Source organism: Poecilia reticulata, chromosome 11 (genome assembly GCF_904066995.2).
Source record: "Poecilia reticulata chromosome 11, P_reticulata-male-v2, whole genome shotgun sequence".
NCBI lineage: Eukaryota > Metazoa > Chordata > Actinopteri > Cyprinodontiformes > Poeciliidae > Poecilia > Poecilia reticulata.
Window position 1 is genome coordinate 7,295,295 of NC_088840.1, and position 117,608 is coordinate 7,412,902.

The 117,608-nt window shown below is 41.8% G+C and overlaps 3 protein-coding genes and 3 long non-coding RNA genes across 13 annotated transcripts; 4 read left to right on the forward strand and 2 right to left on the reverse strand.

The window, feature by feature from the left end:
* The first annotated feature begins 10,981 nt into the window (after positions 1-10,981).
* On the forward strand, positions 10,982-48,890 carry fam49al (family with sequence similarity 49 member A, like). 5 transcript variants are annotated; one of them, XM_008421476.3, is made up of 12 exons: positions 10,982-11,330; positions 26,220-26,313; positions 32,063-32,142; positions 37,315-37,436; positions 39,161-39,266; positions 41,944-42,080; positions 42,186-42,263; positions 42,396-42,512; positions 43,650-43,729; positions 44,673-44,799; positions 45,819-45,889; positions 47,080-48,890. In XM_008421476.3, exons 3-12 carry the CDS (start codon positions 32,070-32,072, stop codon positions 47,141-47,143), a joined length of 975 nt encoding a protein of 324 aa, XP_008419698.1. In that variant the 5' UTR covers positions 10,982-11,330; positions 26,220-26,313; positions 32,063-32,069; the 3' UTR covers positions 47,144-48,890. The 5 variants fall into 5 exon arrangements, with proteins under 5 accessions (XP_008419698.1, XP_008419701.1, XP_008419699.1 ...); XM_008421479.3 differs by lacking the exon at positions 32,063-32,142 and adding an exon at positions 30,161-30,240 and having other exon boundaries at positions 10,983-11,330; XM_008421477.3 differs by lacking the exons at positions 10,982-11,330; positions 26,220-26,313 and adding an exon at positions 26,338-27,568.
* Positions 48,891-66,703: 17,813 nt separating this feature from the next.
* trit1 (tRNA isopentenyltransferase 1) lies at positions 66,704-105,261 on the reverse strand. Of its 4 annotated transcripts, none has more exons than XM_008421483.3 (11): positions 105,002-105,261; positions 89,956-90,096; positions 88,387-88,485; positions 87,995-88,149; positions 84,794-84,930; positions 83,590-83,701; positions 79,614-79,726; positions 79,438-79,515; positions 69,263-69,372; positions 68,157-68,271; positions 66,704-68,011 (listed from the first exon to the last, which is right to left on the reverse strand). In XM_008421483.3, the coding sequence occupies exons 1-11, from the start codon at positions 105,158-105,160 to the stop codon at positions 67,821-67,823; spliced, it is 1,410 nt and encodes a 469-aa protein (XP_008419705.2). In that variant the 5' UTR covers positions 105,161-105,261; the 3' UTR covers positions 66,704-67,820. The 4 variants fall into 4 exon arrangements, with proteins under 4 accessions (XP_008419705.2, XP_008419704.2, XP_081468382.1 ...); XM_008421482.3 differs by having other exon boundaries at positions 87,995-88,152; XM_017307589.2 differs by lacking the exon at positions 66,704-68,011 and having other exon boundaries at positions 68,228-68,271; positions 68,965-69,372; positions 87,995-88,152.
* LOC103472099 (uncharacterized) lies at positions 84,820-90,302 on the forward strand. Its single transcript, XR_014089635.1, has 3 exons — positions 84,820-84,955; positions 89,436-89,506; positions 89,590-90,302. It is a non-coding gene; the product is annotated as an uncharacterized LOC103472099 (long non-coding RNA).
* Positions 96,693-101,822, forward strand: LOC103472097 (uncharacterized). Its single transcript, XR_014089637.1, has 2 exons — positions 96,693-100,745; positions 101,697-101,822. It is a non-coding gene; the product is annotated as an uncharacterized LOC103472097 (long non-coding RNA).
* Positions 105,262-107,416: 2,155 nt separating the features above from the next.
* myclb (MYCL proto-oncogene, bHLH transcription factor b) lies at positions 107,417-113,517 on the reverse strand. The gene is made up of 3 exons (XM_008421484.3): positions 113,244-113,517; positions 111,833-112,491; positions 107,417-108,909 (listed from the first exon to the last, which is right to left on the reverse strand). Exons 2-3 carry the CDS (start codon positions 112,431-112,433, stop codon positions 108,128-108,130), a joined length of 1,383 nt encoding a protein of 460 aa, XP_008419706.2. The 5' UTR covers positions 112,434-112,491; positions 113,244-113,517; the 3' UTR covers positions 107,417-108,127.
* LOC103472100 (uncharacterized) lies at positions 113,492-116,483 on the forward strand. Its single transcript, XR_014089636.1, has 2 exons — positions 113,492-113,628; positions 114,744-116,483. It is a non-coding gene; the product is annotated as an uncharacterized LOC103472100 (long non-coding RNA).
* Positions 116,484-117,608: the final 1,125 nt, after the last annotated feature.

Sequence of the window (117,608 nt, forward strand, 5' to 3'; positions counted from 1 at the left end):
TGAATAACTTGGCTGTAGGCACACCAAGAGACAGCGGCAGCTACAACATGACCTGATTGCTCTAAAGTCTGCACTCTGACCGTCAGAAACATGTCTGTAGTAGAAAACAAGCTCGTTTTCTCATGTTTGTCTGTGTGTATGCCATGTTGAGGGCCCACAATACCCCCCTCCAGGCGTCCCACGTCCTTTCCAGTTACATTAACCCAGAGTCTGGCATGGCTTCGTCTTTGTCTGGCCCGTCCCTGCAGGGCTCATGTACACCATTCCAGAGACGCTGTTTTCATATGGAGCGTGGGGCAAAAGGCCGCTGCCATTGGTCCATTATAATTCACATTATCATGCATTGTTATTCCCTATTAGAGTTAATCAGCTCAGCCTCAGGGGAAGCAAGTCCAGACAACTAAGGGATGGTGACTAACTCCGGTCTAGACGTGAGAAGAGGTGAGGTGGATGTACAGTAAAACACAGAGAGGGGTAAAGACATTCAGACAGAAGAAGAAGCAGCTTTTCTTATGGACTATATGGGGAATATGCACGCTCATGCTGTAAAGCCGTTTAATCCGTAATCTGGTTTCAACTGATAGTGTTTGAATGAGGGGGGGATGATCCGGGCGCCAGGGGGAAGACACGCTGGCATCCTGCCATCCCCTGTGTGTCTCTTGCTTTCCAGGTCTGTCACTATCCATGTGGATACCCAGCAAGCGGCGGGGGAAGGGAACAAGATATTTGCCAGTTTCTGGGACACCCTACCCCCCTTACCTCCCTGCCGACTTCCATACTGGCACTCACACGGATGCATACACAAATAAAGCTTTGCCGTCTTGTTTCTACCCAGCAACTGCTTACTCGCTCTGATCTTAACATACATTAAACATGCTAACTAGCACATATTCACTGCTAACATCAGTGGTTTTTGTCATCTTTCAATCTCTGTTGCGCCATTTTGGCTTTCTCCCATTAAGGTGGATTTCTCCATAGAATTTGAACTGGGCCAATAGGCGAACAGAAAGAGAAGTTGTGAACAATGACGTTGATTTTCTGCACAGTTTTAGAGTCGTAGTCTGCCTGTAGTTTTAGCAATGGCAGCAGAGGAAGTGAACAAGCCCTTTCAATCTGTGTGGGCAGGCTGTTTCTGGTAAGTTTCAAAGCGTTGGACTGACGCCCAAACGTTAGCAATTGGGTAAAATTTTAAACTTCAACAGAGTCCACCCAAGCGATCATTTCTCAAAAGCCGAGGGTCCAGACCTTCTGCGCGAATCAAAATGTAGAGCAAGTGGCTGGTTTTTACCAGACTACGTCTCCAGGGATGAGGCTTTAACCAGTTATGCCCCAGTCAGACCAGCTAGATTTTTCTCCATTTGCAGATCCGAAGCAGTTCTTCCCTGTTTTTCAGAACCACTTCAGGGTTTGTACAACCCGGACATAGCCAAGTATTACGCACAAGTTGAGATGTTGTTGATTGGCCTGTCAGCATCTCAACCACCATTTTCAATCCACAATGGGAGTTGGTGAGGTAGCAGACTGAATATTGATAATTGTACCGTCAAACCTTGAAGTCCAAACCTCTTTATCAATTATGTGGGAAGAGCGCATACAGCGTCAACTGGACACGGCAACTAGCAATGAACAAATGCTGAGAGATTTCTAAGAAACTGGTCGCAGAAGGGCACACGATTATGACGCCATGCTAACCATCAAGTGTGACCAAGAATCATCCTGATACATGATTCTTCTGATAAATACATTTTCACAATTGTCACCAAGTTTGCATTCTAGGCTCCCTGAGAATCTCTTTCAGATTGAAGACGAAGACAGATTAAATATAACATTTTCTTTAATGAGCCATATTTTTTTTATACATACTGTTGCTACCCATGCATGTGAGGACACTTTGATGACCCGTTATCCCATCCATCCACTATAGTAGTTTGGTGTTTTAGCTCAAATGGGACACAGACCAACACTTTTCCTGGTACGTGCCCAATGAGGTGGATGAGAGGAAGTGGAAGTAGATGCTGTGTCCCGAACACACACACACACGCACACACACACACACACACACACACACACGCACACACACACACTGTCTGTTAGTTATAAATAACTTAGATGGAGCGACGCAGAACACCCTGAAGCTATGGGTCATCCGGCGCATCTAGAAGAGGCCATTAAAGTACGCTGAAATGCTCCGTATGTGAAAGCAAGCGGGCTGAGATTCTGTGAGGCATGTGACCCGACTCAGTGTTCCGCTGAGCGTTTTTAGTAATGAGGACGATGTTGCGCTCATAAAGTGGATTACAGGCTTTTAAAGTCCTATAGAAACATTCTAAGCGCTAAATTCGACAGACAGACGGCTTCTATTTTCAATCAGATGAGGAGGGAGGCACTGCTTAATGGCAAATATGGAGGCTCACAAGGCCTGGCGTTGTTTCATTGACCTTCCACTGGGTTGTTTTTGTGAAGCCCCTTCAACTTTTTCACATTTAATCACATTATAGCCACAAAGTTGGCTGTATTTTATTGGAATTTTAGTTGTAAGATGTAAGTGATGTTTTAGCCTGAGCAGCTCAAACAAAGAATGACTGGACAGCTTCTATTAACAGCAACTCTGATTTAGCTCTGGACTTTGTCTGGACCAAATTTGTCGAGTACAAAGTACTTGGAAATAAAAATGACTAAAATCAAGCAATATTTTTATTTATTTATTTATTTTACTGTATTTTTTTTAGGGTGGGGGTTAAGAAAGGGATCTTATCCATTGCAGATCCAAAACATATGAAGGATTTTGCACATTTGCTGTACTAAAAGTTTTGAAAATATTTTGGACTTGATTGAGCTAATCTATTTTCAGCTATAAGAACAGTTTTAATAAATTCAATTAAGTTTAATAAGTTAAAATAAAGCTAATTTGGTTGCGGCAAAGTCAGCTTTTCTAATAAAAGTCTCTGGATAGCTGTTACTCCACTAGTTGTAAAAGCTTGGTTATTAAAAACATAAATACTTTGTGTTGTACTTTAGATTTTCCATTGTAATAATAATAAAAAAAAAAGTTGATAATTTTACCCCGATTAGAAATAATAGTTCTCTGTCTGCATCTGGTGGAAGGGCCAAATTTGTATCATTCTTGAATGAGAGTTGGGGGTCTGACATCATCAATCCAAGGGTCACAAAGGGAAACCTCAGGCACAGCCTCATAAGTGGTCAGTGAGAAGTTTATTTTTAAGCTTTTCAGGGGTTGGACAGACAGAATGTGACAGGATATTTACAGTAAACTGCTGCTTCTTGCACTTCTTCTTCTCTGTTCTTGTATCTCTGCACAGAGATCCTGTCGGAGGTGCTACCGTCACTGTGAAGTGCTGACCTCATTCCTGCACGGCCTTTAACTTCCTCCTCGTCCAGTAAACTTCAACTCTTCTTGTGGGTTACATCACAGCCTCTTTATGTAACCGACTCCGCCGGGAGCGACATCAAACCTCGTTCCTGTCTCTTGGCTTTCTAATTACTTCAAGGCGAATGTCAGCTAATAGATTTAGGGATGAGATAGGAGGAGGTGGCTCAGTTTTAATGTGGAGCTTATCGCCGAATCTCTTCTGAATGGAGACGATCTCGGGATTTGACGACGGGCTCGTTGGCTTCAGGGTGGGTTTGAGTGAAGAAATCAGAGTAAACAAACCGTCGCCTACAGGCTGGCAGAGATTAGCAAGCAGGGATGTTTGAGGCTGATAATATCCTGAACCAAACGTACACACAAACCCTCTGCTTTTAAACCACTCCTCCTCTTCCTCCATACATGCTGACAAACTTACCAGCTGGGTGGTATGTTTGTTTTCACACCCTGCCCACCCCCCTCCACCAATTTTTGAGTCCTTCTTGGGGATTTGTGACTAAACGGATTTGCATTCCCACATTCCCCCCCCCCCAAAAAAAAGGTATGCCATTCCTCCATAAGCAGTGGAAGCTGAGGGTCCACCGAGAGCATCACCAGAACTCAGTGGGGAGGCTGAGGCAAGGAGGGGGGGCTCCCCGACGTGCCGTACAAACACACGTCACATGAGGGGCCCCTAGTGCCTCGCACTCAGCTACATCTGAGGTTCGGCTCCTCCATTCAGACGCTTCAGAACCAATTAGCACCTGTCCCATACTCCCAGGCGGGACAGCCCTCCCTCTACAGGGAAGGTGTGATGCTGAGAAATGCTACAGCTGAACCAACACAGGCAGTGTGCACAGACTCTCATGAATGTAGAAGAGGAAAACTGCATTTTGTTTTATTTTTTTATTACTTATGAAATATGTTTGAAACATGTAGATGGAGATGGTTTGTACTTGGAATCTTGGTTCCAGTTTGAAGTGACAATCCAAACCTTATCACATCTGGCTCACAAGTGTCTTTTTTAAATGCTCTTAATATTGTAATGTGATGTTTTGCAAGCAGTTTAAACTAATAAACTTAAAAAGAAATTACAAAATGCATAGTGATAGTCAATAAATTAGAATATATAACTAAATCTCTGTCGTCAGCACAAATTTCTTCTTTTGTCCTAAGACAAGTTAGCTAAAAAAAACAAAAAAAAACACCTTATGCAACAATATAAAAACAGGATACAAGACCCTCTGCAATAAACTATGGAAGTATCTCCACACCATGATACTCCCATCACCGTGCCTCACCAGTAATGTGACGTTCTAATTTTCTCCACAGTCACCATAGCCCTGTGTACTTCTCTGATTAACGCTCTCTGTGTCAGAGAGGTGGACTTTTATGTGTGGATTTTAGGTGGGGATGACCGAGCGACTGGTTTGAAATTCAGTTCTCTTTCTCATCTAATCCCACTGCTCCCTGACCTGGCTGCTGTATTCTTTTTGGTCTTTGTGATGCTGTTTGTTCCCTAATGTTCCCAGACAAACCTCCCAAGACCTTCAGTGAACACGTTGATTCATACTGAGATTAGATTTTCTCACAACTCTGGTCACACCACACTGTAAAACCCTCCGCACCGAATCCCACACTCTCACTTCATGAGTCTCACCAACTGAACGTTAGGCTTTGTGTATGCAGATGAGCATGTGGGCAGCTGCTGAGCTCAGTATGAACACCGACGGCATTTGAATTAATTTGGTATTTGTGAGAGGTATTCGGTCTCTTAAGATCTCAACGTTACATTATGTCAAATGTATCCACCTGCTTCTCATCATCTCAGGTCCCTACATAGTCTTTGGTAATGGGGGGGCATCCGCTGACAGAAAAGAGGTTGCTCATCTCTCCTCTCTGCCCTTTTCCCCCACTCTTCCTCCCATTTCACCCTGCTGTTCCTATCGATGTGGTCTCCCCGACCCTGCAACACCCCTGCCGAGCTCGCGCCGTTAGTACAGTCTGTCTGTACTCTCTCCTTATAAGGGCAAAACACATTGACAGAGGCAGAGAGAGGGGGCCAAGCCTCCTCAGTCAGGCAGGTAGGGGGACAGTGGCTCAAGCAGGAAGAAAACAAGACGTGATGAAGAAGAAGAAGGAGAAGAAATGATATAGCTGATGGACTGCAGTGTGAGAAGGAAATATGTGTTTGGCTGGATTAACTTCTGAGAACAAAGAGGATGTTTTATAGGAAAAGGCCAACACCTCATCATCTTTATCGAAAACATCTTAAAGAAACCTTTTAGAAGCAAAGACCCCAACGCTGTTATGTTTTAATGCACAATATACATACAACACATTTTAAAAAGCACGTACTACTTACAAATACCTCAGAAAATAAAATAAAATCCATAGTGTGATAGTAAAAGTATATTTGCAAATTGCAACATTATTGCTTCATATGGCAGTACTGCAAACACACAGTTGATGGTTACAATGAATGGATCTAAATACATCGCCAGCCTGAAAAAGTTGCTACATACACAGTATTACAGAAAACTTGGAATTGGGTTGATCTTCACTTTCCAACAGAACAAAGTTCTCTGAACATAAAGGTGGAGCTACAATAGAACGGTTTTTACAATGTGTTTACAGTCAGTCAAAGTCTTGACCTGAAAATATGTGACAAAAGCTTGAAAATTGATACTTACAGATGTTCTCTGTCTATCTGAAAAGTGTTGAGGATGGTCCATCTAGTCCAGTCCCAATAAAAAACGTTTACACTTCCGATTGTTAAATAACACTTTTGCAAGGCACTGTACCTGTAGCATCCTCACTGAAGACATCTAACCTGTAGGTAACTGAGGGCAAGAAAACTTAGGATATTTTCTAACTACAGCATGTTAGCGATGGCTACATCATACTTCTTTATGCATGTTAGAAATTGCTTGTTTCAGCTTCTGCCCATTGAGAACAAGTTTCAGTACTTGGGTCTTTCAGGTTTACTTGTTTCCTGAAAAAGGCACAGAATGTGGTTTTACTTTGACAGTACCTGCAGTCAAAGCAAAAGAGCAAACCACTGTGTACCGGCCACTGGCTTCCTTTCATAAAGGCACTGCCAAAGACCATTTAAAAAAGTCTTTATAAAGAGTATGTATGTCCAAAATGTACACTAGACACGTTACCTTCCTCAATGACCAGCAACTAGATGTGGATAATAGGAATTACCTGTCTTTATCTTTACCACAGTTGCGGAGAAGCTTTTTATGAAAAATATATCTGGTTTACTATGAGAGCTACAAGGCATAACAGATGTTAGCTCAGTTTCCTTGCAGCGGAAATGCTCCCAGTTACAATCCCAGCCCCGTGCCTTAATGTCTGTAGTCGTGCATGACTTTGTTGTTCATCTGTGGTTCCAGACATAGAAATATTAAGTTGATGGGCTAATCCAAATCAACACTATATGTGGGTCTATCACCTGATCAGAGAGTACCCCATGTCTCTCCCATTCTCCACCTGAGGCAGGCACCGGCTCATTACAGGTATAGTTTGTGAATGATTGGATGTTTCACAATGTCCTTTTCCTCTCCATAGTACCGACTGTAAAAGCTATTTCTGCACAGATGGAGGATGCCAATTAGTCCTGAGAAAACTGCTTCACCTCTACTTAAAGTTTTGAGGAGGAAAGCACTGTAAATTCTTGGTTTTACAGTGCTTCAGCATTCTTGGCCGGGGCAAGCATTCATCTTGTACTAAATAGATCGCTAAAACAAAGTGCTAACCAAAACTTTGGTCAGCTTTTTTGTGCTCTCAGTCTTTTGCCCTAGTAGTAACAACTGCACCTGACATCTCTTCATAATTCATAAAGCATGACTGGGCTCATTAAGGAGACACACAAACGCCACCGACGAGTCTCTGCTTTTCACAAAATGGACACCAGCCCAAGGAGATGGACCTAAACAAATCATAGACACTGTATAAATAACACAAGGTTCTCTACCTTACACCGGTTGTCAATTCTGTGCAGGTATTAATATTTCAGATACACTTTTCTATATTTCTATGTGGCTCTCAAAAATTATCTTGACCTCTCTTTTGCACCTGACTATGGACAAGGCAGCGTAAACCACAACAGATGTGAATTTAACGACACACTGACAACGGCTATTAATAGACCACAGTTTGAAAATCTTCCTCCCATTAGATGGGTTTGGCAGTCATTATCTCAGGTTTTCTTCCCAAAGAACTGTGTACAGTAGTTGTCTTTGTAGGCAAACTTTCTCCAGAAGCTTATGCAAATTGACTTTCTCATCTGAGTGGTAACCTTGGATACGAGCAATTTATCCGTTTTGGGTTGGTTTGGAGCAGAGCTGTTATCTTGCAGAACAATGTGCCCACATTAGGTCATAATAATATTTCTCAGGAGGGGGTCTGCACAACCACATGCACAAACATGTTTGTTTCAATAGCATCATGGAGATGCCTCAGCTCCACAGAGCATGCACACCTCTTAAACTATTCCAGCACTACTTCAGTAAGTACTTCATCTGGTCCCTCTAGTTTTATTCTAACGTTCCCTATGACCAGATAGAACAAGATACCAAGATACTTGGTGAGGCAGAGAATGATCCTTGACCTGAAAAGGCAGCAAATGTGAAAGCAGCTAAGACTCGGGGACCGGAATGAAGCAAAACCACAGAAAACGGGTGAACCTTGTTCAGATTAGAAAGATTGGGCTAACCTCACCAGTGAGCGCCTTGGTGATCTAGCCTCGGCTTGGCTGGGCTCAGTCTGAAATACTTGTCTTGTGGGTTATTGAGATTGGGTCCAATGGCTTAGACTTGGGTGTAATTTAAATCTATATCCATAAAAACACTTCTAAACTCTGAAAGAGTACTTCTGATTACTGCTTTTTGGACAAAGCCTTTCCAAGAGGCTCTCTCTGGATTTTATGTTTCATGACATGAAAACAAACCCAGTGGGAAGTCACCTTCAAGAGTATTCTCAGCTGGTGACATCTGAGCAATGTATCTGTCAACCACATTCAGAATGATTAAACACAAGGTACTTGGTCAAGCCCCAAAACCCCCACCACACACACACGCACACACACACTAGCACATCAAAGACGTTTATTAGCACACAACAGACGAAACTGCCCCCAACCTCTTTTCTTCTCGAGAACATCTGCTTGGTGTTGTGGTTGTGTTGGGGGTGGTGCTGATGGGGAGAAACTGTGAAACTGTGAATGTTCTGTTTAAACACCTTATGAACTCTATTTCCCATTAAATTAGCAAAGCATCCCAATTAAACTGTCTTATTCTTACATTTTGGAAAGAGCCGTCTGCTGTTTAGACAATTGCTAACTCGTCTTTTCCTATAGTTTTACCAGAGCGATGTCAACTGGCCACAATACATCAAATTACTTGTGAAAATATCAAAGAACAGCTCGTGATTTCCTCCCATCTTTTGTGTACAAAGTGTTGATGTGAGTGCCGGTGTAAAATAAGGATGAAGTAAGACAGAAACTTTTCTAAGGCTTGCGTGAGATTACCAGCTGCATATGTGCTCTTGGTTGAGCAATGTTGGACACTGTTTGGTGATGTGAAAGTATCAGTCAGAAAGTCCACTTCTCAGACACAACCACAAAAACAGGAAGAGCTGAGAGTGAAGTTGGACATCTGACTGTCTCTCTGTTCTACATTTAGCTCTTATGCCTATGTCAGGCTTCAGTAGGTCTGACTTAATTAATAAGCAGCGTCTTTTGTACAGCGAGTCTCCCACATTTTGTCAAGAGAGCTATTAAAAAACAGCCATAAGAAATTTGTCACAAGCCATGTTGGGGATAAACACATAGAAGAAGAAGCTCACTTTAGATGAGGCCACATCTATCACATAAAATCCCAATAAAAGACATTGACCTTTTTTGATTCTTAACGATAACAAAAGGTGAAAATGCTTTATAAGACAGTGTCTTAGTTTGGTAAGGGTGCTAATGGTTCACAAGAACACAGTCATAAACGCTGAGCTCTGATAAAGTTCTAGCTTTGTCTGTAATCTTAAAGGAAAAGTGGATGGCTCTTTAAAGTCATCCGGCATGTGACAGCAAGATGGTGTCCTCTTTTACCCATCAGCCTATTCAAATATTAACAATGACCACAGTGGGAAGACTTCATCAACTGGACTGCCCCAAGAGTCACTCCCATGACCTGACCATAAAAGGGCACCACGTCTTTGTAACCCCAGCTGTGGCACCGTAATAAACTGTGGTGAAGCATTGCACAGTAACATTTGGTCTTCAGCTCCTCTACCATGTCCCCGTCCCCCGGCTGGGCTGCCACAAGCGTTGGTCTGGGCAGAAGACCTCTAGACAATAGACTCTCTGTCCCCCCAAACACATACAAACACAGATAAAGTGACAATTCAGGCATGGGTCATTTAATGTTGCCCTTTTGTCCAGGCTTTGACCACAAGGTGTCCCTAACGGACACTTTCTTGTTCATAAAGGTATGCAAACCCTTTGAAATGTTATAACCACAAAGTTCAGTCTATTTTTGTTGGGTTTTTATGCTATAGACCATCACAAATTTATGCATATTTTGAAGTGGAAGAAAAGTGATAAATGATTGTGCACTTTGTTGACCCTACCTCAGGCACTGGTGAGGTGCAAGTCTTTTGGGGTATGTCTTTATTTGCTTTGCACATCTAGAGACCGAAATATTTGCCTTTCTTCTTTGCGAAACTTGAAGCTCAGAGTGAACATCAATCAGAAAGGATTCCACACAACATGAAGCACCCACCTCCATGTGGAGTGTGGGATGCTTTTTGTCCACTAATGTTCTCTGACAAAACCTCTGAGGCCTTTGATGAAAAGTTTTATTTATACTGACATTAAACTTATATATACACATTAGCTGGCTGCTAGAGGCCATTGATCACTCTTGATTTCATTTAGGGGTATCACAGTAAAGCGGTGTGACTGCTGGTGCATTCGACACTTTCCAAAACTGACAAACAAGGGAAACATTCAAATGTTATGGATCCTTGAGCAATGCATGGCAAGATGAGGACAAATGCACTCATAACCAAGCAAAGGCGCATCAGGAGCAAAGTATTGTAAAGTACCGTTTCTCTTTCCACACGTTTCTCTTTCGAGTTCAGTCTAACAAGTAAATACTCACGCCTACACCTCTGATAACCACAGAACATAAAAAGCCATAACATTTCCTTCCCCTTAACAGCACAGTAGCAAATGATGCTCAACAATCACCCACACACTTTGCAAAAAAAAAAATACGCCGATGCGCATCACTGCCCCGCCATGATTCACTTTCATACTGTGCAGACAGAAAAAAGTCACTCTGCCGCTGAAACAATGTCAAACACAATGCGACCCTGAATGCATATGCACACAGATATAAGTAAGTCAGAGTCCCACTGCCAGCAGGCTAGTGGGACATGTTAGTCAAAAGGGGAGGGGGTGAGGACACGCTAGATGTGTGTGTGTGTGTGTGTGTGTGTGTGTGTGTGTGTGTGTGTGTGTGTGTGATGGGGGTCTTTGTGAGCAAGCGAGGTAGGAGGAGAGGGGTAGAGGGAGGGGGACACAGTGTTCTATTTCTCATAGAGCAGCAGCTGCCGTCTTTAGTGCGGAGACAGAGAGCGGGAGAGGGAGGGCTGCGTGGCGTGAGGCAGTGCGTGCTCGCGATGTTTAGGTGAATCTACAGCCTTCTGCCTCACAACCGTAAAGCAGCCTCACTGAGTGCATGCACAGCGGCAACGGACACCTCTTCCTCCTCCTGCTTTCCGTTTCCCCTCTCTCTCTCTCTCTTTCTGTTTCTCCTTGTTTCACCCGGCCGCCGGCGTCTTTACGTCTGTTCGTTTCCGTTCTCCTCTTTTGTTTTTCTCTCCTTCATCCGTCTCGGCCCGGAAAGAAGGAAGGAGCATCGGAGTTGAGAGGCATATCGTCCTGCATGCCCAGCCGGTAAGCTGTGACATCTTTACTCCTCAGCGCTGGTAGAAAGAGCGGAGCTGGATAGTCCCACCCTGCAGCATCAGTATCAGGGAGAGGATGCTGAGCGATGCGGGTCATGATGGGGGGGAGGTGGAGGCGGCAGGTGAACGCTGGGTACAGCTTCCGCTTGGATGGTGGGTAGATGGAAGTATAGGTATCAAATGTAAACCTCACAGGGCTGGTCAATCTTTTTTCTTTTTTACTGCATTTCCCATGTGGGCCAGGGTACTCAAACTCACACATCTGCCCACTTTGCAAACGTCTATACATCAAACCAATAAGGCAAACATGAAGTTTCTGTGGATTTTTCCCCCCTCCAGTAATGTAGGAAATACCAAGAACCACTGTAGCACATGTCACATAAAAATGAGACACATTGGTCAGGCATGTCAGCCGCCCACCCCTCACCTTTTCAGCCTCATCACGTCTCGTGCTTCATACGGAGAGTTAGCTGGGTCGGCAAACAAGCTAGCTAAAAGCAACATAGCCCCAACGCCAAACGCCGAACAGCGTCCAGAAGGGAAAACGGGAGGGGGAGAGAGGGAGGTGAGCTGGAGACCGGGGGAGAAAAAACTGAATGGAGGAGACAAATGAATGAGAGCGATGGCTTTTCCAGGAGAGTTTTATTCTGGCAATTGTGGGAAAGACAAAAAATTATAATTTAATAGGTAAAGAGACGGTGAAAAAAAGCTCGCGAGTCGCCTTGTGACTCTGCAGGTCTTTGTGTGTGAAGGAGCCGAGAGAAGCTACGGATGAAGAGCAAACTAAGAGGAAGAAGAGGTGCTGAAGAATCTTTATGTAGCTGTGACATGCCTTGTATAGTGATAAATTGAATAGTAATATATATACAATTAGTAGTAGCTATAACCTATCATGATAGTAATAATAATAATATTAAATGAATGAAAGTGTGTTGAAAATAAGCATAAAAATGTAGAAAAGTAATGAAAGTATTTTATAGACGGATAGGGGGAAAAGGAAGTAGTCAGCTTGTAATTGAAAGTTCAGATCTGTGTCTGCTCCTCTGGTAATCTACACGCCGATTTTATATATATATATATATATATATATATATATATATATATATATATATATATATATATATATATATATATATATTATCATTGATATTCACTGATGTGTGTCTACACCACTACAGCTATCTTTAAATAGAGCGCACCAGTCTTTGAATCATGTGTGACTGCCTATAGGTTTTCTTTTAATTCCCCCTCAGCTGCTGCTATGGTATTTACTCCGCTGTTGCTAGGACACTCCCTTTGAACATCTTAACCGAGCCTTTCCATTGGCCCGCTGCGGTGATGCAAGATTCCCTCACCCCAAATCTGTCCTGAGCGCCCATAGAAACATGCCCGTCTGCGTTTCCTCCTCGCTCCTTTCTTCGCTGTCACTCTTTTGTCTCACACCCTCCCCTCTTCTCCTCCCTTAGCTCTCCTTTTTTTTGTCTCTCTCCTCCAGTCCATTCCCCCCTACTCTTCTCACCTCTCCGTTATTGCCCCCCAATATACAATTAATTGTCGCTTTCTGCAATCCTCGGCTCGCATCGGTCTTGATGAACTCTGCGCTCTGTGTCACTTTTCTTCCCCTCATAAAGTCTAATTGCCCGCTGCTAAATCGCATCAGCAGCATGTGGGAATGCACATTCATTCTCTCCTGCTGTCTTCGCGGAGGATTGCTGGTTTTGTGCGGCCCACAATGCCCCACTTCCTGCATCCATATGGGGTGAGTGAGGCATCTGATTAGCCCTTCTTACCATGAGTCAGGAGGAGCAGGTTTGACAGGGCAGAAGACGGAGATGGGGGTTGGTGCGTCACAGAGGAGGAAGCTCCGGTTTCAATCACTAACTTGTATGGATTTCGTTAGAATCATTGAGTGAGAGACCAGCTCCAGAGTCATTGATAAATGTGAAGTGGAAGGAGAATGAAAGACATTTTCTTGTTTTTCGAAAGGAAACCACAGAAAAGTGGCTCAAGCTCAGGCAGATTGGAAGGAGGTTGTCTGTCCCTTTCACTTTCCAAGTTTTCCAGCTCACCATGTCTCTGGTTGTATGGTTAGGGTTGTTGTGCTGTCTGTTGTCAACTTCCTCATTCAACATACAACTGGAGCTACTAGACGGATGTTTTACAACAATAACATTCCCACAGGATGATGCTTCCACCACCACGCTCCAGTATGTACGTCTTAATTGGCATATAGGCCAGGTGTCGTGTTTTCTAGCTCTCCCAAATGTTTGCTGTGTTGCTTTTTATTAGCTTGAGGGAAACCAGTGAGTTGTGGCTGTGGATGGATTTTCAGTAAACAGGTTTTCTTCAAGTATTCACCTGTATTAAGCTCCAACCATTACCAATTAGATTACATCTGAGGTAAAATGGTTGCGCATAGTTTTTTAAAAAAATTAGTTCTCATCTAAAAGGAGTATGCCACAAGTTTCAGATTTACCGTTTCTTTTATGATTGTCACAAAATGTAAATGTACGCAGTATGAATACTTTTGAAAGGCCCTCCTTTGTGCACGTCATGCTGTAGGGAACAGGTCTGTCTGAGGTTAGGTCTTCAGATGTGTTGTCTAGATCAGGTAAAATGATGCAAAATCATTTCGACTGTTTACCAAGCGAGGCACGGTGGAGGCTGTCGATGAAAACATGCGCCGCCAAATCCAGCTGTGACTACTCATGCCTGAAATCTATTGAGTCCTCCACTTTTACCAATCATTTAAATAGAAGTAGAAGTCTGAAACATCAAACATGTCTCCCCACACAGCTGCTAATAGATTGTTTTATTTCCAACTTTCAAAACTGGTTGTTAAATTCCCTCCGACATAATAAAACTGTGGGATAAACTGTTGTTTTCTCATCAGTGCATAAAGGAAAGTGCGGAAGAGGAGATTTTTCCCCTTTTCTTTTGATGCACGCTCCATGTTTTGTGCTACTCCTTCAGTGAAATACGGCACCCTGTCCATATGTCAGTTGGAAACATCTGTCATTCGGGGCTTTTCCGCACGAGCTAGATCAGTTACAGAGCCTGAAATAATACCAGAACCCGAAATGTGATCCATCGGCACCTGGTAATCGTGTGCGCGTGAGTGTGTGTTTTTAATCCAGTGTTGTCAGGATTTAGGGATTACGTCCTCAGAGCTGTGATGATCCCGTTAAAGGGGCCACAGGCTGGAGCGCAGCGAGAACCACAAATAGAAAGCCGGAGACTTTATTTGCTGCAGAACAGGACAGCAAAATGTTTAATACTTGCAGCTAAAGTAACGGGGTTGGAAAGAAACATCGACTCACGTGCAAACTTTTATAGACAACACTCTCGTCCTTACAAATATGTTCATATGAACAAATATGCTCATTCGGTTTCAGGATGAAGGTTAATAGTGAAGTGATCGATTCAGATGGAAACGACTCCAGAGTCAATCTGACAGAAGCAGGTTAATTCATGTGGCTCAGAGGCTGAATGAGGAAGAAAACAAACACACTAATCTCAGTTTAATAATAATTGATGCTTGGTAAGAAATATGTAAATGACAAATTTTCTCTCCAGAGGAAGCCAGCAGCAAGGCATTATTATGACTGAGCTGATAATCGTTGGAATGAATTTAGAGGGATTTACTCGTTTAAGAGAACTTGAAATATCAATCTCACTGTCCTGTCATCTGTTCAATATAAACAGCATTTAATACATGCGTGTAAATTAAACGATAAAGCCTTTTAAAGATCCTTGCAATGAATAAACTCATGTAGTTTGTTCTGTTCTACACGAGACAAAACAGAAAAAAAAAACACTGAGCCGCTTTCTAACACAGAATTTAATCGGTTTGTTCTCATTTTTATTTTAAAGATAATAGTACGTGACGGAAGGAGATATTATCTCTCTGTGTGATGGTGTCAAAGTAGATTACATAATGCGTTAAAACACAACATCGCTTTACAATATAATCGTAAATCTTAACAGCTGTTTGTCATTTCAACAGCTTGAGGCAGGAGGCTTTGTAGGAGTCTGTTGTTTCTGCTTTAAATGCTGCAGCACTGTTGGGAACAGTTCATAAAGTTCATGGAAAGGCTGTGAGGAGCCTCTGACGACGTCCAGACCCCTGTTCCTGTAGGCAATGTAAAGCACATCCTGGAAGAGATGCTGCAGCGACACTTTTGGCTCCCGTCACTCATCTCTGCACGGCCCTGTTTCGTTTACGTTCATGCGGCTGATGCTTTCTTGCAGCTCCAGCTGTTGGCCTGAATTAAAATTGTATTTCTGAAATAACTTAAGATTAAATTCAGACCCATATTCATTGAAACCACAGGAGCTTTGTTCAGTTTTCGTCAACTACAACAACCAGCTTTAACATTAAAGCTATGTTTGCAAGTTGAAAAACCAGAGAGATGCTTCAGTTGCTATGACGGCTCTTACAGGTCCATAATATTATTTTTCTGAATGTGTACACCAAAGGAACAGTGCAGCCTACTGTGTGCACTGCTGCTTTTACGAGGTACCAATGCCAGAAGTGCCAATAAATACTTTCTCGAAACTTTGTGTGGAAGCCATTTTGGTTCCAGTAGTTGACTTTTTAAAGCCAGACTTAAAACTGCAGGAGGCCATCTTGTTATATTTCCAATGTGTAACTAGATAAAGTTTGACTTCCCAATACAAACAGAACAAGCAATTTTACTCTATTTCAAAGGTCAAGTGGCCTTGGGGGCCTCCTGCTGGCCTAGAGGTCTGAAACAGTGGTTTAATTTACTTACATTATGTACTGATCTATGTGAAGCTTATGAAGCATGCGTCATGAACTTAACATCAATTGTCTGATAATACATTTTCATATTGAATATTCTTAACAGGAAATTTAACTAATTTGCATTTGAGTTTACAATACAGAAACATTAATGCCAACAATGAAAAATGTTAAATCCATCTTGTAGAAGTAGTGTTTTTATTGTTGAAGGGAAGGATAAAGATTAATACCAATAAAATTAAGAACTCCACTTCATGTGCTTTAATACTTTACAACCAGAATGATTTAATGGACCAAAAAAATTGGTGGAAAACATACTTTCAGTGGTTTGAAGAGAAAAAGTTATAAAGGAATCAAGGAATTTAAGAGAGATCTTTGAGGCAACCTACTTGATTCTGAGAGAACTGAAAGTTTCAAGATCTAATAAATCTTCAATGATTGTGTTCACCTCTAAATGAAACAGAGTAAAGTGGGTCCATTCCAAGCCTGTAACCAAACTTAACTTAAACAAGAACTTTCTCTTTAGTATTGAACGAAGGCAGAAGTGGGCAAATTTCTGAGAGTAATCAGTTTACCTCAGATCTGCCCTCGTGGGACTTCCGACAGCGTTGTGGCCTGCAACTTGTCGATGAGATCAATCGCTGTCCACTAACATAAACAGATAGTCCAAATGAATGTTCACCCTCTGGACATATTTGAGATCGATGCCACCAGGTCTAGGGAAGCTGGAGCCGATGGGACCAAGTGGGAGGCTGAAGTGAGGAGGGTGGGAGGAGAGAGTACCGTTTATTGTTCTGCTGCTAGATTTCAGGGAGTGAGAGGGAAAATCATCTCTCAATGTCTACAGCGGGGGAAACAAGTATTTGAATTTACATGGCAGCCTCATTTTGATGTAAAGAGACAGAATATCAAATAAATATCCAGAAGGAATTTGTTATATAAACGTTGTAAACTGATTTGCATGTCTACAAGCAAAAGACGTACTTGTTCCTCTACACTGGAGTAGAAAATCTGACTCACAAGACTGGATAAGCAGTCATTTGGCACATAAATCTATCAGCTACCAAACACACCTGTCCATAGATGCATTCTCTTTCAAAATCTAACCACTAAGATGTGTACGACCTAAGAGCGGCCAAAGAACCGCAGGGCCAGGATTGTACTTCTGTCAAAGGCTGGAGGGGTCTACAATCTGTTACATGCTAAATGTGTTTATTTGGAACTGACAGATGAAAAGACAATCAATGGCCCTCAGTCTGAAGATCCATGCAGGATGTAGTCTTTGTGAGGATGATCAACAGAAGTATGAGGAATCAGATTTGAAAGCAGTACTGACTACTGTCACCAAGAACCTTTTAGCGCAGCATGCTCTGCTGAATTGAAATCTTGGACCTTCCTTACATTCTTGAGAAAAAATTCTGTGATCAGATGAGACTGAGGTCATTGACATCAGCTTGACCCATTTGATTTTTAAGAAGAGAAAGGCTGATGAATATGTCTGGAAGAACTCTTTCTACACAGCCAAGCATAGAGGTGGAACTATCATGCTTTGGGGCTAATGCACGGTAGCAGGTACTGCAAACTCTGGAGGAGAACAGGAACTTTCTTTCCTCCGTCAGAACACTGAGGATCACCCAAAACATGTCACCAAGACAACAAAAAGGTTAAAGAAGAAGACCTCTGTGCTTCTGAAAATCTGTGAAGGGATCTGACACTTTGGGTTGCAGAAATGCAGCAAAGAACCCTGAAGGATTTCTGTAAGAACCAGTGGGCCAGAATCCCTCCTGAGCTAAAAACAAACCTGGTGACCTACTACTGAAAATGCTTCTGCTCTGTGCTCACCAGTAAATATTTCTCACACATGTTCTAAATGCTGTTTTTCTGATTGTCAAAGACTATTTCATGTAAGTTAAAAATGGGTTTTTAACTTATCAGAAAATGAGAGACTCAAGCCTCATCTCCATTGTCAAGTCTCACTCTAGACCAGGAGTGGGCAACTCCAGGCCTCAAGGGCTGGTCTCCTGCAACTTTTAGATGTATCTCTTCTTCAGCACACCTGAGTCAAATAATGAGGTCGTTAGCAGGACTCTGAAGAACTTGACTGCATTTAGGAGGTGATTCAGCTGTTGGATTCAAGTGTGTTGGACCAGGGAGACATCTAAGAGTTGCAGGACACCGGCCCTCGAGGACCAGGATTGCCCACCCCTGCTCTAGACGGTTAACGTCCAATTCGGTTCTAGCCAAGTTGGATTTTCCTGCACTGGCAGTGCATTCCTCACTGTGAGGACATGGCTATCGATGCTCTGATGATGTAATTTTGTGTGCGTACCCCTGGGTGCACAGTTTCTCTGAAATTTGTTGGTATATCTTTCTTCATTGTGGGTTGCCCCGTCCAGTTGAGCCTGTGTGCATTTTTCCACCACAATTGATGAAAAGGTTTGAACCTCAAGGTTTGACCATGGAGGTACCTATTTGCAGCTTGCCATCTCAAAACCACTACAGTCTTGTCAATTGAAAATGGTAGTTGAGATCTTGCTGTTGACATAAATCCACACACCAGTCAACGAATGCAATCTGTTGCCATTCAAGCCTCTTGCACCCAATACCTGGCTGGGTCAGGCTAGTACCACTCCTGATGTGAATCCAGAAAGTCCCTTAAATTTATTGCCTACAGGTTGTTGATGTAAAATCTGTAAAATCTGAGATCAGATTATATTTCTTCTTTTTTGCTTGACTAAGGCAAAAATCTGCAGTCAGTTTCTATTTTTAGTGCAGCAAATTGGGTTTATAGTTCAGTAAGCAACAGCTGAAATATTTCAAGATTGCATCATAGCAGAAATACTCGTCATTCCTCAACCGACGCAGGTTTGCAGAATCCCATTTTAGAACCACACAGGCTGTCTGATTTCCAGATTTTTTGTCGTTATACAGTAGACTACGGCAGTCCAAAACCGAAACCCTGCATCCATGTTCTATATTTGTTTGGTCAAATGGACATTTACCTGGAGTCAATAAATTTGATGTCATAGGTGAACTGTTTTAGTCTTTTCATCATTGCAAGTCGTGCAAAAGTTTTCAGTCACCTTATGGAAGCTCATTAGTGGCAGAACAGAGAGAATGACAGGCGTAGCGTAGTACTGTGGTATCAGTTCTCCTTACAACTTTTTTTTAAATCAGTACCTCTGTAAGTGTCTATGTGTGTGTGTGTGTGGGGGGGGGGTGTGAAAGTGGCTTTGGAACCCATTTCCTTAATGGTTCAACTCTATGAAGTTAAAACAACAGGGAGTGTTTGTGTGGTTGTGTGTTTGCTCCTGTGTTCATGCCAGATCCTAGCATGCCATAGACACACCAGGACGCTGGCGGCCCCGGTTTTATTTCATGTTTGATCAGGCTTGTGAGACAATTCGAACACAGTTTTTTTTTTAATGTTTGTTTCTTTTCCCCCCTCCAAATCAATAGGTTCTCATCTAGTTAGCTCCCGTTGCTATTTGTCATCAAAACAACAACAAAAATAGAAGCTACACACACAACAGGGATAGAAAATATCCCATTAGACAGGAATAAACCTGAAAAACGGCCAAGATCTCACGCTTTCACACCGGGGATTGACCGCATCCATTTTTAGTCCACTCTCTTCCTGCTCCATCAATCCCACCCCCCACCGCCCTGCCGCCCCGTCAGCTCTGCCTTGCGCTGAAGCCAATTTCCGGCGTTTGAAGGTGCTGCTGCTGCTATTCTTCTCCTCCCAGTGGAGCTGGGAAGAGCGTAGCGCTGCATCGTCTGCCATGTGAGACGCGCTGCAGCACTCTGTGATGGAGCATCGCCTCCGTCAAGGACGGGCCCAGTCGCTCCAGCGGGCTTCAGCGCACTGAGCTCAATATAGACTGCCGGTTGCACAGGGGGTCAGGGGTCAATTCGTTCCTCCTCTGTGGTCATGAGCCGCTGGCTGTGGATTTAAACACAATAGGACCCAGTTCTGCACTTTATTGGGTCCGCTCTTCTCTTTCCCTGCGATATTTTTAGATTTTAGTTTATTCATAATGCCAGTTTGGCTTTTTTGTCCTTGTTGGAGCAGCCACTGTTTTTCACACCATAGAACGACGCCTGTTCACCCGGTACAATTTTACTTCCTCGTTCCATTCTTCCTTCCTGATGACTTTTGCGTCGAACATAATTAGATCCATCACCAAAAGATAATCACCGGCATTGCACTGTGGATTTTTAGTGAAGTTATTACAATGTTTTACATTTTTTATTTTGAAGCTATTCACTGACATCTAACTTTCTTAGTCAGACATCTGACTTTAGTGGGAGTTCTTGTTGTATCTTTGACTAAAAAAAACAAAGGAATAAAACTTAACCAAGTTGGTTTTGCTGTTTTAAAACTGTAACTTTATAAAACTTTGATACAAAACAAAAATGTTCAGCGCTGTTCCTGCACTTTAAGATCCAGAGAAAATGACTGATATTTCCCCCTGCACACATTGTGTACATTTACCTGCACACAATCAGTCAGCTGGCTGAAAGGAAGTTGACACACATTTCCGATGCTTATGGAGAAAAGTAATTGGCAACTAAGGACTGGTCAGGTCGTGAAAAATAAAGACAATCCTGGAAGCTAAAGGAGTGTTACCCATCTCTTCTCCATAAAACATCAGTCAGACATCCGACCTTTAGTGACTATTCAATAAAGAGGGGAATGGCCAGAAAAATAATATTCAGAACAATATTCATTTAGGATCAACTACTTTACATATATTTTGCCAAAGTCTGTATGTGAAATACAAATAAATCATAACATATAACATTTTTGTAACAGTACTAATCAATATTTGTATATTATGTGGATTTTTTCATGAATATTAAACACATTTTACGTAAACATTTGTATAAATATAGCAAAACCATCAAACTGTCTTGATCATTTAAAAAAAAAAACTCATTCCAGCTTAATGCACATATACGCAAACCATGATTAATGTAAAATTACACTTAGCCTAAATCTGAGTTAAATCAGACACAATTTGTCTCTTCAAATAAACTCAAACGTCCTTTTGTTTCCCCCCATTTAACGTGACCCGGCCTGTAAAAGCAGTCACGCATGCGGCCGTCCCCCGACCCGCAGCAAAACAACGTGTGAGCATCCCACCAAGGACAAAGAGCAGCTCGCCTGCCTTTGTTTACAGATAGCGGGGCTTCTGGGAAACGGTGTTTAACGACTGCATTCAGCATCATCAGAGCCCTGAAAGAACCAGGTGTGTGTTCTCGCTTCGACAGGCGCTAATGAGCAGCAACATCCCACTTCTCAAATAAACATAGGAGATACTATTAAGTCTGAAATGCTTCTGCTATTCTACGGTTGTAAAACCCCAGAAGCCTTATCGCCATATTCATATTAATATTCATGGCTACATTAAGTATAAAACATACTCTCTTGGTGGGGAAAAAATAAGATTAGAAAGTAAGACACTTCATTTTCTCAAAAATTGTCTGTGACTGTAAGGAAAAAGATCAGCAAAAAATACAAATATGTGGGTTAGTAATTTAAAGATAGGATCTGCGCCTGCAGGGTTACCATATATTTAACTTTTTTGCAGTTTATTTGAAAAATGACTCCAGATCAACATGTTTTTGCATTAAAACATGCCACAACATCCCTCTCCGCTTCTCCAGGCATCCTCTCCGCTTTTCTTTGTCAGCTTCACAGACCAGGCTCACAATGCTCATTTGCAATCGCCCTTTAAGGAGGCGCACCATGCGTGCATGGCTCTGGACCGGGCACCCGTGTGTGTGTGTGTGTGTGTGTGTGTGTGTGTGTGTGTGTGTGTGTGTGTGTGTGTGTGTGTGTGTGTGTGTGTGTGTGTGTGTGTGTGTGTGTGTGTGTGTGTGTGTGTGTCACAGAGGAAGGGAGAATAAAGGGGAAGGGGTTGTGCAGGAACATCATAGGCTTCGCTTTTAGTTTCCATCTCTGATATTCTCTTTTCCTTAATGAGAGACAGTTACATTTATTGGTGCCTTTCAAAATAAAGTGTATAAATAAATAAAATCATGTTGGTGATGGTTATAGCAGGAGGTTTGAAATACCTAAATGTAGTTACTGCTTTGGATTTTCAGAATAAATTTTAGGCTCGCTTCAAAATAAAAGCTTACAGGTCCGATTAATGCAAAAGCAAGTTCCAGATTACCAACAGAACGAAATAAAAGTTGTTCTAATAAATCTCTAATTTTTTAAAATGAGAGGCTCACTCTTTTATTTGTTGACGTACTTTGAGTAGCTTTTAAATGTCTCAGTATTTTAATAATAATTATGGATATCCTTGCAGATTTAACGCCTCATGTTTCATAAATGAGTTAATAATAAAACAATGTTCCACATTGCTAAAGAAAGTACGACAAAGGTCCTTTTTAATTTGCCTTTTCTCAGGGTTAGCAATTTGGAGTACCAGGTTTAGGTTTTTATGAGTACTCTTCAAAATAAAAGCCTCCATATTTAATAGAGCAGATTATGGAACAGGTCAGATCCACAAGTCTTCAATATTGTTTTTTTTGCAAGAGTGAGCTTCAAATTCCTAATGTACCCAAAACCAACTGGGTTACAAGTTGGGATTTTCAGAATAAAAATGTAGAAATACTGCAGTAATAAATGCCTTAAGATTAGCAATGGAAAACAAAACAACAAAGAAAAAAGTTATGACATTGACAACATTTGCCTCTAGTTCAGGTATCACTTGAACTTTTGAGATATTACTCAGCTCCCCGATGTGAACATACTTCACTGTGACAGCTATGCATCATAGCAACTGTCCAAAAGTAAAATTTCTGTAGCTCAAATCTCATAATTGTGGTTTCCTTTTATTCTTTAAAGACAAAAGTGTCTATCGTTGGGTCTAAATCAGATTGGAAAGGCATTTTGGTGGCCCACAGAGCTACAGGATAAGTGGCAGCCATCGCCAACATTTCCTGAGGATTTTTTTTTTTAGTTTCCTTTCAGTGCATCAAGTATATCTTTGGCCTGAGGCCAGTTGGCTGTAGGAATCCATTAGCAATGATGTTCTAGATGCATTTGACAGAGTTAGCTTCCACTTTATTCCAGAAACTCACTCTTTGTCACATATGCTGGGTTTGTTTAGCATTTTCTCTCTCCTTTCTGTCCTTAAACAACCTGATCGTCCTGTTGTGTTCTAAAAATTAGACTTGCATGGTTTAGATGAGGCCAAAAAGGCCGTCTGATTCCTCTCTCTTCGGAGACACAACCACAGCCTCCTGCTCTCGTCGCTATCTTTAGATATGCTGACAAAGGCAGAGGATCAAAAGAACAAGTCAAACAGGTGTGTGAGAAGAAAGGTGGATCAAGCAGAATGCATCAAAGAGGAGACTTTAAGGCTGGAGAGAGCGAAAAAGTCAGACAGATCGGATTAAAAAAACATTTCCTGCAGACTTTTCTTTATCTTATCAAAGAAGTGTCTTTTTCAGCACGTTGTACAAGCAAGGCTTTCTATGTGAGCAGTTTGTGAGAAAGCTACGACAGCGTGCAAGAGACAAAAAAAGGAATAAATTTCTGCCAAAAATCTCTGAAATTTTGATATTAATCCCAAAAATTTTCTAGAACACTTGGAGATTTCTCCAATGTTCCAACTTTCAAAACTCTGAAATTTCCTTGTTTTTTCTACAGTTTCATCTTAGCATTTTTGAGTGTTTTTTTGTAGCAAATCTTTGCCTTTTGAAACTCTGACATTTCTATTTTTTTTTCTAGATAAAACCCTGAGATTAATCTAAAAATTTCTGAGCTTTTTGCTGGAAACGTACTCCTCCTTTTGACGATGGGCCTGATATGCTGCTGCTGTTAAAGCTTTCCAGACCCTTCTGATGGTGTCTGCTCTATGGAGAAAGCAGAGCAGGCTAATATTTGATTAACGGGACACTGATTCATGGTGACGCTCATAAGTGCAGTGTCAATATCAAAGTCTTCCGGGGATCAGACTGATTGGGTTTAGCCTACTTCAGAAATACACACTAACCTTATGAACTGAAGCTGTAACACACAGATTGTTTTCATTTTTGATATGCTGCTCAGACAAACAGTATGGTGTACTGAATGATGTGATGCACTGCAGAAATGCCAAATGTTACCAAGTATTTTTGCTCTGGTTTAGTTTTTAGGTCAAATTTCTTTGTAGACTTGAAATAAGACAAAACTGAACACTACACTTGCTTTCCCAAGTCGCCAATATGGCTTCTACTTTCAAGTCAAGTCAAGCTAATTTGTCTGAGGAAGTAGCTCATGTAGTTGGAGTTCATAAATGTCATTATTAAGAAAAGTTTGAAATAGCTAGTTTAGAAACCGGTCCATTCCTTCTCCCTCCTGCTGTGTTTGTCGATTAGATCAAATCGCCTGAATTGCTTAAATTTAAATAATGTTGAACATTTGTAAAACTGGTTAGTTCCTTTGGGATTTCATGGTTTTTGCAATCAGAATAACTGATTTTGTTGGGCTAATTCAGAAAAGCTTGTGGGGAATGTTGAGATATTTGCGGACTTGTCTGTGAATGTGACTGTTTTGTTACTTGCCACATCGTTATCGGATGATAACTTCACATCAAGTAAGGCTGTGGCAGCATTGGCTGTGAGACATAATGCCCCCTGCAGGTGGAAGTTAACATAATTTAAACCCAACATTTTTGACTTATTTTGCAGAAAAATTGCAGAAAACTCTAGAGAAAATGTGGGGATCTGTTGATTCTTGAGTGGATTTACTTTGACAGTGTACAGGTACAAAACTGCTTTGATTTGTTAAAATAATATTTGAGCACACAGGTGTTATTTGGACTCTAGAGGGCCACATTAAGAGCTATGACGGGCCGGATTTAGCCCCTGGGCCTTGAGTTTGACCCATATGCCCCAGATAGTTGCACCTATTCTGCTCTTGGAGTGTGAAAGGCGAGTGCGATGATATTACGCACAGCTCGTGGTTAAATTAAAAAAGTGCTGAGAATGCAAACAGAAGGTTTGGAGCTCAAACAGCGAACGGAAGCGCTAAGCTAATTAGTAGAACTGAAAATAGTAATCCATCAGCGCTATAAGAGCCCTGGGCTTAGGATGAAATTGGAAACTTGCACATATTTAGATATATTTTAATACTTTAATACAAAAAGCAACAGCTCTGATAGGTTTAGCATATTGTAAGTTAATGAGATTTTGTATATGTCTTCAAATACCTTCTCCTAACAAAGCAATAGAACAGATAAACCTCCCTTAACAGATGATGTTCCCCTCGGTTATGTCCACAGGTGTGAATTTGACCTATGCACAGGGGTGATCAGCAGCCATTGACCGTTTGACCTGGGTCAGTTTTTGTCAAGCTCCCGAAGTAAATCACTGGATGTGGAAGTTCCACAAGAGCAAAAATGTTTCCTGGATGAATCCGGAAACACAGGAAACAGTGAACCGAGTGTGGGCCGTCGTTATCCAACCGAGGTGCCGAGCTGAAAACGCCGAGCCATGCCTGAGTGTGTGTTGCCATGAGAATGAGAGGCTGTGTTTCCCTAGCAACCACTCTGCAAATATGCCACCTTCCTCCAGTCTGCACTCTCTCCTGATGAGATTCAATGATGCAAGGGCGGCAGCAGCAGTGTTAATAGTTACACCAGTCAGCGGGTCAGACGTGGCCCAGGCTGCATAAGAAGCACAATAATGAGATTAATTTGATGAGCTTTAAAGTACAGAAGAAAGCGCGACATGTGCGTTCAGCTTTCCAGGCATTGGTTTAACAGGTAGCTTTGAAACTGAGTTAGCAAAGTTTATGTTTCTCACTTACATTTATGTATAGCTTCAATATTGCTCCTTTAAGAAGGCTCCTTGTGTAAGCCCACAACACCAGAAGACTGGAGGTTTTAACCTCATATTACAGGCCTTTACGGTCAATTCTAATATTTTTACTAAAGTTGAATTTTTGTTTGGTGGTTCACATTTCCAAATGATGTATTGATGTTTTTCAGCCACAAAACCGAAAAGAAAGATTTTTCTTCACTTACTGCCTGGTCAAGCACCAGCCATTTTGCTGTGGTGTGTAGAGTTTGATGATGATCCTCTTTCTTTCCTGTCCGTCTTCTCCAGGTGTCGGGTGCTGATGCTGTAACCAGCGCAGGGAGCTGAGAAGCCCTGGTTGATGCAGTGAAGTGTTCCAGTGGGATAAACACAAGCAAAGAAGGTAGGGAAACAAAAGACAGTGAGCAAAAACACATTATTTTTTGGACAGCCGGCTCTCTCGGCACAGCTGCTGAGTGGGTTTGACCCACAGGCCGGTGAGCGTCCCGTCACTCGAGGGCAGTTTGTGGTTTCCAGAAAGTCTCTCAGAGGGTACAGAGGAAGCTCAAATTGGTGAGTTAATAGAAGTTGGACTTGGCAAAGAGAGCGAGTGCTGTGTCTTTGCTCAGCTGCTGAGCTGTAACAGGAGGATTCTTTCAGCGGGAGCTGAAAGGAGCCAGGAAGGCTTAGCTCAGCTGCTTGGCTCCCGGTGTGAACCAGGTCTGCTTTTCATGCCCATGTGGTCGCAGAGATGTGTCTTCATTGAGACTCGAGGAGGCCCCTCAGCTTGGTTCCTCCTCTTTGCTTCCCGGTTGCATAAGAGGGATTCTTTGCTCCACTTTCACTCTGGATATCTAGAGGTTGCGTCTGTTTGCATGTATGAGAAACTACTGCGACCAGAAGCCAGCGATCGCACTTCCCGATTCCAGGAATGTTTTGCCTCAATGCTCCAACAGTCAGTGATCTAATGACTATTATGCAATGTGTGGCCCCTATTGCCTTCCACCTCCTTCTTAGACGTCTTTGCACCCAAAGGCCACCAGCGAGACCGAGTGGCCCCCTGACGGAGATGTCCTGTGACAAAAGAAGGCCAAGAAGTCGGGAGAGTGCTGCTCAGTGGTGAAATGGAGAAGTGAGGCAGAAAGGAGAGCTGCAGGGAATATTTTTTGAGGAACCCATTCTGGTGTCAGAAACTAAAAGAGAAAATGAGATTCTTAGTGCAACAGAAATGTGAGTGGCGACAGAGAAGCATCAGAAACAGGCAGAAATTAACAGAGTCTCGGGTCTGCGGAGAAAACCTCAACGCTGCGCAGCATCGCCCTCTGAACAAGGTGTGAACAAAGAAAGAAAGAACTGAGCAGCATCCGGGTCGAAGCTAATAGAGAAAACCACGGGGCTTTAAATAGACGTCGAAAAGAGAAGTGCGAAGTGGACTTCACACTCAGAGGGAGGAAGAGAGACACAAGTACGAGTTTACATCCATCTCCAGAGAGGCGGCGAGTGGCAAACCGGAGCCGCTGGGGGACTCTGAGCTGGAAGAACTGGGGGATTTACTCACAGTGACGCTTTCAGAAGGCACAACGAGAAAGTAAGACAGGAGGAGAGAGAGTTGGGGTGAAGAAACCAAGGAAGAGGATCAGCACCGAGAGGAAGAGAGGGTAAGACGACAGAGAGTCTGTGAGATGCTTGTCTAATTTCCTCCGTCTGAAGCTTGACATGCCGTGGCCTTGTGATTGCCACAAGCGAGGTGCAGTTTCATTTTAAAGACACACATCACAGGCGGTAAAACAGCGACCGTTTGTGCAAGCTTCACACCGTTTCTCCCTCCATCCTCGGTTGCGGCGAGCAGACGGCATTGCCAGGCCAACGGTATCCTGGCAACCATCCGCCGAGCACTGCTCTGGGGATGGACCTCATGCTGCTCCAGTCTAAGCTTCTCATGTGTGTGCTGATATGTGTGTGGATACCTCTGACAAAGGGAAACATTGCGTCACCTGGTTGTAGTCGCTCGTTGTTGAGGATGTGGTTAGAATCTTCTCGACTTAACATCGCGGCCCCTCATTAAGTCTCCCGTTCATGTATTCTCCAAGGTTATAAGGCAAAGTTAGATAAGGTGTGGGCTAAACTTGTTTGTTGGAGCAATGACTCAGCATGCAGAGGTACTTCTTTGCTGATGTAGATGCAGAAGGATATTTGAGGAGGCATGGGTACCATCGGAGATGATGCAGAACGTCAATACCGGCCGGCTGTGTCTCGGTGCTGCATTGCGACCCCCGCTCTCATCGAGTGGTAATGAAAAGACTGGGCCTTGTTCTTTTTCTGCACGAGGGACGGCGGCATCTCGTAAACATGTTAATGCTGGCTGTAAATCCTTCCTACATGGACCGATAGGCCCCTCCCGAGTGCTAATATAGCACATAAAGACAGCAGAGGAAGTAAAACCTTGGCTTCTGTCACCAAAGTTCTCCCGTTATACAACAAAAAACAGATTTTACATCCACAGAGCTTTGTGTCTGTTTTTGCCGTACATGTCCCTGTTTGGTTTAAACTTGCTTGCTGGTAGTGAATGTTCCTGTTCCTCTACCTGCTCTAAAGACGCTCGGGAAAACTTTGAATCTCAGCAGTATGATAACATACCTTCAGTGCCTTGCAAAACTGTGCATGACCTTTGAACCTTTTCACATTCTGACATGTTACAGTGACAAACCTTGATGTGTTTCACTGGGCTTTTATGTTAGACCAAAACTAAGTAAAATGTGAAGAGTGCGGTGGTTTTCTTCTGATACTCAGACTCAGATGCCATGTAACCAACAAAAAGGATCTGCCTGTGGTAGTTTAATTGCAGAATGAATTTGGGTCAGTGCTCAGAGGAACTAACAGCATCACAAAGACCACAGCAGAAAGATCCAGGATGAAAGTGTTGTGAGGTTTAAAGACGGATTACAGGACAACTGTTAGTCCACATCTCTGCTATTGTTTAAAATGAACAAACAAGTTGGTTAGACCCGATGAGAGGACAGATGAAACTAAATAATCTCCAACTTCCACACATTCCCAAATCAGCTCCTCTAGACTAGCCTTCAGCAATTAGCAAACATATGATTGACCTGCGCTTCTAATGAGCTCATTATGGAAACTATTTCTCAAAACAGATAATGGAAATGTGTTGTTATGATGACGTGCTGAAGGCCATGTGTCGGAAAGAGCAGGAGCTTCTTAAAGAGACAGAGGCCCAATTTCAAGGCATCAAATTGCAAAGTCAAATTTATTTTAAGTTATGTTTGATATATACAGTATTTTTAAAACAACTTAAGGTAACGTAGTTACTTAACTGTGCTATAAAGTTGTACTATATATCCGGAAAATAAGTTATACTGTATGTTTAAATATAATTCAGAATCTTTGGGAAAACTTTAGCTGGAGATAGGCACCTGCAACCCTCCTGACCCCACAAAGGGACAAGGGTATACAGAAAATGGATGGATGGATGGATGGATGGATGGATGGATGGATGGATGGATGGATGGATGGATGGATGGATGGATGGATGGATGGATGGATGGATGGATGGATGGATGGATGGATGGATGGATGGATGGATGGATGGATGGGAAAACTTTAAAATGAATGATCACATTCACATTTAGTTTCTTATTATTTCACAATTAAAGACTACATTTTGTCCATCTACTCTTGAAATCCCAATGAAATTCATCCTTATGACCATAATGTTGCAAAATGCACATGGATACTTTTGCAAAGCACTGTACTTCTCATTCTATCTGTGGTTTTTTTAGCTTTGGCATCCACCATGTTGGTTCAAAGGTGAAAAAAAAAATCTCTGCACAGCATCTATAGACCACTGCCTATAAAAACCATTAGATGGGAGCAGTCTGTATATGGCGGGTTCTTATTGGGTTACTATAGTAATGTAAATGGATTAAAACCACTGCCCAGCTCTAGTGACTCTCAGTAAGTGAGCTAAATGATTCGGCGCTGGATTTAGACCACACTGTAAGTGGATACAGCATATTGGACATAAACTGTGATCAGTGACACTGATGGCTGAAGCGTCTGCTTCCGCTCTGGAGATGCTGCCTCAACAGAAGGACGGAGAAGACGAGGAGCGAGGCAGAAATGCGGAGGGGTTAGATGAACCTGAGGTGTCCTCCATGTCTCTGCTGTGTGTTGGATTGTTTCCTTGCGCGCTGCCAGGTCCTGTATGCATTTTGTTGTTTCCTCCTGTCCAGGTCGCTGGCCATGGGGAACCTCATTAAGGTCCTTGGCAAGGATTTAGAGAACTGTCCGCATTTTTTCCTGGACTTTGAAAGTAAGTGAGCGCCAGGGCGTGTGTGCATGTGTCTGTGTGCTTGGATTGTGAGTGTGGAGCGGAAGGTGGCGCCGTGGGAGGTCGGTGGCCGGGTACCGAAAGGGTGCGGGGAGGGAAATGTTGGGGTGTGAGCTGCTGAGTCGTTGATGGTGTGATGGAGTGTTGTTGAGGGTGTTGTTTCTCATTATCAGATGCTCTTCAGTCCCACTCTCACTCAGATAATTGTGTAGATACCATCGGCATTTCTGGGAATCAGAACAGAATCACCTGCAGCAGACAAGGCTTGACGTTCTAACGCCCTAAACACAAACACCTTGATTTCATGGTAATGCAGCATTCACAAAAATAAAGTACTATAATCACCTTTGCTTAAAATGCACATAAGGCTTTTTTTGGGGTTAGGGGGATAGTAGGAGAATCCAGAGAAATCTCATGCATTCCCTAAAGCCAGGACCAGGAAGCTACATTTTATTTGTATAATTTTTCAGGCTGCAGCTAGCAATTATTTTAGTAATCATTTATTCTATCAATTATTCTGACAATTAGTCAAGTAATCCAAAATTAAATGGGCACACTTACAATATTCAAAATGTGTAAAATAGGCAAATAAACAATTCAGTTACTTTTCTGGGTAAGAAAAGAAAAACTGTATTGCTTAAGTTATAATAAAATAGCATTGCTTAAGTTTAGTGCGCACGTTTATTTGGTTACTGAATTAGTTGTCGATTATTTCAATAATCACGATTAATGCGACTAATTGTTTCAGCCCTAATCAGTTTTATTCACATTTTGAGACAAATGTGTATTAAAAACTTACCAACTGCTTGTTGCTAGGCTGCCAGCACGTCCTCTGGACCAAACATGAAATCACAGGCGTCTGTTAGTTGTATCTGTATATATATTTAGTATGTAAAGATTGCGTAGATTTTTGAAGCTCAAGGGAAAAAATCTGAATTTAACCTTTTTAAGTAGTGAGTTAGCTAGCTCACCAGAGAGCAGGCAGGCTACGTCTGTTTAGGGCAACACTTGAAACAGACATACAGAGTGGTAAAAAAGACTAAATAAAAGCAAATAATGACCAATTAAATTTTGCTAAACACCTACAGTAGTTTTACTTGTTGCGCCTAATGTCAGGAGCTTGACAAGGCCATGCTAGCTAACTACTAGGCCAAGCTAGCTAACTACTAGGCCAAGCTAGCTAACTATGCTAGCTAACTACTTTAGCTAGCATAGCCATGTAGAGGATAGATGAAGCTACACACATGATTAACTTCACTTGTTTCATAAAGTTGAAGGGAATTTTCTTCCTTTTACCTTCATACACACCTTGTGTAGTTTCAGGTGAGAGGTGGGGAAGCAGGAAACTGGACTTTTGAAGACAACAATGTACCTTAAAACCAGCCTTTGCCTTTCATAGAAAAGTATACAAGCTGTACATTTAGGAGGATTAGATATGTGTTTAATGTCTTCAGTTTTTTTCTGTATTTGTCACCACAAACTAGTGTATTCCAGGGATTAATCCATGTAGTTGTTGTTTCCATGCAGGTTTCTGTGCCGCGTTGGTGAGCACACATGAGAGCGGGACTGAAGATGCTCTGTTGTCAGTGTTGCCATGCATCACCCAGGCCTTACTCCCACCATGCCATTCCAACAAACCGCTCTCTCATCCGGTCGCCCACCTCCACCACGCCGCCTCCTGCACGCCACACACATATGCGGCTCACACACACACATATCCATACACCCGTGTGCGCACAACCCCCCCGCCCTGACACGGCCATCCCCTCATCACCCACAGACTTCTCCCCTCTCTCTGTTCCAGGGGGCTCATGGGAAACCTCCTGAAAGTGCTGGCTTGCGCCGAACTTGAGCATGGGCCAATAGTTTTCCTTGACTTTGAACGTGAGACCATCAGCTTCTTATTTTGAGTTATCCCTTTCTCTTTGTTGCCTTTCCCTTTTATTTTGACACCATTCCATCCACCTCAGCTAACCATCATACCATCTCTACTTCCTGGTTTTCTCCCTACCTGTTTGTTCTGTTTCCCCTCACGCTTTATCTTTTCCTTTCACGGACTGGCATTTTTGAATCATTTGGCTTCTTTTGAGAGAATCTCTCAAAAGAAGGGACTGCTATAAGATGAGAAGCAATACGCTTTGATCGTCACAGACAGAAAGATGAGAACAAATAAACAGCAAATGTCAGTCCTGCGTGGGTTTTTCGTAGCTCGCCGATGACGATGTTACACACAGTCTGTCGTCATCCGAGTACATCCTCCTCATCCTCCTCATCCTCCTCATCTTCTCATCTCCTGCTGGATGTCAGGTCTTCCTGCGTGTTTGCTTTCCACTAATACGGGTGTATGAGAGTGTGATGAAGAGGCTGAGAAAGAGAGAATGGCTGTGGAGAAAAGTGCTGTGAATACAATCACTCGTTCTCCTTCTTCCTCCACTTTAGAGGCTGCAGTGCAAAAATCATCCATCCTAACAAGATCTTTGATGCCTTAGAGTTGATTGAAATGAAACGGACTGCAAAGTTATTTCCATTCTCTGATCAAATATCAATTTTCTTATATATTAGTTGTTACTTATGTTACCTGCTAGAAACTTGACGGGACTAAAGAGCCTGTTAGGATGTAGATGCACAGGGTGGTAAAAGTATTTTCCTCCTTAAGGACCGTATCTGTTTTTGATTTTATTTGGTCACATTTAAATGTTTCAGATCTAGGTTTAATATCATGAAAAGTTTGGTAATGCAGTTTTCAAACGAGGTATTTCATTTATTATAGGGGTAAAGCTATTCAAGCCAACCTGAACCCATGTGAAAGTGTATTTGCCATCAACTGTTGTGATCTGTGTTTTTCTGTGTAGTTATTTGGAGATTTTCTGTGTTTAGTCCTGTTTCCCTGTGAGTCTCTGTCCTGTCCTCCCTGTTGATTGATCCCAGCTGTGTCTAGTTTCCTGATTACCCTCCTCGTGTATTTAAGTCCACCTGTTGTCTTTGTCTCTTGTCGGGTCCTCGTCTAACGTCATTCATTCGTCATCTGTTTGCTCCCAGTGCTTGCTGTCATTTTGAGTTTGTTTTCGTGGTTCTTTATTAAATCATCATTTTCATTACTACGTGGGTTCATCGGCGTCTTTCTCATCTCCTAACATCGCACATCATGTCATCAACTAGCTGTAATTTACCACCATTTGGTGGTTATGTTTCATTAGTCAAACCCAGGTCTGTAGAAGCAAGAAACAGAACCTGTCTGACAACATGAAGTAGGCTAAAACGCTCCAGTCTGCCAACGGTTACTAAAGCACTTCTAAAGACTGCAGGAAACCCCAGTGAGAGCAATTATCCACAAACAGAGAAGACATGAAACAGTGATGAACCTTCTCAGGATTGGCCAGCCTCCCGTTGTTGCTCCAAGGTGAAAAATACAAGAGTTAACAAACTGAACAAAGACGAAGAAACTGGGCAAAATGGTTTTGGTGGCTAAAACTGCTGTTAAAAACAAAAAACAAAAAAAAAAACTCAAACGCCCGTCTCACATTTATTTAATTCCTATTGGAGGGTTTAAGAGGATGGACAGCATGGTTAAGGAGATGGCTCAGCATCCTACTGGGATTTATGGGCATTCTTTGAGTAGGCCACTCCAAAACCTTTTCTTAGTGTCTTATTTTTCCAAACCTTTCAGACGCAGACTTACTGGCAGGCTTTGGATCATTGCTCTGCTGAAAAACCCAAGTTTGCTTGCACTTAAGGTCACAGACTGATGGTCAGACGTTCTGATTCGGGATTTTTTCTGCTAGAGAGCAACATTTATGGTTCCATCAATCACAGCAGGTCCTCCAGGAACCGAAGCAGCAGAGCAGCCGCAGACCTTGTTTGACTGCCTGAACGATGCTCTCTGAAATGCTATTAGCTTTAAAGTTCAGCGTTTGTCTCATCAGTCCACAGAATATTTTTCTGAAGGATTTTGGGGATCACCAAGATGTTGGAAAGTGTTGGCCAAAATCCCTCCAAAGAGACGTAAAAGACTCAATGCCTTTTGTCACTTGTTACCACCAACGGTCGCATAACAACTTATAGGTCTTTCATATGGGTTCAGGTTGGTTTGGCCAGCTTTTTTCCTTATTTACTTGTCTGATATTGAGATTTACTTGACCTGAAACATTGTAAGTACGTCATAGTGTTGGGGCGGGAGGAGGCAAATACTTATTCACAACGCTGTATTTGCACTGTATCCGTTCATATCCTGCCCTTTCTTTGCCACCTTCCCCCCTTTAACAGCTGTCTTCCTCCTTCTCCTCCCTCGCCAGCTGTAGGTTAGAGCGGGAGTCGGGGGAGCTCACTGCTGCTGGCGTGAGACGTCAAACTGTCAAATAGGTTGAACCCCCCCCCCAGTTTCATTATGCATGTGATTCACTCGACTTCAAAAGCAAAAACGAATGAGTCAGAGTAGGGAATGGCAGCTTTGGAAGACCTTACCCCCCCACAATCCCTTCTCATCCACCTCTGTGCCATCTGTGAGCTCTCTCTCTCTTTCTGTCTCTCTCTGGGTTTCTCTCTCTCAAATCGGAGGACGCTCTCACCTCTGTCACACAAGTCTGGTTTGAGCCGACCTTTGCCTGAAAACTTAACTACAGGGCTGTGTTTGAATGGCTACTAGAGACGTTTTGTGGACAGCTTTTAAAATTTGAATCATGACACATGCTTAAAAATGTAAATTTTAGAAATTTTTTTACCAAAACGATGCAGAAAACTGGGTTTTTTAAGCTAAACCAATGGATAGAGAGATTAGCGTTTACATGTGAATTTAAAATTACACAAAAAAAATCAGGAAAATGAAATAATTTCAGGAGTAATTCTGTTATCAAGTACGCCACAAAAAATAAAAGCAGCCAATCACATGGCAGCGGCTTACCTACATCCCCAAAACACATTCCTGCACATCATCACAAATCACGACTGGATTTTCCAGTATCAGCTCCATCGATCTGCTGCTGCAACCTCTAAAGTTTCTGAGCTACTACAATATTGGGGATTTTTTTCCCCCCGTTAAAATAATAACAAAAAAAAAATCATGACAGGAACATGATTATTCCGATCCATCACACTGGATGAAAGAGAACAAAACTTTCTGGTAGACGACAGCCGGGTCCGTTCAGATGATAACGTCCTAAATGAGATTATCTGATGGAAAGAATAAAATGGTGCAACAAATCGATGAGCAGAGAGAGGAGCGAGCGTGTAGGGAGCTCAGTCAGGCTACTTGTTGTTTTTCCTCCTGTTTTATCTCAGCTAAACTAACAAACACACTTTGCTTGCGAGAGGACTTCCTGCTCCTCCCGTTTAGGTCTGGAGATTGGTTTTGTTATCGCTCCCTAATTAACACCTAGTTAAGACAGCATGTTGTTTACCCAGAGAATAAAAGAGGCTGTAATGAGGCGTTATAAAAATAGCAAAGGTTGCGGCGCTTAATAGGGCAGCCGGTGTGTGCATGAGGACGGCACATCTCCCATGATTGCTGGCTCGTGGCAGGGCGGCCCGGGAAACACTCCCTCACGTTCCACCTGAGTCACAGAGAAACCCACACGGTACCGTGGCTCAAAGAGAGCACGTCCTGAACTTTACGTCCACTCACCATTAAAATAAATGTTAGAGTGATTCTGGACTTTTAATGATTCATTTGAAACCTTGTTTTTTTTAAAGGTGGGTGTGATCGCACGACTCACATGTATGCAGCTGGTTTCAGTCTCCGTTAGTAACAGGTTGCCTATTTATTAACGATACACACTCAGACCTGATTGCAGTTCATGTTTTGGATCTTGTGGGTGGAAGCCGGAGAACCTGGAGAGAATCTTAGTCTGTTCATTTGTGAATTATGAGACAATTTTAGCTCCATAGGAGAGCGTACAAACACAGCAGAGAAAGGACAGGATTTAACATAGATGTTCAGCACACACAATAAAATTCAAATAATTCTGATTGGAGAAAAAATTGGAGATTTTGGTTTTCTCTAGTCCACACAGATTCAAAAATTAAACATATAGTCAAATTTAATACTTGGATGCATATCCTTCAACAAGTTGCAGAGAAATCCTTTTTGCTTCAATAGCCACCAATAGGTTTCTGGCATATCTCTGGAGAATGTTTTGTTGTTATTATTTTAGTAGGTTGGTCTCCAGACACAGACATTTTGATACAGGGCGTGCATTGTTAATGCAGATGAAGCAGAAGATTAAGCTCAACCTCTGCTATCATTCAATCCAAAAAACATTTTAATGCTCTCGGTATCAAGAGTTGCGCTTCCATTCATTTTAAAATTGAATTGTATGTCTTTATTTGAGGCAAACTTGTAAAAACTTCGTGATGAATTCAAACTTGTGCACTCTGATTCTTAATCGTGAAATTCATCCAAGTTCTTTGTTTAAACAGAAAAGTTCAAATGAACTATTCAAAGCCCCAAACGAATCGGAAATGTAAGCCAACGATGAGGCTCTGTGCCGAGCGAACAAGAACAGAGCAGGTCTGGATATTTTCTTCCTATAGCAACTAACCTTAAAGGCAAAAAATAAAACAAATCTGCATCAGTCCACAAAATTGTTGCATAAAGTGGTAAAGAAGAAGTATAAGATAATTACATGGATTAGAGGATTGGACAGCAGAGACATATTTTCAGTCCAGCTTCAGATAAATCAGTGTGATTTACTCCGTTTGGTCTGCAGTCTGTAGTCAGACCTGACTGTGTGACGGAGGGCATCCCAAACTGACCTCTGACCTCTTGACACATAAGAAGTGAGTAACTCTTTAACTCCCAGCCCAGATATAAACCTCGATTTGATGAAGTTCTGCAGCAGCAGAGAAAGAGAAAGAAAGAGAGAGAGAGAGAGAGAGAGAGAGAGAGAGAGAGCTCAGGGGGGTTTTCTCGACCTTCTAGGATAACTTTTGCTCTTTCTTCCTTATTAACCTCCTTCTCTCCTCTTTTTTTTTAACCCCTTCTCTCGCTCTTGGTTTTCTTTCTGTGAATACGTTCACCCCTCCTGTCCGCCTTACATCACCTTTCCCCCCGCTCCCGATCAGATGCCCAGCCCACCGAGGCGGAGACGGCCGTGTGGAACCAAGTCAGCGCAGTGCTGGAGGAGGCTCACGGGATCCTGGCCGAGCTGCAGTCCTACAACGGCGCGGGGCAGGAGATACGAGAGGTGAGGCGCAGCACAGAAACAACAGAACGCTTTGGACTCAGAGCGTCACATGTGGAGATAAGAGACACAGATATCCGAGTGACAGTGTTTAAAAAACATCAAGAACACAAAAGGTTTTGAACTTTGAGGTGTTTTGTTGGGATTTTATGCAAAGTCAGGGTTTCCCACAGAGTGTCAAAGCCTGGCGGGCCACCTGGCTGTGTTTATTTACTTTAGTTTTCTTTTTCATGTTTGCCTTTTTACAGACTTTATAGTTGGTCTTTAGGTATTGTCAATAATGTATTCATATAATTACTTAGTGATATTTTAAAATTCTCGTTCAACTTTAAACATTTTTGAACTCAAAAGCACAGCAGGCAGCTGGATGACTGTCCTAGCGCCCTCTATCTACAGGCTTAGCAAGTTTTCTGAGGGAAATTGTGAAAGTGAATCAATATTACTTTGTAAAATCACTCATCGCTGCAAATAATAATATTTGGGGATTCTTTCTACCAGCTTTGCACACTCAGTTCGTTCTGCTTTGCAAACTGTGGAAATCTCAGGCAAACTGGATGGACGGCGTCTTTTTTTAAGTCTTGCCACAGATTCTCCATTGCATTAATTATAACTAAACTGAAACTGAAAAAAAGTTTTTAACAGTTTTCCAGTTTCAATTATTTCCTTTCGGTTTCCTTTCATTTTTCCGTTTCAAAACTAAAATTTTTGGCCCCAGTTTATCTCCGTAGTTCTCAGATATCCTTGGATCTTTTGTACCTCTGGCTAACTGTTTCACAGTAGGTACGTTCAGGCCAAAAAGTATGAACTTTGGTCTCGTCTGGCAGAACGCCTTTTCCCACGTTTTCCCACTTTGAGTATCTTTTACAACCCAACCCACTTCAACCTTCACAACCTGTATCTGTCGTGTTCCTCGCTCTTCTTGATGCTATTTGTTGTTCACTGATGTTCTCCAAAAATGTACACACAAGTGGGCTGCAGATGTTTTTAAATAAGTGCAAATTTTCCTCCTGCTTCCCAACTATTCTCTACTTTTGTGTTGCATTACCCTGATATATGAGATACACTGAATTTTGTTGTAACATAAAATAAATGTAGAGGGTTTATGTGGTGTGATTACCTCTGGTAGAAACTGAACATTGGGCGTCAACATCTATCAAAAATTTTCTGCTGATAACTTTCTTCTTCTAACTTCAGTTATGAACGCTGAATCATTTCTGCTCTTTGCTGACGCTGAGACCTTGGAGGAATTTAAACCACAAAAATCCATCAGCCCGTGTTTCGCCAGGCCTGGTCGCTTTTTCACATTGCATCTTCAGTCAGCGAAGTGCAGCAGCGGCAGGACTGCTGCTACGTACAAATACAGTTGAAATAATACCAACAAAATTTAATTTTAGATTAGAAGTATGACTATAATTGTGTATTTCTTATGAGAAATGGATTTACGTATGACCTTGTAGCCAAAATAGCTCAAGGATTTCCCTGGAATTTGATTGGTTTAGTGCCACTAATGCAGTTATTTAGCTGGATTCGTTGGGAGTCTCCCAGTACCGCTCTATCTCACTGGCATTGCAAACTTCATATGCATCCCGTTAGATCTTAATATGTGATGCTGTGCTAATTACCCTACAGTCAGAATAGAAAGATGTTTCTTTCATGTGAAATACGACTTAATGGTGCAGATATGAAGAAGTTGAAGCAGTTTCTGTTTCCCTGCTGCCTTCCTGCAGGCCATCCAGAACCCGGGTGACCTCGCTCTGCAGGAGAAGGCTTGGAACGCTGTCTGCCCCCTGGTGGCCAAGCTGAAGAGGTTCTACGAGTTCTCCCTCCGATTGGGTGAGACGTTGATCTTTAAAAAGAAAGAAAAATCATCTCAGAGGGTCGCAGGACACCAAAAAGTAGAGATTTATGAAACATACAATGAGAGAGCTTTAATAACTTATATTAATATAAATTAGCAAACTAATAATAAAGAAAACCACAACTTTTCTATCTGCTGCTTTTCTATCTTGCTGCAGCAGCTGGCTGTGCTGCAGTTTTACCTCTATCATGTAAATAAACAGGAACAAAAGTTGAGTTTTACTCTTGGCTCCTGCAAAAGTTTACATCTACATTCATGTTACAAAAATTAGGACACTTTACACCAGCATTTTTGTAGTTGTAATATATTGGAATGGTATATTGATGTTTAAGAACAATTGCAAACAATATCGCACAGAAACGTAAACAGGAGGAAACACTTTTGAAATTATTTTTTTGGAATAAAAAGTTCATTTCTATGTGAGGCATAAATCAGAACATGTTTACTCCAACTTCAAAAAGACCAAAGTTACGATGTTTCGCTTTAGCTGCATGTTAAGTTTAAACCTCAAACGTCTGGAGATCGAAAAAGCCGTCTGAAAGAAGAATGTGGAAGGGTATAAGTCTGGCAAATAGCTCCCAAAATTATTGGAAATAAACCACTCTGATGTTTGGAAAATAGTCTACAAGCAGAACACGTCCAGAAGAGCAGTCTGAGAGCCGACGGCAAGAGGCTGAATGAAGTCTCCAAAAACTCCAGGATTATGACATCCTGGATTTCAGCACAATCAGAAAAAGTTGAGTTTTAATGGCATGTGTGCAAACAAATGTGAAACCAGCTGTAAATAATAAAAAAAAAGTTAAAGCAGAACTGAAACCTTTGACATTTAAGTGACCCGAAACGTACCAGTAAAGCCACCGAGAAGAGGCTGGAAACAAAGAAATGCAAAGTGTTGGTCCGAATCAACGTCTGGGTCTGACTGGAAACTGGAATTTACATCCAGATGAAAATAAAAACAACGCTCAGACATCTGAGAGCTGGAAGTGAGGAGCTGGGTGAACTTTCCTCACCCAGAACTGTAAATATCTTCTTACACTTGGAATAAGACAAAACTAACTCATAAGTAGCTTTTCAGAGAGATACAGCAGCTTGTTGTAAGTAAATAATTCCTTAAAATTGATGAGAAAGTTCGTTACAAACTTATAAATAGAAACTTTTCATCATTATTAAAGAAGTATTTACTTAAAACAGGCTCCTGTGTCTTGCTGAAAAGTTATTTGTAAGTTAGTTTTGTGCACTAAGATGTTTGAACTGGAAACTAGACCAAAAATACTTGGTAAGATTTTGTGTTTTTGCAGTGAAATTGGTCAGTTTTGGGTACAAAGTTGCAGTGGAAAACGACAAAATGGGAGAAATGATATGCAAGAACCGCATTTGTACAAACATACAACATAACTGACTGATTCTTGAACACCTTTGTAAACCTGACAACCCCAGGTCGGGTCAGTATCCTTTGGGTTTTAGTCCTCTCTCTATTATATATGATACTCTATGTTACACTTGTTTGTTATGTCAGGTCTGTTTAAGGAGTGGAACATCTAAAACTCACAGGAAACAGAGAATCAAGCTTTCACCAAAAGACAAAGCAGTCAGATGTCAGAACAGCCATGCAAAATTTTCTTTTCTTTTTTAGTCCAACAGTACTCCTATAAGCACACGCGCTGCGGCAGCAGCGTCCTCGCCAGCATCTCCGCAGCATCCTGCCCGAAACGCCAGGCAGCCGTTGCTAGGGAAACAGCTCTACACGGCCGTCCGGTGCTGAAAGAGACGGGGAGAGTGAAGCAGAGTTCAGCCGCCGCCTCTGCTCTGCCTTCCAATAATACCTCCATTTCAGGGACTCGCTGTTCTCAGCTTACCATAAAGCGAAGGCCTGGCTAATAATTGATGAGGCTGTTATCAGACCTCAACCTCCGCCATGACGGAGAGGGAAACGGACTGGATCCTTCACAATCCGGAGGGTCCGCCTCTCGCTTTCTGCATCCTGAGAGCTGATTTTCTCTTTATCTTCCACTTTTTGGTTTCATTGTGCAAAACAAAGCGACGCTTCACGCAGGACGGAGAGCAGATGCTTCGTGGGTTTCTGCCCGGGCCCTTTAGATTAAACACCACTCTGCTGTATTTATAGACGGCCGTCATGCATTTTTAATGCGGCGGAAGAGACGCGGCCGCAGGAGGCTTCGCTTTTGATCCGTCCCCACAGCAGGCGGCCTCCGAGGTCAGGCTCTGCTGTCGCATTTGCTACCTTCAGCAACACCTGAGAACCGGTGAGCCGAATGCCGTTCATTCAGCCACTGACCCGACAGGCAGAAGGACGCCGAGCTGCAAAGCAGGAACACAGAGTCAGCTTTTTATCGCTTTTTGTCACAAACCTTGACGTTTTTTTACTGTGTGTTTTCTGTAGCGCATACTAATTAAGTAGAAGGAAAACGCTACGTTGGTTTGATTTTTCTGCAAAGACTAATCTAAACTAAAGTATCAATCTTACATGCTAGTTTCAATCCAATACCAATGTCGATATCGACTTATGTTATACAGTGAACATCCCACTTTATAAAACTCTTTGTCTTTGTTTTAAAGTGAAATTAACAGAATTTCAAGACTGAGTTTGACAGATCTGGTTTGGAGTTTCTGAGCTGTGTTTTCCTTTTGCAGAGAACGCCCTGCGCAGCCTGCTGGAGGCGCTGACGAGCCCGCCCTACGCCCCCATGCAGCACCTGGAGCGAGAGCAGGCGCTGGCCAAACAGTTTGCAGAGATCCTTCATTTCACGCTCAGCTTCGACGAACTAAAGGTCTGAAAGAGTCGCTTTTAGAACGAGCCCTACGGCAAAAGTCTGACCCGCGTTTCGGTTTAGTGACATCTTGAAATCGATTCCATCCCATTTCCTGTCGTGCAGATGACAAACCCGGCCATTCAGAACGACTTCAGCTACTACAGGAGGACTATAAGCAGGAACAGGCTGAACAACCAGCAGGTGAGATCAGGACAAAGCCCACCAAGGCAGAATGGGTTCACTTTATTGATAAGTCAGTATTAATCTGAGAACTCAGTAATAATAACGGAATCAAAATCATAACCCGTCACCAAACTGCTGCATCTCTTCCAGCTGGACGCAGAGAACGAGGTGAACAATGAGATGGCCAATCGGATGTCTCTGTTCTACGCCGAGGCGACACCAATGCTGAAGACCTTGAGTAACGCCACCACCAAGTTCGTTTCAGAGGTACGGTCCATCGCAGGTCAAAGTTTAAGTGACAAAAAAACACAACAAAAAGCACACAAGTCAAATGAGTAACAATGTTTTTGGTTTTGTTTTGTTTTTAATGGAAAGTGTAGTGACCAGTGAAAAGTTTAGGGGGACACAGCCAACAAAACAAAACAAAAACAACAAAAAAAGAAAGAAAATTATTTTTTTATTATTTTGTATTTATTTTATGGTTTTACATTTACATCTTAATTGAAGAAGATGACTCTTTATGTCTTTATATGACATTAACTAGACTGTCAGCATGTTTCAGGAGGGGGCCATGGCCTCCCCTGGCCCACCTCTGAGGGCCACCACTGGAAAAATGGAGGAAGTATTGCGAAAACCAAGCAGATTTTATGGACTTTCAGGGCCTGATCACGTAATCAATCAGCCAATCAATTACGTTTATTATCACATTTCAACAACAAAGCAGTTCAAAGTGCTTCACATCATAAAAACACAAGTCATAAAAACAAAATACATTAAACAATTGAGAAACCAGTAATAAATATTACATTTTGTCGAGTGCCATCATCAAGATCATCAATATACATCAAATATGTTGATAAATTTTCTATTTGTTACAGTTCAAAACAGACTTAATCGTCTACTCTATTTTTAGTCTAGATTTAAGGCTAAAGAACGTCGTCCCTAATAAAAGCAGCAAGTTAAAAACAAATCCCGTCTCATTGTGACCTTGTTTTTAACCCAGTGTGATTCTGTTTCTACGTTTGTTGTACATTGTTCTTGATAAATGTTCAATTTGCTGATCTGGAAAACATTTGAGCATATTTTGAAGTATTACGCTCCTCTCGTAACGGAAAGGTTTTCTCTCCGATTGTCTTTTTCTTTAAAAAAATTTAATAACAATAATAACCCGCGATTTTAAAAAGCTGCAGAGTCAGTTTCCTGATGGGAGACGCTGCTGAGCCTCATGCAAAATGCAGAGGACAGGCTGCTCATCCACATCTCTGCCAAATCGCTTCCACTTCGTTTTACTCTTCTGTGCGCTCTGTCTCCCCCTAGTGGTCACAGCCGTTTCCGGATGTTTGTTTTCTGTTCTGCACATTAAAGATCCTGAAGTTAAAGTGCTCTCTGATTGTCTGTGCGCAGAACAAGACCCTGCCGATAGAGGACACCACAGACTGCCTGAGCACCATGGCATGTGTGTGTCGTGTCATGCTGGAGACTCCGTGAGTGATTTTTTATTTTCTTGATGCCACAGATCTAATTTCTAATTAACAGCCTTTCAAAGTGAATAATATAGACAGTCCGAACTATGAGAAGCTAATCCAATAGTTTCACTCTAATACGTACGGATTCTAGATGTGAAACTCTATGTAACCGGATTTGTCGTTTGGTCACTTTGGTTCTACACTGTAAAAAAAATGCTCACTCAACTTGACTCAGACTAGTTTCTTTGTTAAGTTGTATCAACTTTGAAGTTTAAGACATAATTTTTGCGGTCTTTCTTGGCCAAGTCATCCCGGTAAAATATATATAGTTTTTTATCTGGTTAAATAAAGAGTTAATAAAATAAATAAATAAAGCGTTTGGTACAACTTCATCTAAGTTGACTTAACTAAATTTAGCAAAAATAATAAACTAAAAATGTAATCTAAAAAAAAGCACGCCTTCAGATATGTTTTCATTTTCCTGAATGAAAAAACAAAAACGTATAAATAATAACATGTCATTTTCTGCTTCTTAATCTGAATGCAGGATTTCCTTTCGCACTGCAAAAACACAAAATCTCACCAAGTGTTTTTGTCCAGTTTCTAGTGCAAATATCTTAGCACGCCAGAAATAAGACGAAACTGACTTAAAACTGACTTAAAGTAGCTTTTCAACACAACGTTGGAGCTTGTTTTAAGTCAATAATTCCTCACTATCAATTAAAAAACGATTTCAACTGGCACATTATTTCACTCATGTGAAAAATGTCGCTATAAGTCAAACAATCAGCCAGTGGAACCAGCACTTTTTCATCAATCTTAAGGAGTTTAAAAAAGCTGAAACGTTACCTGTAAGCTGGTTTTGTGTCATTTCGGTAGAAACTAGACCGGCAAGCCGTTGCTAGATGTTGTGTTTTTGCAGTGCAGATGCTGAGCCTCTCTATGACGCTGTGTGTTGCAGGGAGTACCGCTGCCGGTTCACCAACACAGACACCATGCTGTTCTGCATGAGGGTGATGGTGGGCGTCATCATCCTCTACGACCACGTCCATCCCGTCGGAGCCTTCGCCAAGACCTCCAAAATCGACGTGAGTGGCGCTCACGGACGCGTACGGAGAGCCGCGTGTGCAAAGTTAGCGAAAACGTTGCGCATTTTGTTGCATTATGGCTTAAACTGGGATCAAGGGACACACCCAACACCTTCACTTCTTCACCTTCATGTGAAAGAGGTGAAGGTGTTCAACGCAGATATCTTAGTACACCTGAAATAAGACAAACCTAACTTCAGTGAGATATAAGAGCTTGTTCTAAGTCAGTAATTCCTTAATATTCATGAAAAGTACCAGTTCCATCGGCAGGTTAACTCACTCAAAACAAGACCGTTTTCTCATGTTATGAGTGAACGAACTAATCTGCCAATGGGAGTAGCTGCTCTTCATCGATATTAAGGATTTATTTACTTAAAACGAGCTCCTATACTTTGCTGAAAATGTACTTGTAAGTTCGTTTTTTCTTATTTCAAGATGTCTGCACCAGGAATTAGACTGAAAATACTCGGTAAGATTTAGTGTGTTTGCAGCGTGACTGATCATGTTACGGAGTCGGATTTAACCCTTCATCTCAAAAGAGAAGGTCTAAATCTACGTTTTACAAATCTGACTGGATCGTGAATAAAAACAAACGTTTCTGCTAGCATATCAATAAAACATGTCAGTAGCATGCTGACATGTTAGCAGGCGCGTTTGGAGAGTGGAAAGAATTGAAATATTTGCTCCAACTAGTGGAAAACTCGCTGTCTGCCATCTTGTGAGAGAACTGCCTTCCACATGACGGCCCACGGTAACTTGTTGCTATGGGAACGCCTCCCTAGATATGAGAGAAACGTCCGAAAAGGGAGGCAAAAATGACTGGAAATACCCAAATGAACTGACTAAAATTTGAAATAAATAATAAAATATTAAAATCACAGAAATGCAGCAACAAAATAAATCCCATAAAGAAAAGGCAGTTCAGTCGTCCTCAGGTTTCCACAGATTGTAGACATGAGGCGAGGTTGAGCCCAGGTTGTTGACCTTTAACCTGCTGTGTCGTCTCTGTTGGCTGGCAGATGAAGGGCTGCATCAAGGTGCTGAAAGAGCAGCCGTCCAACAGCGTGGAGGGGCTTCTGAACGCACTGCGGTGAGTACGGAGGCTGGGATGGACACACTTAACGTGTCACTGCAGTAGGTTAATCTGAGACGGGGAAAAAATACGAGAAAAATGTTTTGTTCCATTTGAAAAATATGTTGTTTTGTTTTTTGCTGTGTGTTTTTTTTTTAAACAAAGTCCTCTGTTCCCCACTTATTCACACACTTTCCATCAGTGTAATTAAAATCTGAAAATAGAAAACGTCTGGTACAACGCAAAGGATCCACGACTCATTAACCTCGTTTACTGCTTAACTTCTTCTTTATCCACGGGCTGTCAGACCAAAGCAGACTTTGGCTGCACCAATTCGTTAAATTGAAACATTTTCAAAGCAAAAAAAAACTGACCCGTATTGTCTTTTTTTTTTTTTTTTGAGAATACACTAAAAATCAGAGACGTAGAAACAACCGATTAGAAAAAAAAATGTGGAAATTGTACGTATTCCTTTTAGTACAGCAAGCGAAGAAAAATATTTTTTAATCTTTTAGATCTACAATAATCTAATTTTCCCACCAAAATATTTCCTGATTTGATCCAGTCGCACTTTTTGAACTATTTTCCTGCTGAGAGACCCAGATACCACTGATCCTGAGGTATTTTTAATTATTAACATTAATAGTAATTATTATTACCATTGTATGAAATGTCAAGAAATTTCAAAAATATTCATGACGACATCCACCAGGTTTCTCTGTGCCTTCGTAAAAGAAATGAGCCCTCAGCATGACAGATCCTCAACCGTACCTAAAAGTGTTTGTTTCATCTGGAGTTGGGTTTGTTGTGTGGAGACAAAACTCAAAACTATAACATTAAAAAGTAGGTTTTAGTTACACTTATTAATAATTACTACCATTAATTACTAGTGCTTATGAAAAATGTAAAAGTAAAAGTCAACATTCTTATTTTCTTGTGAGATTATGCTAACAGCGCTGCCATTTCAATTAAATGTTTCTTTATGGGTATTTCTTGCTTTTTATAATTGCTAACATGTGCCATTATGAACCATTTCTTGTCATTCCTGTGTGGGTCAACTGTTTTTATTTATTTCTGTAACCCTGCCAGGGGACTACAGATGCTAATTAGCCCTTGTGGCTACACCTAGCATACCTACATATTTAACGTTCTCGCGTTGGTTAATGTGCTCTGACTTGTTTTTGTTTCCCTCTCTCTCTCTTCTTCAGGTACACGACACGACATCTAAACGATGACAGCACCTCCAAACAAATCAGAGCCCTGCTGCAATGAAGGAACGCCAGAGGAGAGGGAGAAACGTCGGAGCGCACCTGAAGACGGAGGAGGGAGGGGGGGAAACAGACGCCAGAGGCCGAAAAAGCTGTTTGTTTACAACGGACGGAGAGAAGCATCTCTGGGTCTGGAGCAACCTGAAGAGAAGAGGAAGAAGAAGAAAAAGAGGAATTTAATTATATATATTATCAGCCATCCATCATTCTGTCTCTCATTTTGTAAAGTAAGAAAAGAGAACAAAAGAAGAAGAAACCAGAAATGAAGATTATAGATATTTATTAAGCAGGACAACAGAAGAAGCTCTATTGGGGAGGGGTAAAAATTAAAGGTCAGAACCGAAATGTGAGAATAGCTAGAGTTACGTGTTCCTGCTGTTAGTCAGACAAGTTTTGCACACTCCCCTTTCGAGAAAACAGCATCCATCTTCTTACCGGTTCCTGGAAGCCTCCCCCCGTCGCCGCGGGAACCGTGGCTCGGCCCCTCGGTTATCCCTCAGCTGCACTGATCCCCAAGCTCAGGCGAAACGAAGCAATGTGATGGATCCACTCCGGAGATTTGCTTCTTGCCTCTCTGCCCTTTCTGCCCCCCAACCACCACCACATCAGTACAGCTGTGGGCTACAGGATGAAAGGACCAACATTTTCTGTTTTCATCCCCCTGAATCGCTTCCCATCCATCCATCCATCCATCCATCCATCCATCCATCCATCCATCCATCCATCCATCCATCCATCCATCCATCCATCCATCCATCCATCCATCCATCCATCCAATTTGTAGTTTTCCTTTTGGCACAACATCAACCCTTGTAATGTTCCAGCACAAAAAAAAAGAAACCCAAACCCTTGTTAGGCTGTCTTCTCTCCATGGTGCTAATGTTGCTAAAGCTATCACAGCACTAGCTTCTTAGAGACCAAAAGAAACAGTAAAGCAAAACAAACATGCTTCATTATGGAATCACATCCAGCTTTTTCTGCTGAAAAAAAAAAGAAAAACTCAAGACGTTAGCAGATCAATCCCACGCACCAATCATGGGAACCTACAGCACACTTCTTCACCTAGTGCCAAAAAAAGCTGAGTCGTTTACACTCCTGTTGCGTCGCCACGCTGGCTACGGGGGAGGAGTTTTGTAGTCCTGACGCGTCGCTGATCATCTTTAAAAAAAAAAAAAAAAGCGATGACAGGCAGAGATCCGGCATTTTAAAAAGAGAGATGTGAGCTTTCCGGTGTAAATAAGCGAGGCTTCTCCTGTCTGACACGCTCTGCTTGGACTCTCACACATTCCCACTTATTCCACCCAACCAGATTTCTTTCTTTTAGTGCGAAAAGCCAGAGGGCCAGCCAGTCGGAAATAAAACTTTTAACAACAAAAAAATAATAAAGGAATGCTGTAATTTGGATGTCCATAGACCTTAGTCTGATTTAATTTATAATATATTTTCTATACAGGGATGTGTGCCCAGTACATACATACATAGATGGCATGTTGTAAAAGTTCTGACAAGAGTGTGTAAATAAGGTGTTTCTATTCATTTTTAATTGTTCAGTGACGCTGAATTCGGGTATGTGTTGTCTCTCAGAATTACCATGCGTTTGGCTTGGACCATCGGACTTGCCGTAGTCATAGGTTTCAGAAATTCAGCTTCATTAAGGCGAATGAACCAGAGGGGAGGGGGAGGGCTCTCCATTTGCTTGTTCTTTTTGTATATTTTGTGCAACAATAAACTTGTCATTTATTACATTCAAATGCTGACGTTGTGCGTTTGTGTGTCACATCTGAGACATGACTGACTTTATTCCGTCAGTGTCTGTGTATTAACGACAGGTTATGTCATCAGTATTTTATTCAAGCCACCATGTTGGTCGAATTTCAATTTCAGAGCCAAACGGCATGTTCCTGTGAGAAACTGCACACATTTACAGATTTTGTGTGGCGTGATAAACTGTGTCCCTGAAACATTGTTTAAACATCTACATTAGTGTAGTGTGGTTAAATTTTAGGAAGTAAAACGTGTATGAAAGCGGGACTTCAAGCTGCTTCCATTCTCTGCTGCTTTCTCTTTACCATTACTTGTGAGAGCTACTTGCAAACTAGAGCAACGTTATGTAGCTAGCTTGCTAACTCTCCTCCAAGGAGCTAAGTGGTCCAATTCCCCACAAAATATTAATTACTTGCAAGCTGGGTAACATTACATAGCTAGCTTCCTAACTCTCACACAAGAAGTTACGAGTCGTACAATTCCCAACAAAATATGAGCTACTTCCAAGTCGGCTATCAACAGGTAGCTTGCTAAGTCTCAAGAAGCTACTAGTGGTAAAGTTCTCAGCAAAGAATGAGCTACAAGCTAACATTACATAGCTAGCTTGCCAACTCACCCTAAAAGTTACTAGTGGTACAGTTTCCAACAAAATATACAGAATCAGCTTGAGAACATGTCTACTAGGTGATAGACTTTTTTTTATATATATATATATATATATATATATAGCTTCATATTGTCTCATTAAACAGCACCGTGAAAATAAAAAGTAAGGTGTTTTGTAAAGCACATAAAAAAGGACGAAAAGAGTTAACTAAACAGACATTCAAGAAGTAGCTGAGTTTTCAAAGTATTTTACCAACATAAATCTGAAATGTGTGATGGGCGGCCCCCTTTGATAACTAAATAAAATTCAATTGCTTTTATAGTCATCTAAACAATGTAAGACATGTTTATGAAGGCTTCAGAGCTCTGACAGAGAACACTAGTAAACAAACTGGGAGAAAGTTACTAAAAAGCTTAAAGATTTAGCTGTAAATGTACATTAAATGCAATGGAGGACTGTCCAATCAAATGTTTAGAATGAAGAGAGCCTGGAAAGAGCATTAATGAGCTCAACAAGGACCGGGAAGCTAATCAGAGCTGATGGTAGCTGGAGCTGAACAGTTCAGATTTTTATGTGCCAGAAACATTTTAGCGCCGTGTGTTAAAATGACTCAGCTTGAGTCTCAATCCCAATAAGACACATTGGAGTTTGAGGTTTAAAAGTGACGCAAATTCAAATACTTTTGAAAGGAAAACACCAGAAAGCTATTAATCGGATGTTAGTTATAAACTTCATTTACATTTAAACCCTTGTGCCGTTTTATTTAAACTTAAAAGCATTTTTTTAAAACTTATTTTCAACATTATGTTCAATTTGTTGTAGAATGTGCCCCACATTACCACAAGGGGGCAGCAAAAGATCGCTGTAAACGTGGCTCCACAGCTAATGAATACATAACCTACTAACCTGCTTAATCTGGATCAAAAGACACAAACATAACAGAATCATTATGAGAAATATTTGCTCACTGGATAAAAACAATTTAATTTATAACAAATTTAGACTTAAAAACAGATTGTTTTAGCCTTGGTTTGTTAAAATAAAGGTAAAATTCACTGTAAAGTACAATGTCTTCTAGGTGTAAAGTGGGGCGTGGGGTTATGGTTAAAGTGGTCAGCAGGGAGAAATGTAACAGAAAGTAGCGGGATAAAAAAAAACAAACAGATTCAAGCTGGAAACAAAAGACAAAAAGCCTTTTGTGTGCGATCTTGATAAATACATGTCGGTCTGTATTTGCGTCCCAACTGCCATGTCATAAATGGGGAACCATTGTTTCAGTTTACTTCCCCAGTTTTACATTTATAAAATAAAGCTGGGTGTCTTTTATCGCTCAGTGAAGACTGTTTGCCATAACATAGCAGGAGGATTAAACAGGCAGGTTTCCTCTATACAGTTTAACCCTCATTTAAATGTTCTGAGTATTTCCTTTCAGAATCCATTTGTGTCATATTGCAGACACGAAAAAGAGGAAGCAAAACATGCAAATCCATATTTCATTGTTGACTTTGGAGAGTCTTTAAGTGCAACAACGTGTGCGCTACCGTTTGCTCAGCTAACAGAGTAAACACGAGCTGCGGCTTCAGTTCTTCCAACAGTCAAACATTATCTCTCATCACGCCGTAGTTCCTCTGAAACGCTTTGCAAATCCACCCCTTGCTGTGTTGTTCTGCCAAAAGCTCCACGGTGACGGCGTTGAGCACTAACCGCCCCAGAGGAGGGAGCACTTATCAGACACCGATACACAAACGCAGCGGTTTCCCTTCGCCGCCCTCCGCTTCAACCGACCGGTCAGAGGCAGCCGTCCCCGTAACGGAAATCAGCCGAAGCGTTCTTCGAGCCGCGCGCCAGCTGTTGCGCCACTCGCCAATGTGCTGACCAACTGTAAACAATGAGATCGAAATAATTTCACAAGTTTTTCCACCTTTCCTGAGACCTAAGACTCAAACCTCAAATAAAAACACATTAGTCTAAAAGGCAGGGATGCACGATAAATTGGCAACATTAGTATTGGCTTTTAGTCATTTTGTTTTAACATATCGGAATCGGTCCGATAATTGCACCCAAATTTTGTACTACAAATGAGAATAATAGTTCTATTCTACTCTATTCCATAAATAAAATATCAATCGGTATTTACTTCTATCGATAGAGGAGGGAGTGGAAGACTTTGGTCATTTGTTTGGAAATGATGCAGCAAAGGATTGTGGGGAGTTTAACTGAAACGGAAAAGAAGTGAGTGATGTGGTCGGTTTTTCAAGACGTCGAAAAGGTAGTTAATTTTATACAACATCAGCAAATATCAGTTATCGGCCATATTGATACTGGAAATCAATATGGCCGCTGCGTCACTATAAACACAGCAGTTTGCAGACGTCTGCACTCTGTTTGATACTTTACTGAAGCAAATGTTCAGATCAGATCTGGATTCTCCCATGTTCCACAACTTTACCCTTCTCCTCGTGAAGCCGTTGTTTTGTCAATTCAGGCGAATGGTTTGGGTCATTTTCATGCTGAGCTGAAACCCGAAGCTTCTTTGCTGAAATTGGCTGGCATTTGCAAATGTTTATGACTCCATCCACCTTGACAAATTCCCTGAAAAAAATTTCAAACTAAATCAGACCACAGCATGAAGCTGCCACCACCGTGCCTCAATATTTGAGTAAAGTGTTCTTTTGGTGATGTGCAGTGTCATTTTTTTTTTTTTTTTTTTGCCGTATTTTTTAGTATATTTTTGCAAGCTGGGCTTGGAGGTTTTTCTTTATTAAAATTAAAAAAAAAGCTTTCGTATTCCTACCTCACAGCCCATTTGACAAAGAGTATTGAAGAAAGCCTGCTAACGTCCCAAACAGCTAAACTCTTCTGTCCTAACGTTTCTTCAGACCTCCTCTCATCTGAGTCGTACATTAAAGCTGAAAAAAAGGTTAAGACATTTCTAAACTGTTTCAAACTTCCTTTGCATCTCAAAACCACCAGAGTGAGAGTTTACAACAAAGCTGCTCACACACTTAGAGTTTGAAATATCTCGGCGTGTGAGATGTGAGAGACCCAGTTAGGTGTGCGCTCCGTCCTGCTGGACGTGTTCGGGTTCGGTATAATGGGGCCCTTGAAACGGGCCTGAGAGGGCGTGGGCGAGCCCACGTGTGTGCTCAACACTCACCGCTGCTCCACAGGCCAGCTGATGTTACATCTTGTTGCATAACACGTTTAAAACATGAGTGAGCCATGTGCTTTTTTTTTTTTTTTTTTTTTTTTTTTTTTTTTTTTGCTAAAACCAGCCCCACATCTGTTTTAAATACCTGTAAAAAAAAAAAAAAAAAAGTAAATCAGAGCTGAGGTCAGGTCTCGGTTTTCACTGCCTGAGCAGATTCAAGAGGTGTTGGAAAGTGTTCAAATTTAGTCCAATCTCATGTTGATTTGAACGCATGCTGCAGGGTTAGTTCCTGAGAATCATGTGAAAATAGCTGCCGCTGTGCTCCTGAAAAATAAAACGTTCTTAAAAATGTCTGAATGCTGTAAAACATATTTTTCTATTGATTACTGACAGGAGCATTAAAGATGTTTGACATGGGAAATTTTGGCTATAAAGTAAAGAAATACAAAGATTAACCACATTTTATATATATATATATATATATATATATATATATAGAATTTTGCATCTTCTTCACACGTTTTAACATAATTCTACAAATCGTTGTGGTTTCTTCAAAACTTCTGTTCTTCTCAGGATTATGTATTTATTTATTAAACTGATATATCTTTGGTAATTTTTTTTGGAAACATTTGCATCTGTGCCGCCCCGTGGATTTTTAACAGATTCATATTTACCGCTGTGTGCAGCCAGGCACCGACAGCGTTAAGTGCCGCATTACGGGGCGGCTCCTGTCCCCGCCCACACCGAACTCATCTGCATATCGGGCGGGAAGCGGCGGCGCTCCGCTGCTGAGGCCGGTCCAAAACCCCACCCACAAAACGCTGCACTGGCGGGAAAAAAGCCGGCTCCGGCGCTCAACTCCCTGACAATGGAGAGAGGCACACACACACACACACACACACACACACACACACACACACACACACACACACACACACACACACACACACCGTGCGTTCACTGCAGTGTTCACTGCAGAGCGTACACGGTCAAACACACTCGTATGCCAACACACACCAGGTGTTTAGGTTTGTTCGTTTTACAAGCTGGAAAACGGCAGAGAGTGTGTAAACCTACAGAATTTATTTCTCCCTGCAGCCACCATACAAAAAGGGTTTAACAGCTTTTTTTTTTTTTTTTTCTTCTTCCCTAAAATAAGCTCCCCGCCTCCTGTACGTGACAATTAAATGCGCGACTGAGCGCTAACTCCACCAAACTGCCGCCCTGGGAAAGAGTTCAGCGGGTTGCTGGAAAACACAGGAAGGCATGTCACTCGCTCTGGATTTGGGAGGGTCTGGAAAGTAGCAAGAACAAGAAAGAGAGAGAGAGAGAAGTGAGCGGGCAGCCCCCGCGTTACATAACAAGCCGGGAAAAGAGGCAGAGCGACTGCAGGAAGCCGAGACTCACACTCTGCACCTTAAAGGGCCTTTCACATCGCGGTGCAGCCCTCCCATCTGCTGCACCTTCATGTGCAGAAAGTGGCTGCAGGAGCCAGACAGCATGAGAGAGAGAGAGAGAGAGAGAGAGAGAGAGAGAGAGAGAGAGAGAGAGGAGCTGCATGAACTCACTGAACCTCCATCCCTATAGACAGACATGAATTAGTGATGCTGTGCTCTTGGTTCCGACACATATATCACACCGGATTGTTACAGACCACCGGCTCAATCGGGCTGCAGCGGCGCGCTCATCGCGCGGGGTCTGTCAGAAATATCGTGAATATTGAATCGTTAGTAGTATCGGAACCAATGAGATTTTATTTCTTATTTTGTATTGTAGTAGATGAACTACTTCAAAAATATTTTGTTTTGATTTGCTGTTAAATTTGATATATTTCGCATTTCATTTAAGAAAAATATTGACATAAATTTGTTTTGTGTTACTCCCCCCCACCATTTATCATGTCATGAAAATATTTTGTTTATAAACTTTATCTAAATTCTAGCCTGGTTTTTAACAAAAATAATTAAAAGAAGAAACCATCAAAAAATAAAAAACCAAAAAAATACCTAAAGGTCAGAAGTTCAAAGACATATTGAACATAAATTATAGAAAGTATCAGTGTTGGTGATACCGTCTCTGTGTTTACCGGGTATTGGAACAGTACCAACACCAACAGGGGTGATTCTACCACTGGATAGGGTTGCTACCCGTCCCATATTTGGCCGTTAAATGTGCGTACCGTATTGAACCGATACCATCCGATAGACACACCTATCACACACATCCATCCATCCATCCATCCATCCATCCATCCATTTTCTTGCACCCTTGTCCCTCAGTGGGGTCAGGAGGGTTGCTGGTGCCCATCTCCAGCTAGCGTACAGGGCGAGGGGCGGGGTCACCCTGGACAGGTCGCCAGTCTGTCGCAGGGCCCTATCACACACACCTCAACATTAAGTTTAACAATAACGACCAAGATAAAACACAGGAAATATTAAGGTTAGCTAAATTGTCGTGGCGGGCATAGACATTAATACGTAGACGCCTCACTGAGCACAGAGTCCAACATTACGTCGCCGCCATCTTATATGGGGCAGCAGGGCGATCGGAGCTCCCCAAGTCCTGTGCTGTGTGAACTTGGGATGTCTCCCAGTTTGACCAGCAGACTGAACCTACCTGTGGCCAGTGCTTCCAGTATAATATAAATAAATTAATTTGTGTTTTATTGCACTTTTATTCTTTTACGTTTTGTGTATTTTGAAATATCTCAATCTGAAGTATTAGTGGCAGCTTATGTATTGAATTAAAAATAATTTACTCTGTTAGACTTTTTCACTCTAAGCTGTCTGAAGCAGAGTTGATATATCACACTGTAATAAAGTATTTTTTCCCCCCAAAAAGGTGGGAAAAATATGCAGCGAATGTTTGATGACTGATTTATCAAAGTTTATTGTATTTACAATAAAATGTCAAAAAATAAAAGGAAATTTCATTTTTTTTTTTTTAAATCTTGAGATGTTAAATGTACATTAAATTATGGAATCATGTAAATATGTTCTTGAATAAAACACTGTAAAAGTGTGTGTGTGTTCATCAATGTTAATAAAAATAGTTTATCAGATTTATATTGTTATCAAATAAAAACATTGTGCTCTTTATTCAGAAATCCCTCAAAACAATTAAATAATCACATCAAAAGTTAGAAACTCTGACTTTAGTGCTTTATTGATTACCAAACATATTAGTGATATATTAGTGTGTGTGAGAGAGAATGCGTCAATGACAGGTATTCACAAACTTAAAATGCTTTGTGAAGTTCGGTCCATTCACTTAATAACCTGTCATTCAATATGGTGGATGCTGTGACGTATCGCAGCAACGGGCCGACCCGCTCCATGAGGCGTCTACGTATTCATGTCTATGAGCTAAAGCAGTGGTCCCCAACCCCCGGTCCGTGGACCGGTACCGGTCCGTGGACCAATTGGCACCGGGCCGCGCAAGAAATAACTGCTGAAAAAGTGACAGAGGACATAGATATGGGAAACGCGGAAGCCCAGGCACGTGCAGAGGGGGGAGCTGGGGGGGCTTGAGCACCTGCCTCTTTTGCTCCTTGCCCCCAAGTGCCCTTTTGGTCAAAATTTTTTTTGTGTGTGTGTTATTATTTCCCAAGTCCTCTTCTGACACATAAAAACATGTGCTAAAATTCTTTGCTTTTTTGTTTCTTTTTTGTACAACATAATAAGCCCTCTGGTCACCTTGTTACCTTTGACCTTTTGCCCGTGACGCATGACGCAGTTGCCTCGCGCAGTGAGATGAGGCGGCTAACTGGAGCTCAACGTAGCGAACGTTCCAGATTACAGAACAGTTTTTGGTGAATAATTAAAAAAAAAACGTTTTTGGTGAATAAAGTGGAGTAGACTTGCTACTTGTCAGATGATGGAAAATACTGAAGTATCGTTCCTGCTTCAGCTCGGAGTCGCGGTTTAAACAGAGAGGTAATGAAATACAACAGACACTGACAGGCCTCTGCGTCTGCCTTTCTCTGAAGAACTACTGAGCGGGAGGAGACAGCCAGGTGAGGAGAAACTGATCTTATCCATCGATTCAGTATTTCTATCAAACAGACATTAGGCTGTTGTTGTTGTGCTATTAGCTAGCTGCTAGCTAACGACTTTGCTAGCAAAGCTAGATAACTAAAAAGCTTCTCCCCTGTATCTTTAATGATATCAGTCATTCTTTAGTATTTATTATGCAATAGGGCCACATCGCCCGTCCAAAACCGATCATCTCCATAATGGATATATGTCCGATCTTCTAACTTCCTTTGCTGCATAATGTACATTTCATTTATTCAGGCGTTAGGTAAATGTATCTTGAAGGAGAATAACAATTAAATAATTGTCCAACAAGGATATTCATTAAGAATTATAAATAACTCACCCTGAAGTACCATGATAGATATAATGAATGTAATAAAAGTGTCATTAATGAAGGGGAAAAAATCAATCCAGACTTTAAGTTTAGGGTCTGGTTCACAGAGTCTGAAGTTAAATTTGTTTCCCAATTATTCAATGGAGAAAAAAAATAACTCAGTTAAGTAAAATACAATTGTAATAAAAACTTTTGGAATTGTAAGGATTTCTTTAAAAAAAAGTTTTGTTTAAAATACTTTTTTTAATTAAATAACTCATTTTTTACCAAACATAAACTTTTATTTGCACACATCAGTAATCTTTTGTTGTGATTTTGGGCCCTACCCACGATATCATGTGAGAATCACAAGCAAAACTTTGAGTCACAAACAAACTTGGAATAGCAAGAAAATATTTCTGACAAGCGCAAATAAGTTTGTTTTGCAAAAAAAGTTAACTTCATGAGTCCAAAATGTGTGATTTAAATGTTAAAAAAGTTTTTTTAAGTAAAACTCAGTAGGCTTTTCTCATGGTGACATGCATTAACAATTCAACTTTTGCTTTTGTTTTTTTCTTTTTTCTGCAGTTCCACATTAAAGTTTGATGCAGCTCTGCTTTCCTGAATGGACCGTCTTCATCTCCACTGCAGCAAACAGGCAGATCTTTGTTTTATAGATTACAGTCACTAAAAGGTTGCATTGTGCCCTTGTTTATATTTTTAATAGTGTAATTCTGTAAAGACAAAATATGTCTGGTGGTCCAGCTCTGATTTACATATCTTGCTAAATTGCGGGTTTGAATATTGCAATACTTTCCTGTAACAAAATAGACCTGCAGAAAGAAATTACTAATAAAATATCTTACATAGGCATAGTGTTATACTCTATATGGAGATGTTCGATTGTATATGTCACATTTTTGTAATTTATCGTAGTTTATTAAACTCTAAAAGCTGAGTGGCTTTGTTAATATTCTGTCCTAGAATGTGGTCAGATGTGCCCTTTTTTTGTTGTTGAGCACCTGCCCCTTTAGTGGTCTCTGCACGGGCCTGCGGAAACCCCTACTGTGTCAAATTGATATAGGAATAACAGAGAGTTGGTCATTCTAAGGCAAAAAACAAACAACTTCCAGTCCAGGGATAGCAGGGCTGACTCTGTGGATGGATCAATGTCCTCCAATGCCCGCCCATGCCGCCGGGCCTGGTGCCCAGTCTTCTCGTTGAGAAAATTTGATCATTTGCATTGAGAGACCGGTTGACCAGATCCATAATTACTAGATTTGGAGGATGTGAAAGGCTCCAAAAATATAGAAAAAGACAGGACAAAAACAGAGCAAGCATGGCAAGCATGGTCGGGGACGGAGCAGAGAAAAAACGCGTCCGCCTTCACCGAGAGCAAGAGGGAAAAAACCTACTCTGAACTCGCCAGTGGTCCAAAAATGGACAATGTGCCGTGCAGCTACTGCTCTGGTGGACATTCCTGCATTCAACATGCCAATGGCATGCTCCCGCATAACCTGCGACATCTGAGGCATTATGACTTGTGACAAAATTTCATATTTTGGGGTGGCCTTTTATTGTCCCCGGTCCAGTATCTGACATGGGGCATATATACACTCTAAAAAGGAAATAGTTGAACCAACTTAATTGAATTGCTTCTGTAGGTTACAATCAATTAAGTTTATCCAACTGAATTTATTAAGTTTAACCAATTCAATATATTATAATCATCCAACTCAATTTGTTAATTTATTTTTAACAAATTTATTAAGTATGTTTAAGATAACAGATTTAAGTCAGTCTTACTCAAATCATTTAGTTTACTTCAAAAATGGTAAATAAACTTATATAGCGCTTTTCCAGTCATTTTGACCACTGAAAGCACTTTACACTAGAGTCACATTCATTTAATGCGCATCGGTAGGCAGCTTGGGGTTAGGCGCCCAGGGGCAGATAGACATGTGGCAGGAGGAAGCTGGAATCGAACCGACAGCCTTCCAATCACAAGACGACGACTCTACCCACAGAGCCACGGTCACTCACCAGGGAATCTGTCCCTGGTCAGCTTGAGTCATGGTGTCAGACGAGGGATACAAATATGGTATTGAACTTAATTATTTCAAGTAAAATCAAAGTAAAAAGGTCATTTAAGGAAAAGATTTGTGTATTTAGATGACACTGTAAAGAGTATTAAAATTTAGTTTGGAACTACTTAAAAGTTTGAGTTGACTTTCTATAGAATTAAGTCAAAGAGATTTTAAATGTTTATTAGAAGAAAATAAATGATTTGAGTAAGAGTGACTCAAATTTGTCATGTTAAACCCCCTTATGAATTAAGTTCTAAAAACTTAGCAAATTGAGTTGGATGATCATAATAAATTGAGTTGGTCAGACAGACATAGGATACGAAACTGGCACTGAACTCAATAGTTTTAAGTAAAGTCAAAGTGAAAAGTTCCTTTAGGTTAAAGATTTGTAGGCTTTGAGTTAAATGAACACAAAAAAGTAAGTTGTCTTTGCAAAAGCAAAATAATTAAGTGACATTAATGTAAATAAGTAAATAATGTAGGCTATATATATGCCATGTGGAGTTAACAACTCCTCACGTTTTAACAAGATACCATCAGGTTTTAATGTATCACGTTTTAACAAGATGCTACCACGTTGTATGACGTTATGACGTGATGGCGCTCGAATTTTTTTTTTCCTGCGTGATAGCAATGCACTTCTGTACGCTGGCTGCCGCGGTAGAATAATTCAATTTTAACACAATCAAACTTGGACATGTAGATGTTATTCAGTGGTGGGAAGTGTACTGTACTTAAGTACAATTTTCGTGTATCTGTACTTTACTTAAGTAGATTTAATAATGGATACTTTCTACTTTTACTCCTCTACATTTTACAGTAAGTATCTGTACTTACTTCACTACATTTCTACAAAACTGTCGCGTTACTCGTTACATCCAAGTCGCGTTGCTCTTTTTTTTTCCGTTAAAATGTGAAGTTCAGGGACTTTAAGGTGGCGCCGTAAAATCCAAGCAATAACTTGACTTAGTGTCTGTTGTCACCCATCGGCTCCACCTTTACTCGCACGCGGAGCTCCAAGACATGCGCAGTGGTTTCCTCTGAGCGTCAGTAATATAATAGTACGGAAGCGCCGCATAAATCATAAGATATGGCGACATGTAAAATCAGCAGCGCTTCGCTTTCACAGACGGTGGGGACTTTGTCCAATTTTTAGCATCACTTGGAAGGAAAGCTTAAAGAAAGGTAAGCTCCGTGGACGTGATGCTAGCAAAGCTAGCTGTATTGACTGAAACACATGTTGGATCTGCGATGAAAAAAAGTTGTCACTCATGCACTGAATTACTGTGTGGAGGTGTTGACTGAGGTGTCGCATATATGGGACAACGCTGTGACCAAAGTGTAATATGACATTCATGGACGATCCGATTCTTCTGGACGGATCTTGACTAAGTCGTATAGTACTGAAGCCTCACTGAGAGTCGTTCTTTGTTCTTGTAATGCTCTGCGTAGACTGCAGTAGCTATTTTATTTCATTAAAATATCTTTATATGTAATTGACAAATAAATAAAACAAGAACGTAGGAACGCAGAGCATGCTCATTGCTCTTTGTTTTCGTCACCTGTCATGGAGGCAGACATTGCAGCAGGAGGGAGGATGAGAACAGTCACGCTGCTCCTCCTGCTTGGTTACTTCTTGCTTATTGGGCCTTGGACAGTGTTCATAGTTGAGCGTTGTTAATTGCCATGTTTAATGGTGCAGACAATTATTATTTCTGACATTGGCAATATGGGCAACCGCCCAGGGTGTTATTTTTTTAGGGATGGCAGGAGACCTCTGTATTGTGGCACAGAGATGAAAGCAAAACAGAATGAAGAAGAGTTTGAATTGTCACTGGTTAAATTTATTTCAGCTCCAAGTATTTAATATCTAGGTGTTTTTATGGGAAAGTGAATCTTTCAGATCAATTTGAGAAGCAATTTTGATAGGTGCACTAAATTTTATTGTCATGTAGCACGGGGTGCTGGTTTTGATTTGGTCTTGGGTTCAGTGGTCCAGACTACAACTCTGCTACGTGGCTCCTTGGTTCCATGTCCTCCTCTGCCAGTTGGATTTCTTTCAAAATAAATGTGTGGCAAAAAAAGTGAAGTTCATGTTATGTTAGGACAGGAGACGAGATGTTTCCATCCCTGAAATTATGATGCATAGAATCACATATCTAAGTCTAAACTATGTTACAGAGTAAACACAATAAAAACATGCTTTATCTGTGGCATTGTTCATTAAAATGGCACATTTCTGATGTATTAAAATTAAATACGATCGGTACACTTAATGATATTAGCGATTAGGTAATGCATTCAGCAAGTACTTTTACTTTTAATACTTAAGTATTTTTAAAAGCCAGTACTTTTTTACTTTTACTTAAGTAAAATGTTAATGTGGTACTTTGACTTTTACTTAAGTACATTTTTGTCTGTGTATTTGAACTTTTACTTAAGTACATTTTTTGAGTACTTTCTCCACCACTGATGTTATTAATTTCATGCTGTGCTCCACAGCAAAGGAAAAAACCGTTAAAGTACAACTCAAAACCACTTCTTTCTAGCTCTCTGTATCAGTGCAGCTAAGCGCAGACTCGTTGCCATAGCTACTGACAACACCACCACACACACACACACACACACACACACACACACACACACACACACACACACACACACACACACACACAAAAAAACACTCAAATATTTCCCTTCAGTCTGTTGCAGTTACAGCATGAATAACATCTACATGTCCAAGTTTGATTGCATTAACGGAATTATTCTGCCTCGCTCTCCTCCGCCATTACTGCTGGTGTTCGAATACGTCGCTTCAGCTCGTTCAGGATGCGCGCGCATATTTCTCACCGCTAGCGAACTAAGTCCGCGAAAATCAGGAGACAACTCGTCAACCATCTTTTCTTTTAAAACTAAATCGATATTTAAAAACTTGACTGTAAAGTTACGAACAAATATGAATCTAAATAAATTCTATTTATTAATAAAATCCTATTCACATTGAAACTGTATCTTCTTTATACTTACCATATTTTGTTTCGAAGTTGAGGAGAACTCCGATATGCAGCGTTCGGTCTGGTTGAATGGCTTCTTCTAAGTTTTGTCTTCAACCCAACCGATAGGGTAAAACATCTACCCAACCCCTGACCCAACAGAATTATTCAACCTGTAGAGATCCGGTAAATTTCTGACCCAACTCTTGAGTTATGATTTTTGACCCAATATTTAGTCAAACTAACCCAACAGCTTCTACCCAACCAATGGGTTCTGAAAATAACCCAGCATTTTTTTACTGCATAGTAAAAAAAAAAATCCAGAATTTTTTAGAATGCAATCTACTTGGAAAAACGAGAAGATCAGGAAAATATTCTCATGTTCCACAAAAGACCCGTTTGTTGGTGAAAATGGTTATAATGGACCTCTATGTCACGATGTCAGTGTGTTGTGGGTTTTTTTTTTTTGCTTCATATGTTTAGTTTTCTGCCGGATGTCAGGTTTTATTTCTCGTCTATGGATGGATCCAGGTCATTGGTTCTCCAGCTCAGTCTCCTCTGTTTATTTAGCTTATGTTTCTCACTTGTGTCTCCTGATTGGTTATTCCCCTCACGTGTTTCCTGTAGTATTTCAGTTCGAGTCATGTGTCCTTGTCTGTGCTGGATTCCTGTGTGTGTCTCACCCTTATTTTGCCTAGTCATGTTTGAAAAATCATTTTAAAAAAAACTTCCAAGATGCCACGCCGCCATTCGTTTTGTTGGTTTGCCATCACTTCCTGAACCACCTTACCCGACACTATAGGCTACATACAAGTATACACACACAGCACAATAATACTGCAGGAACAAAGGATTTCAAGAGTCTGAGTCACACCTGACAGTGTTATGTTTCTCTCTCGGGTTGCGCAACTTCGGAGCCATCTTCGTCTACAGGCGGCAAAATGCTGACCCCGACTGACCCGCGGGAAGTCGGCGTGTAAACACCCGAGGAGCTTTAAAGATAATAAAATAAACGTTAAAAAAAAAAAAAAAAATCAGGTCAAAGATCGAAATGAGCTCTGTTGTCAGGGCGACACCCGACCTTTAGATTCTTAAAATGTTTTGTAGCTCCCAAAACATTCTCAGCCAGGTCCTTCACGTTCCACACACACAGATTACAGGAGCATGTGGGCGTCTAGTGTTTTGCCATTCACAAACATTTTAGCCTTCATCTGTAAACACATTACACGCCATCAGAGTTTTCCACAAAATTTTTGGCTACAGCTGCACCTCAGTCTGATTAGCTGCCTGTGTTAGGTGCGTGAGGAGGTTTTTTTTTTTTTTTTGTCTAGCCAGGACCAGATGGCAGGGAATGTTTAGTCAAATGGGATTAGAGATTAGGATTAAGTGGACTTTAAATTACTCAGACGCAGAGTCACTGGATGACACACTACTACGCCGGAGCCGCGAGTTGCAGAGGAGAACAACACGTCGTTTTTTTTTTTTTAAAACTCCTTCGGTGTAAAAGTGGTGAAAACTTAGCAAGACGAAAAGCGAAATGTTCCATGAAACGCAACATTCCGAAATTATACAGCTACACGTAGCCAGAAAAAAAATATAGATTTACATTCAAGGAGAAAAAGTTAAAAGACTGTACAGACACTTTGACCATAAGAATCCTGCCTGACTATTCACTTCTTCATGTGGAACAAGGACGAATCAGAAATCCTACACACAAGGAGAAACGAGGACCGATCACCTTGGGGGGAAAACAGTCACTGGGTTAAAGGGTTAAATAAGGTCACAAGTGACTGTTTTCCATTCACATCTGAGGAAAAAACAAAATCTTTTTTTTGCTTTTCATTTTCACTTTTGAGACACAAAGGTAAGGTCATTTGGATTTGAAGAGATGAAGAAAAACAATAGATTTCTTTTAAATAGACCGGTTTATTAGGTCCAGTCAGACGTTTGGACACTCAGTTTGGAAAACAAAGTCTCATCGGTTTTGAACATTTTTGATGATTCATATGAAAGAACTGTACAAAACTGAATTTAAAAAAGAAAATTTTACATTATGTTTAGAGTTCCTAATTGCACCTTCTAAACCCTTTGAAAGGTTTATTGCAGTTTATTTTTACATCTTTGATCAAGGTAGTCAGCCTATTGTTTTTGTCCATTTCAGTTTATTCTACAATGGCTGATGTACTTCTAATTGCACTGAGTGAATAAATGAAAGTTGTTTTCACATGTTTGACCTAGCTTGTGATGTTGATGTATCTACGTGTGGTGTTCTGGTGCAGAGTTATCAAATAAATTCATAATTCAGTACATATATGTCTGTGTTTCAAAAAAAGAAACATTTTAAGTCAATTGTTTTTCTACATCGGCTCAGTATCGGTTGATGCTAACCCTCAGATATCGGTATTGAAAGCGAAAAAAGTGGATCGGTGCTTCCTTCCACCCTACATGCCAATTGGTGCCGTGCTGTTGGGTTATTGTGTTCCCCAAATGAACTTCCGTCCTTGTGGCCTATTCCAACCACACCCAAGCAATTGACACACTGTTTTTCATCTTTCAATGTAGTATATTGAAAAATGTGCGTTACATAGGTCTAACCCAGAGGACATGAAAGAAATTCTGAGGGACGTTAAGGTCGTGTCGTTTCTTTAAGGAACGTCTGGTGGTTTTGACAGAACTGGTTCTGAATATTTAGCGCTTATTGGGATCAAAGGTGTGGAATTGCTAGCGTTCCACAGCATCAGGACAAACACCTCAGCTTTACCACAAACTTTTGTTTTGTTTAGTTATTTATAACAAAAAGCGAAAAGGGGTCCAACACATCAGCTTACAAGTAGGTCTTGTCACAGAAAGCAATAAATCAGTTAATCGCACGATCAATTAAAACAAACTCGATCATTTCTGTTTGCATGATATATTGTTTCTCTTCACTCTTTTAATGAGAAAAATCTTCAGCCTGATGCTTTGGTCTTAAATAGACCCTTTTTAGAAGGACAGGGTCTTCTTTATTTGTTGTTTTGTTTACTTACTTTAGATATTTAAATTGTCCTCCAGTTCAAGGGCTAAATGCTCATTAGAATTTGAAGTTTATCGATCTTTAAGAATGTGTTTTTGTATTGTTTTTCCTTTACCATTACATTACTTGAAAATGGTCTCAAAACAACGATGTCGTTTATCGCGATAACTTCAGTTTATCGTCCAACACAATTTGTCATCTTGACAGGACTGGTCAGAGGGTTAAGACATCCGATTCAAATACAGCTACACTGTGTCTTTTTAAACTCTGTATGTAAATATCTGGTTTCGACAGCACAAAGGTCAGAGGACATGTTACACAAGCCGGGCCGCGGCTCCCCTGCGCGGGGCCTCAGGCGCAGGAACGGCCCCACAACATTTACATTTACGGCCTCGGTTCAGCTGGACGAGCCGAGGATGGAAAAACCGAGCGGAAAGAGGGCGAGCGGTTGTGCTGTGAGTGCAGGTAAATACACACATGAACACACACACACACACACACAGGTGAGACCTGCATGGAAACACTGAAAAATCTGCAGAGAATGTCTTAGGATTTGCTAGGAGTTGAGCCCCCCTGTGTGTGTGTGTAGACAATCCACCGCGTCACAGCGAGCACAGCCACCAATTAGCCTCGTGACCGCGGAGGTCGTGGTACATCTGCACTTTTGTGAACCTGTGTGCAAAGTTCAACGGCTCCTCGCCTCTCTGAATCAGTGGAGCACCTCCAGCAGCGCCTGGAGGAACGCCAGATAAGAGCACAGAGTAAAAGAAATAAATAAATAACATGAACTGTTCTCTTCATTCAAACTGAAATATTTCATTGTTTCTCCATTGGTAATAACGGGGTGGAAACATGGGAAACTAAAGAAGCGAAGGAGTTTTACCTCACAAAACGCACAGGGAGGAAAAACAGATGATCCAAACATAGAGCGGGTTATGAAAACCAGACACCAGTTGCATTCTGACCTCTGCTCCCATACTGTATAGTGAGCTCCCAGTAAGCTTGACCCAGTTTGGAAGGAGAGAAAGTGGGACACACTTCCACCTATTATGCGGCTGAAACGTTATTTTTAGCCGTGGAGATGAGGTCAAACCGCAGGAGCATGTGAACCAAACCTAACCAAACAAAACAAGTGTTTTAATATTGACAGTTCGAAAAAGTGGCAGAGCAGCAGATGGAGAGGGAACCACCAAAAAAGGCGTTTTGGAGCAACGCCAAGATGTTGTGTTAGCGCCTCGCCGACAGGCAGACACACCTTGGTTTGAAAAGGCTTCAACTGGCTGCTGGATAAACAGACAGGAAAATAAAAAAAAGCCTGAAGCCAAGCCAGTCATTAAAACACACACACAAAAAGAAGAAGAAAAAAGGTCCAACAGAATAAGCTGGCAACAGGCAAACAAAGGACAATACCTTTTAGTGTTCGAGCTCATCACCGGGAGATCAAATGACGGAAAGGCAACACCGCTGGTGGAGTCAGGTGGAAAACTTGGAAATTCTCAGAGCCTTAGAAAAGTCTTCATAACGATTTTTAAACCACAGCATTGTATTCTGATTCTGGTTGAATTTGACAGAGCAACACAAAGAAGTGCAAAACTGTGAAGTGGAAAAAAAGTTGCCTTTATACATTAAAAATACATAAATAATACCCACAGCATGATCCTGCCACCACCAAATTTGACAGAGGGTGTGGTGTTTTTAGCAGTGTTTGTTTTCTGTCACATATGCAGGTGAAAAAGATCAATTTTGATCTTTTCCAGCACCTTCTTCTTGCCATGTGTCCTGCATGGTTTTTGTCCAACAATAGCTTTGTTATTCCCACTTTTTTTTTTATTATCAAGATAGATATTATTTGTCATGTAGAACTGACATGATTCCTGCCAACATATTTATCTTACAACTCCTAGAGTTACCAAGAACTTTTTTTCTGATTGCTGCTCCTCGCATCTTGGTAGGAAGTGGTTAGCTAGCTAAAAAGTTAGCTGCGCTAGCCCTAAGGCACAAATCCTAAAAATGATCTCCGCTAAGGCTAAAGTGCTACACCGACGCAGTATTTAGCGTAGGCTAATGCTAAACCTCTGGAGTGGATTAGCATAAACTGTCTTCACCCACTTCAAATCAGAGGACGAAGATAATCGGCTAGCTACTTAAAGAATTGTTTACGGTTGCTAACCAAAATTTCCAACAGAAGTTGAATTTTATTTATATAAAACTCCCAAAATATTAGCGATTTAGAATTTATCAAGCAAAATTATTTCAGGAGAAGCTAAGCACGATAAGCGTTTTCAAAGCTAGCAAAAATGCTAATGCGCTAAACAAAGAATTAAATAAACTATTAGCACATTAGCAGAAGTGTGCTCAGTGCTGTTGGTAGCATACTTTAACTTCTCTACAGCTTTCACCTCATAATATAACTTTAGTTTATTAAAGTTAAAGCCTGAAATGTAGCTTATCGGGAAACCGACTGCAGCAATAGCAAAATAAATAAAAATTTTAGCAATTCAAATGAGGCCTTTTCTTCAAAAAACATAGAAATAAACAGTTCTTATTCAAAATATAAAAAAGAAACGTGAAACCAAACCAAATTTTTTTTAAAGATCTGTTCTGTGCGCATGAACAAGATCATGTAGAATTATGAAAAATGGCGACATGATGCAAAATGTGCGAGTCAGAAGAGCTCAGAGGATCTGGAAGCCCGAGTTGAGACAGACGTCGATCAGAGAGCTTTCATCGTATCCAGGTACTTCTGCTCAGTCCTCGATTCTTTGGAAGAAGCCTGAGGGGTTTCAGTGCCGTCCAGTTCTTCATCAGCAGCTTGTGCAGCGGTGCCCTGGGGCGGGTCACTTCCTGGATCGGACTTCCTCTTCTTCCTTACATGATAGTAATGCTTTTTGGACTTCAGGTGATCTGCAGGTAAAAAAAAAAAAAAAAAAAAATTGTTTCTATGTCTTACTTTTTGCTACCTTTTATAAAAATAAATTAAAAATTTAAAAAAACGCCCTCCACAATTACAAAGATGGACAAATAAACGGAGGAGGCATGACATCCTCACCTGTCCACTCCACATCTCCGATTATGATTTTGTCACACGCGTCGCAGGTGTGGCGGCTGCGTTTGTTTCTCTGCTGATCCTGCAGTCTGATTGGGGGAAAAGCCGGCTCCTCACCCTGTCACCGGGGCAACAGAGAGCCAAATTATGATTTTCAGACAGGAAACAATGAGAGCCAAAGCCCTTCCATTATAAACGTGAACCACAAGAAGAAAAAAAACTTATGAGGTAAAATTATCAATAAGTAGTATAAAAACACAGAGGAAGCAAGCTAACATTAGCATGCTAATTCTGCAAACTGATTTGAGATGCTTGTGTACTGAATGTTTTAGACTCAGCTAATCTTTTAGATATAAACGACAAAGGCTTCAAAAAGTTGGATTTTTACATTTAAAGTTGCATATTTCTTGTTCATTTTCCTTCATACTCGTACTTTGTTTCCGTCACATCATCAAAGGACAAAAAAAAATATACATAAATGTTACAATTGGTTGCTGCGTCTCTGTCAGTATCCCATAGTTTTACCTTAACTGTTTAATATTAAAATTAATTTTATCTGTATTTTTCATGCCAGTGCGCAAAGAAAAGTATGAAATGTGAGTTGCTTTGCTTTTTTAAACATCTACAGTCATATTGAATAAATTAAGTTTGAAAAATGAAAAGTACCTTTTCAAAATAACCTTTAAGCAGTTATTAAACATACTTTTCCTTCAAAACCGCATTTCTGTTTTCAAAAATAGTTTTTTTTTTATTGCTCTGACTTTAAATGTTATATTCTCATTTAATGTAAGTGTTAAAACATAATAATTGCCAGAAATGGAGGCTTTCCAACAACCATCCGTGTGAATTTAATCTATTTCACGTGTTTCACTTGGTGATAAAATTCCTAAAATAAATGGAAAACACAATCCGGAACGGAAAGCAGAACGAGGGAGAAAAGTTCCAGGAAAACAAGCAAAGATGGAGGACGGAAAAGTTCCAAAATGTGGTAAAAAGAAGGAATAAAAGTAAAGAAAAGCACAAAAAAAAAGAACAAAGTGGGCAATAACTAACGAACTGGAGTCAGGAGGACTGTTGAACCCGGCTGACCCCCCTGCAGCCGGCCCCACCTTGCTGAGACTGTCCAGGATCTGCAGTGCAGGCTTCAGCACCGACTCCTCCCACCTGGACACGTCAGTCACATCCAGGCTGTACACAGCCGGGACGCTGTCGCCTGGTCCTACACACACACGCGCACACACACACACACACACAATCACTGAACTTTTTAACATCACTTTTAGCTGATCATGTGAAACGATTTGCTCTCCCTCGTCGGGTTAACGACAGCACTGCTTTTAGGACTCATCTCGGTGTCGGCCTCTCTGTGCCGATCGATTTCACACTCCAGGCGTCGTGAACTGAACCCGATAAATTCAATCCATCGGAGTCCGTGACCCGCGCCGCCTGATTCTGAGCGGACCAAACAGGCTCCGGCTGGTCTGACCGACAGAAGACGATGAGCAGAGGGATGGTGGGGGGAGGGGGGGGGGGGGAGAAGAGGGGGGATTGACGCGCTGCAGCCGCACCCCGAAGCTCCGTCAACCTGCTGACTCACAGCAGCTCGATAATGTCTTCCTCTCCTTCCTCCTCCCATCATCCTCCTGCGCAGCATCCCTTCCCGTTGCCATCAGTCTCGTTTCGGCTTTCAGTCACTCCCTCGCTCTCTGACGTTTTCCTGCCCCCCCCACCCCCCTTGTGTGTGTGTGTGTGTGTGTGTGTGTGTGTGTGTGTGTGTGTGTGTGTGTGTGTGTGTTCGTTTTGCACCAGTCAGCAGTGTCTGGGCCAGGCCTGCGCTTTAAAGCGTCCCTGCCCTCCACCGAGTTGTCAGGACTGGCTGATGCAACGACAGCATGCAGCCTGTTACAGACAAAAACTGTGACAGATTTTAGCCTCAAACGTTGATTGTGTCTCGTATTTAGCTCCATACGTTTTCACTTTCCAGGCGACAGGCTGAACTGATGCCGTTTACTGGTTATTTAGGGGCATCAAAGTAAAGGGGTCCGAGTACAAATGCTACGCTTGAAAAACCGTGAAGCATTTCTCCTCCACCTTTCTTAACGAGTGTGAAAAAAAATCATTTTTAGATGAAGGTTGTTTTACATCCACACAGAAGATAAAGCAGTTTTTATGCATTAAACGAAACAAAAGATCTTTAGTGAAGGCAGCTCTGCTCTGCTCTGCTCTGCTCTGCTCTGCTCTGCTCTGCTCGTCTGTTTGGGTTTTGTTGCGTCGCTCAGTAAAGATGCAACCAGGGCCGCAATTTTGTACATCCGGCATTTGACTTTTTCTTTTCTTAAATTATTGCTAGCCTACTTTAAATTTGTTAATTTGGTTTAATAGAGAAACTGAAACTTGTAACCCGGTGTGTCAGAAAACCTATTAGGCATTTAGACGTAATAGCAGCAGGCGGATTGTGTTGGCCGATGCGACATTAGCGGCGTTTACGCAACTCCTCTTAAAAAGAGAACGGTCCGTTACATTTCAGAATAAGAGCATCAACATAAATAATACCGTTTTAATAGATTAGATGTTTAAGGGATGTTTTTAAAGTAGGGAGGGCTAAATGTTGATACCTGCCCATTACGTTAAAAACAAACTCCTGAAATAATGTGAAATAGACGTAGGCTGTTAAAAACAAATAATAAAGAAACAAAAATAAAATCATTAAAAAAACGTCAATTTTCTTGTTGGACGTTTTGAAACGGTCTCTACAGATGAGTGATTTCTATCTGTCTCTGATTTCTGCTGCTGGAATTAGCCAACCAGCGTTAGCGCTGTGGAAACGCCCACTTCCAGTCTGAAGATGAACACATCACAGCTAAAAACTTCTGTCAACAACACCAACAGCAGGCAGTCGAGCTTTTTGAAACAGTGGGCTGTTGTTAAAATCACTTATCTGACACGCATGTGGAAAGTATGAATTTAGTTTTGCTTGTTCAGATTTGGAGGCTTTCTGGCACCGAGACGTCATTAAACTCACCATTTAGACGAGATACTGGAGAGGAAAGGCCACACTTTCTCCTGCTGGTTCCAAACCTTTGGCAGGTGCTTCAAAATTTGCCTTCTTGTTATTTTCACTCTTCAGTACCTGTGGTGTCTAAAGCCGAATCAATTGAAGACTTGAATGTGGACAGATTAGAGCCAATAGCGATGACCTTTTCATTTTAATCCTGCTTATTTAGTCCGTTTCTGGCTTTCAGGCGCCAGTGAACCCCTTCCTGTTAGCCATTCCTCACTCATTTGTACAGCTTTTGTCCCACTGCTTTATGCATAAATGAAATGAGTTGGCTCCATGTGGGTTTGTAAATCAGCACAACAATAGAAGACCCAAACAGAACCGTCAGGTTTCCGATTCGAGGCTGGACGCTAACTCACCCCCCTTTAAAAAAAAGCTCGTTATGTTTAAATAACCAACCAGGAAGGCCTCAAGCTCAGCTTCAGCTGTCCAGAAGCTGTTTGTTGAACTACAAACCTTTAATGACACCTCTTCAAACAATATTTGATTATATTGTCAGAGCATGAAAACGATCAAGATGTTGGAGGTTCACCTTCCAACAACCCTGAACATGCAGCCATACAATATGGAGAGGCTGTGTGGTAGAATATCCCAGCTAAAGTCCAAATCTAAAGCCGTGTCGCATTAGAAAAGGTTTATGGACGTAGCAGAATTTAAAATAGCTTCCTCAGTTTCACAAATAAGTTTTTACGCTCGGTTGATGTGTTCCCCCCATCCCCCAAAAACCGAGTTAAAGCACTAAAGGGGAGATGAAAACGCATTCACTGAGTAAGTTCTGACATACCGAACGTTTACCTCTCTGATAGGCTGTTTGCGCTGTGATAATCATTAGAATAGCATTTCTTTTCTCTATGTCTCCAGATAGCATTTAGCATTGCCAATGCTAGTTGGCATGACTGAAGAACTTGCCAAACAGAGACATTCCTAAAAATTCTCTGTGTTTTTCAGAGATGCTAGTTTCAGGGAGGCTAGTTTGCAACCTCGACTTCCTGTTTACCACAGCCATGCGTTACGTCAACATCTGATGAAATTGCGCTGACCTGGCTGATTTGCTCCACCCTTATAGATTGGGCACATTGTTACCGATATTCAATCTAGATTTTATCTGAATATCGGGACTGATACAGGCATTACTATAGGATCGGTGCATTTCTACTAAGAAATTGCCATAGTGACCTGTTACGATTGATGCCTAATTTCTTCAGTTTTCCCCCCCAAAATTCTGCACAAACATCCCATTATTCAGAAGTCTGGAGACATGAGAGAAAGCTGTCACATTTAGTCAGATTGTCCTTCAGTGGGACGTATTGTCCCAACACCGCGTGTCCTTGAAAGTCAGATCTTTCAAAGAACAGAACAGAGGAGTGTATTTATTTGTCTCTCGAGTTCAAATATGATCAGTCCTTCTGCAGACTGGCCGGCCCCACCTTTAAGCAGATTCTCATGCAAATGAATCCCATTAACCTTTAAAGTACTGTTTGCCAACTCAATTATGGCCTAATCCTTTTCACACAGACTCAAGTGTGAATTGGAGGGCGGGCAGCAGACAGCATCCTGACTGATGCTTGCAGCTCCACTGGGAGTCGACTGGGCCTCCGTTATTACAGACGCGATAAGTTTCACTAGCCTCTTTACTTCAAATCTTTACCTGTTCAATACGTCATTAGAATTCATTGTCATCTGTCTGACTTTTGATATACAGACTTCAGCTAAAACTAAATCCACACCTGCGACCTTCAGATATAGTTTTACTACTTATGACACAGAATATTGTACCAATTTATCAAACTTCTCTTATTTTTCTATAAAAAGGTTTGGCGCTATAATGAGGTGGATTGGTACACTTGACTGGGAATCTCAACTGTCTGCGGACAGAACGCGCAGACTACGCAACATTAACAGAGTGACGATGTTAGCTCGTTAATTAGCCATGTAACGTGGACTACGAAGAACTTTCTGATGTTTATATATTGAAAGGCGATGCTGAAACAAAGCTTTACTTTTTATTTCAGATGGAGATGCCTCCATTTCATGACGGAAAGTTTTAGCGGCTCCAGAGCTGTAACTTTTTTTGGAACCTCGCGCCACGCAGTGAGGAGCAACAGCTGGGCGGCGAACAAGCGTTTTCTTTTTTAGCGTTGTCGATAAACAGTCCACCTTCATCAGCCGACGTCCTGCTCCCACCGGCTGCTTCTATCTCTTCGCTTTGTGTCTGTATCTCTCCGAACACCACCACTCATCCCATAATTGCCCTTGGCATTCATCAGCCTCCCACTGGGGCAGGGCGAAGCGCCGGTAAATGAAACGGTGGACGCTGCGAGGTGCAGGTGCTGGACGGAAACCCCTTTCCCTTCGTCCTCCGGTTCTGGTGAAATCCAAAACTTTTAATCCCCTCCTTTGTCGGGCGACGACCGATAAAGACGACGGCGAAGGGACAAAAGACAAATGTACCACTTCAGAGAACATTAAACTGACATTAAACTGTCTAAGCCTGGCCGCAAAGCCCGTCTTTAACCTGAAATCTAATTATCTAATCCTCCGTTAGAGTATCCTGACTGTAAACAGATCTAGGTGTTCACACAACACGAGGAACCCGGAGCCCCACATACACACAAAGCAAAAAGGTTCGTTTTCAGGCTCGTAAGGAGGGGGGGGGGATCGTTTTGCTAAAAAGACGGAGAATAATCCGCCGCTGAGCAGCTGCTTGCCAGCGAGTGTGTGTATTGTGTGTTGAAACAGTAGTCCACCTGTTGCACTAAGCGGGCCAAGAGTCACTTGCAGCACCCGCTCTCGTGTTTGCTGAGTGTGTGTGTGTGTGTGTGTGTGTGTGTGTGTGTGTGTGTGTGTGTGTGTGTGTGTGTGTGTGTGCTGCTGCTGTTAACTCGTCCCCTGGACCAGCTGGGATTCGCTGTCTGTCGCTCCAACTGGAACGCCGCCCGTACTCGCTGTTCCGCTTTCTTTCAGTTCCTCTTCCACCTTGTGTCTTCCTCAGCTCCCGCTTTAATCCGCCGTTTATAACTGACAGGAGACTTATGGAAATATATTTTCCTAAAATTAATTTAACTAAAATCTTTTTCCACCTGTACTTTCCTGTTTTTTGTTTTGTTTTGTTCGTTTTTTCTGGATCCGATGCGGAAGAAGTTTTAGTTAATAATCTGAGATTTCCTGTTTTAAAGTACTTTAAAGAAGCCCCACCAGGTGTACAGCAGTGAAGAGATAAATATTTTCAGATCAGTCTATATTCTGTGAATGTCGTGCTCGTTTCAATCTAATGTGGTACTAATGCTAAAACAAAAAGCTTTGAAAATTTTCTTTTCAAATTTTGTTTTGGTTTTCACTGAGTAAATATTTAATGAGCCTCCAACTGTGCGGTGTAAAGCAATGCAGCATTTTAGATGTTTAACTAGAGACGACGTTTTTTCGACATTAGCGGAATGTTGACAAAGTTTGGCGTACATTTGCAAAGGAAACGCAGCTGTTTAGACCCATTAGAAAGAGAAATAGCCCTTTTGCTAACCCTGGAAGCAATCTTTGACTAAAATGCTAACGTTAGCATGGCTAGCGGTTAGCTTTTACCCCGCTTTGGTATTCTCGTGGAACTTTAAAGTCACATATCTTTTCTGTCACTATTTCTTAGTTATGTTGTTTGTGTCTACAATGAAGTCTAAACCACTGATGTCACATGAACAAACTGGAGCTGTTGGGTTTAATTTAGGTTAGCAAAACCGCTAGCTTTTGGGTTCCAGCAGATCTGCTGTTTGTTCTCTCACACTGAATAAAACAGACATTCCCATGAAGACGGTGAAAAACAAAAATCCCTTCTGAGTGAGAAGCTCAAAGGAGATTTTATGGTTTGAAACCAGCGGATGAAAGCTTTATATAGTTTTATTTTCAGCTGATCCCAACTACAACCAGCACTCCTTTAAATACAAAAAACTAAACAAAAACAAACTGTAATTGAGTTAGTCATTTTGGCAAAATGACTAATTTTAAATGCATTTTTGTGTTATTTACTCGTTGTGGCATCCAAAGTTTTATAGATAATGGCGTTTCTGATTGATGGCTGCGTTTCCATTCACCATAAAATTCACTTAATCACTTTAATCATAGGGCAATTTCAGGGGAAAAAAAAAATCTTGTTTATCGATAGAAAGTTTTGGTGCTAGGATGAATCGGACATTACCACTGTCATAAACCACAAAGAAGACGACAACAGAAAGTAGCTAAAAGATCATGGCGCAGCGTGTTTTTTAATAACTTATCATGTGAACAAACTTATTCCTGTGTGATTTTAATTGTGTTTCTTATTTAATGGAAACACTGCAAATGCTAACTTGCGGGGTTTTTTTCGACTTTAGCGGAATGTTGACAAAGTTTGGCGTACATTTGCAAAGGAAACGCAGCTAAACTCGTAGCATTGGCTGAATAAAGTCATGTGGAAGGATGTTGTTTAAAGATAAAGAAATGGAGTAAAGAAAAGCTGAAATAAAAAACAAAGTAAAATATGTTCCAGAAAACACTGGATCACTTTGAACCCACCAACCACACGGTGGTTGGTGTTTTTTTTTTTTTTTACACATATGTAAAAAAAAAAAAAAAGTAAAGCTCATTAAACCATAATATCAAAAAGTTTTCTTCTTCACACAGAGGTAATTTATTAATTAATCGCCTCCTCTGAGTCACATGCTTTTAAAAGCCAGCAGGTAATCACTGACTAACACAGACCTGTGTCTGGAAATTAAATAAGGACTCTTTAGTCACACACACACACACACACACACACACACACACACACACACACACACACACACACACACACACACACACACACACTCACTTGTACCTTGTGAAAACAATTCCAGTCTTGGCTTTATCTTTTGTGTGTGTGTGTAGGTGTGCGTGTGTGTGTGTGCGCTCGTGTTGGCTTCGCGCTCGCTGGAAGATGGAGGTGTGAACTCGTCCCGCACCTGTTCCCCCTGGCTGAGTCGGGTTACCTCCCCTCTCCGTCCGCGTGTCGCTCCATCCACTCACTCACTCTTTTAAATAAAAGATACAGACACCGCTGTTACTTAACACTCACGAGGCCGCTGTCAAGCTACACCTGTTTATTGTGCTTACAGATGTGTGTGTGTGTGTGCGTGTGTGTAGGTGTGCGCATGAATGTGGGGGGCCGATGTTCCGGCACTTAATAAAATGAATATAACCTCACATTACCATTTTCATTAAGGGTAATTAAATCCTTCAATTAAAACAGCCCTCTCTGAAAGACGCCGACACACACACACACACGCACACACACACGCACACACCTGCACTGTATGTTTACAGCCGGCCTACGCATGCACTTAAAGCTAAGTCAGTGTGAGCTTGCTTTCATTCGAGCCGGCCGACCGGCTGTTTAAATCCCCACGGTAACCAAAGCCAAGAGGACGGCCAACACCTGCCGCGCGCCTGTTTAACAAACCGATCCAGCTGGAGAACCGGGGTCAACCTGAGCTACACACACCGTTCCGAGACATAATGTGTGTGTAGGTGTGTGTGTTTGCGTGTGTGTGCGTGTGTCAGAATTCAAAAACTTTCCATGTTTAAAATGAGAGTGCTTCTTTTTACTTAAAAAAGTAATATTTGTTACTGGTTTAAAGAGAAACCAGTAACAAATATTACATTTTGTCAAGTGCCGTCATCAAAATCATCAATACGCATCAAATATGTTGATCAATGTTCCATTTATTATGGGTCCAATGCAACTCTAAACAGCTGGGTTTTTAATCTAGATTTTAAGGGTCTCAGTGTTTCGGCTGTTTTGCAGTTTTCTGGAAGTTTGTTCCAGATTTGTGGAGCATAGAAGCTGAATGCTGCCTCTCTGAGTTTGGTTCTGGTTCTGGAGATGCAGAGAAAACCAGAACCAGAAGACCTGAAAGGCCTGGAAGGTTACTATGACGACAGCTGATCTTTAACTTATTGTGGTGCCAAGCCGCTAAGCGATTTATAAACGACAGTAAATATTTTAAAGTGTATTCTTTGAGCTGCCAGTGGAAGAACGTAAGAATCATTGGAAGAAATGTAGGAAAGAATGCAGATTAACAGATGGATGGTTGAATATTCAGTGACAATCAGATGGATGATCAGTAGATGGATGGATGTAAAGCAAGGAAGGAGGAGAAAATGAAATAAAATAAAAAAATCAGACCTTTCCCATAGCATGATGCTGCCTAATTATGTCACATAAAGCACCGTTAAATCCAGCCTTCCAGGATCGGTAAATAGCTTCACGCAGCGTCAACACGATTCCTCCGAAGCGAGGCACAAACACTCTAAAAAACAAACGTCTGTGCAAAAGTCAGACGACTCCAGACGGATTAAAGCGTGTGTGAAGCAGCAGTAACACAGCTAGGTGCGTGCACACACACACACACACACACACACACCAGGCCATATGGTGCGTGCGGAGCAGGCAGGCAGTCGGTCACAAAGAGGGGGTGTGGAGGTTTAGGGCCCGGCTGTGGCCTTTAAGCCACTTGGGGCTAACAGGATTAGGAGGCGGGGTTACTAAAGGCCACGCCGCTGGCTGGGACACGGCCACCTTCTGGATGTTTGGAAACACGCAGTCGGAGGTGAAACGGGCCGCGACCGGAGTGAGAACTCGCCAGCGTTCGTGGGCACGCATCCATCGTGCTGCGACGGCTAATCTGGGCCGGCGTCCAAACGCTGCGGAGAACAGGGGGGCAACAGAGGACAAGAACTGGGAGAGCGCAGCTAAAGTTTCTGAGCTGCAGGTGTGCAGAGAGGATGGATGGTGGAGCATTATTCTACGACAGAAGCTCCATCTGCATAAAGTCAAATCTGTCCACCTCATCTCACCTAAAACTTCCTGTCGTACCGTCACCCTTCCCCGTCTGAAAACTGTGTAGAAGAAGCTGCTACAAAGATTAGCTTACTTATTCTAAAATGTTCATAATATACCTTTTTGATAACTATTTATTCGAAAAGGAGGCAGGCAGAAGTATAAACTTATTTAGTCATGCCCCCCTTTGTCATACTTTTATCCATTATTCTTAGTTTAAAGCTGCAGTACGTAAATTTTATAAAAATTGTTTTTATTACATATTTGGTAAAACTGTCACTGTGTTGTGACAGTTTATGAAACAGATAATCTGTGAAAACATTAATTTCTTCCACCTCTGCTATTGCCGTCTGAAGAAGTGCACCGCTCCCTGTCAAAAACAATCAATCAGAGCCAGGAGGAGGAGCTGAGCGCTACCAATCATCCCCAGGAACGCGCTGCTAAAAGTGCCAATGGTGGAGAAACATTCGGCTGTTACAGGAAAACCGTTCGTCCGCAGTCATTGGCGGCCATGCTAGCTAGCATGATGCATTCACCCAACATGTTCCAACGTTTCCCGTCTCAGCTTGTCAGCACACACAGCATGATAAACGGACGTCAAAATGGTTCAGTTTTTGTCTCATCTGACCAGACTCCTGTCATCCTGCTACTCTTCTATAAAAAGCCACAATTACGAAGTGCAAGACAATGGGTTGGATTATGTTTGATGCGTCCACAAAGTCATATTCCGTCATTTCAGCAACCACGTTCCTCTGCGTGAATCTCTGAAACTACGCGGACAGGAAAAACATGGCGGACGAGCAGTCAGACCACCGTTTTACTTTTGTCGCTATATTCTGCCGCTTTTCTTGCTAAAACAAAAACAATAAACAGAATTGACCAAAGTCAAAATTAGCAGGTAAATTTTTCTAAATATCGGTCAGAAAACTGGAATCGGTGCATCCCTATTGGTTTGTAGTCGTGACAAATGAGTTTCAATTTGCAGTGGGTTTTGTTTCTGTAAAATACACCGTTTGTGGTTCTAATGTGGAAAAAAAGAGAGAAAAAAACGTGAAGCCACAGGAATACTTTTACAAGCATCTCTGTATGAAAAGGAGAGCCAGAAACAAACACGCATTTTCACAATAAAACAGTCTCAGAGAGACTCTTTAGGCGTTTAATAAGGAGCCTGAAACTCAGTTTGTGAAACAGAGACTGATCATTAAGATTCTCGGCTGTGGAGGAGAAAACACACTCTCACACACACACACACACACACACACACACACACACACACACACACACACACACACACACACACACACACACACACACACACACACACACACACACACACACACACACACACTACTCGGTGCACAAGCTGGCAGACAGAAACTTACGTTTGAGGAAACGGTTACGGACCCACTTATTCTGTTTGCGGGCGTAGCGCTTTGTGGCGATCTTCAAAGCTTCTATGCCTGAAAAAGAGTTGAAGGAGGGAAAAGATGAAGCAGAAACGGAGAACGGTCAACCAGACCACAAACCTAGCGAGTGTGAAGTCGGGTATTTCTCTGACCTTTGTCTCTCAGCTCGTCTCTCTCCTGCTGGCTGCTGCTCTCCGGAGCCGTCAGGTAGTCGTGGAACTCCTTAAAGCCGATCGACTGGAAAATCCCGTGTTGATAGTCTTGGCTGCGGGGAGCAGAGGAAACACGACTCGTCGATATGTAAACTTTCCTCCTTTGACGTGACATTTATGGCGCCGGTGATTCAGATCTCATTTTCCTTCCCCTCCATCTCTCCTTCCAGCCCCACATGCAGATGTAAAAACCCTTCCAGAAATAGAGTGACTGGCAAAACAAACAAACAAACAAAAATCATCTGAACGTAGACGACATGAGGACCCACAGGTGGTAAAACTCAGCAGGCTACTCTCTCCCAGCAATAAATACACAACTTGTTTACAGACACTAAATGCTGAGCAGAAAAGTAGAAATTGGTTGTGATAAGATCTGAGGAATCCAGGAGGAAGTTTGTAGCAGCTCATAAGTCTTGTAAAAAGTTCTCAAAAGAATTCGAAATCAGAAATTTCACCCTAGAAGTCGGCAATTAGGGGGACAACATGTCAACCCAAGTTATTTTACCTTGAGCGCAAGCCGCAAGATGCTGAAAGAAGTGGTAGTCGCTCTTAGATAATCTGATACTATTCTCGTTTTGCATTTTCTATACAGCAGTACAGATATTAAAATATTTTTTATAATACTATAACACCCAGTTGGTGGAGGTAGTTATGCTAATGAGCTAATAATGGAGCTAATTTCTGCTTAGCGCTAACTAACTTTGAAAACGTTTAGGACACTTCATTTCCCCTGAACTATTTTTCCAGGTAACTTCTAAAGGAGCCAACTTACTTGAATGTGTTGTAAACTTCCAATTGAATAAAGTTTGACATCTGTGTTCAAGTTTTGATCATTGAGTTATGAAAGTAGCTGGACGCTTATATTCATGCTTTTACTTTGAAGAGGGTTTTACTTTGAAGTTCCGCTTCCTCTTCTCTCATTTTCTCTCTTTTCGTTTTTCCCACTAACTTTATCTCAAACAAACCAACATACAGGAACAAAGTAAAACACAGGCAGCGGAGCTGAACTGAAGTTGGCGCTTTAGCATTAGCTTCTGCCAAATATTGTGTTAGTACAGTGCTTTAGCATTAGCAGAGCTAACATTCATGGTTGGTGGGTTAGGGCTCAACTACCTTTCTACTGCTTCAGTAAACATGTTGTAGTTTGGTTTAATATTTAACATCAAAGTATATGAGCGAGCGTCATGACGAGACACGCCCACTGATCTTTCTTCAAATTACTTTTTTAGTTTTTCTTTATTAAAGAAACGGATAAATGCATGCTGCCAGATTCAATACAAGTCGCTTTTTGTGTTTTATTGGACTGAAGCGTTAGCCAAAGCCAAACTGGAGTAGTGAAAAGAAAAGCGCCATATTCAATCAGCTATAATTGCTAAAAAAAAATGTTTAAAAAGTGTTGCGTCTCAGATACCTGATCCGTAAATCCACACACTCGGAAGAGGAACAAGAAGAAGAAGGAAAAAATAAAACTGGCCAGACGGGAAGAGGCAGAAACTGGAGAACAAGCTCCAGAGGACAGGAAATGTAGGGAGGAAGAGAAAAGAGGGAATGAAGGAGGGAGAAATTTGACCTTGATGTCTGGTCACAACAACCAGCAGAAGAGAGAGAGAGAGAGAGAGAGAGAGAGAGAGAGAGAGAGAGCAAGAGAGAGAGAGAGGCAGAAAGTGAAGGGATGATCAGATTGCTGCTGGGAAGGCAAAGGATAACGAGGAGCATAAGGTGGGATGGGATGAAGAGGGAACGGGGGGCACAGAAGAGAGAAACCAGCAGCATCCTCGGCATCCGACTCTCACAGTAACATCATTTCCCACACAATCTACTGCTTTGTGTATCACAGAGATGAAGTTATTACTGAAGCCGGGGCGTGACCAAACTTCACACAGAACAAACAAAATCGTAACGTTTTCTGATCTGTGACTGCGTGATGCTAAGCGCTAACAGGCTCACAAGAACACCGCTTTACTACGGAGGAATCAGTGTGGTGGAAGTATCTGGAATCTACTTGAAGAAAGACAGTAATTCCTGTGGTTTACTGAAGCTGCAAAAGAGCGAGAGAGAGCAAGACTTTCAGCAGATAACAGAAAAGTTTATGTGTTGCAGCAAAGTCGCTCCCTGTATCCTTTTGAGTTTTGAACCTCATACTGCTGTGAGTCTGCATTTTTTCGGAAATGACCACGGAGACTGTTGTTTTAGTTATGCTAGCCATGCTAATCGCTAACAAAAGTTGCAAGAGATGGCTAAAAAAATTTAATCATTTAATCTAGCAGCAAGGTTTTTTATAAACTTTAATGTGACCCTGTTTCATGGCGCTCTACTCCACCCACACAGTCTGACGGCTCCTCTGCTCCTAATATAAATAATTAATGACTGCTCAGGGCAGAAAGGCCAGGGAAAACATACATGTCTTCCTTACAAAAACTGGAGATTCAAAATCGGACTTGTAAATCTAATGTGCGCGACTCTAAAAAAAGAAAGCGGAACTCGGAAACGTCCCGGTGGAAGGGTACCAGACGGAGAGGAAAAGCTCGCTGCTAGAAATAAAAATAACCCTTCCTGGATCAATTTCTGGAGAGCGGGAAAGTCAATCCAGACGTTTTCCATCGTCCCTCCACCTTTGGAATTCAAGGACGATCACCGGGAATCTTCTTCTGTTACTACTGTCCTCTTATCAAAAAAAAAGAAATGTAGAAAATTAAAATGGCTCTTCAATTACATGAGACAACGAAAGCCAAGTGATTGCACTAGGCCTCGTCTTTCTCAGGTATGTGGATTATCAGAATGAAAAAAGGAAGGCGTTCTGTCATCGACGCCAAACCAAACCCCGCTCCGAACGTCTGAAGGGCCCTGGAAAGCCGGCGAGAAAGTGAGACAATCCCGATGAATCCAGACGGCGTCTTGCGACCTTTCATAGTTTAGTCACGCCTCACACGGATGATGACTGATCAGCAGTGGCAGCCTTGGGAGCAACCAGAGGGAGCTGCCTACGAGTCGACTCCGAAGGTCACTTGCTTGCTTTGAAGAACATACACAAGATACGCCGTCCTCTTTACTCTGACGCCCCTGAATAAACAACATCACAGCCTCCAAATCTGTGGGAAGATCGGATCTTCAATCAGGGAACACGTTCCTTCAGGGAATAAACTCCGATCAAAGATCTTCATGATAGGTAGCAACTTGACAGAGAGGGAGGGACTCGTCAACGGGGGCTCGCGGCCGTCTGGGCCGTCTCTAAATAGGTCTGCAGGCCACTGGGAGCCGACAGCGCGCAGCAAGAGTGGCCCGTCAGACTACGACGGGGGAGATAAATAACCGGACTGTCGCTTGGCAGAGCTCACTTCCCTCCCATCGCCCTGGTTACGCAGAGGAATCGAGAGCGGCAATCTCAGAATCAGATGGGGCGCATGGGGAAATAAAGCCGTACTCATCAGATTCCTCTCGCTCGCTTAGCAGCATCAGTAAATCAGTTCTTCAGCAGACGCTGGAAGTCTGAAGATGGTAGGAGTTTTTGGTTTATGAAGCAAAGAAATGCCACAAACCAACCCGTATCTCAAACACGTTGCTTCTGTTTGAGGTAAAACAGAAGCAACGTTCCCAGTGGGTGCTAAAGCAACACACTGGCAACTTTCCTCTCAAAGTGTGTTTACAGGTTTTGGGGGAGTGCTGAGGGACGATGTAGAGAGAGCCTTTTAAGGTTCCAGCAGGAGAGGCGAGACGTCGGAGAAATTGTTTTTCCCTGATGTCGTCAGAGTCTCCTTCGGCTGCGAGCGGAGCGCTTTTAAAGAAACTTAAAAACGTCTGGATTATAAGCTTTACCCACATCTCTAGGCTTCATTTTGAGCATAACTGAGGAAGGGAACAAGCAACTAAGTCTCAATATGGGCGACGAAAAATTTAGTTGCATTAATGAACTCCTCACCTGTCGTCCTGGACTTTCTGTCGGTTGTATCGGAGGTGGAAATCCCGGAGTTCGTCCAACAGGCCTGCAGCCAGCATCTCATCTACACGGGCGTCCAAGCGCTGGTCCAGAGCTAAAAGACAAACCGGATCCAATACGTGTTTGTTTGTCCTTACGTCTACAAATATGGTGCCTTGCACAGGTTTTCATCCCACATGTTGCTAATCTCAAAATTCATCTTGTTGGGACTTTATGCGTCAGAGTAAACTCTTCAAGCAGGGGAATGTATTCATGGTTAACTGAAAAGTGTGGTGTGCATTTGTCTTTGACCCCCTCGAGTGAAGACTTCATAGAACCAGTTATTGTTTTAATTAGAGCTGAAACTCTATCAATGCCGATTATTTTGTTGAAGTTGCGATAAAGTCAGCTAAGTTAGCAAGAGTGGTTGATAATTGTTAGCCGTGTAAGTTTGCTAATCAATCCTCTCTCACGGTTGAGCAAAAGCGGACAGTTGCCGATAAGATCAGTGGATAAAATCGGTTTCTCATGCAAATACCGGCAGATCCCCAATCTCTCAAAATATCAGAAATCGGGCCCAATTTATCAATCAGTGCATTCCTAAAACTAATTAAATACTTTGTATCTAAAAGACAGGATGGCTCAAACCAAGTCAGATTGGATGTGGAATGTCTGAACATCAATTCCTTAATTTTGCCACAGATTCTCAGATATAGACTTTGACTAGGCCGCTCTAGCACATTAACTTGCTGTGTGCTAAAACATTCGACTGGAGCTCTTTGGGGTTCTGATCCTGCTGGAAAGTGAAATTCCATCCCAGTCTTAAGTCTTTGGCATCTTGTGACAGATTTTCTTCCAGGATGGCTCTGAATTTATCTCCATCCACCTCAGCATGATGCTGCCAACCTCACATTTCCAACAGGTGTTTGACATGTTCAGGCTAAGGTAGCGTTAGCTTGCGTAGCATTTTACACATTGGCCAAAAGGTTTAGCTTCATATCGCTGTTTTCCATACTTCTTATAGCTCTGATTCAACGATGGCTTTCTTCTCTTCACACAGAGTAAAAAGGGGTGAAAGAAAATGCAACGCCACACTTTTAAGATTTTTATTCAGAATTTAAAACATATGTATATATAGTTATAATGAATGAAACCTGCTTAAAATGAATGGAAATGATATAGAAGAAGATGATTCTGCCGTCCTCACCCTCCATGTCTGCGTGCAGCCAGAAGATGCAGGGGTCGGGGAACCTCAGAGGCCCGCCGAGGCCGTCACCGCCCTGCCTCTGCTCCTCCAGCCAGCGGCTGTGAGGAACACCCGTGTTGTAGTGAATCTGAAGACTTCTGCGAACAAAAGCAGGGAAAGAGGGTAAGCTCTCACTCTGTGAAGTCAGATTCCTTTTTCCCGCATCCAAAGTCTCTCCGGGTAAAACCGAGATTAGCAGAGTTAACCGCCCACTCATCCACTAAATCCGCTGCAAATTAAAACCTCCAGCTCCCTTTTCTGAGACGCTAATTAATCACGCGGGTTAACTTGTTGTGAACGCTGACGACGACGACTGCTGGGTAACGCTCCCCAAGGACGCGTGAAGAGATAAATAAGATCCCACAAAGAAACGGATCTGAATGCAAAGCGCATCTTTTTTAGTTACGCCCGGCTGGACACCGAGGCTGGGAGGAAAAGATGACGCCTGTCAGCTCCAGTCTGAATAAAGAACAGGGTAACCTAACCTGCTCACATAAAACACCGCCGCTCCTGCTGCTACCCGTCAAGCTGCGCTCACGAGAGGAAACCGGCTGTCAGGAGGAGAGGGCCCAATCTCTTCAGGCTAAACCCAGAGAAAAAAACCTAACGGGAAGCAGAGCTGGTCCGGGGAACAAATGGTATAATTTAAGCTATGATATGAAAAAACAAAGAGCAGCCTGGTGTGAAGCAAAGGGAAAACGATTTGTGCAGGTTTTTCTGTTTTGTTTCATCCAAACTGGTTTCTCTTGGACATGAGAAGTTGGATCTTAATGGGATAACCTGTATAAATGAATGTACTTTTTTTTTTAAAAAAGCATTTTTGTTTTCAAATGGTGAATAATGTCTGTAATATTCCAAGAGAAATTTTTAAAAATTACCAAAACAAAACCCCAAAAACTTCTTTTTGTTAATCCTTACTAGCTTAAAACAGGAAAAGCTTAGTCTGATTAAATGTGCGACAGGCAGCAATAAAACTGTTACTTCTCATTCTATATAGTGCGTTTAAATATCTGGTTTCAGCCACAAATGTAAAAAAAAAACAAAAAAAGAAAACTTGCCTGACAAGACAAGTTAACTTTTTGTAAAAGATGAAAACAAAAAGAAGTCGCTGCCTTTGAAACACAAAAAACGCATTTGCTGACGATGTCACTCCTCTGGAAAAAGTAGATCTGAATGTACATTCAGGGTCATGTTTCTGCTTATGACCTTCATATTGGGCCCCTCTATAGTCACTGATTAAAACTTATTGACTTTGTCACTATATTTACCAATTTCCAGAGTAAAACCCCTTATTAATAAAACCCGTTTTGTCTCTCTCTCTTTCTCTTTCTCTGGTGGGGATATTGTGAATGAAGTTAAGGGAATATCTGCTATGTTAGAGACCTAATTGTATGAATTACAAACATGAATCTGCAGCATTAGGCGATTCAGAAAAACAGCTCTAATTACTGTGCTGTTTTACCTCAAAAAAATGTGTGTCGCCTAAGAATATCCCACCAAACTACAAGATATTACTCGCAAATGTGAGTTTAATTAGCTCCTTTTACTCTGTAGCTGAATTACTTCCAACTACTTTGTTTTTTTTCTAGCAAGTATATGATTCCTGTTATTTCCCCGTTGCGCCGATGGCTTTCAGCGGCAACAACTTTATGCTTTGTAATGAAAAAAGAAGTAGCTTCCAGATGTAATAAAGCAATCTGTCAGCTTTTGCTATAAGTTATGGATTATGAGTTTGGGGCTGAGGACACGGCACACCAAGTCGAAACAGGATATTGTTTAACTCCGTCGTAATGGAAAACAGTCTCTGAATAAACAAGAAGCTATTCGACTAGATTTACCTCTGACTAAAACAGCGGCAAAGATTCATGTATAACACCATGGCTAGTAGAAATGCTATTAAAATTTACTGTCAATTACTGTCAGGTTAAAAAGATTAACTTCTTTCACAATGCAAATTAAGTTAGTTTTTACTTGTACAATGCTAAAAATGTATGCTAACCCGCTACAGCGGCATTACGAACAGCAAAATGTTGAAAGTAAGTGGAGACATAGACTTGCACCTCTTTCTAAGAGTCACTAAAAAATAAAATTAAGCAAGTCTATAGTTTTGGAAAGAATGACCTTTTTGTTTCTAATGTCTATTAAAGTTAAAGAAAACTTCATACTGTGAAATTTTTATATCAGAATAACATTGAAAAATAAGAACATAGCACTAAGCTAACACTTTTGTACACATCCGCTGCTGTTAGCATCTAACCGACTAGCTTAAGTTAGCACCTAGCACAGCTGCTAAAAGAACAGATAACAACCATATCATGGGCTATGTTTTCACACATTCCCAACCCCATTATATGTCACATTATGTACTATGCTTTGCTCATAGTAGCACTATTTTGCTTCTTTTGCTAAATGATAAAAGACTAGCTAAGGAAACTGTATTAGCAATCATCATTTCGTCCCTTACTACATTCATTTCAAACAAACCGTTTCTTGCCCATACGAGTAAACCAAAGTGTATTAGTTTATTTTTATTTGTAGTTTGGCATTTTGAAAAGATGCATGGGATTGATATTTGCTAATTTTTCCTTGTTGGGAACTGATCCAGGCCAAATACAGGAACGTAATACTTTGAATTTTTACACATGCTTTCATCGTAGACATAGCGATAATAAGATTGTCATTATTTTTAATTAGGATTCCAAACAATAACCTCAATTATAGAGTGCTAAACACATATTTACTCTTATGTATAATAATTTATAACTAAAAAACATAAAAATTGGTTAAAAAAGGAACCAGCAGGTCCGACCTCAGAGAAAACCACAAACTGGTACTGACCAGAAAAAAAAAATAAAAATCCCGGTCCATTTTTCTCGCTCCTCCAATATTTTCATGAAATATGGAGAAGAACTGTTGGATTGTCTCGCAAGATTTAGTCTGATTTGTTAAAGCTTTGAATTACGTCCCATTTATTTTGGCTCCGTTCCGACTTTGGGTCCCTGTGACTCCCATATTCAACAGAATACGACTCCGGATCAAACCAAAACCAACTCGAAGCCAACTTAACAACCCAAGGAACAAAGCACCAACAATATGACCACACACTGTTAACAAAAGACAACATTTGACATATGGAGCTGATGACATGACCAGCTGCCTCACCTGGCTATCTTGCGCTTGTCATTTGGGTGCAGCATGGAGGCCATTTTGGGATCCACCTCAGCCAGCCTTTTATGCAGCTCCTCTCCACCCAGTTTCTCCAGCTCCATCTTCCTGCTTTGGCCTCCGTCTGCTCCGTCCCCCGAGTCCTCATTCTCCTGCTGCGAGGCACGTTCGCTTCACATATCTTCAATTATTCAAGACTTTTTAGCTCAGATTTAGCCGAATGTACAAAATCCACAAGGTATGGCATCATTAGCATAAGAAAAAAAAAAAAAACGATGATTCCAAACATAAGCTAACTAGACTTTACATCGTCCATCACCAAATCTAAACCTTTGACTTAACATAAAGAGAAACGAGGAGGATGATAAGTATTGCATAAACTCGCTCACCCCCGTGTCCAGCAGGACTTTCCACAGCAGAGACTCGATGTAATAGTTTGTTCCTCCAACAACGATGGGCAGCTTGTTTCTGCTGCGCATGTCGCCGACGTTGGAGCGAGTTAAGGAGGATGTCGAAACCTCTGAGAATGAGTGGCGTTTTGTTGAGAAAAAAAATAAAAAATTTCCACCCTTTGTGTAAATTTTAATTACTGAAGTAACTTAAAGGGCGTGTTGGCAACTTATTGGGTAAAACTACCCACTAGCTTAGGGGTGCAACAATTAATGTCCTCATATTTATGTGAGATGCGATTGGCTAATGCTTACATAAGAAACCAATTTTATCTTTTGTTGTAAACGTCTGAAAATCAGCCACTGCCCCGTTACCCTACCTGCACAAATCTGAATGCGAGCAGCTAACGATAATCAGCCGATTGTTGCCAACTTAGCAACTTTGTTGGTATAACTTGGCAACCTTTCAAATAAATTGGTATCGGCCAAAATCGGACTTGTTAGAAAAGACTTTTTAAACATCCATGAACGGCTAGAATAGAGTCGGTGCATCCCTATTAAAGATGTTAAAGAGAGATAATTGATGTTTGTGTTTTACTATCATCTCTTGATTCTTCACTTTGAATACTCACTTCAATTCAAACGAATGAGCAGCAGCAGAGAAACTGGAGGACGAGAGCTGTTTGGTGTCACAGACAGAAGCGCCACACCTTATTTCCTCTGTCGCATCTTCTTTCATCCTAAGCCTCCTCCTCCCCCGCCTCTTACTGTGGGCTAATCAAATAACCCCTCAAACCAGATAAAAGCCCATCAGGCATCATCACTCGCCTGTTGTCCACTTACAGGCCTGCCTCTCTGCAAAGAAGAGCGGAGGAAGGTTATTGACAAGCAGCAGAAATCAAGAGGATGGGAAGCCACGGGGGGAGGGGTTTCTGCGAGTGGCGTGTTTAGTGGTGGGTGGAAATGATGCGACATCAGATCCTGCGTCCTTAAACTTAAACTCACACCGACTCCCTGTTTCTCTCCTTTTCCTCCTAATCTGTATTCAGCTCTTCCTCTTCGCCACCAGCAGGTTCCTGCTGCACCGATCCTATTCTTGGAGCTCCCGCATCCCTTCAAAGTGTGTGCGTAAGAATAAAAAAACGGCAGACAAGCATGTGTGTGTGCGCCGATCTATTAATACCTCTCTCTCTCTCTTTCTAGTTATCGCCTCCTCTCTGCACATCTGTGTGATGTGGCCGGCGTCTGCGGGGCGTGACCGCCCAGAGCCGGCGCCTGTTGGCGTGCGTGTTTGTCAAGACACACCACAGACACGCTCCGCTATAAATATCAACTCTAGCGATCTCCTGCTTTGCGTTCTTCCAGCAAAACATCTGCAAGAGGCAAGAATCAGGACACGGCGTCAACAGAGCTGCTGCGTTCGAGCCAATTAGTACGTTAGACCTGCCAAGTTTCCCGCCAAATAATCTGCCGTGTGGCGGGTCGATGGCGCGGCGTGGAATCAGGTGGAAGAAAAAAAAGAAAAAAAAAACAGTTTCTTGGTTATTGAATTTGAAGAGTGTAGGATATGAGCTCCAGCGCTTTGTTCCTGAAGTCCACCACCGTGTAGGTCCGCACCAACGGATCCACGAAGTCCAACATGTGGTGTGCGCACTGGGCGCGCTCCTCGGCACTCACCTTATTTGTGATGATGTCCAGACCCTTGTACACCTGCAAGGGTCAGACATGAGTAAATATTAAAATACGGAGTAGTTGGTCTGATTCCAGTTCCGTTCCTCTTGACAACGTTCGGCGTCGGGCATTGATCGTATCGTTTATCATTCATCGCGATACATTTCTTACCAGGATTATTTCTTGATTTATCGTTGTCATCACAAATTCCAATTAATGATGTTTAAAATAAAACCTGAAACTGCCCTGTGTTGTCGGGATTGTTCGTTTTGCTATTTTTCTCCACCGTTTTGTTCAAATCTGAGCTTCTGCAAAGCTCAGATTTGCAGAAGCTCCTCATGGTGCTCCTACTTACAGGTGAGTATTTATCATATTGTTATTTATCGTGATAAGCTTTTTTTATAACACTTTTGATATATTATTGTCACGATAAATTCCTATTAAAGATGTTTATCCTGTCAACCCCCAAAAACAGTCCGAATTATCGGGATCGTTAGTTTTAGTATTTTCTCCAATGTTTGTTGAATAAAGGTGCATCAATAAATATCACTACATATGATTAAATGCAGCTACTTTGTGCATTTTTGCAAGTTTAGATTTCAAAATTGCTTCATCCAACCAAGAAGTTTGTTTCCGATAAGATTTCCAACAGGCATCCGTGGCAAAATTTGAAAATATAATCCGTTTTATTTACATTGTATCAAAAGATGTCATGCTGAGAATAACTCATACCCTCTTCAATAATCAATTACTGTCTAAATATACCCGGGGTGCGCATAATTTTGGGCTTGCAGTCAACATGCAACAACGGTCCACATGCTCTCTCCAGTTTCCATCGGTGAGTGAGGAAGCCATCTGAGGGAATGTGATAGCTAGGTGACAAGCAGCGCCCAGTTGGGATTTTCATTTCACACACGGTGTCTGGAGTTTGAACAGATGCAGAACACCGTCTGCTGGGAAGTCCTGCGCTCACGTTCCCCTTCTCTGGGGGTTTTAAAAGTGGGAGACACCAATCACCTGGACACGAAAGTCATTTTGGTCACAGCACATTCAGTTTGGCGGGTAATGACAAAACAAAAAGTACAGTTGAATGTTTTTTAATCATATTTTTAAATTATATTATTTTTAATATAGGTTTTGTATAAAATTGTTCAAAAGGAGAAAAACAGAGTGTTATAAAAACACTATCTGCTGAATGAAAGTTCAAACAATGTTATGCTAAATGATTAAGTTATGATTTAGAAAGAGTTGAGTGGATTTAATTAACGTTATTTCTACCTAAATACAAACAGAAACAATTACATACAGATGTGCAACAAGAGGTCCCGTGAGATTTAGCCATTTGAAAAAGCCAGAATATTTCTCGTTTAAGTGGCGTCTGCCTCACAAAGAGCAGCGTAGCTGCGGTCAGCACTTTGTCCTCTGAAACACTTTGATAGAGCTAAAGGTGGACATTTTTTCTTTAGAGTCTCATTTAGAAACAAAAAGGAAGTTTTTTATGCTGCCTTAACGTATAGGTTTGTCCGTTTCCAGTTGTAGGCACAACAAACTAAACAGTTAGCTGCGCTAACCCTGAAGCGCTAGTCATAAACATGAGTCCACTGTAAGTCCATTACAAGACCGCTATGAGTTGGCTTCCAAGTTCAGAGGTAAGTGACTGACAGGACAATACACAACAAAAATTAAACACTTTGGACACACCACAACTGGCTAACTGTTAGCCGCTAACAATGCTAAAGCTCAGCCATTAAACTCAACTCGGTTTGGTTACAACCTGAAGTTGAGATTTGTTGCAATTCCTCCACATTTTGATAATTGAACATGTTTTGTTTGCTCTAAATGCTCTATATCAGGTCAACAATACGACACACTCCAGGAAACAGGCCTGGGTGAACCAGTGAGGGTTATTGATCACATCCTTGGTGATAAAAAGGGGCCGGGGGTTGTACTGTACTGTACTGTAATGTACTAGACCAAATGTTTCTCAGCTCTGCAGCACGCCAAAAAGAAAGGAGCAGGGGAGGGCGAAGGAATCCAGGGTGATAAATTATGCACGACTTCTCTGCATGACAAAACCACGAGCAGATGAATGGATGATCTATGGCTGAATGATATTGTATGGAAACCCACATGGGGACGTAAAGTTTAAACAGCACATCGCATTCGAAATCTGGGGATTTTGCATTTTGAAGAAAAATAGAGATTTTTTTAATTTAACACCACACATTTTTCAATAAGTATACATTTAAAAAACTGAATTTGATATCCTGAGAAACATTTGCATAAACAGAGAGTTAAAAGTCAACTGGCGATTCAGTTTTTACTGTTTTTAACCATCAAAACGAGTATTGTGTCAAATTCTTATAACATTATTTATCTCATTTATTCTAAAGGCAGAAATGGGAAATTTTACTTGTCCTATAAAAACTTTCTACAATTTCTACATAGTAGCGCCGATTTTCTGTAACCGGCACCAAATATAAAAGAAACTTTAGACAAATGAACTCCAAATTTAACAAAAAATAAATTCCAACAAAACAGGCAATAGTGCAAGAATGAATTAAAGAAAATAAGAAAGACTACAAGAGAGCAAGCAAGAAAGAAAGCACAAAAAAGACGGAAAGTCAGAAGGAAAGAAAGAAAAGAAAGAAAAAGAGAGACAGACAGAAGGTTCTCTGTTCTTAATGGCTTTAATGTACATCAAATAGATGCAGAAGCATCCGCTCATTAATTCCTCCTAGATGGGAGAAGACGAGTGAAAACGCAGGTGATGTAAGTTCAACGTACAAAAAGATTCACTCAACTGGAAAACGTGGAGAGGCGGGAAAAGAAAAAAGAAGCTCTGAGCGAGGGCAGCAAATGAGAGAAAATGAGAGAGAAATTAAGACTTCAAGTCGAGGCGGTGGAAATGAGCTACAAATTACTGCGACATTGGAGCTCAGAGTCATAAAGAAATCAAAGACGAGAGCCGGCAAAGCTAATGGTGTTTACACGTCGTCTGGAGGAGACGAAAAGAAAATGCCTTCACAAATTCATAAATTAAGACAAGCGCATAACTTCTTCGCAGCCTGCTAAGTAAATATGTGAAATTATGCTCATCATTTTCCCCTCGCCGTCAGCTGAGCCGGAGCGACGACACAGAATACGGTTATCCACATTTTAACAAACGGACAGGAAAAGAATCGATCGGTGCCGAGTTAATCATTTACATCCAGCGGGCAGCGCTCATATTTCACACCGTCCGACGACTAAGAACAAGAAAAAAAATTATCCACGAAGCGGTTTTGGAATAATCTGCAAGATGCCGTCAGGAGTTTTTCCTTTTAGAGAACAGAACAATTTAGCTAAAGTTCTCACACCCATTGAACATTTGTCATGTGGAGACCTTAGAGGAGTTTCTTTAAAAAAAAAAAAAAAAACACAGAAGAAAACAAAGATAACAGTGCGAATAAGTCAGAGAGGGGAAAAAAATTCATCAAAACAAGCTTTGAACCAGGGGCGGATCTACTGGGGTGGCACTTGCCACCCCAAACGAGAGCCTCGCCACCCCTGTTGCCACCCCAGCTGGCGACTATGAATTAAATAAATAGTTATGGGAAATCGGACATTAAGCGCACAAATCTCTTTTTTCCGACAACATTGAATGCAACACAATGTAACCTGACACCTACTGCTGAGTAGCGGGAAGTGCGAGAGAAGGACAGAGGCAGCAGCATTGATAGGATGGATATAAATTACTGGACTGGACATTACATGACTTGTCTTGCACCACACATGCGCCATTGCTGTCCATTGAGTCAACATTATGGGTGGTCAGAAAATACCACAATCACGCAAAGAATCTGAAAAATGGACGCAATATTTTGCGGTTAATTCAACCCCATGAATTAGATAATAAGGGCTTCAGATTTAACAGGTAAGGAAAACGTTTTAATTTAAAGAAAAGATTGAACAAGTGAGCAGTGGGTCAGTTATACTAGCCTAACTGTTATTAGCCTGCTACTGACTTTGACAACCTTAACATGTGCTGCGCAGTTCGGTGTGTTTTGGTTCCGTTAGCACTAAAACAGGTCAACCCGCCCACCACGTCATCAGTAGAGCAGCTGTTTAAATCAGCTAATCAACCGCCGCTGTGCTCAGGCGAAAACTTATTAATAATCATAATATAGACATTTAGCCTGACAGCTTAATGCAACAGACTGGATGTTCTGTTTTAGTGTTTTTGCTACTTTTTTGTGTGGGAAATGTTTGTTTTTTGGTGTTGATTTCCCTGATCGGTAATCTCTGCTCTATCTGCTCGTTGAGTTGTTGTCTGTCGGTTGCCATGGCAACAGAACGGTAAAGTCGACACAGAGCGAGAAAAGGCAGAATAAAAGTGGTGTTTGGTTCTTCACCTGTTTATCAGCTTTATTGTGCCTTTATTGTGGTGCACTGCAGCCGCTGCAATTCCTAAAAGTTAAACAAGTGACAAAAACTGAACTAATCATCAAACTACGGCTCCTACAGCATATTTAAAATAAAACGATTGACCAATATAAGAGAAATTTGCCCCTTCTTGCATCTTGACAGAACTAAAACAAAATTGTTTATAGATTTGTAATCACATAGTGACTAATAGGCGCTGTCCAATCCAGTAATACATATCAATTAGCAGGAGTATGAAAGACATAAAAAAACTATACTATAAGAAATTATATTTAATCCTCAGTGCTTCGTGAAGCTCATTTTGAAACAATGCAAGTTAAAAACAATATTTTGCAACAAGTAAATCAAGTAAATTAAGTCCAATGTTAGGTCTGTGCAAGCTAAACGTGAGAATGAGACATGTATATATATATATATATACACACACACATACTGGCATATGCTGCCACCCCTGAAGAAATCCCTGCCCCCCTCTTGCCACCCCATAAATATTTTTCTAGATCCGCCCCTGCTTTGAACATCACATAAGAACATTTGTCATGAAAAGTTTTTCTGGGCGATAAATTGTTCCAAAGGTTATTGTGATAAATGATAATGGTGTTGCTTTGAAACCACTTTGATTATATTCGCAATATAATGCCAATGGAAGAATAATAATGCAAACACACTTGCAAAAATTTTAAGCTGTAAATGGAAAACATTTTAAACATCCAAGATAAATGAACAAGACATTTGGGTGGCAGGGCAGTCATTCATCCAGCCGCCCGTCATGTTTTTGAGTCGAAAAATGTTAAAAGTTAAATAAATAAGCAATGCTAAGCCTGGTGGGGACACAAATAAAGACTGGTGGCTCGCCAGGCTTATAATACACTGGGGGAAACCCTGACATTGATGTGCTAACATGACCTAGTCATCTGATTTGTGGTTGAAGTGGGACAAAATGTGACTGAGTTCAAAGGCTCCGAATGCTTTTCCAAGGCTCTGCACTGGGAAGCTACGTCAAGGCAGCGAAGGAGTGAAACAACCCGTGACTCTTTCGAAGAAGCAGAAAAGAGAATCCCTCAGGAAATGTTTCGGAGTCTCAGTTCGTCACCTTAAATGTCTCTGATTCCTAATCTCATAAAAACCCAGATAATGGGGGGGAAAGAGGGAGCAGGGGTTTCTCTTCCTACCGTCATCCTGTGAAATGAATGTGAATGGATGTGACCGTGTGGCTTAACGGGAGTGTGTCTGTGTGTGTGAGACAATGAGCTCAGTGTTTGAGCCTGCAGCCCAGCGGACTGGCCAACCTTACGTCCCGCACGAGACAGCTGTTCCTCTGCCACATAAATGAGGAAGGGGCAAGGCAGAATAGAGAGAGAGAGAGAAACAGAATAGAGGGAGGATAAATGAACGGGGTGCAGAGAACAAGCGCTCATTCAGGCAAAAGCTAAGATACAGACAGGGCAAAGGCAAGAAAAGAAATGGACTGGAGCCCATCTGACTGTTAGCCGGGTGGAAACGTTACTCATAACAAGGATACATTTTAACCAAGAATTATTTAGGAAGCTTATTTGTTATTATGGTTTGTGTGCATAACTCAACATATTGGAGCAGTCGGGCTTATAAAAAAAAAAAAAGTGTATTAATGTAAAAATCAGCACCTCTGATTCAGCACCTGAAGCCGTCATCTTTCCTCCCCTAAACAATGGCAATGGCCTCATCCGATTTTAGCGCTGTGTTATTTGTTGAAGACTTGTGCATTTAACATGCATCATTTTTTCTTTCTTTACCTTCACACAATATTGTCCCCACTGCCCGTGAGATTTAGTTTTTCAGACAGGTAAGATGTGCTTTACATATGGGCATTAAACGCAGTTTTAGTCAAATAGAAAATTCGGTGTGAAGTGGCCAAAAATGGCAAAAGTAGAAAATGACGTATAGGACAAAACACATTACTTCATCAATACATAGCTTAGATGAATAATGAGTTGGCCATGATAAAGCCTCCATCCTCTCTGCTTTGACTCAGCCGGTCGCTCTGACTCGGTTTGTACAGATTGTGGATGGTGGAATGCCTCCCCGCTTTGACCCCAGGCAGTTTGTTTTCAACCTTCTCTTTGAGTCTCTTCCTGAGTTACACTCACAGATAAATCACCGTCTTCCTCTTTTTCTGTCTTCATACAGTTTCTATTTTTTCCCTTCAAAGCACCATCCTTCATCAATTTATCTCTCCATCTTCCTCTTGCTCCGTCTCTCTGTGGGGAATGGCCCAGTAATGCCAGACTAATAAATCATTCATGCCGTATACCCATCACCCTCCTCTCTTCCTTCTTCTTATTCCTTCCTCCTCTTCCTCCTCATTCTTCACCTTGCCATCCTCCTTTTCCGCCTTAGAGTACCGACTAGAATCGCCACGCCCCGCAGACGGTAATTCACACTCAGACCCGCGAACACGTTGAACACGTTGGGTTCGTCAGCCGGCGTTTCTGGCGCAGTCCTACGCCGGCTTGGAGGACGTAAAGCAGCTCGTCTTAAATGCTGGATGTGGGAGGCAGCGTCGCCTCAGATGCGATGCAAACAGATACGTCAAAGCCCAGACAGGTCACAGCCACAGCAGACAGCCAGAGAGACAGCAACGTGGGGAGAGAGAGAAATAAGCATGCACAAGGAGAAGGAGCAGAGGAGGAAGGGACGCCTGTGGGGCAAATTAGAGGGATATGTGACACATAGCTGCAGTTATTCAACGGCTTTCACACAAGGATAAGCTGATGGTTTTGGCAGAACGGTGAAACCACCTCATGTTCTGAAACTGACGGAAAGCTAACCTTATCTCGAGGTGTCCGCCGTTTAGGAGCCTCGTTTGCTGCACTTTTACGGGACTGTAAGTGCCAAGACGACACTCGACAGCTTCCCTGCTGCTTTCCGTCCCATTCGGCAGAAAGTGAATAAGTCTGACCAGTCCGCCTCCCTCTCACCGCTCATGCCGTCCTGAAGAGCAAACGGGCGGTGCCTTCATTCAGGCGTGCATAAAGCGAAAGGTCAACGGCCACCAACACTTCCAAGCACAACGCAAACCAAAGTAACGGCGCATGCATGTGCATGACCTGTGAAAATCGCTCTCCGCCCACCAGGGCATCAGATGGCCCCTCATTATGACCCCAACACCCCTCATCTCCTTGCCCCATCCAAACAGCCCCCCCCCCCACCATTTGCAAAAAAGTCCCAGCTTCCTTTTCACTCCCTGCAGCGCAACAATCTATCTGCCGGAGACAATAGCCGGGTTTCCATTCACTTGCAAAGCCAATCTGAAGCAATGTTCAGAAGGAGAAAAAGAAAAGAAAAAAGAAAAAACAAAGAAGGAAGTGCAAATCCCACTTGTGCGTTAACTGGTTTCAAGCAAATAACACAAACCAGCGCAGCCGCAGGGAGGTGGAAAGGCTCCAGTGGTCGTGGTTGTAACACATTAAAGGGAAACAAAGCTCGAGGAGGAATAAAAATTCCCTCACTGCTGCAGTGGAGATCGTCTAAAGGAATCGCTTTCATCTCTGGAGACATTTGGTCTGTCCCTCCAGTTTATTGGGTACCAGCTCAGAACGTCGAGTCCCACCTTATCCAGACTGGATACAATTTGAATAAGTTGTTTCCAAGACGCTAACCCACACCGGTTTTTTTTTTAACAGATACAGCCTCTTTAATAATTGCTTACTTCTACAGCTTTATGCTGAGGAACACCAAACTTATACAAGCTTCTCTCACTCCAAGAATGCTGATCATCCCCCTCCAAAACATTGTTCTAGAGAGGGAAAAGTATTAAAGTACCTTTGTATTAGTAATTTGAAGGACATGAAGGACAGAATTGATAGATAACATTTGTGGCAGATTTAGATTGACAGTGAATTATTTGGACACCAGAACAGAGGACCAAATACAGCCATCCTGGAAAATAACCTCCTACCAACGGTGACGCATGTAGGTGGAAGTCCTATGCACTGGGAACACATTGCTGAAGGAGGACCTGAAAAGTTCTCCAACACTGAATCCACCATGAATTCCACCGTCCTGGAGGAAACTGGTGGACCATTTGTAAACAGGAAGAAAACTGAAGCAAGAACTGGATGGTGCAGCACGACAATGACAAACGAAGCGGAAACAAGCTGCAAAAGTCGCCACAAACTTTCTAAATTTCGCTCAATTTTCCTCAAACTGATTCGGAAGATGGCTACGAGAAGTACATCCATGCAATTTGTTTGACGTCCAATGAAAAATACACTAAGACTAAACTCTGAGCAAACACGTTTCTGTGCTGGGTATTACAAGCAGTTTAAATCTCTTAAATATGTCCTGGAATGCATATGGGAGCTAAACTGCTCCTTGCAGGTCTTGTGTCGCACATGCAAAGAACGATGTGACACTTGATGATGTGATGATGCGCCATAACGACTAAAAGCATCATCACTGACTTGTGGAAAACGAAGGAGCAGCTGACAGATTGCACTGCGGCAGAACCTGCAGCTCGTAAAATGATTACGAGCACTTCAAACTGCACGGATGAAATATTTCAGTCTGAGCTCTGCTCACATGAGTCGCTCAGCCTTCCTTCTTCGCCGTCACCCTCCATGTCAACCACTTCTCGTCGCAAATAACACCTTGTAAAGTGCTGCCTGCAAGCGACGCTGTGATACATCAGTGTCTCATCTCAGAACACAGGATCTCATGAAACTGATTTTACCAATTAAATAGGGAACACAAATACACTTCTTTATCTTGGATAGAGACTTTTTTTTTTTTTTTGCACAGTAAATGCACTACATTCCTCTGGCTTTCTTCCATAGTCCAAATATCAGAATATCAGATGAAGTGATCTCTAGAAATTAACTTAGGAGTGAGATGATGTGTGGATCATCCAGTGTGTCCCGGGATGAACTACGGAGACATCCATGGTGTAACCCGCCTCTCGCCAAATGATGGCAAGAAAAAGCCACCAATGTTGCTCCTTGAAGGTCTATTGGTGTGATATATTTCACCGGAAACATTTAAGTTCTGAAAGGGACAGATTAGGAGGGGATCACAGCATACAGGGCTGGACACACGGGAGACGACTTTGCTCCCTCTTTACTCATTTCCTACATAACTTGCACAGTGAGGCGACCACTGTCCTTTTCCAGAAGAGCGACCAACGAAATTCGTGCATGTGAAATTTAGAGCTTGTACGCGTAGATGTGCACGCTTGTGACGCGACACAAGAAGGTTGAAACATTTTCTATTCTCCCAGTAACTGGGACATGATACCGATGACTCCGACAAAAGTCTAACATTTTTCACCCTTTTTGTGTTGTGTCACATGCCCGTCTACGAGCTCAAACTTTCACATGCACAAGTTTCGCTGGTCGCTTGGTTGGAGGACAGTAAATGATTGTTGCCTCATCGTGACAGTCCTGTAGGAAATCAATAACTAGGGAGCGACGCTGCCTCCCATGTGTTGAGCCCTTTAGAACTGCCAACCAGATCCAGCCACTGCGATTTAAGATAAAAGAAAACAGCAGGGACATATTTTTAGTGTATTTTGCCCTTAAAATACCTAACCAATAAGATAAAATCAGTTATTCCTAATCCATACTCTTAGTCTAAGGACCCCCTGCTGATCCTTGGATCCCAGTTTGGGAACCTCAGACTTGCGCTACTTGGCAGTGCCTCATTCAAGAACAGTACAAGCAAGACACTTGTGTGTGTGTGCCACAGATAGCATGTTCATTTAATGAGTGAATAATATCCCTCCTGCATGCCAATGAACTGTGGGTTGAGGGATTGGGGCAGGGGCAGGAGGGGGTGACGGTAATACAATAGGAGTGTTAGGGAGTGTGGGAACCAATTCTCCATGGGACAATAGGCACTTCCCAGTGGCCACAGTGTATCCATTCACTACCAGTTGCTGGGCCGGCGTAGCACGGCGCTGAATGTGCACCAGCTCAGCATAATGTTGCTTTCTCCCAAACAAGACCAGACTGTTTCCTATCCCAAAGACAACACGGTCCGGCTCGAACCTACACACAGACCCATTCTCACATAGGCCGTCTCTCCGTGTCGGCGTGTCTCTCCCGCTTTCTGGCACCGACGCTCACACCAACAAGAGGAGGAGCGCGACAAGGCCGCGGATTGTGAAGATTGTGGCTGCCTCGCCGTAACTAGGCCACTGTTTCTCCACCGAACATGGAGAGATATTCTGGGCTGAGATGTTATTAGTGTAACCCAGTTTGCCCATCACCAGGTGACTACAGGAGGAGGTACGCCCCACAGGGACACGGGCTTTCAAGGACAATGCATGCAGAGTTGAGGGGGGGGGGTGTTGTTGCTGAGGTAAGAGGACTGCGATGGAAGATGTGATTAGTTGAACGCTGCACTTGGTAGAAACAACCTCTGGACAGTCGCAGGTGTGAAGAACTGGACTCGCTTCAGATGTGACCCAATCTCAGGCCTTTGCTCCAACCTTTTCTTTCGTGCGCATGCCCTCGGGTTGCTGTAGCAACAGACTCTGAGAATCCCCCCCAACCAAAAAAAAAAAAAAAAACCAAGCTTTGACAAGCGAATAAGAGTGAGAGTTTTTCAGTGCCTTCACACAGAGAGAGAGAGACAGAGAGATAGAGAGAGTTGATGCCCATCAGAAGTGATGACATAATTTTGGCTTTCTTTTATTTTCCCACACATCCCTGTTTGACTGGAATAGTTACTGTTTAGTTAAAAACATTAAACATGTTTTTCACTAAAAAGTTTACCTAAAAATTTAACGAACCACCCAGAAAAAGTCAGGATTCATGAGAATCACAAGACAACGAAATAAGTTCACACAGTCTATCCATTTGCCTGCTTGTTGTCGGGGGTGACATGCACAGTGATTTCAGGAATGCATAAATTAAATTTCCAAATCAACTCATCTCTGGCCTTTGACTGAGCCATTCTAACACAAATTATTTACATTGTCACGCTCCACATGTTCTGTATTTGTAGTATAGTTGGCATCAAAGCCTTTATTGACCTAAATTTGATTTGATTGGTTGATTACACTGTTGCGCTGTCTTCCACCAGAACAATGTAGGGTTGTTGGAAGGTGAACCTTGACCTCAAATCTTCAACTTGCGAACTCTGACCTGCTTCTCTCTCCCCACAGCTTGATGCTGCCATCATCACGTTTCCTTTAGTCTTCCTCAACAACAGCTTTCTTCTGCTCATTTTTCCAGAGACAGTGATGATTCTGCATTCCTGAATCATTTGAAGACACTCCTAGATTCCTGAATCACTGAAGCTCAAGGTTTCCAGACAGGAGATGTCAAATTCTTAAATATTCAATTCGATTCAAAATGTAACTGTCGATTCTAATTCATATTCTGGTAATATTCAATTCGCAAGTCAGTCCACATTTATACCCAGGTACGTGCAGAGGGGGGGGCTGGGAGTGCTTGAGCACCTGCCCCTTTTTGCTCCTTGCCCCCAAGTGCCCTTTTGGTCACTTTTTAATTTTTTTTTAATTTTTTTGTAGTATTATTTTCTAAGCCCTCTTGTGACACATAACATGTACTAAAATTATTATTATTATTATTTTGTGTACAACATAATAAGCCCTGTTGTCACCTTGTTACCTTTGACCTTTTGCCCGTGACGCATGACGCAGTTGCCTCTCGCACAGTGAGATAAGGCGGCTAACTGGAGCTCAACGTAGCAAACGTTCCAGATTACAGAACAGTTTTTGGTGAATAATTAAAAAAAAAACGTTTTTGGTGAATAAAGTGGAGTAGACTTGCTACTTGTCAGATGACGGAAAACGTTGAAGTATCGTTTCTGTTTCAGCTCGGAGTCGCGGTTTAAACAGAGAGGTAATGAAATACAACAGACACTGACAGGCCTCTGCGTCTGCCTTTCTCTGAAGAACTACTGAGCGGGAGGAGACAGCCAGGTGAGGAGAAACTGTTCTTATCTATCGATTCAGTATTTTTATCATACAGACATTAGGCTGTTGTTGATGTGCTATTAGCTAGCTGCTAGCTAACGACTTTGCTAGCAAAGCTAGATAACTAAAAAGCTTTTTCCCTGTATTGTTAATGATATCAGTCATTCTTTAGTATTTATTATGCAATAGGGGCACATCGCCCGTCCAAAACCGATCATCTCCATAATGGATATATGTCCGATCTTCTAATTTCCTTTGCTTCATAATGTACATTTCATTTATTCAGGCATTAGGTAAATGTAGCTTGAAGGAGAATAACAATTAAATAATTGTCCAACAAGGATATTCATTTAGAATTATAAATAACTCACCCTGAAGTACCATGATAGATATAATGAATGTAATAAAAGTGACATTAATGAAGGGGAAAAAACTCAATCCAGACTTTAAGTTTAGGGTCTGGTTCACAGAGTATGAAGTTAAATTTGTTTCCCAATTATTCAATGGAAACAAAAACTAACTTCAGTTAACTAAAATAAAATTGTAATCAAAACTTTTGGAATTGTAATGATTTCTTTTTTTAAAAAACAAATCGTTTTGTTTAAAAAACTTTTTAATTAAATAACTAATTTTTGTCTTGTGAACATATAAAGTTATTTGGCAAACAAACTTTTATTTGCACACATCAGAAATCTTTTATTGCAATTTTGGGCCCTGCCCACGACTCATGTGAGAATCACAAGCAAAACTGAGTCACAAACAAAACCTTAGAATATGAAGAAAAGATTTCTGACATGCACAAATAAGTTTTGCAAAAAAAAAATTCACTTCATGAGACAAATGTGTGATTTAAATGTTTAAAAAAGTTTTTTAACTCAGTAGGCTTTTCTCATGGTAACATGCAATAACAATTCAATATTTGCTTTTGTTTTTGTTTTTTTTCTGCAGTTCCACATTAAAGTTTGATGCAGCTCTGCTTTCCTGAATGGACCGTCTTCATCTCCACTGCAAGTGCAGCAAACAGGCAGCTCTTTTATAGTGTAATTCTGTAAAGACAAAATATGTCTGGTGGTCCAGCTCTGATTTACATATCTTGCTAAATTGCGGGTTTGAATATTGCAATACTTTCCTATAACAAAATAGACCTGCAGAAAGAAATTACTAATAAAATATCTACATATGCATAGTTGTATGCTCTATGTAAAGATTCCCCTTAGCTTTGATTGTATATGTCACAATTTTGTAATTTATCATTGTTTATTAAACTTTGAAAGCTGAGAGGCTTTGTTAATATTCTGTTCTAAAATACAGTTGGATGTGCCCCCTTTTTTTTTTTTTGAGCACCTGCCCCTTCAGTGGTCTCTGCACGGCCCTGTTTATGCAACTCAATCTGATGTATGTTCTTATGTGTTTAACCATTTTTCCAAAAGAAGTCCAAGGTCAGTAGCAAGATGCAGCAATAAAAATATTGTCCCAATAACAATATCTAATGTTAATATTGCTGTTATGCCCAATAATTGATATTTACTGATAAAATATTTTTCCTACCCTTTTGAAACTGAAAAAAAAAACCCAACTGCACGGTTGACACTGCTTCAGTTAAACATCCCACAATCCCGTGCTGCATCACCATCACATTCCCAGCACACTTCCAAAACACAAACAACAACATGGAAATAAATGTTATTAATACTTATTAATTCTACTTATGGGGCTGATATCAATGTGTAGTTGCCTGTAAATTCTGCATCCCGTGGGGGAAACATGGACAATTTTAACTGTCATTTTCCAAAATTACTTTCTGCCCAGTAACTGTTTTCATATTTTTGTAAGAAGTTTGTTTTGCAATACGATCTTCTTGTCCCTCCAACCCAACAAGACGCTGGTTAATCTGTCCTGGAGGGATTAGCTAATAAACAAAATAAAGAGTCCTGGGGGAACATGAGGAAATGTGAGGCCATAACGAACACTATCAGATCTGGGAAAAAAAAATAAACAACAACAAAAAACTAACCTCACATTATCAGGATCAAATCTCAGTCCTGTCATGTAAAGTGGAGGGGTTATTTTAGGGCTTTCTGTTCCCATACTTTACAGTCAACATGTATATCAAGATTTCTGTTGTTTCTTGCGACACACTTACTCTGATTTCTGGGTGAGTGGTAAAAATACTTTTGCAAGACACTGTATATGATGTCACTGCTAGTCTATTTAAATTAGGATTGCAGGATTGCTTTAAGCACACTATTCGGGTTTACAGATATAGCTCGATCCTGCCCATATTCATGCATTACAGAGGACATGTTTTAAACGAGGTTTAACGTTTTAGTCACTGATCTGATCGCCTTGTCTTGAGCATTATTTTTTTTTATGTCAGGTCACTGCAGAGTCCAACACAGGAAGTGCAGACAGAAAACGGTCTGATTCATAATAGTTTTAGCCACAGTCCTCCAGGAATTATTTATCGAAGAAGCCCAAGCTTTCGGATCAGCATTTATCTCCTTACAAAACGTTGTCGGAATGAGCTACAGCTACCAGAATGCAGTTTACAGCGTGGTGCGCTGCTGGTCACCGTCATTACAAAGCGAATCTTCTTACCTGCATGGAGTCGGCGCTGATTATTTCTCCCTGAAGCCGCTTTCCGATCTCGATTGCCAGCTTGGACTTCCCGGTGCCTGTAGCTCCCAGGATCACGACTAAAGACGGGACCATCGCTCTCCGTAAGACGGACTGCACGCTTAGAGTGGAGGCCGCCATGATGTCCCCTCCTCCCGCTGCCCAGCTGACACCCTCGCGCGTGCGCAGAAGCGGGATGTGGTTTACGAGACAGCTGGGCTGCCGTTGCTATAGCGACACTGGTTAATTGGCGATTATTCGCGGCTGCCGGTGTGTTTTACATTTCATTATTCAGTGTTATCTGTTTATGGTAATTTTTGACATTTCAGTCGGTTACACTCCACTGTTAGATTTGTGACCGTTCTTTTTTTTCCTAGTTTGAATTAACAGGATGTTCACCGCCTCGAGGAAGGATTAGCGCGTTTGTTTATAATGCTTTTCGGGGACATTTTCGGCACAGCTGGCGTGGTTTCTATGGAAACTATCGATGCTGCTGCTGCTGCTGCTGCAGTGATGAGGTCTGACGCTTGTTGCCATGGCAAAAGATGCTTGGAGGTTGCCTTGGAGACTGCTGGAAAACAAAAGTGGATCAGGAGATGGAGCTGAGTATATACAGAAAAAAAAACCGCTAATAGAAAACAGCCAGTCACTGGATCAGGCACACGAATTCAAACACTTGGCTTTTGATCTTTCGGTATTGATTTTTATTTATTTATTTATTTATTTATTTATTTATTATCTAATGCCTGATTTCATCACATACAAAGACAGCAACAATACACAAAGGACTGAGCTCCCTGACTGGTTTGTAACAGTGCAATTCTAAACTTTTCTTTTGCTTTCTTATCCTCATTCTTTTCCTTTTTATTTTCTGCTAATTGAATTTTGCTTTCAGATTCTCAACCATTTAACTAGAGCAACCCCAATGTGGGAAATATCCCCCTAATCCAGCTCAGAAAACAACCTTAGTGATCAAACATAGAAACCAGACAATCAGCTAGGCCATGGAAACTGATGTGGAAACATTTTATTTTTATTTACCGCACTGGCTCATGAAATACCGAGACAAAAAAAAAGGCCTTCCCAGTTGTTGCACCAAATCCTGAGTTATGATTCCACTGGGGGAAGTGTTTTTTTTGTTTTTTTTTTGCCGTCAATGTAGAACTGAGGGATGAACCGAAAACATGATCTGAAATTCTAAAGTTCTCCACACCTACCTTGCAAGAGCCTACATGGCGAAAATGGGAGTTTGCGTTTTTCAGTCTCTCTCTAGAAAAAGTCAAGTATAGATTTTGATTCCTCAAAATTCAAGATCACCCAAATTAATGCAAGTTTGCTAAAGCTGGAGGGTTGATTCTAGGACAATTTCCTTTGCAGTCCCTTAGTTTGACCTGAAGCCGTCTTGTCTTGAAGTCGTTTGAAGGTTCGTCAAAAGTCCATTTGGTTTGCAGGAGATTGGACAAAGTATATTTCGTCAGATGACCAAAAGGGCATGAGGTGAATTGATGAGTTTGTCTGGTGTGATGATGTTGACCATCTGATGTCACTTGGTCTGAAGACTTTCAAGGTGTGTGGTCCCAATCTATTTGGTCCAAGAACCTGATTATCAGGTTAGCAGAAAATGATAATCAGGTTCCTAAGACCTGATTATTTTTGTCTGTGGCTCAATGCTTTTCCTGAAACCTCTGGATACTAAAACAGAAACCATACAACAGATCCTCTTGGGTTCCCATCCTGTTCATTTCAGAATACCACATCACTATCGGAAAGCAGAAAACGCACGGCCATTTTAAGCAATTGACTGCTGCGTTTGCATCAAATGCAAAAATATTAATCAGCGCTTGCCAAAACACAAACTTGTAGGAAAATATAATAAAAAACTAATTTTGTTTGACTTGTACAAGGAAACTCCAGAGACAGAAACATAATTAAACTATTAAGCTGAGGAAAGAAAAGAAAAAACAAACTTATAGTGACAAAGTGGTGTTTTATTTCAACAGGTTTTTTCCTCCTTTAGAATTTTAATAACAAAAATAGAAGCTTTGAGTCATCTCTGAAAAGTCAGCAAGCCCTACAGAAACTGGGATGAGTAAACTTAGACAGCTCAGGTTTTGGTTTCACTGTACAGTCAAGGATCTAAAAACAGAACATCCAACTGGATAGCCTACATACATAGAAAGGCTCCTAAAGGCATTCCATCAAATAGATGAACAAAAAAAAAAAAAAGAAAAAAAAAAGATACAGCTGGAACTCCTGACTTCAATAAAAAGACAGTATTTTTTTTTAAAACACAGATTTAAGCCAATATTTTTAACCTAAGCTGACATTCACCTTTTGGCTGATCTTCATGGCACAACAATAAATCTCAGTAAATATTTTAGTGTTTTTTATATTATCATTTAGATGACCTGTATTGAAGAAAATTGCAGACATAGCCCAATTTCTGAAATTGCTACTAAAAAGAAAAAGAAAAAAAAAGGCTGTAACTGCAAGGATTTTGTTGCAACATGCAGCAGTAAATGGTACTGGGGCAATAAAAGGAGGAGGGAGGGCTGGGTGCAGGGAAAGCAGCTCAAACTTCTTCATTTCAAGCCAGTTTCAAACAAGGACTGACCAACTGCTGTTAAGGAAAATGAGAAGAAGGGGGGGGGGCAGGTTAGGGAAGCCTGAAAAACTAAGATGTATTGGCAAAATCATGAATTTTGACATTCCTGACCAGGTAATAAAGAACAGGGGCTTTGACCACAGCGGTTCTAGCAATTAACAATGCCAACTTTATTTTAAGACAAGTTTTAATAGTTGGGGGGTAAATTTAAAAAATATCAAGTAACCATGAGTAAATTCCCCCTTGCAAGATCCAACAGAAATCCCTTGAGACCTCAGGATAGTAAAACGGAAACCAGCCAGAAAACGGCCGTCCAGATAGCTCTGTCACTCAGAAGCTGATGTGCAAACCACAAAATGGAAAAAAAAAGAAAAAAAAGAAAAAAATTAAAAAACAAATCCAACTCCTCTAATCCAGCAGGACCAACTCAGTGTTTTTCCCCACTTTATGTAGTTCTCCTTCAGTTCAAGTGTTCATGTGAAGGCGATGGTCGATTCTGGCCTTCAGGAGCGTTTGAGCTGTGCCAACCGCTGCAGCAGCTGCAGCTGCCTGGCCTTCAGCTGCTTCCTCTCCTGAGTCTTCTGTTTCTCGGCAGCGTGGAGCTGCTGCAGGTACTCCGTAGCTCGGGTCAAGATGGCCACCTTGGGGGTCTTGGCACAGTCCACCAACCCCGGAATCTCGTCCCGTAGCAAGAGGAAGCGGGAGCGCAGGTCATTGCGACGCTTGCGCTCCAGGAAGTTGTGCGCCTTGCGCTTGTCCGTGTCCTCGCAGTCCGAGGACAGGGGGCTCGACATGTGGGAACGAGGCTTCGACGGCAAGCTCTGGTGGGATGACGAGGAGGAGGAGCTGGGTGGAGACGAAGGCGACGAGGTAGGAGAGGATGCGTTGAGGTTGGGGGACTCTGATCTCACCCCGGCTGCAGTGGAGTGAGACTTTCTCCTGTCCAAGTTCAGAGGCGCGTGGCCGTGCCGGGGCTGGTTGTGGAGAGAGTTCCTGGGAGGCTGGGTCGCAGGAGCGGGGACTCCCTGTCGGACCCTCTTCCGGGCAGGCTCGGCAGCCGCGGGGAGAGTGTCCGGGGAGGGCGCGGCGTAGTTGTGCTGCTGCTGATGGATGGAGATGTGGAAACGCTTGGTGCCGGGGTCGTGGGGGTCTGCTCGCACCGTGATGGTCACCGGTTTGCGGGTGGAGACCAGTCGACGGGGTTTATGCTGCTGCTGCTGCTGATTGTGGTCCACCGTCACCACGTCAATCTCCTCTTCATCATCATCGTTTTCGTCTTCATCATCTGAAAAGTGAATATGGTAAGTGTTAAGGGTAACAGTTTATTTGAAGGGGTGTGCATAAGACTGACATGACACCGTCATAAACATGACATAACTCCTGTCATGAACATGAAAGTCTTTATGAATGTTTAGGCCAGCTGTCATGAAGTGTCATTTGGTAAATAATGACACTTTTAATGCAAAGTTGCTCTAAAAGTTGCATTGGAAGTCCATTAAAAATGCCAACTTTGCATTAAATTATCATAATTTACAAAATAATGCAAAGTTGGCACTTTCAGTGCAACTTTTAGAGCAACTTTGCATTAAAAGTGTCATTATTTACTGAATGACACTTCATGACAACTGGCCTAAACATTCATAAAGACCTTCATGTTCATGACAGGAGTTATGTCATGTTTATGACAGTGTCATGTCAGTCTTATGCACACCCCTTCAAATAAAGTGTAACCGTGTTAAGTACATGCATAGCGCTTTATCAAGCAGGCAAGCCTTGCTCAAGAATGCAACGACGTTGGCGGATGTAGCGGGAATCGAACAGCCACCGCCGCCACCATCATCCCAAAAGGGATACATAAATGTGATCAGACAAAAGAGCAACACCAAATGAAGGAAGAAAATCCACCACATTCTCTCTGGACGGTATCATCCAGTTAACCTTTACTGTAAAAATGAAACAAAAGCCCTGGAAACTATGACATGCATCATGACACACACACTTAGAGAACAGACACACACTCTGAGCCAGCAGTACTCCTTTAAACCAGCCCCCTCAGTAGGAATTCCCTCACTTCATTCATGTGTTGAGAGTGAGGACGAGGCAGGAAGGAGAGACATGGGGAGGGGGGGGGTTTAAGCTTGTTAAAACAAGCTGGCCAATGTTCAACTAGGAATGGCTTGAGAAAAAGTTTCCCCACAATGTTTCCTCAAGTGGAAAGAAAACATTAAATTCTTATCAACTGGATTCTCACAAACTTATTCTCATGAGAATCAATCCCCCCCCCAAAAAAAAGAAGAAAAAAAAAGCGTCAAGATCCGATTTTTTTTCCCCTCAGAGTAACCCTGCAATGGACCCTTCCCTACGTCTGCCCATCCACCTTCGCAAAGCAGATAAGATTCTGCAGAATGCGGCGAGGCACACCTCCAGCTTCCTCCAGGGGAATTCCACGGGGCGAGCCGACCTCCTAAAAGGCTAATCCTGCTCTATTCAAGGCCCTGGCTGGCTCGAATCGCACACGCAGACAATTGTAGCTGCAGCCTGTTGGAGCACAGGAATGCAGCAACAGGCTCCCTTTGTGACATTCCACACACCATTACGCGCAGTCCAGACCCCAACAGATCACATGGCAGCCTGCATACCAAACCCAGTCATATGGGCTCCAACCGGGGCGGAAGAGTAGGAGGGGATCTTTGGGAAGAAGCAAGGTTTGAATGAAGCCGGGTCGCTTCTTAGCACCGAGAGGGTTTTAGAAGTTTTGACTTCAAAATGACTGATGTTTTATTTGTTATACCATCACAGAGCAATTGCTGGAGGGCGTCGCAAGTTGCATGGAGTGCAGAAACTGCCGGTCAGCTGGCTAAACTACTTCTACACTTCTCCCCTTGCTTACAATATGAACGAGTTGGCTTGTTTGGAAACATTTCCGATAAACGAAAGCCATTCATCGCCCTTACTGTTAGCAAATCAAGAGTTTGTGTCTCTAAACAGATTTTAATTATTCCACACAGTGAAATACTTGGAAACTACCACTAGACAAAGTGTTATAAGATGCACCGCTCAACTGGATTGAGATCAGAATCGGATGATTTTCCATCAGCAGGTCAAATACTTGAAATTAAAATCTGTTTTATCCCTTTACTAACTGCATCAAATCTAATAACTTTTATAATTTCATGTCACTATAGTGACATGAAATTGTCACTATAGTGACATAAAATTATGTCACTAATTACATTAGTGACATGTAATTAATTACATGTAATTACATGATAATTCACAAAATTATAGTGAATTATATTGAAATTATCACTACAGTGATCGTTATAAAAAAAATGTAAAAATTTTATTTAAAGTAAAAAATTTATAAACGAATCGACGACTTACACATTGACATGCTTTTTGGGTTTAAATTTTAAAAATTGGGTTAAATTAAAAAAAGTAATAAAAAGTCTGAAACCCAGGTTTTGATGAATGGAAAAATGATGATCTTGCATTTAATTTTGCATTAAAAAGTACATGCTTTATCAAAAACCTATAAAACAGAGTTCAGCTTTTATTATAATCAGACCTTAAAAGAATCCAGAAATTGGTACCAGTCAGAAGCCCCATCAGTGCATCTACAAGTTAATAATTTTTTTAATTAAAACTTTGTGTCAAAATAAAGACTGATACTGTGATGTAATAATCAATGCATTATATAATCCGAGGAGTTCATGTTGCAGGTTTTGTTTTAAATTTAAACACTGTCAAAGTTAACTTGCATCTAGAACGTCAAACAAGCTCATGCCAAGGCACACATGGCCTTTCTCTTCCCTCCTTTTTAGTAGCATAAAGTTCAACTGAAAGGCACTTGCTGCAAGAAGTCAGGAGAAAACTGAGCCAAACAGAAGTTGGGAAGACATTACTGCCATAAGTCAGAGTGGAGGAGCAGCGGGGAGAGGGAGCAGCTGGTCTGCTGGACTCCTGCCAAGCAGCAGATGTTTCAATGGGTGTGTCACTCTTGGCTTCAAGCATGTGTTGCATGCACCAAGGTGCAATGCAGTCAGGAGGAGCCCTGCCAACTACTGCTGACACACAACTCTCACATCTCAGACTCATTCGACATCTTAAGCTAAAATCTTTAAAATCACACAGAGTTGACGGGAGAAACATAAAATAACTACTTTCGTTTGTAACACAGTTGCTTGGTGAATAAACGAGCTACTGACCTGAGGAGTCTGTGTGCGACTCTGAACCGGACGACACCTTTCTCTTGCACCCTCCGGGAAGCGGGAAAGTGAGCACGGCAGCCGGGTCCACGCAGTCCGCAGCCAGGCCACCCGCAAACCACGTGTCGGCGAGGGCACTCTGGGCTTTCCACGGAGACAAAACGCTGCCTCCGGCGCCGAGCCGAGGACGCTCCCCTACCACTCTCTCCAGCTGCTGTCCGGCAGAGAAGCAGCTCCACATGCAGTCCTGGATGATGATGGAGCTCAGGTTGCCGAAGGAGTCGCCACTGGTCGCGAGCTTGTAGGGCAGCTCCTGCGCGTGCTGCTGCTGCTGCTGATTATGCTCGTCGTCCTGCCCCAAGTACTGAGAAACCCACTCCAGCTTGTCACCGAGACCGACCTTGCCCGACCCTTCCGCGGGCAGCCGCATGGGGGACATGGGCGGGGTCGGAACCAGCTCGAATTTCTTCCATATGTCCTCGCTGGGCGCCGTGGACATGAAGAAGTCCTCGTCCGGATCGTGGTCGTCGTAAAAGTAGTGCTGGTAGTGGTCCATTTCCCAGTTTTCATAACGAGGCGCGGCGGAGCTAATGCCCGGCATTGGAGGCAGACAGGCGGGGTGAGGTGAGGGGGGCTGGAGGGGGCGTGAATCACTCAGTCTGTGGAGATACACAAGCTGAATCAGAGATGTGTTCATTTATACAATCATAGAAAAATAACATTTTTAAAAATATATATACATTTTAGCTCCAAGAAACCCATTTTTAAAAATAATTGTAGTATTAAAAATATTATTTTTTTCCCCTCTTGCACTCAAGGTAGGCAGAATGAATAAATAATAGTTTTACATTAATTTCCCTATTAAAAACATATCAGTTTGAGTTTTAAAAAAAATACCGACTGATTTTGTTCAGCCTCCTTCTGGGGCATCATTTGGGTGAAAATGTGATTGAAAGTCATCAAGTTCCAACCTACAACTACAAGTTTCGCAAAAGTGCCTTAGTTACATAACAGAGCTCCACCAGTTCCCTGTCACAGAGCAGCAACAGGGAGAGGGGGGTCAGTCGGTTCAGCATAAAATAGACTGATTAGGTTAGATTTAAATAGATTAAGCGGCTGGAGTAAAGGTAGGAGTCTCGGCTGCCTGCTGGAGGAAACCTGGTGAGAGCAGGCGGCCGTATGTAAAGTAGTTTATCTGGCTCCTCCTCGGCGATAACGCTTATCAAGCTCCAAGAATGCACAGCTGCGGCTGAGGAGCGCACCCATCACTTAATTAGGCGGCGCGGAGGAAGCTGCTCAAGCCTCAAACTTTAAATCACCGCCAACGGAACCGTCCGTGCACGCGTTTGTGTCGGCTGTACAAGAAGCGCACGTGCGGACCGGAACCAACTGAATAAAAGAGTTTGTTTACCTGCGGCTGCGAGAGGATGACCTGTCCGCGTCTTCACTGATCCGCTGTGCGTAAAATTAAAGAGCCCAAAAGCCCGCAGCGACGACAGCCTTCCTTCCCCTCCTTCGCCCCGTTCCGTTGGACTCCAGCTCCCCCGCTTCGAAGCGCTCAGCGTCCCGCTGTTTCCTGTCTGCTCCTGGAGGGTAGGAACCCCCTCGGCGACGGTCCGCTCGGTTCGCGCTCCCACCCCTCGAGTGGCCCGGCTGCGGTCACTTTCTTCGCAGGACTGCTGCACTAATGTGATCCAGAGCGAGGGAGGTGAGGCGGCTGTTATGCGCGGGAGGCGGGCCCGTAGTAAGCGAAGCCACGCCTGCTGTTTAAAGGTGCAGCCCACCCAAAACACAAGGTTACATGATGCTCCTTTCATAAGACAACAGCGCTTTTGCAATCTTTTTTTGTTGTTGTTGTTGAGGTCACAGTTTCAGTGGGGGGAGTCACTCTGGTCTGGTATCGTTTTCTTTTGGTCGAGAAATACGGCACAAAAAAGCTGGCTTAAGTCAAGACAAAAGCAGTTTTCAGATGTTGATTTCATTTTTAATGGAAAAAAGGGCAACGCTTCATTTGTGTGCATAAAACTGACATGAAACTGTCATAAACATGTTATAAGACCGGTCAAGAACATGAAGGAGTCTTTATGAATGTTCATGACTGTTGCCATGAAGAGTCATTTGGAAAATAATGACACTTTTGGATTAAACGTGTCATTATTTACGGAGTGGAGTGGCCTAATTAAATCTGGACTTAAAACCAATTAAAATACTGTGGTGACCTTAGGGCATACATGCTCAATAATATTCCAATATGGCTGAATTCAAGCAATTCTGCAAAGAAGAGTGGGCCAAAATGTATCCTCAGTGATGTAAAAGACCGATTCAAAGTTACCGCAAACTTCACTAGACTCAGTAGGCGATCTCTTCTTCGCAAATGTCCCGGTTGGTCTGGATAATTCATTAAATGAGGTCATAATTTAATTATATTTTACATCTGATCAGATTGTATTTGTGTAATTTTTGGGGGTAGGATTTGAACATTTAAAATTTTGCTAAAATACATTTTAGCAAAATTATAGCCAGGTTACTTTCTCAAGACGATGACTCGTTTAACGAGAAATCATTTTCCTGAAACATGCGGCAGCCGCAGTAAATCCTACAGCGAGACCACCAGGAACGAGGCAGAAAAACAGTTTGTTGTGTGCTTGGTGGTCACATCCATGCAGACATATGGCTGCAGGATCTGATGTCAGCCATCAATGCCTGTAATCAATATCAAGCTTATAATGCAAAGCTCCCCCCTCTGAGAGAGAGCCAATATGGAAGCAACACTCATCCTCATCTGTGTGTGTTTAAGGAGAGAGAGAGTACTTCTAAACAGCTGCACACACACACACACACACACACTGACAACTGCTGATGTCTGTTTTTCTTTGCCACATGAAACCGACTCCCTGGTGTCTTTCTCCAGGACGATGACTGGGACCCATCACCTCCCCTCCTGAAGACGTCCTGAAGTCCTCGTCCAACGCCCCGAAACTCCCACCTGGTCTTCCTCCCAAACCTGTCGGTTCTGTTTCCGCTTGGCCCTCATCAGAAAGACAAAAGCTGGAAAAAACAAAAGGATCTTGACCATCCGAAACTCCCCCACCCCAAGAGAGATGAGACAAAGTACCAGAAGAAACAAGCTGGTGGAAAAAGAAGCCCAGAGTTTCTCCTCTCGCAGCTTTTCATCTTCTTCCTTTTGCACTTTGAAACGCCTTATCTGCTCCCCTTCTTTTGAATTAATCATCAAAAGTGAGTAAGTGTGAGTGCCGGCTTGATTCAGATGCACAAAGACGCGTCTCCTCAGATAAAGAAAGTGATTAGGTTTAAGGCACAAAGGGGAGACGTGGGGGCAGGAGGATCGTTCCTTTTACACACATCCAATAACGCCATTAAATGCCGTCTTCTCATAGACAACATTTAACTGATGAATAAATGTGAACGTAATTTATTAAAAATGAAAGCAAACTGTAACACGGAGGTGTTGTGACGAGGCTCACTGTGGAGTTTACAGTCATTCCCTGTTGGCTCAGTGAGGCTTATTAACATCCCAGCCTGGTTCATGCTGGGTGCTCAAGTTTATTGAGACTCATATATGCAGCATATAGACGGGGTGTGGAACGGCCCTCAGAGCCATTATCGCTCCTGAGGTATCAATTAACTTACACATTTATATTCAAAAGCAATAAGAAGGATTATTAATACGCTCTGAGTGCAACAGCACAAACAGGGAAGTACACAAGCGCTGAAGGGGCTTGTTGTGTTTAATAGTTTAGATTTTTTTATTATTTTATTATTCGTTTTTAGGAAACTCCTCAAGCAGCAAATGTGAGGTTAGAATGTGGATAAAGGAGAAAATAAACTGCTGCAGAATCTGATTTTGATACGAGGGATCAGGCATGTTTTTGATGTTTAACGGCGTCACCTTAATGCAGACACTGTTCTGCTTTAAATGGGATTTCATTAATGTGACGCTAGAAGACAAATATATCTTTAAAAAAAAATTATTAAACCCTTTCTATTAATTTCAAAGTGCATTCACTTTTTATTTGTCAGTTTTCTGACTGAAAAAGAGCTTTTGGAGCCGACTCTTCTAACACAGAAGCTCTACTACTAAGACTAACAGCAGAGTATTTTTCTAACCAGCTAAATAAGTGACTGGCAGCTTTTTGCTGTCATGATCATTCTTATTTTGTCTCTCTGATAGAGACGCTCCCCCGAGTATAATGAAATCTTTTCTTCAGAGGAATTGACCTTGTGAGGCTGATGAATGAGCACACAACTTAATCTCAAAAACACATAGACTTTCAGGCCAGCTATTGGTGTTGTTTGTGAGCATAAAGTTTCTCAGATAATATATATATATATTTTTTAAACGAAGGTTTTCACTTTTTGTGTTCTCTGTCAGTGTAAAAGCATCCTGATAATTTTGACTGAAAACAACACCCGCTCTCCCCACTTGTTACCTCTACATGTTTACCCGTTAGCTGCCAGCAGCAGTGACTTGCTTTTTCTGAGTGTCTGAGCCAAGTAAACCACATATCATATGACAACATTTTGACCTCCTTTCCGACCATCACGTGCATCGTCTGAAGTTACTTTTTGTGACAGAGAGTGGCCTGACAGATGGGGCCCTTGACAGAAATAAAGTGTGTCCGTCTCTAAACACAGTCAGAGCAAGGACTGATTTTTTATCGGGTGCCGTGCTGTTAGGTCTCCCATTTCTCCTGACTCCCTCCTTCTTCTCACAGAACAAATTGACTTATAAATCTTCAGTTTATGAACTCTCATTCAAGATTATCACTCCTCTGGGAGGTTGGTCTGTGCGTTTGACTGAACTGTGCTCCCTTTGAGGACACAGGAAGTTTTGTCCTGAAGCTAAAACACAGCAGCTGGGCCTGGGTTAAAATGTTTTACAGTTGTTATCAGATCAAACTTGTGTAAAATTAATTAAACCGATACATAAACGGGAAACAGATGAACAAAACACGATAAATCAGGAGTTTGTGGGCCGTTTCGTGGCTCTGACAGATTTTTTGCGGCCCCTGACGTTCAGAGACGCATACAGGGCTGATTCAAATGAAGACTTTATTTTTTTTTAATCAGGGCAACAAATGATTAAAAATCTTTTCCCAACAAAAAATGCTGTCCAGGACACAAAGTGTTTGTCTTGAAATACGCAGGCCTTTTGTTTTCATATAGGTCTACATCTATGGAGAAAGCAGACTTTGTTGCACCCAAATCTACTATAATTTACTAAAATTGTAGTGGTTAAATTAGTATGGAGTTATTGGAGTTGTTCAGTTAAACTTGGCTAAATACAAGAAGGATTTTTAATTCAAAAATCCTCTTTTTATCGCTCAGAACTGACCAAATCCAGTTGAGACCTGAATAAATTTGAAAACTCGGTGCCTTTCTTTTAACGAGGCAAAAGCCTTTTTACAACAACAACAACAACATACTCATCCCTTTCCAACAAAAGCTGACACTACTTTATGCGTTTAATTGAAGAACTGTCTCTCAGTTTATTGTTGACAAGGGGGGAAAAAATTCATTTTTGATCTTGATGATTTTGGTCCATGTGACAAAAAGTTTGTGGTAGATTATGTAAATCCATAAAAACAACATTTCTGGGTTTGAGAAGATAAGTAAAAAAAAAACATATATATTCTTGTATTTGTTGAGCTCATTTACAGCTAAACTGACTTATTATAATGTTGTGGCGCGTCTGTATTTGCCTGTAAAAAGACAAAGCAGAAGAAGATCAGTAACAGTAAAGGACACAAGGGAG

Coding starts and splice junctions, on each gene's coding strand:
- fam49al (XM_008421476.3), top strand. CDS start 32,070: ATGGGAAACCTCCTGAAAGTGCTGGCTTGCGCCGAACTTGAGCATGGG. Junction 42,513..43,649: donor CCACCAAGTTCGTTTCAGAG/GTACGGTCCATC, acceptor GTCTGTGCGCAG/AACAAGACCCTGCCGATAGA. Junction 45,890..47,079: donor GGGCTTCTGAACGCACTGCG/GTGAGTACGGAG, acceptor TCTCTTCTTCAG/GTACACGACACGACATCTAA.
- trit1 (XM_008421482.3), bottom strand. CDS start 105,160: ATGGCGGCCTCCACTCTAAGCGTGCAGTCCGTCTTACGGAGAGCGATG. Junction 88,153..88,386: donor AAGTCCTGCTGGACACGGGG/GTGAGCGAGTTT, acceptor CGTGCCTCGCAG/CAGGAGAATGAGGACTCGGG. Junction 83,702..84,793: donor GCTGCACGCAGACATGGAGG/GTGAGGACGGCA, acceptor TTTGTCTTTTAG/CTCTGGACCAGCGCTTGGAC.
- myclb (XM_008421484.3), bottom strand. CDS start 112,433: ATGCCGGGCATTAGCTCCGCCGCGCCTCGTTATGAAAACTGGGAAATG. Junction 108,910..111,832: donor GTCGCACACAGACTCCTCAG/GTCAGTAGCTCG, acceptor TTCACTTTTCAG/ATGATGAAGACGAAAACGAT.